General features: G+C 35.2%; 3 protein-coding genes, 3 non-coding genes and 5 pseudogenes across 7 annotated transcripts; 6 read left to right on the forward strand and 5 right to left on the reverse strand.

Annotated features, from left to right (window-relative positions):
- Positions 1 to 1,287: 1,287 nt before the first annotated feature.
- LOC146899535 (uncharacterized) lies at positions 1,288 to 2,365 on the reverse strand (annotated as a pseudogene).
- Positions 2,366 to 26,950: 24,585 nt separating this feature from the next.
- Positions 26,951 to 27,057, reverse strand: LOC146899536 (small nucleolar RNA R71). The gene has a single exon (XR_015024289.1). It is a non-coding gene; the product is annotated as a small nucleolar RNA R71 (small nucleolar RNA).
- A 14,009-nt stretch (positions 27,058 to 41,066) lies between these two features.
- On the forward strand, positions 41,067 to 43,843 carry LOC146899537 (F-box/FBD/LRR-repeat protein At4g26340-like; annotated as a pseudogene).
- Positions 43,844 to 60,418: 16,575 nt separating this feature from the next.
- On the forward strand, positions 60,419 to 63,195 carry LOC146899538 (F-box/FBD/LRR-repeat protein At4g26340-like; annotated as a pseudogene).
- Positions 63,196 to 78,832: 15,637 nt separating this feature from the next.
- On the forward strand, positions 78,833 to 96,402 carry LOC146899539 (uncharacterized). Its single transcript, XM_085736803.1, has 10 exons — positions 78,833 to 79,055; positions 82,362 to 82,681; positions 84,556 to 84,716; positions 90,771 to 91,247; positions 92,921 to 92,939; positions 93,088 to 93,629; positions 94,015 to 94,456; positions 94,554 to 94,703; positions 94,828 to 95,116; positions 96,146 to 96,402. Exons 1-9 carry the CDS (start codon positions 78,833 to 78,835, stop codon positions 95,113 to 95,115), a joined length of 2,622 nt encoding a protein of 873 aa, XP_085592929.1. The 3' UTR covers position 95,116; positions 96,146 to 96,402.
- On the reverse strand, positions 82,184 to 82,290 carry LOC146899540 (small nucleolar RNA R71). Its single transcript, XR_015024346.1, has one exon. It is a non-coding gene; the product is annotated as a small nucleolar RNA R71 (small nucleolar RNA).
- Positions 96,403 to 97,353: 951 nt separating the features above from the next.
- LOC146899541 (F-box/FBD/LRR-repeat protein At1g16930-like) lies at positions 97,354 to 99,753 on the forward strand. The gene is made up of 4 exons (XM_085738582.1): positions 97,354 to 97,837; positions 98,513 to 98,978; positions 99,065 to 99,214; positions 99,310 to 99,753. Exons 1-4 carry the CDS (start codon positions 97,380 to 97,382, stop codon positions 99,592 to 99,594), a joined length of 1,359 nt encoding a protein of 452 aa, XP_085594708.1. The 5' UTR covers positions 97,354 to 97,379; the 3' UTR covers positions 99,595 to 99,753.
- A 7,749-nt stretch (positions 99,754 to 107,502) lies between these two features.
- On the forward strand, positions 107,503 to 110,549 carry LOC146899542 (putative FBD-associated F-box protein At5g56430; annotated as a pseudogene). The gene is made up of 5 exons (XR_015023906.1): positions 107,503 to 107,610; positions 107,672 to 108,429; positions 108,744 to 108,893; positions 109,015 to 109,300; positions 110,242 to 110,549. The product of XR_015023906.1 is annotated as a putative FBD-associated F-box protein At5g56430 (transcript).
- A 4,336-nt stretch (positions 110,550 to 114,885) lies between these two features.
- On the forward strand, positions 114,886 to 118,658 carry LOC146899543 (putative FBD-associated F-box protein At5g50270). Its single transcript, XM_085738581.1, has 5 exons — positions 114,886 to 115,585; positions 115,937 to 116,369; positions 116,676 to 116,825; positions 116,944 to 117,229; positions 118,218 to 118,658. The coding sequence occupies exons 1-4, from the start codon at positions 115,119 to 115,121 to the stop codon at positions 117,226 to 117,228; spliced, it is 1,335 nt and encodes a 444-aa protein (XP_085594707.1). The 5' UTR covers positions 114,886 to 115,118; the 3' UTR covers position 117,229; positions 118,218 to 118,658.
- Positions 118,659 to 119,750: 1,092 nt separating this feature from the next.
- On the reverse strand, positions 119,751 to 121,475 carry LOC146899544 (F-box/FBD/LRR-repeat protein At4g26340-like; annotated as a pseudogene).
- A 16,148-nt stretch (positions 121,476 to 137,623) lies between these two features.
- Positions 137,624 to 137,707, reverse strand: TRNAL-CAA (transfer RNA leucine (anticodon CAA)). The gene has a single exon. It is a non-coding gene; the product is annotated as a tRNA-Leu (tRNA).
- Positions 137,708 to 138,993: the final 1,286 nt, after the last annotated feature.

The following is a 138,993-nucleotide window of genomic DNA, read 5'->3' on the forward strand; positions in this document are numbered from 1 at the left end:
TTATACACAATATATAAATAGAACGCATTGTTATCGTATTTTCGATTGCTTATATATACAAATATCAACGCGTATATAGTTATTTGGATTTTCGCATCGTTAAACAAGAATGATTTAACGGATGCAACGTCAAAATATTAGTATTTAATGCAGGAATATTTTACATGGATGGCTAAAATTTATTACGGAGACATGAGTCATTTGTTTTTTTTATGTTCTGCGTATAACTGGGGGTGTTGGAGTCTCGAGGCCTACCGCTGCATATACAATTAATTGTCCCTACCCAACGAATCGTCTCTATCAGATGCCCTTATATGCAGTTTCTTTCAAATTCCATGATTTCTATAGCGGATACCCTTATATATACAAAGTTAATATCGTGCATACACTTGATTCATCTTAACATCCAACACGAATTTGTAATTATTCAATTGTGTAACAAATAAGTATAACAAACAACGACAATGACACCAACTATCTATCGCATTTTTTAACTAAGCATATTATAAAAACACAACAGAAAAGGCTTGAAAAAGGACTACAAAATTGTCGTGTGCATGCACATAGACATAGGCACTCCAAAGAACAAAGAGAAAAAAAAGACGGATATATAGCAGATTGTATAAAAAATGAAGCAGAGTATATAGTTGATAATATGGTCACTGAAAGAGTACGGCTTACATTAGAAAAAATGAGAATGATCAGAAGGATACTGACATTATAAATAAAATTAAACTGAGTATGAGAATATTGAAGTTTACTCTACCAAATAATAGAAAAACCGAAGTCTCAGTAGATAAACACCTTAATGTATCAGGCAAATTTTGGAGTCGAAGAGAAGGCATTGCACCTATTGCAATTGGTCAATGATATTTCAATGTCATAGAAATTCCATTAACGTCAGCCTGTGTACATCTGAATGATATCACGTCACCTAAAGCAGACAGCACCTGAAGGTAATGAGATCAAAAATATTGTCAAAAAGGATCAAAAATATTACTCCATATAACATATTAGTCCCTATAACAAATTGATCACTCGACCTGTTCTTTGCACAACAATAAATGTCATTGGATTTTATACAATGAAATAAGAAGTGTGATCTTAATTGTTAGTTCCAGAATTGTAGTGTATCTACATGACCAATCCATTACTCTTTCTTTACGCAGCTATTAGAATGGTTGCAAGTAGAAACAACCAATTCATATCCAAATAAAAAATATATTACAACGAAGTTTAAAAGAGAAAAAAAAACTCATACCCACCTGCGTCATCAAGAACGACAGGTTAAACATTCCGAAAAACATCACGGTACACAACATTAGTGGTCTTAGTACACATGCAATTTTCTTCATCCAGTATAAGCATTTTCAATCCCTTTTTGGAAGTGACTCTTGACACAGCGACATACAACTGTCCATGAGTAAAAACCGGTTTGAAAAGATAGATTTCAACATGAGACAATGACTAACCCTGACTTTTATTTATTGTCATTGCAAAACACACAGCCAACAGAAACTGTCTCATAGTAAATTTGAAAGGCAGTTCAAGATCACCTGGAACTAAGTTCAGTATTGGAATAATTACTTTTTCACCAGCATTTTTTTGGTAATAACAGTTATACCGATAAAGTTCTTCCCAAGATTGTCCACAATCAACCTTGTCACATTGCACAATTCAGTTGCTTGGTCAATGTTCCTCATCAACATAACTCGACATCCAACTTTAAATCTCAACTTGTGGTTTGGAATACCGGAAAACTTGATATTGTTTAAGAATTTGGTGGTAAACCATTCGCTTTGTACCTCACTATTCTCGTCTGATTTGCAAACCGAATCAGAACTGGTATATTCCTTTTTGTCTCCTGGAACCAATGATAGAAGAAATTTGTTTACGTGATCAACTGCGTCCAGTGTGGGAGCAAGTATCCCTTGTGCTTGGAAAAAAAATCCGAGATCTTCATGTTTTGCGAAAAATTCGGATATACAAAATCAACCAGAGAACGCAACAAATCAGAGGAATCTTTTATCAACAACTCATCAGGAATGGGTACGTTAATTTATCCACTCTCGTTGGTGGATCCTATTCAATCTCCAATTGAAAGCATCCAATTGACAAACTTTCTTATCTCATCTTGCTTGACACGAACGGTTGAAGCACGTAAACGCATATTTGTTGTAAGTGTGAGAACCTTACAGTGACTCCACAACTTTGATGAGTTGATGGATGAAGCAAGTATGTCTTTTCTGCATCTTTTTCTTATCACTGGCAAAATTTGTCTGAAATCACCGTCCGAAACCACAGAAAGACCCCCAAATGGTTTGTCTGTATTATCGACACCATCATAAGACACTATATCGCGCATGGTTCGGTCAAACGCCTCAAAACAATAACGATGCATTATCAAGTGTCAAACGCCCCAAATAGACACCCGTGTCAAGCACGGGCTAGAATTTCGTCATATTTGAGGGAGAAAATGCTCTGATGTATCAAGTGTCGGTTAAAGTTCAATATTGGATAAAAAAGTGGAGGTTGAACAACAAATAAATTAATAAAACTCATATTTTAGTCTTCAATTTTTCGATGAAGATGTGGTATTGTTCTCACTTGTGTGGTTTCTCTTTCTGTAATGTGTCGAATCACATCAATGTTGACTCCCCTATAAAGCCCAGAGGTGGTATCATATCCCGGTTCAACATTGTGGACGGCAGATGGAGTGCTTCTTGGTGGTCTATCACAGACACGGAGAATCTCTTAATGGAGATATGTTGATCTGTCAACTATGAGTTAAAATTTGACATTGGATGCAAGAGTAGACGTTGAGAAACATATGAGGGAGATTATTCATATACCTAATTCTTTAGGACTTTTGGTGAAGAAGTGATGTCGATCTCACTTGTGTTGTTGCTCTTTGACTAATATGATGATACAACCCAATGTAGGTTCCAATGGAAGTCGTAACATTATAATGATTTGTTTTGTTAGTTTTTGGGTGTCATTTGTTTAATTTTTATCTTAAATTCTAGTTTTAGGATGTCATTCGCTTTCAAGCAATTTTTTATTCAACCTCTATTATTTTAAATTCCTTCACTTTTGGTCTTTAGTATAATTTGACAATGGAAAAATGTAGATGTGTTCTGCTACGTTGACAAAATACATGTTTATTAGACATTTTAAATTGATGCGACATTTTTAATGAATCCATTATTTTGGTAGCATAATTACCCAGTAATTTCTAATTCCTTAAATAAATTCATAAAATTACCAACAATTGAATCTCTTAATTATATTGTCATAGATAAAACACACTCTCTTTAGTTTTACTTCTTATCATTCCTCTCTTGTTCAAATTCCTTTTTCTTCTTTCTTTTTCTAATTTACTTTCTATCTCCACATTAAAGAAAGGAACAAAGACACCCCTCTATGAAATAGCCACCAACTCACATTTTTTTACCATGTTGTTCCTCTTATCTTATTTTGCTATCTCACCATATCATAGACACAAAGAATCTCACACTTAAGGGAGGGATGGTAATGTGTCATTTGTAAGTAAAACTTCTACATTGGATGCAAGATTATATATTGAGCAACAAATAAGTTAAATGACAAATATACCTAATGTCTTAAGGTTTTGGATGAAGATGTGGTGTCAATCTTACTTATGGGGTTTCTCTTAGTCAAATGTGATGATCCAAGTCATTACAGGCTCCCTTGGAGCTCCATACATTATGATAAATTGTTATCTTAGTTTTTGGATGTTCTTTGCTTAATTTTTTATATTAAATAAAAGTTTTTGGATGACGCTGACTTTCATGCAATTGCTTTTATTCAACCTATGTTCTTTCGAATACATCCACTTTTGAACTTTAATCTTGTTTATGGTAGCCTTGGTCCCAATCCCAAATAAAATAAAAGAAGGTTGTGTCAGCATCTACAACAAACATAAAAAAAATTAAAAAATTGAATCTCTATAGACAACTCCACTTAGTGAGGATAAGACTTGGTTGTTGTTGGTTGTTATTGCACCTTCACTTTTAGTCTTTCGTGGAATCTAACAATGAAAAATAGGTTGGATAATCGCATTATGCTAGGAGTAACAACAAAAGTGAAATTGACACCACATCTTCATCCAAATTGTTGATGCATTAGACATATGGGTCATTTAACTTATATGTTTCTCACCATCTACTCTTGCATCTAATGTGAAATTTTAACTCACATATGACTTATTGACATTTATCGGTTACATGTGAGACTGTACATATGTAATCTGGTAACATAGTCAAATGAGATTAATGAATGCATAACAGGGTAAAAAGATGGGTTGGTGATGAATTAATAGAGGGAGGTTTTTGTTCATTTCTTTCATGCGAAGAGAGAAAATAAATTAGAAAAAAAAAAGACAAAAAAAGAATTTGAACATGAGAGAATTGATAAGGAAAAAACGAGTGTTTGTGCTTTGTCTGTAAAAGTATATAACATAAACTGAATATATGGTAATTTACGGGATTGTCGAAGGAGTTAGAGATTTTTTAGTAAATATTTTACCAAAAAAATAAACTAAATAAATAAAGCGCCACATTATTTAAAAAATTCTAATAACCATTTATTTTGTCAAATTAGCAAAACTCATATAGAGTTTTCCATTGTCAAATCTCATCAAAGACCAAAAGTGGAAGAATTTTAAATGATAAAGGCTGAATAAAAGATTTAATATGAAAGTGAATGATATCCAATAACAAAAATTTAAAATAAAAAATTAAACAAATGACATTAAAAAACTAATAAAACAATTTACCATAATGTTGGGATAATGTTAGGACTTTTGTGTGAGCCTACACTGGGTTGAATCATCATATTAATTATTTTACCAAAAAATTAGACTTAATTAAAAAAAAAAGTCACATCATTTTAAAATTTCTAATAAGTATATATTTTTATCAACTCAGAATAATTCATATGCATTCTTCTAGGGGATTCAACACTGAGTTTGATCAAACATTATATTAAGAGAAACCACACAAGTGAGATTGATATCATATCTTCGTCTAAAACCTTTAGGTATCAGGTATTTGAGTCATCACACTTATACATTGTTCAAAGTCTACTCTTCCATTCAATATATATAGAACTTTTTAACCCACACTCGACAGATTAACATCTCTTAATCAAGTGCGCAACTATCCACATCCATAATTACAAGACATATTTAAATCAGGTCAAATTAAGGCACGATTAAAAAGTTTGGTTGGTGGTGGTTTCATGGAGTGAGTTTTAAGTTCTTTTCTTCCATAAAAAGAAAGAAATAAAATTAAAAGGAAAAAAAATATGGAATTGAAAAAGGAATTTAAACATGAGTAGACAGGAGAAAGACAATAAATATTATGTGTTTTGTTTTCTTAAAAAAAATAAAAATATTATGCGTTTAATTGTAGATGTATAGGGAATAACGTGAGTTGTCGGTTATTTTATGGGTTTGTTGAAGGAGTTGGAGATTTTTCGGTATGGAAAAAACTTAGGTGCTTTTCGTATGGTTCTTAACTAAAAATACACCTTTTTTTTTTTTTGATATAACAACTTTGATAAATTATGGATTTAAGGAAATCATGGTAAATTTAGTTAAGAACCATACGAAAAGCATCTAAGGAATTGTATCTAAGTTTTTTCCTTTGGGTAATTAGTTTACCAACAAATTAGATTAGTTAAATAATTTTAAATTGTCTAATAAGCATATATTTTTGTCTACTTAGTATAATGCATCAGCATTTTACCTTTTTCATTTGCCACCAAAGTCCAAAAGTGAATAAATTTGAAATAATAGACTTTGAATGAAAGATTTCATATGAAAGAGAATGACATCCAAAAATTAAAAAAAGAACGGTTCATAGCAATGTTTTGACTTTCAAAGAATACTACATTGAGTTTGATTATCTCATTAGATAAAGAGATTCCACACGAGTGAGTTTGACACCACACCTTAACCTAAATATTAACGAATTAGGTATATGACCCATACCACTCATATGTTTCTCAATATTTACTCTTGCATCCAATGTAGAACTTTAGTTGACACTTAAAACACTAACGTCTCTCACTCATGTTTGAGACTCTCTACATCTGTAACACCCGGAACCACACATGCTTCCTCCGTAAAATTGAATTAGGTTATTATACCATCGTTGGACCTTATAGAGGGAGCCAATATTATAGAGGGAGTGAGTTTTAAGTTCTTTTCTTCCATAAGAAGAAAGAAATAAAATTAAAAGGAAAAAAAATATGGAATTGAAAAAAGAATATAAACATGAGAAGATAGGAGAAAGACAATAAATATTATGTGTTTTGTTTTCTTAAAAAAATAAAAATATTATGCGTTTTCTTGTGGATGTATAGGGAATAACGTGAGTTGTCGGTTATTTTATGGGTTTGTTGAAGGAGTTGGAGATTTTTCGGTATGGACAAAACTTAGGTGCTTTTCGTATGGTTCTTAACTAAAAATACACCTTTTTTTTTTGGATATAACAACTTTGATAAATTATGGATTTAAGGAAATCATGGTAAATTTAGTTAAGAACCATACGAAAAGCATCTAAGGAATTGTATCTAAGTTTTTTCCTTTGGGTAATTAGTTTACCAACAAATTAGATTAGTTAAATAATTTTAAATTGTCTAATAAGCATATATTTTTGTCTACTTAGCATAATGCATCAGCATTTTACCTTTTTCATTTGACACCAAAGTCCAAAAGTGAATAAATTTGAAATAATAGACTTTGAATGAAAGATTTCATATGAAAGAGAATGACATCCAAAAATTAAAAAAAGAACGGTTCATAGTAATGTTTTGACTTTCAAAGAATACTACATTGAGTTTGATTATCTCATTAGATAAAGAGATTCCACACGAGTGAGTTTGACACCACACCTTAACCTAAATATTAACGAATTAGGTATATGACTCATACCACTCATATGTTTCTCAATATTTACTCTTGCATCCAATGTAGAACTTTAGTTGACACTTAAAACACTAACGTCTCTCACTCATGTTTAAGACTCTCTACATCTGTAACACCCGGAACCACACATGCTTCCTCCGTAAAATTGAATTAGGTTATTATACCATCGTTGGACCTTATAGAGGGAGCCAATATTATAGAGGGAGTGAGTTTTAAGTTCTTTTCTTCCATAAGAAGAAAGAAATAAAATTAAAAGGAAAAAAATATGGAATTGAAAAAAGAATTTAAACATGAGAAGATAGGAGAAAGACAATAAATATTATGTGTTTTGTTTTCTTAAAAAAAATAAAAATATTATGCGTTTTATTGTGGATGTATAGGGAATAACGTGAGTTGTCGGTTATTTTATGGGTTTGTTGAAGGAGTTGGAGATTTTTCGGTATGGACAAAACTTAGGTGCTTTTCGTATGGTTCTTAACTAAAAATACACCTTTTTTTTTTTGATATAATAACTTTGATAAATTATGGATTTAAGGAAATCTTGGTAAATTTAGTTAAGAACCATACGAAAAGTATCTAAGGAATTGTATCTAAGTTTTTTCCTATGGGTAATTAGTTTACCAACAAATTAGATTAGTTAAATAATTTTAAATTGTCTAATAAGCATATATTTTTGTCTACTTAGCATAATGCATCAGCATTTTACCTTTTTCATTTGCCACCAAAGTCCAAAAGTGAATAAATTTGAAATAATAGACTTTGAATGAAAGATTTCATAAGAAAGAGAATGACATCCAAAAATTAAAAAAAGAACGGTTCATAGTAATGTTTTGACTTTCAAAGAATACTACATTGAGTTTGATTATCTCATTAGATAAAGAGATTCCACACGAGTGAGTTTGACACCACTCCTTAACCTAAATATTAACGAATTAGGTATATGACCAATACCACTCATATGTTTCTCAATATTTACTCTTGCATCCAATGTAGAACTTTAGTTGACACTTAAAACACTAACGTCTCTCACTCATGTTTGAGACTCTCTACATCTGTAACACCCGGAACCACACATGCTTCCTCCGTAAAATTGAATTATGTTATTATACCATCGTTGGACCTTATAGAGGGAGCCAATATTATAGAGGGAGTGAGTTTTAAGTTCTTTTCTTCCATAAGAAGAAAGAAATAAAATTAAAAGGAAAAAAAATATGGAATTGAAAAAAGAATATAAACATGAGAAGATAGGAGAAAGACAATAAATATTATGTGTTTTGTTTTCTTAAAAAAATAAAAATATTATGCGTTTTCTTGTGGATGTATAGGGAATAACGTGAGTTGTCGGTTATTTTATGGGTTTGTTGAAGGAGTTGGAGATTTTTCGGTATGGACAAAACTTAGGTGCTTTTCGTATGGTTCTTAACTAAAAATACACCTTTTTTTTTGGATATAACAACTTTGATAAATTATGGATTTAAGGAAATCATGGTAAATTTAGTTAAGAACCATACGAAAAGCATCTAAGGAATTGTATCTAAGTTTTTTCCTTTGGGTAATTAGTTTACCAACAAATTAGATTAGTTAAATAATTTTAAATTGTCTAATAAGCATATATTTTTGTCTACTTAGCATAATGCATCAGCATTTTACCTTTTTCATTTGCCACCAAAGTCCAAAAGTGAATAAATTTGAAATAATAGACTTTGAATGAAAGATTTCATATGAAAAAGAATGACATCCAAAAATTAAAAAAAGAACGGTTCATAGTAATGTTTTGACTTTCAAAGAATACTACATTGAGTTTGATTATCTCATTAGATAAAGAGATTCCACACGAGTGAGTTTGACACCACACCTTAACCTAAATATTAACGAATTAGGTATATGACTCATACCACTCATATGTTTCTCAATATTTACTCTTGCATCCAATGTAGAACTTTAGTTGACACTTAAAACACTAACGTCTCTCACTCATGTTTGAGACTCTCTACATCTGTAACACCCGGAACCACACATGCTTCCTCCGTAAAATTGAATTATGTTATTATACCATCGTTGGACCTTATAGAGGGAGCCAATATTATAGAGGGAGTGAGTTTTAAGTTCTTTTCTTCCATAAGAAGAAAGAAATAAAATTAAAAGGAAAAAAAATATGGAATTGAAAAAAGAATTTAAACATGAGAAGATAGGAGAAAGACAATAAATATTATGTGTTTTGTTTTCTTAAAAAAAAATAAAAATATTATGCGTTTTATTGTGGATGTATAGGGAATAACGTGAGTTGTCGGTTATTTTATGGGTTTGTTGAAGGAGTTGGAGATTTTTCGGTATGGACAAAACTTAGGTGCTTTTCGTATGGTTCTTAACTAAAAATACACCTTTTTTTTTTTTGATATAACAACTTTGATAAATTATGGATTTAAGGAAATCTTGGTAAATTTAGTTAAGAACCATACGAAAAGCATCTAAGGAATTGTATCTAAGTTTTTTCCTTTGGGTAATTAGTTTACCAACAAATTAGATTAGTTAAATAATTTTAAATTGTCTAATAAGCATATATTTTTGTCTACTTAGCATAATGCATCAGCATTTTACCTTTTTCATTTGCCACCAAAGTCCAAAAGTGAATAAATTTGAAATAATAGACTTTGAATGAAAGATTTCATATGAAAGAGAATGACATCCAAAAATTAAAAAAAAGAACGGTTCATAGCAATGTTTTGACTTTCAAAGAATACTACATTGAGTTTGATTATCTCATTAGATAAAGAGATTCCACACGAGTGAGTTTGACACCACACCTTAACCTAAATATTAACGAATTAGGTATATGACTCATACCACTCATATGTTTCTCAATATTTACTCTTGCATCCAATGTAGAACTTTAGTTGACACTTAAAACACTAACGTCTCTCACTCATGTTTAAGACTCTCTACATCTGTAACACCCGGAACCACACATGCTTCCTCCGTAAAATTGAATTAGGTTATTATACCATCGTTGGACCTTATAGAGGGAGCCAATATTATAGAGGGAGTGAGTTTTAAGTTCTTTTCTTCCATAAGAAGAAAGAAATAAAATTAAAAGGAAAAAAATATGGAATTGAAAAAAGAATTTAAACATGAGAAGATAGGAGAAAGACAATAAATATTATGTGTTTTGTTTTCTTAAAAAAAAATAAAAATATTATGCGTTTTATTGTGGATGTATAGGGAATAACGTGAGTTGTCGGTTATTTTATGGGTTTGTTGAAGGAGTTGGAGATTTTTCGGTATGGACAAAACTTAGGTGCTTTTCGTATGGTTCTTAACTAAAAATACACCTTTTTTTTTTTGATATAATAACTTTGATAAATTATGGATTTAAGGAAATCTTGGTAAATTTAGTTAAGAACCATACGAAAAGCATCTAAGGAATTGTATCTAAGTTTTTTCCTTTGGGTAATTAGTTTACCAACAAATTAGATTAGTTAAATAATTTTAAATTGTCTAATAAGCATATATTTTTGTCTACTTAGCATAATGCATCAGCATTTTACCTTTTTCATTTGCCACCAAAGTCCAAAAGTGAATAAATTTGAAATAATAAACTTTGAATGAAAGATTTCATATGAAAGAGAATGACATCCAAAAGTTAAAAAAAAGAACGGTTCATAGCAATGTTTTGACTTTCAAAGAATACTACATTGAGTTTGATTATCTCATTAGATAAAGAGATTTCACACGAGTGAGTTGGACACCACACCTTAACCTAAATATTAACGAATTAGGTATATGACTCATACCAGTCATATGTTTCTCAATATTTACTCTTGCATCCAATGTAGAACTTTAGTTGACACTTAAAACACTAACGTCTCTCACTCATGTTTGAGACTCTCTACATCTGTAACACCCGGAACCACACATGCTTCCTCCGTAAAATTGAATTAGGTTATTATACCATCGTTGGACCTTATAGAGGGAGCCAATATTATAGAGGGAGTGAGTTTTAAGTTCTTTTCTTCCATAAGAAGAAAGAAATAAAATTAAAAGGAAAAAAAATATGGAATTGAAAAAAGAATATAAACATGAGAAGATAGGAGAAAGACAATAAATATTATGTGTTTTGTTTTCTTAAAAAAATAAAAATATTATGCGTTTTCTTGTGGATGTATAGGGAATAACGTGAGTTGTCGGTTATTTTATGGGTTTGTTGAAGGAGTTGGAGATTTTTCGGTATGGACAAAACTTAGGTGCTTTTCGTATGGTTCTTAACTAAAAATACACCTTTTTTTTTTGGATATAACAACTTTGATAAATTATGGATTTAAGGAAATCATGGTAAATTTAGTTAAGAACCATACGAAAAGCATCTAAGGAATTGTATCTAAGTTTTTTCCTTTGGGTAATTAGTTTACCAACAAATTAGATTAGTTAAATAATTTTAAATTGTCTAATAAGCATATATTTTTGTCTACTTAGCATAATGCATCAGCATTTTACCTTTTTCATTTGACACCAAAGTCCAAAAGTGAATAAATTTGAAATAATAGACTTTGAATGAAAGATTTCATATGAAAGAGAATGACATCCAAAAATTAAAAAAAGAACGGTTCATAGTAATGTTTTGACTTTCAAAGAATACTACATTGAGTTTGATTATCTCATTAGATAAAGAGATTCCACACGAGTGAGTTTGACACCACACCTTAACCTAAATATTAACGAATTAGGTATATGACTCATACCACTCATATGTTTCTCAATATTTACTCTTGCATCCAATGTAGAACTTTAGTTGACACTTAAAACACTAACGTCTCTCACTCATGTTTGAAACTCTCTACATCTGTAACACCCGGAACCACACATGCTTCCTCCGTAAAATTGAATTATGTTATTATACCATCGTTGGACCTTATAGAGGGAGCCAATATTATAAGGGGAGTGAGTTTTAAGTTCTTTTCTTCCATAAGTAGAAAGAAATAAAATTAAAAGGAAAAAAATATGGAATTGAAAAAAGAATTTAAACATGAGAAGATAGGAGAAAGACAATAAATATTATGTGTTTTGTTTTCTTAAAAAAAAATAAAAATATTATGCGTTTTATTTTGGATGTATAGGGAATAACATGAGTTGTCGGTTATTTTATGGGTTTGTTGAAGGAGTTGGAGATTTTTCGGTATGGACAAAACTTAGGTGCTTTTCGTATGGTTCTTAACTAAAAATACACCTTTTTTTTTTGATATAACAACTTTGATAAATTATGGATTTAAGGAAATCTTGGTAAATTTAGTTAAGAACCATACGAAAAGCATCTAAGGAATTGTATCTAAGTTTTTTCCTTTGGGTAATTAGTTTACCAACAAATTAGATTAGTTAAATAATTTTAAATTGTCTAATAAGCATATATTTTTGTCTACTTAGCATAATGCATCAGCAGCTTACCTTTGTCATTTGCCACCAAAGTCCAAAAGTGAATAAATTTGAAATAATAGACTTTGAATTAAAGATTTCATATGAAAGAGAATGACATCCAAAAATTAAAAAAAGAACGGTTCATAGTAATGTTTTGACTTTCAAAGAATACTACATTGAGTTTGATTATCTCATTAGATAAAGAGATTCCACACGAGTGAGTTTGACACCACACCTTAACCTAAATATTAACGAATTAGGTATATGACTCATACCACTCATATGTTTCTCAATATTTACTCTTGCATCCAATGTAGAACTTTAGTTGACACTTAAAACACTAACGTCTCTCACTCATGTTTGAGACTCTCTACATCTGTAACACCCGGAACCACACATGCTTCCTCCGTAAAATTGAATTAGGTTATTATACCATCGTTGGACCTTATAGAGGGAGCCAATATTATAGAGGGAGTGAGTTTTAAGTTCTTTTCTTCCATAAGAAGAAAGAAATAAAATTAAAAGGAAAAAAATATGGAATTGAAAAAAGAATTTAAACATGAGAAGATAGGAGAAAGACAATAAATATTATGTGTTTTGTTTTCTTAAAAAAAATTAAAATATTATGCGTTTTATTGTGGATGTATAGGGAATAACGTGAGTTGTCGGTTATTTTATGGGTTTGTTGAAGGAGTTGGAGATTTTTCGGTATGGACAAAACTTAGGTGCTTTTCGTATGGTTCTTAACTAAAAATACACCTTTTTTTTTTTGATATAACAACTTTGATAAATTATGGATTTAAGGAAATCTTGGTAAATTTAGTTAAGAACCATACGAAAAGCATCTAAGGAATTGTATCTAAGTTTTTTCCTTTGGGTAATTAGTTTACCAACAAATTAGATTAGTTAAATAATTTTAAATTGTCTAATAAGCATATATTTTTGTCTACTTAGCATAATGCATCAGCAGCTTACCTTTGTCATTTGCCACCAAAGTCCAAAAGTGAATAAATTTGAAATAATAGACTTTGAATTAAAGATTTCATATGAAAGAGAATGACATCCAAAAATTAAAAAAAGAACGGTTCATAGTAATGTTTTGACTTTCAAAGAATACTACATTGAGTTTGATTATCTCATTAGATAAAGAGATTCCACACGAGTGAGTTTGACACCACACCTTAACCTAAATATTAACGAATTAGGTATATGACTCATACCACTCATATGTTTCTCAATATTTACTCTTGCATCCAATGTAGAACTTTAGTTGACACTTAAAACACTAACGTCTCTCACTCATGTTTGAGACTCTCTACATCTGTAACACCCGGAACCACACATGCTTCCTCCGTAAAATTGAATTAGGTTATTATACCATCGTTGGACCTTATAGAGGGAGCCAATATTATAGAGGGAGTGAGTTTTAAGTTCTTTTCTTCCATAAGAAGAAAGAAATAAAATTAAAAGGAAAAAAATATGGAATTGAAAAAAGAATTTAAACATGAGAAGATAGGAGAAAGACAATAAATATTATGTGTTTTGTTTTCTTAAAAAAAATTAAAATACTATGCGTTTTATTGTGGATGTATAGGGAATAACGTGAGTTGTCGGTTATTTTATGGGTTTGTTGAAGGAGTTGGAGATTTTTCGGTATGGACAAAACTTAGGTGCTTTTCGTATGGTTCTTAACTAAAAATACACCTTTTTTTTTTTGATATAATAACTTTGATAAATTATGGATTTAAGGAAATCTTGGTAAATTTAGTTAAGAACCATACGAAAAGCATCTAAGGAATTGTATCTAAGTTTTTTCCTTTGGGTAATTAGTTTACCAACAAATTAGATTAGTTAAATAATTTTAAATTGTCTAATAAGCATATATTTTTGTCTACTTAGCATAATGCATCAGCATTTTACCTTTTTCATTTGCCACCAAAGTCCAAAAGTGAATAAATTTGAAATAATAGACTTTGAATGAAAGATTTCATATGAAAGAGAATGACATCCAAAAATTAAAAAAAAGAACGGTTCATAGCAATGTTTTGACTTTCAAAGAATACTACATTGAGTTTGATTAACTCATTAGATAAAGAGATTCCACACGAGTGAGTTTGACACCACACCTTAACCTAAATATTAACGAATTAGGTATATGACTCATACCAGTCATATGTTTCTCAATATTTACTCTTGCATCCAATGTAGAACTTTAGTTGACACTTAAAACACTAACGTCTCTCACTCATGTTTGAGACTCTCTACATCCGTAACACCCGGAACCACACATGCTTCCTCCGTAAAATTGAATTAGGTTATTATACCATCGTTGGACCTTATAGAGGGAGCCAATATTATAGAGGGAGTGAGTTTTAAGTTCTTTTCTTCCATAAGAAGAAAGAAATAAAATTAAAAGGAAAAAAATATGGAATTGAAAAAAGAATTTAAACATGAGAAGATAGGAGAAAGACAATAAATATTATGTGTTTTGTTTTCTTAAAAAAAATTAAAATATTATGCGTTTTATTGTGGATGTATAGGGAATAACGTGAGTTGTCGGTTATTTTATGGGTTTGTTGAAGGAGTTGGAGATTTTTCGGTATGGACAAAACTTAGGTGCTTTTCGTATGGTTCTTAACTAAAAATACACCTTTTTTTTTTTGATATAACAACTTTGATAAATTATGGATTTAAGGAAATCTTGGTAAATTTAGTTAAGAACCATACGAAAAGCATCTAAGGAATTGTATCTAAGTTTTTTCCTTTGGGTAATTAGTTTACCAACAAATTAGATTAGTTAAATAATTTTAAATTGTCTAATAAGCATATATTTTTGTCTACTTAGCATAATGCATCAGCATTTTACCTTTTTCATTTGCCACCAAAGTCCAAAAGTGAATAAATTTGAAATAATAGACTTTGAATGAAAGATTTCATATGAAAGAGAATGACATCCAAAAATTAAAAAAAAGAACGGTTCATAGCAATGTTTTGACTTTCAAAGAATACTACATTGAGTTTGATTAACTCATTAGATAAAGAGATTCCACACGAGTGAGTTTGACACCACACCTTAACCTAAATATTAACGAATTAGGTATATGACTCATACCAGTCATATGTTTCTCAATATTTACTCTTGCATCCAATGTAGAACTTTAGTTGACACTTAAAACACTAACGTCTCTCACTCATGTTTGAGACTCTCTACATCTGTAACACCCGGAACCACACATGCTTCCTCCGTAAAATTGAATTAGGTTATTATACCATCGTTGGACCTTATAGAGGGAGCCAATATTATAGAGGGAGTGAGTTTTAAGTTCTTTTCTTCCATAAGAAGAAAGAAATAAAATTAAAAGGAAAAAAAATATGGAATTGAAAAAAGAATTTAAACATGAGAAGATAGGAGAAAGACAATAAATATTATGTGTTTTGTTTTCTTAAAAAAATAAAAATATTATGCGTTTTATTGTGGATGTATAGGGAATAACGTGAGTTGTCGGTTATTTTATGGGTTTGTTGAAGGAGTTGGAGATTTTTCGGTATGGACAAAACTTAGGTGCTTTTCGTATGGTTCTTAACTAAAAATACACCTTGTTTTTTTGGATATAACAACTTTGATAAATTATGGATTTAAGGAAATCATGGTAAATTTAGTTAAGAGCCATACGAAAAGCATCTAAGGAATTGTATCTAAGTTTTTTCCTTTGGGTAATTAGTTTACCAACAAATTAGATTAGTTAAATAATTTTAAATTGTCTAATAAGCATATATTTTTGTCTACTTAGCATAATGCATCAGCATTTTACCTTTTTCATTTGCCACCAAAGTCCAAAAGTGAATAAATTTGAAATAATAGACTTTGAATGAAAGATTTCATATGAAAGAGAATGACATCCAAAAATTAAAAAAAGAACGGTTCATAACAATGTTTTGACTTTCAAAGAATACTACATTGAGTTTGATTATCTCATTAGACAAAGAGATTCCACACGAGTGAGTTTGACACCACACCTTAACCTAAATATTTACGAATTAGATATATGACTCATACCACTCATATGTTTCTCAATATTTACTCTTGCATCCAATAACTTTAGTTGACACTTAAAACACTAACGTCTCTCACTCATGTTTGAGACTCTCTACATCTGTAACACCCGAAACCACACATGCTTCCTCCGTAAAATTGAATTAGGTTATTATACCATCGTTGGACCTTATAGAGGGAGCCAACATTAGTGTGGATCAATCTATTGGACATAAAACAACTGTATAAATGAGAATAATACCACATGTTCATCCAATATTTTAATTACAAGGGAATTCTAGCCCGTGCTTGGCACGGGTATCCATACTAAACTATAATTAAGTTTCATCAAATAAGAATTGAAAACGTGCAATTTATCGTGCTGTCAAAGAAAATTGTGAGAGAAGTTTCTTTAGCATTTTTGGATTGCTTTCTATCAATGACAATGAGTGAGGCGATTAATTGGATTTCTTTGATAGCATTTTTGGTCAAAAGTAAATAATATTTTCATTCAAAATAGTATTTTTTTTAAAGAAATAAATGATGTAATCAATCATATCATTTTCATTAAAAAATAAAATAAAATATTGGTATATATAGGTTAATTGCATAAATAAAATATTATTGGAAGGTGAAAATAAAAAATATGACATAATAACATCAAATCGTTGCAATATGATTGGCTTAAAAAATTGACATTGACACATGTCAATGTAATATTGGAGGAATATTTACAAATGACCTGAATTAATTTTAATAATTTTTAAATTATTTATCACAATTCATTTCGGTTATGGAAATATCGGTTAAGGCTAATTATACGTGAATCACACATACCATTGAATTCTAACTTTTTTTCCTTAAAAAAAAACAATGAATTGTGCTAATTTGGATTCCAATTTTGTTTGTTTTTTTCCTATTATAAACTCCATCATATCTTGTGTGTACATGAGCAATAACATTAAATATCTTGTGTGTACATGAACAATAACATTAAATGAGCATTTCACTATAGATTGCCACGTGTACTTTAAAAAAAATAGCGTAAATATATATAATAGAGATAGAGATATAAAGATTATTTAGCACTAACAACAAATAAAGAAAATCAACGGCATAATTAAGAAAAGATATCACAGTAGATATTTATCATAATTGGTCACATCCATAGGTTAATATTAAATTCAAGGGTCAACATTTGGAGTGTTAGTCCTAAAATTAATATATCCTTTCTCAAATAGTAAATATTCAAACAGGAACATAAGTTATCTTCCATTATTTATTTTAGGGTCCGGCTAACTCGTGCCCCTGGGGCACTGGTTAAGCATACCATAAAAGGAAATTATTACCATAAAAGGAAACTGCTTTTGACTTGATTATAATTAATTACGCAATTTTAATGCATTAACTACTATATAATTTCCTTTTTCATATACTTAACTAGTGCCCCGGAGGAAACGGTTAACATTTCCCTTTATTTTAAACTGAGGAAATAAATTAAACATAAAGATAACCTAATGTTATCATGGATGGGGTGTGTAACACTTGCCGTTGCATATGCACAACCATGACTCCGGTTTGGAGATTGGGTCTTGCGATTGTGGAATTGACACAAGGGTAGGTATGCATGGAGTACAATTCTCACATCTGTCTTTGCAATCCGGAGGTGTTGACAAAAGCCTCCTTGACAAAACATTAGGGTTCTCTGATTTTCCTTGAGACATTGTCCGTTTAACAGTTTCCTCATCATGCTGTCAAAATTTATCATAAGTAACCAGATAGAATGTGCTAAAATTCCTTAAAAAAAATAATATGCTAAAATAAGAAAATAAACATGATATAAAAAGTAGATAATTATGCTAGTACAATGGAAAATTCAAATTAAATAACATGTTTAAATTATTATAAAATTTACTCTATTTTACTAAAAATGATTAAAGGAGTTTTTTTAAGAAGTGCATATTAGATGCATTCAGGAGACTAAATATGATATAAGGAGCATTTTTACGTGTATATTTGGTCCGGTCAATACAATCCAAATTCATATTCATTCGATGGACAAAAACAGATACCTGGAATTCTTCATAACTTGAAAGAGGAGGAAATCCAATCTCTACAGTGAAAAAGAAAAGAGAAGTGAAACACGTTATTAATAATATGAAAAAGATGTAACAAACAATATAATAATTTATCATAAGAAACTGTATGTGAAGAAGGAAAAGAAATTAGAGATTGAATACAACAACAGTAATTAGAAATTAGAAATTAAAGAAATTAGACATCTTTTTTTTGTGGGTGGTCGGCGTTCGAACCCCGGACCTTGCATATTTTATGCTTTGTCCATACCAACATTGTCCATATCAACTGAGCTACGCTCACAAGGACGAGAAATTAATGGTTACCAACAACAGTAATTACAAATGTAAAAAATAAAAAAAAAACCTTTATTTCTTTGTTTGCCCATAGTCTCCCGCAATTATCGCAACAATGAAAAAACATAAAAAGGAAACAACAATAATAAGTGTCAACAAATGCACTAATTGATTTCTTACTCCTCCATTCAGGCGATTTGAAAATTAACATAGACATATATAAGTATAACATACCCAATGCTAAATAATATACCTACCAGATCAAACCCTTTTCATCAACAAATACACATATAAGTATAACAAATATATTATAGAGCAATCAATTCAGTATTACATAAAATATATAGTATTGAAGCAACACGTACATATAGAGTGTAAAAAAATATAAAAAATCAAAATGGGACACTTACCTTCATTAGTATGTATGTTGCAGATAATCTGGGTTGAGGAAGTAATACTCCCAAAGAATATTGTACCAACTGAGATCATAAAAAAGAAGACACAACAATAAAAATGAATTTTTTTCAGCAACATATTGGTACTTATAATTCTCTCAATGAAACAAAGAAAAGTTTCTACTAAAAACAACAAGACTTGCCCATGAGTACTTGTTTTTGTGTAAATAGATATATAAGCACACAGTCTTGACTAAGAAGATAACGTGTGAAATAAAAATAGAAATGTTTCGAAAATTTTACTCCCAAGTTAATTGAACATTAATGTTGATTGATATTTGTTTCTAATTTCTAAAGTCAACCCGATTTGGTTTGCATGATTTTCGTGATTTGTTTTTTATTTTATTTTTTCATGACAAATATTATTAGGATGCTTTCACAGTGAAGTCAGAAGACTGACTTTTAAAAAAAATTATTTTGTTTAGCCAATAGTTTTTTTTTTTTTGAACATATCAAAATGATATATATATTAACAAAGACGTTGCAATTCCCCACACAAGATGTACTAAGGAAAAACAACTCTCAATAGTCTACAACAAGATGGTGCCAAGGAAGCTGAGACACCATGGAAGCAAAATATTTACAAGCTAACACCCATACAAAGAAGCAGGTGTTGCCACCAATCATGATAACATAAATGAAATGACGGCCATTTAGCTTTCAGCCACAAAAAAGAATGCAATTTGATTTTCTCTATGAGGATTGAGGAATGTGAACCCGTATATTTGAAGACACGGTCATTACGGTCCTTCCAAATCACCCAGACACAAGCAAACCAAATTACTTTGAAGACACACTGAGAGCTTCGAGGAGTACCTGCTAATAACGTGAATTGAGTATGATGCTCCCTCACCTGACAAGGAAGCACCGTCGGTATACTATTCATTTTGTGAGTGTTGTGAAGGTGTTTTATAGGAAGGAGATAACAGTGTTGGTGGCGTTGTTGGTTGTTTTAACGACCCAGGTTTTGATGATGTCCAGTTGTGTTGTTCTGGAATCCAGGCCTTTTCCATTTTCCTTTCCTTTTAATTTTTGATTTTTTCTGATTTTTTTATTTGTTTAAATTATAAAATAATTATGTGGCTTTTTATTTGTTTAATTTTTTATTTGTTGATTTTTCTGGATTTATTTGATAGAAGTGTATGAAGACTATGATGAAGAAAGGAGGGTAGAAGATGAAGAAAAGAAGAGGGAAGAAGATGAAGACAGGGGAAAAACTGTCATTTCACGTGTGAGTTGGCCAATTAATAGAGTCACGTCATCAAATTAATGACCTGGCAGTGATTAAGTGGGGAGAGGGACGAAATTTTAAATGATTAAACTTTGTAAGGGTAATTTTTCAGGATTAACGATTACAGGGACCAATTTTTAAATGACCCCTAATTGCAGGGACGAAACACATGGCTGGTTCTAATTGGGTGTGTTAAAAGGGTGTGTTCCTATTTCTCTTGATAAAATTATTACTTTAACCGGCTTTTGAATGCAAAATGACACATAAGATCATTTTTATTAATAATAATTTTTTTTGACAAATATAATAATAAAATTTATATCATCAATGTTAAATATTCCTTCAAAGAAAAAATCATCAACGTTAAATATTTATAATCCTACTTACTAAAGCTTATCCCCCAAAGCTATCATTACTGACTCTATATTTTGTTACTTATCTTTTCCCCCTAATTTTTCCCTCTACTTTTCTAAGTCATTGAATGTTGATCATTTAGGCGCCATTCATTGTGAGTCATTGATCATCTACGCTTAATGCTCTACTCTTTGCTATCACACGACACATCACACAATGCATTTTCAAAATTTCCCTATTAAACTTAATGTCTTTTCCAATGTAGAAGGTTATCCTAATCATCATGGAATAAATTATGTCGATGCATGTACAAGGTTATATTGCATTTACTAGCTTCCACCCTCAAGTCCCTGTTCCCAAGATGATATTCCTATTTCCCACGACGTCTCTTCCTTCTCTTTCATTTCCCCACATGTATCTCTTTAGTCTCCATCATTTCATATGCTTCTTCAAAATCAAAAAGCAAATTTTATCGCTGCCACCTCTTCAATCCATCTTTTCTTTAGTGTTTCATCTCCATCTCTTTCTCTAAATTTTGTTGCTCTCTCTCCCTCTTTCTCACTCTTCTTCCATCATCACCCCCTGATCTTCTCCGGTCTACTCATTTATACAACTCCCTACGGGAAACCTGCATCTCTACTTACTCCTTTGATTTGTACCTCACAGCTAGAAAGCTAATGCCATAGTCATACTCTTCTTGCTTCTCTCTCTTTCAACACCAGTCGCACGAAACTCGACGGCCGATCGGCAGCCAATCCATGGCTACGATTCACCACGGTTACTATTCTCTGCGACTTTCACTTGATGGCGAGGGCATTCGGGAGGCCGAATGTGATTCAGGAAGATTGAAAGTTGGCAAATAAAACATTGTACTTGTTGTGAATTCGATGAGATAACACACCAATAACAGACTTGATGTGTGGAGCAAGGGATAATCAAGCAACCAAAACAAAGTGTATGGAACAGTTATAATCACAAGCCAAAAGTAGAAAACAGCGAGAGAGAAAAGAAGAGAGAACACAAAAGAATTTGTTGACCCAGTTCGGTTCAAATTGACCTAGTCTGGGGGAGAGAGCAGCCCTCTGTTCCACTATATGATGAGTAACGTTACAAAAGAGATATCAATGGGTTACAAGAATAAGTCTCCCGCCTAATTCTACCCAAAGCCCCAATCTCTTCCCGTAACCAAGAGACTCAATCTTAATAGTGTTTCCCAAGCTGAATCAACCCTCAAACCCTAGTGTTTGTTCCAAAGAGACAAACTCTATACAAACCCTAGTTTTGTTGTTGCCTTTCTAAACCCTTGTTTCAGCCCCCTCTATCTCAAGGTTTACACTGATACAATGCTTATATTTATAGTAAAAGTAACTCCCATAAAATTGGAACAAATCTGGCCCATAAAAATACGTTTCTGAAAAATACTGCACGCAAAATCGGGCCCCGATTTTACCAAATTAGGCGCCGATTTTTCCAGAACAGGAAGCCTCCCAAAGGCAGCCAAAATCAGGCCTCGAACTCCACAAATCGGGCGCCGATTTTGGGTCTTCCAACAAACATGATTTTGCACTCCAAACTCCAATTTTGAGTCACTTCTACAACAATCTCCACCTTGACTCCAAATTAGTGATGATGCCAATTTAACATCAACCACCATGTTGCTCTTTTCCTTGCTTCCCACTACACCAAGTAGCTCCACAAGTTTACACCCTAACCTCTTCAGCCATCAGAATGTATTCCGTCTGCTCGAAGATGCTTGTACTCCAACTACGCTAGGAATTTCAGGTAGTTCTACAAGACTGTACCATAACCTCTTCAATACGAGACATCTCCCGCTTCCTTGAAGATCTACTTGTGCTCAGTCACCCTTGGCTTTTAGAGTAATCCACAAGTATACACCTCAACACCCTTCAGCCATCAGAATGTCTTCCGCCTTCTCGAAGGTCCTTGCAGTCCAACTACGCTAGGAATTTTAGGTAGTTCCACAAGCATTCACCATAACATCTTCAACACAGGACATCTCCCGCTTCCTTGAAGGTCTCCTTGCATCCAATCACCATTGGCCTTTTTTTAGGGTAATCCCGCAAGCTGTGTTATACATTCTTCAACCTCCGGAATGCCTTTCGTCTTCATAAAGAAATCCCTTGCTCACCATAGAGCATAGCACCCAAGGTCCTCCATAGCCGTACCATTACCGGTGTGTTCAACTCCACCTCACGCTGAGCGTACTCTACCTCAACTAGCAAATGCGTACATCCCACCATGTCTTCAACCTTGAAACTCCACCTAAACAGGTAGATCATGAGTATTGTTGCCTACGCCTCTCCAGACTAATCATGAGTATTCTTACCACCGCCTCTCCAGGCTGATGTTGAGTGTTTAACGTCTCTCCAGACGACCATCGCTCCACTAGGCATCACTCCCAAGGTGACCAACATCACCTTCTTCATCCTCCAAACAACACCACACCATCAGAGCACCCGCATCCCCAAGACGCACCTCAATGTTCTCCAAATCACCAATGATTTTGTTGAACTCCACAAGTAGCTCCATGATGGCCATTGACTTTAACATCTTGAATGAGTAAAGTTGTTGCTTTAGGACTTGCCGATGAGCCAAAGACTTTGTCATATACAAAGATTCCAACTTTGACCACATCGATGTCGCGGTTGTATCCTTTGATACTTCTCTCGAACCTTTATTCCCAAGGCACAAGATAGTGGCACTCCTGGCCTTGTCAACCATATCGGTCTTCTCCGCTCGTGACATGGTGACCAGTAACGAACCTTCACCCTTCAAAGCTTTCTCACACTTTTGATGTATTAACACCGCTTCCATCTTTACCTTTCATAACCCAAAATCGTTATCTCTGGTAAACTTCTCAATATCCCACTTCGAACCCATGGTACTAGATTATCCTTTGACCCTTGCCCCACGGTGGGCGCCAATTGTTGTGAATTCGATGAGAAAACACACCAATAACAAACTTGATGTGTGGAGCAAGGGATAATCAAGCAACCAAAAAAAACTGTATGGAACAGTTATAATCACAAGCCAAAAGTAGAAAACAGCGAGAGATAAAAGAAAAGAGAACACAAAAGAATTTGTTGACCCAGTTCGGTCCAAATTAACCTAATCTGAGGGAGAGAGCAGGCCTCCGTTCCACTATATGATGAGTAACGTTACAAAAGAGATATCAATGAGTTACAAGAATAAGTCTCCTGCCTAATTCTACCCAAAGCCCCAATCTCTTCCCGTAACCAAGAGACTCAATCTTAATAGTGTTTCCCAAGCTGAATCAACCCTCAAACCCTAGTGTTTGTTCCAAAGAGACAAACTCTATACAAACCCTAGTTTTGTTGTTGCATTTCTAAACCCTTGTTTCAGCCCCCTCTATCTCAAGGTTTACACTGATACAATGCTTATATTTATAGTAAATGTAACTCCCATAAAATTGGAACAAATCTGGCCCATAAAAATATGTTTCTGAAAAATACTGCACGCAAAATCGGGCCCCAATTTTGCCAAATCGGGCGCCGATTTTTGCAGAACAGGAAGCCTCCCAAAGGCAGCCAAAATCAGGCCCCGAACTCCACAAATCGGCGCCGATTTTGGGTCTTCCAGCAAACATGATTTTGCACTCCAAACTCCAATTTTGAGTCACTTCTACAGCAGTACTAAGCGGTGAGAGATTTCTACAATAAAACATCTCTTCTTCCAACTCTCTGCCTTTATCTTATTTATCCTTTTTAATACATTTTTTCTTTCAAACACACAAACTAACAATCACTTTTTTGTTTTTTCAGTATATGATGTATCCTTTCTGCTGATAACAAATGTGTGGGTGTTTTGAAGAAACTGAATGACTGTCTACTCAGATTTGAGATTAGCAGTTGTGATTCCCAATATTATTGTCGTCTATTATTAGTTTTATATGTTTTTATCCTTGTTGTGTTTTATTAATTTGAAAGTGTTTTAGTTTGAGGTGTCTTTCGAAATTAATCTTGAATTGAATCCTCACATATGGGCGAAGACACACAACAACAACTTCAACCACAAGGGGTTTCTTCCGACAACACAATCTCCGCCACCAGAATCCGAACTGAGCAATGTTCCATCACACACCAATTCCCCCGCCACAAAAATGCCCGTTTGAAAATCATTACTATGATTTGACATTAACTGGATGTTATTTTGCGATGTGTGTAGGCAGTTCTTGGAAGTAAGGGATCAAACATAATGCCTCATATATATATGTAGGAACACACCCTTTTCATTCTCTGTTTTGTTGTTTTAGGTTCTTATTTATTGCTTTGGTTTTGAATAGGTGATGAGTCATAGATAGTATTAATTATTGCCTTATTTAGTTTAGTTTTATTTTAGATTTGATTTTATTTTATTGCATTTTATTTTAGTTTAGAATATTTTACTTCAAATTGTGTTTTATTTTATTTTAGGAATAAATATATGGTGGAAGGTGTCTTGGAGCAAAAGAAAGAGGACTGGAGCAAATACAGCGCAAGAATACGAAGATACGGGACAAAAATATGTTCCCACCAAGTCAGAAGCTTGGCACGGCCAGTGCCAACATGTGGCACGGCCGTGCCACCCTCCAGAGCCACTTTTGCTGCTTTTTCTTCAAGGCCAAGTTACCCTGTTGCAGCTTTACTGTTTTACCCTTTTAGTTGCTTAGTTTCTAAGTCGATTGTAAAGCTATAAATAGAGTAGCTCTCCACCATGAACAATCATCCTTTACTTTGTTTATTTCAAGTATTATTTTAATAAAAGTCTTTATTTTCCTTTTACTTTCCTTGCAATTTATTTTACCGTATTTCTCTCTTCTTCCTCCATGTCTACGATGAACATGAGTGAGTAGACTTCTTAGTCTTAGGATTATTGGGGAGTCTAATGACTCAATCCTAAACAAAACATGTCTAAACCCTAATTTCTATGTAACCCTAATTTCTAATCTAGATTCACCGTCTTAACGTGGATTAACAATTATCAAACTGTGGAAGCGAAAGCGGAGGGTTTGATAATCGTTAATCCATCATCCCAAACATCAATTCATAAAGCGAGAACGGAGTCTTGATGTTGGAACAAGTGAATCTAGACAATAGTTGCAAAACAGTGAAATAGTCTTTGCAACTATTGAGACAAAGAGTAGTTTCAATCCTCTATGCATCTTCTAGTAATCATGTCAGTGAAATAGACTTGGTTGCTAGAAGTAAACTCTCACCGGACTTTCATCGGAAAGGTGAGGGGCTAAGGGAAACCGGTCTTTAGAAATTAGTGTGTAAACCATGAAATTAGAAGTTTAGGTTTTGTCTAGTGAAGGATTAGTTATTAAGATGAACCAATGATCCTAAGGCCCCTTTATTATTATTGTTTTTACCTTCAGCAATCAAACCCTTTATAATCAACTTTCTCTCCTCTAATCATTCATTAAAAGTTAATTAAATTGACCAACTCCCTAGCGGAACGATACTCTACTTACTACTATTACTTCGATAGGCCGTGCGCTTGCGGTTTGGCTTTATCAAGTTTTTGGCGCCGCTGCCGGGGAGTTAACTAATTTGATTAGCTTTTTCTTAGTGATTAGAATTCTCTCTTCTTCTTTCTCTTTTCTTTTTATTTTTATTTTTACCTTTTTATTTTTCTGTTATCGTTGACTTCTTGGGTTCTCAACCTTGTATGCGAAGAACTAGAAATCAAGCGGTATTCATACCCGAGATCGAAAGGTTCTTACATAGAAGGAGGAGAGCAGCACAAAATAACACCGCCATGGCCAATCGCACTCTCAAAGAGTATGCAACGCCGTCTACGGCTGAGCCACAAGCTGTTATTGTGTACCCAACGGTTGAGGATGACAACTTTGAAATCAAGCCTGCCCTACTTAACTTGGTGCAGCAAAACCAATTCTCGGGATCCCCCACAGAGGATCCCAATCTTCACATCTCTGTTTTCCTACGAATTAGTGGAACCATGAAGGAGAACCAAGAGGCCGTAAGACTTCATCTCTTTCCCTTTTCCTTAAGGGATAGAGCTAGCGCTTGGTTCCATTCCCTCGAAGTCGGTTCCATTACTTCATGGGATCAGATGAGGCAAGCATTCCTTGCCCGTTTCTTTCCACCATCTAAAACCGCTAAACTTAGAGACCAAATCACACGGTTCAATCAAAAAGATGGGGAATCTCTCTATGAGGCGTGGGAGCGTTTCAAAGAAATGCTAAGACTTTGTCCCCACCATGGCCTAGAGAAGTGGCTTATAGTCCACACTTTTTATAATGGCTTGTCTTATACCACTAAGATGTCTGTTGATGCAGCTGCAGGTGGAGCACTTATGAACAAAAACTACACGGAGGCGTATGCCCTAATTGAAGACATGGCTCAAAATCATTACAAATGGACCGACGAGAGAGCCATCTCTAGTTCTTCATCCTCCAAAAAGGAGGCAGGTATACACGAAGTCTCTAACTATGATCACCTTGCTTCTAAAATTGATACACTAACTGAAAAACTTGAAAAGTTCAATGTTAGTGCTATCAATTCTGCATCTACTCCTTCTTGTGAAATATGTGGTATAGCTGGTCATGCTGGTGTTGATTGCCAACTAGGTAGTGCTACTAATGGTGTTGAGCAAATGAATTATGCTCAATACAACCAAGGGATGCGACAAAATCAAAATTTTTATAAAAACCAAAATCTCTATGGACAAGTAGCACCACCCGGTTATGCAAACAACCAAAGATTCACTCAAAAATCCAATTTGGAAATTTTGTTGGAAAATTCTATTGCCAACCAAAACAAACAACTTCAAGAACTTAAAAACCAAACTGGATTTCTGAATGATTCTCTTTCCAAGCTCAATACCAAGGTTGACTCTATTGCTACTCACTCTAAAATGCTTGAAACTCAAATCGCTCAAATAGCCCAACAAGTGGCTACATCTTCCCAAACACCGGGAGTCTTTCCTGGTCAAACCGAAGCCAACCCCAAAGCCCAAGTTAATGTCATATCTTTTAGGGGTAGTAAGTTAGGCGAAACTTTTGCTAAGGTTAAAAACATTGGGAAAGAAAATGTCAAGCCCTTAGGTGATAAAGTTGTGATAAGAGAAGCTAAATCACTTGGAGAAAACAAAACTCCATCCCCCTTAAATCCTGATAAGCTTAAACTAGAGGGTAAATTTGAAAAATTTGTCAACATACTTAGGAAGATTTGCGTTAAACTTCCCTTTGCTGAAGCTTTGTCTAGGATGCCTCTATATGCAAAGTTTTTAAAGGAAATCTTTTCAAAGAAAAGGGCTATAGAGCATAATGAGACAATAGCCTTGGCTAAGGAAACTAGTGCAATCATCCAAGAAGCAACCCCTAAGCTTAGAGATCCAGGTAGCTTTGCCATACCATGTGAAATTGGGAATGAATCCATAAACAAAGCCTTATGTGACTTAGGAGCTAGTGTTAGTTTGCTGCCTTTGTCTCTTCTTAAAAGGATAGGGATAGGAGAGTTGAAACCTACCGAGATGGAATTAAAAATAGCTGATCGTTCTACCATGAAACTTGTAGGATTTGTCGAGGACATACCTGTTAAGATAGAGGGGATATACATCCCCACTGATTTTGTAGTCGTTGACATTGAAGAGGACGATGACGTCCCTATAATCCTAGGTAGACCGTTCCTCGCAACTGCAGGAGCCCTCATTGATGTTAAACTTGGTAGGATCGTCTTTCAAGTGAGTGATAAGATGGTAGGATTTGAGTTGGAAAACGTTATGAAAGGTCCCGCTCTTTACTCTTGTTGCATGCTTAACGATCATGTTGTGAAAGAACGTTTTATAGCGCCATCTACACAACATGATATCTTTGATCCATTCTAAGGACTCTTTCTAACCGTCAAGCTAATGACATTAAAAGAGCGCTTCGTGGGAGGCAACCCACGCATTTAATTGCTTTTGTTTTGTTTTTCTTTGTTTTAATTTGTTTTGTAGGTAATTGTCCAAGTATGATTCGAGAAAAATCAAGAAAATGAAAAATTTTGAAGTCCCTCTGACCAGAGTGTTGGCACGGCCCGTGCTGGATCTGGCACGGCCGTGCCAGTGTTTTTGAAGAAAAGAAGGTTGGGAGCCACAGAAAGTTGGCACGGCCCGTGCCAAGGTTGGCACGGCCGTGCCCGTGTTCTAGCCTTTTTAAACCTAATTTTTCTTCTTCTTCTCCATTCATTCTCAAACCACAAACCTCTCTCTACCTTCAAACTTCTCTCTAAACCTCCATAACCTTCAAACCTTCAAACCTCCATATCTCACTCAAATCTTCATCAATCTACTCCATTCTTTCACCAATCAATCACAAACTTCATCCAAAACAAAAATCACCAATCAAAAACAACTTTCATCCACCCAAACCCATAATTCACCAAAACCCTAATCCTTCAAAACCTAACCCAATCACAACAAAACCTCAACCAATCTCCATAACTAAACCCATAAACCTTACTTAAACATCCACCCCAACCCTAAACCAATCCTTTCCACCAAAAATCTTCCCAAACCCCAAACTTTCATACCAACCATAACCAAGGTCAAATGGCTTCAAGAAGAAGAAGTGGAAAGGAACCAGCAAGTTCTTCCGGTCCTCCCCCAAAGAAGCAAACACAAGTCAAGAATCATGGAATTCAGTTCAAAGACAACAAACAAAGGGACAGGTACAAAATTCTTACTTCTAAAACCTTACATCCCTCTAGATATCCTGATTCCTATGATTTGCAAGTGCTAGGGCTTAGAGATGATGTTTTTAGGTTGATAGGTAGGCTAGGTTGGACTGATATGCTAACACCTTTGAGGGGTTATGAGAATTTTACTTATGAATTTTTAAGCTCACTTGTTTTCACTAAAGATAAGTTGAATTTTGATAACCCTAACCATAGAGTTGTTTTCCGGTTAATGAACATTGATTATAATATGTCTCTTCAGCACTTTTGTGAAGCCTTAGGTTTTGTCAATGAGGGGTATATTCATGATCATTGGGATGATAGTCTGAAACCGGATAACTATGACCCAGCTGCCTTTTGGAACCGTATCACCGGCCTTGATAACTATGTCCCTAGAGCCAACAAAGCTAGCAACATTCACAACCCCGTACTTAGGTACCTTCAGAGGGTCATGGCTTGCACTATTTGGGGTAGAACCGAGCTAGGAAACACTAGAACCGATGAGTTGTTCATGTTATGGGCAATGCTCTATAACCACCCCGTCAACACTGGCTTTTATTTGATTGATTACCTAGACTTTGTAGCTACTAGACCAGCCGGTAGGGGAGACATAGTGGTGGGTGGCATCATTACATACATAGCTCGATGTTTTGGTGTGAGTGAGGATGAGGGGATCAAACCAATTGAGGGAAACAATAAGCTTAACCGGGAAACCCTCATTGCTATGAATTTCATTAAACATCGGCCACCACTCCATTACCAACTTAAGCTAAATGTGCCAATCATGTTTTTATTGCCTAACCCACCTCGGACTACTACCGAGGTGGAAGAAAATTGGTTGTATGTTGATGATGTGCAGGTTCTAGAACAACAAGATGATGAAGGAGAGGGTGCTAGCTTGCACCATGATGAAGGAGAAGGTGCTAACTTGCACCAAGAGGGGCACCATGGCCATGAAGCCGATGAGCTTAATGAAAATCAAAGTTGGACATGGATTCACAATGAAATCGAGAGGATGAGCACCGAGCAACAAAGGCAAGGTGTTGAGATCTCCGGCCTTCGCAATGAAGTTCAAAGGGGCAACCGTGTCAATGATGAAAATAATGAGATGCTCCGTCGGATGATGCAACACCTCCAACTTCAAGGTCCTCCTTACGGACCTCAATAAACAAATGTGAGCTTTCCTCTTCCTCTCTTCCCTTCTTCTTCTCCCTATCTCTCTCATTCTTCTACTCATCTCCTTCTTTCATCTTCTTCTACTCCTCCTTCTTCTTCTTCTTTTAATTTCTTTTTCTTTTGAATCATTGAGGACAATGCTTCCCCTAAGTGTGGGGGAGGCCTAATAAAGTGTCTAGAGTCGTAGTGTTCCCAAACTCCCTTGAACTTTATTCTTTTGTTTTGTTTTTATAGCAAGAGGCATGACTAAGTAGCTTGTTTTTAATGTAAATATGGCATAAAATTTTTGTTTTGTCTCTTCTCTAAAGGTCGCCTCTTGTACATGAAAATAGTTTCTTGTGTTTCTTGTGTTCTTGCTATACCCATATCATGTTTTATTGTGAAATTCTCCAATGAGAAAAGCACCCGGTTGCAATCCTTGAGTAAATGTATGAATAGGTATTTTAAGGAACACGTTCTATCTTTAGTGTTAACTTAGACCCTTTAAAGTCTTAAGAGTAAAAGTAGTATAAGTTTGTGTGGGAAAATTAATCAAATTGTTCTTAATTGTTATATTCTTATTAATTTGTTAATGTTAAATGGGGCGGGAGAATGGCACCAACATATGGGGGAAAGGACAATTACATCCTAACTTCCTAATTGTGGTGGTGACTCCTTAATTTGAACTTAAAGTGAAACAAATTCATCAATGCTAGGGGGAAAGGACAATTACATCCAAAAAGACTTCCTACGCGGAGATGAAACAAATAAATAATTTTGCAGCACTGCTTAGGGTGATTTTGAATCTAGGGGGAAAGGACAATTACATCCGAGAAGACTTCCTACGAGGATAGATAGCCCCTAAGCATCTGCAGCCCCTTTGTGCTTAATTGTTATATCTAATTTAATTTTAACTCAAATTCCCATCACTCTTATATGAAATGAAGAAAGGACTTTTCTCGGTTACTTTAGCACTAAGGATAGAACCTATTCCTCATAATATCTGTCTTATACACGAGCAAGAAAAGGGTTGGACTGCACACACACACTCACTTGAGACTTGATGTTGGGTAGAATAGGTTCATGAGAAGTGTTTGAAATTGAAATTAGTGTACTTGAGGCAAAACCTTTCTTTGAGACTTATGTTCTTAATATTGCCATAAATCAATCTTCGTTGCTGCTATGTTTGCTGCCTTTTGCTTGAGGACAAGCAAAGATTCAAGTGTGGGGGAGTTTGATGAGTCATAGATAGTATTAATTATTGCCTTATTTAGTTTAGTTTTATTTTAGATTTGATTTTATTTTATTGCATTTTATTTTAGTTTAGAATATTTTACTTCAAATTGTGTTTTATTTTATTTTAGGAATAAATATATGGTGGAAGGTGTCTTGGAGCAAAAGAAAGAGGACTGGAGCAAATACAGCGCAAGAATACGAAGATACGGGACAAAAATATGTTCCCACCAAGTCAGAAGCTTGGCACGGCCAGTGCCAACATGTGGCACGGCCGTGCCACCCTCCAGAGCCACTTTTGCTGCTTTTTCTTCAAGGCCAAGTTACCCTGTTGCAGCTTTACTCTTTTACCCTTTTAGTTGCTTAGTTTCTAAGTCGATTGTAAAGCTATAAATAGAGTAGCTCTCCACCATGAACAATCATCCTTTACTTTGTTTATTTCAAGTATTATTTTAATAAAAGTCTTTATTTTCCTTTTACTTTCCTTGCAATTTATTTTACCGTATTTCTCTCTTCTTCCTCCATGTCTACGATGAACATGAGTGAGTAGACATCTTAGTCTTAGGATTATTGGGGAGTCTAATGACTCAATCCTAAACAAAACATGTCTAAACCCTAATTTCTATGTAACCCTAATTTCTAATCTAGATTCACCGTCTTAACGTGGATTAACAATTATCAAACTGTGGAAGCGAAAGCGGAGGGTTTGATAATCGTTAATCCATCATCCCAAACATCAATTCATAAAGCGAGAACGGAGTCTTGATGTTGGAACAAGTGAATCTAGACAATAGTTGCAAAACAGTGAAATAGTCTTTGCAACTATTGAGACAAAGAGTAGTTTCAATCCTCTATGCATCTTCTAGTAATCATGTCAGTGAAATAGACTTGGTTGCTAGAAGTAAACTCTCACCGGACTTTCATCGGAAAGGTGAGGGGCTAAGGGAAACCGGTCTTTAGAAATTAGTGTGTAAACCATGAAATTAGAAGTTTAGGTTTTGTCTAGTGAAGGATTAGTTATTAAGATGAACCAATGATCCTAAGGCCCCTTTATTATTATTGTTTTTACCTTCAGCAATCAAACCCTTTATAATCAACTTTCTCTCCTCTAATCATTCATTAAAAGTTAATTAAATTGACCAACTCCCTAGCGGAACGATACTCTACTTACTACTATTACTTCGATAGGCCGTGCGCTTGCGGTTTGGCTTTATCAATAGGAAGAAGAAACAATGTGAAAGTAAAGTAGAGGAGACAAATTGAAAGAACATTAGGCAAAGCAACTAGGTTTACAATTGACAACATTATCAAATTGTCCCTAAAGTGACTTATTGATGCAGGTGAGCTAAATCTCTTATATACATTTTAATTGATCACTTACATGCCATGTTGATGTTCAATTATGGTTCACATATGCATCTTTGAACAATCATAATCTATTTCGTAGAAGTTGTTTCCATGGCGGGCATGGCGGACAATTGATGTCGACGACCATACTTCGTAACCTCGCTGACAAGCTTTACGAGAAGCGCAAAATGTTGCTCATGAGGTTTAGTTCTATCTCACTCTCTATTTCATCATGAGTTTTTTAATTTGTTTTTACTGTTATTGCAGTTTGTTTGTTTTCATTAATGTCGCATTTCGCCGAAATTGCAAGAGCGTGTGTGGCTTCAACTAGATTCTTATCTGATGCATTATGTTATTTAATTTCTTTCTATATTAGCCTTATTCTCTTCATATTATAAGTACTTTAGTTTTCAAAACTCAGGTTATACGAAGTAAAATAAAATTGTAACCAAATGCTTATGCTTATTAGATATAAATATGAAGAAATTGAATCGGAGTATAGTCTGTCTCGATGAACCTTTAAATATTTTGCTTATATCAGACCTGTTAAATATTGTAGCAAACTCATTACTTGAATCTAACAAGACAAGAGGATCATGCTTGATCTTTTAGCTCCATAAGAGATGTAGCTTGCAAAAAAAACTTAGTTCAAGTGGTAGTATAAGTTAATAATAAGAAAGAGATTGGGGTAATTTCTGTCACTGTTGTCAGTAAGTAGATGCTTTAATATTTTTCTTCTATTCTTTTGTTATTACTAAGATTGAAGTAGATGATATGTTTACAGTGGATGCCAAAGTACGAATGCGTTGTTGCACAATGAATATGGTAAAGAATATTAACAGATTTAATTCTATAAATACAGTTTCTGATAAAGAAAAGGTCAAATGCATCTAAAGGTCCTTTAATTTTTTCGTTTTTCCCAAAATGGTCCTTTAAGTTTCAAAAGTCCCAAACAAGTCCTTTTAGTTTTTGAATCGTTTATGGTCCTTTTAGTTGATGTTTTTGCAATGCTTTCTTTTGGATTATGGTTAATTGTTGTCTATTGTTAGTTGTTGTCTATTTTTAATGAAGATGATGAGTCATGTATGTCATGTATATCAACCTAAAAAGGTCCCCTAAACTTGGTGAAAATAGGTGATAGGATTCATTTGAGATAATCCATCATAAGTTACTTTGAGAAATTTTAGATCTTTTAGAACAGTACAAGTATCTTATTCATTTGATATTTGGCTGTAATTGATTCATTTGTTTCTAATGTATTTTGTCTGAATCATGCTTTCACAGATGTTGCACTATGGGAATGTATATGACATAACAGATACGACTTATAAGTAGCTCTTGAGGCTTAAGTGGTGTGCCTATCATGTCGAGTACCGTCCTGATGAGGTTTGTGTGATAAGAACTATTTCTTTTTGTGTTTCGTTTGACTCAAGCTGTGTTTTTTTGTTGAGTCTATAGTAGTCAGATTTTATGTCAAGTAAGTTATATGTGATGTTGTGCAAGGTTTGTAAAAGCAATAAGATTATCAATTGAAATGATAGGATTTCTGCTAGAGGATAATAGTTATAAAACAAAAGTGATTTTTGCTGTTTAAGTTGGCATTTTAAATCATATTCGAGCAATAATTTGATGTTAATTTGCTATGTACATGACTAATCCATGATTTAGTTTCATTCATTTTCTTCTTAGTTATTGATTTTTTTTTATAAGATGCTTCTTAGTTATTGAATTAGTTGTAAAGAATTTGACACTAATTATGTAGTAATTCTTTTTAGATTCTAAGTGGCTGGTATGTATTTGGGAGATGGGGACATTGTGGCAGTGATTCTCTCCATCTCTCTCTCTCTCTCTCTCTCTCTCTCTCTCTCTCTCTCTCTCTCTCTCTCTCTCTCTCTCTCTCTCTCTCTCTCTCTCTCTCTCTCTCTCTTCATTTTTTTTCCTGATCTTTTCAAGATTTGCTGCAAAACCCAAATTAACAACTCATCTAAAAAGGAGGTGGTGGATATATCAGCATTAGTATTCTGTTTCTGCTGCAGCTTTTGATTTTCTGCTAGCTGCCTATGTCCCTGTGCAGGTTTCGGTTCTAAATAGCTGCTGGGTTGTAGGTCTTTTTTGGGGTTTTCCGGTCTGTTGGTGACCTTTGTATAGTTGTTTTTCTATCTGCGGGTTGTCGTGCTTCTTGGACACTCTGGACGTGAATAAAATCTTGGACACTCTCGATGTAAACATGAAATTTAAGTTGCTCCAAAATATTATGTATTCTTCTTTTCGGGAAAATTGTTCAAATGTACAAAAATTGGCAATGTTGATTGAGGAATAAGACAAAGAGTACCTCATTTGTTCATTTGTTTGGATTGTTTATTCGTCCTATCCATTTGTTTTTAACTATTGTTTTTCTTCAATGGTAAGTTGAAATATTTTAGTTTTGTTGCCAATGTAACTTGAGTCAAAAATTACTTACTTTTTGGAAGCAAAAATCGTGAAAAAACCACACATTCCAAACTTTGTGATTCTTATCAAAGTTGACTTATTTGGAGGTGTTTGCTGTTGATATATATATATATATATATATATATATATATATATATATATATATATATATATATATATATGTTGGAGTAACTTTTAGTTCATTTATTTTCCTATAAGTATAAGTTTATTGTCTTACAAGTCAAATAAAACATGTAAAGTAGATAACATGTTAAATACTTAAAAAAAAGTAGTTAAATAGATGAAAAATAAATGATGTTAAATATATCACCAATAAGAGTAACTTCTAGGAAAAATAACATGTTAAATTAGAACAAAAAAAATGTTAAATAGATGTAAATACTCCACCGTTCCTAATTATAAGTTTCCGTTGAAAAAAAGTTATGATTCTAAGTTTTATTTTTTTTAAAGTTGTGATTCTAAGTTTTTTTTAGTTTTCCCCCTAAGTACACGCTTAACATTTTTAAATTTTAAATTAGTATTTTATTTCAAGAAAGTATTGGATTATTGATCTTTAATTGATAAAAAAAGTAGTGTTCTTCCATAAAGAAGTATCTTCATAACAAAGAAATTCATAAAAATTGGGTTATCAAAAAGCATGTGAAGAAAAAATTTGTAGAAAAATATGCATAGTAACTAATAGTAGTAGTATTGATCAGTTGACATTGATTCTCTAATAGGATCTAAAGGTGTTATAAGTTATAGTTAGCTGTGATTAGCCTTTCGAAAGGAATTGATAGCTCAATATGTTTTTTGTCTGGTGTGTACAATGTGGTCATGAGCCTTTTGTGAGCCAAACTTCGGCGTCCTATATCCTCATCCTCTCCTCAATGTCTGGCATAAGTTGTGCTTTCTAAATCTTGGTTGTGCTATGTAGACATTCTTTTTCAATAAGAACCATGTGGTGAATTTAATTGTATTAAGCTTGTCATACCCTAATTTTGGACCTAAAAATACTTACTCAAAATGTTTTCTCATCTCTGAGATGGGTCTTTGACTCTTGAGAGATTGCAATTTACTGTTGTTTTACTCTGACATTTTGCTCTGCCTTATCTGAAATTTACTGCTTTTTGATACTCTGCTTTATCTGAAATTTACTGCTTTTACTTGAAAATGTTTTCAACTGTAATTTTGTCTGTTTTCTTGCATTTCAAACCATCCAAAAGGTTTTCTTGCATTCCGAGTTATTTGAAATCGTCTTTGATTAACTCCAAATTTCTTCAATGTTATTTGCAAAAATCATGAAAAAGAGTATTTTAGTCATTTCCTGCATTCAAACTCATTTTAGTCCCTGTAAATTGTCTCTGAGTTTTTTCAATTTGTTTGTATAAATTCTTGCTTTAATTCCATGTTAAAAACCTTTTCAAAAATTGCACTTGAGTCATTTTGAGTCAATTTAGTCCCTAAGGGCATTTTGGTCATTTCACACAAAATTTTGGCAGAGAGGTTACTTTAAAGTACCTCATTTTTGTAATTGGTTCATTTTAGTCCTTTTGATTGATTTTAAAATTTTGTTTCACTTTACTTTCATTTCATTTTACCAATTTTAATTCATTTTAGTTTTATCTTTATTTTCCTTTTACATTTCAGTCCTCAAGTTTTTAAAATTTGTTTTTGGTCCTTTGCTACTTAATTACAATCCAGTCCTTTAAAACTTTTGTTATTTGCAAGTTGGTCCTTGTAGTTCACATTTTTTGCAGGAAGGTCCTTTTTAAGTCCAAGCTCAAGGCCGAAGCCAGGTGTCAAGTCCTGATTGGCTCACAGATCCAAGTGTCAGTCTATAAAAAGGGAACAGTTAATGCACAGTGCCAAGGAACGATCCATTACACGCCACATCACAACAAACACTTCCCAACTTTCTCTCTCTGATCTCAAGGATCAAAACTCAACAACTTTCCAGAATTCATCAAGAACATGATGAAGTTCATGAAGAACTTCATCCCCAAATCATAAACCCTAACTTTCCAGAACTCGATTCCACACCAATTCCTCACAAATTCGCATCAATTTCACCACAAACAAACTCAATCCAACAACTATTTCATCAAACCGGTTCAAATTTACAGAGATTCTCAGAGATTCTATGAAGAATCTTCATCATTGAATCGGTACCTTCGCAATTCCAGCGTAAATTCATCACAAATTGTGACGAATCCAACGCGATCACGAAGGATTTAATACGACAGAGAAGAAGAGGGATCGAATTCGAATTGAATCGGAGAAGAAGAGGAACGAGTTCACCGATTTATTTTCGGTTTGCAACAACGACGAAGCGTTCACTAGAAGATCAGAGAAGATTCAAGAAGTTTTCCTTCGTCTTCTCCTTCGAATCTCCGAATTAAATCACAGGTAAACACGTAAACCTTATCAGTTTCCTCTTTAAAACATCAACGAAGCTAGATCGGAGTAGATCGGTGGTTTCTGGAAAACATCTTCGAAAAAGATTCAAAACCTAAATTTTTTTGAAAACCGTAAGATTCAAACCCCGATCTACTCCGTTTTAGTCACAGTTTCACAAAAATAACCTCAAAACCACAAAGAGGAGAAAGAAACGAGAAGAATCGTGTAAAAAAACTTTGAAAAAGGGTTCAGAAAGATTCCGGTACGGTGGCGCCACTGGCGAACCGCCGTACGGGAGATTTCTCCGATCATCTTCTCCGATCTATCTCCGACGGTCTGGTTTTAGAGAGAAGTGAGATCTTCTCTCACTAGGTTTGGTGTAGAGAGAGAAAGAAGAAGGAGAAATGAACTGGACCGGTGCCTCTATGCTTATATAGACGCCTGAACCGGTCCGGTTCACTTCTGGTTCATCTTTCCTCCATCCTAAGCCGTCTGATCTAAGCTCTCACACGTGTACGATTCAGATCTGTCCTTCCTGTGTATCTGCTTTGCCTTACCATGCACCTGTTGCTTTATGACCCTTGGATCTAGGTTTAGATGGAATTGGATCAATCCAACGCCTCTGAGGCGTTTAGATAGTCCAAATCCATCAAAGACTTTGGGCCTGGGCTCTTTTTTACTGTATTTTCGATTTTTATTGTTTTTCTTGCTATATTACACACTGTTTGTGATTTTCATACTCCTGCCATGCCTAAAACCTTTTGAAAAATTCCAAAATAATTCATAAGTGTTTCTTGTTAATTTTGTGACCTTTTTGTGGTAATTTTGTACTGGAAAAATTGATAAAAAATGATGTGATATTTTCCTTGCTTATTTGTGAAATTTCATGTTAAAATCTTGTGAAAATTTGCATAATCTTGAGTCCAATTCTTGATATATGTTTGTGACTTGTGATGTGTGAATTTGTGATGAAATTACTACTGTTTTGATGTGTTTTTACTGTATGTGAATATGTTGTGGTTAGTTACTTGTTTTACAAGTCTTGTTTGTGAATGAATAATGTAGGATATGTCTAAACTCACTTTAAAATGCGTAGTATGTCGCATGCCTTTGATCCTCTTTGCAAAAAACTGAATTAATGATTTTGAGAATTTGTTGGGATATGAGGATTATAAGTCATGTGTAAACCTTGCATTTTGTGGTGTAATTTTAGGCATATTTTTGCATTTGTTTTACTTGCTTTTTGTGTTAATTTTCTCACTTTTGCTATATTGTTTTTACTTGCGTTATTTTCCATGATATATCTTGTTCTACTAACCATTTTATCTCATGTGTCATATAAGCATTCCGTACTTCATCTCACTCCTTCACTTTTATTTTCTTGCATTTATTTTGTTATGCGAGATTAACTTCTCGCAAGGATAGTAGTGTGTATCTAGGCCAATGATGTAAAAGGACAATGGACAATAACTATGTACACCGACACATGCACGGACACATGCACACACATCACGTGTATGGTATATGTATGCTTTAGATGTATGGCTAGGAAATTTGAAACTTAGGCAAAAACTTCATTTTCCAAAAAATGTGAACAATCTCACTTGAAAATTTTTCTCAAAAAATAGGAGTCAAAACTCCTCCCTTTTCCCTTTGTTTTCTTAAATAAAAGTCTTAATGAATTTTAACCATACTTAGACCATTTTCATAAATAACTAATCACACCCCACTATTTTCCAAATCTTATGCCCTTGAGGCCTCTTATCTCCATTCTTCATAATTCCATTTTTTTTTAAAATTAAAATCGAACAACGAAATCAACAAACTCTTTTTTGGAAGTGAACTACGATTGGTTTTGATCCCTTAAAAGGGTACGTAGGCAAGGAGCCAACACTCCTCCAAATCGAATAAAACAAAAATCCAAACACATTCTTCTCCCTCCAATTCTTAACCTAGCAAACCTTTAGGTATGAATAACATTTTCAATAAATAGCGTGTAAAAGTAAAGCATTAGGTGTAGAAAGTAAAGACGGTTCCTATAGAATACTATAGTCGTTATGGGTGTCTAACACCTTCCTATAGCGAAAACAACTCCCAAACCTCGATTCTCAAGGGTTTTTTCCTCATTTTGCCCTTCCCAAGGAAAAATGGAGATATCAAAGGTTAAAAAGGTCCAAGCCTAATCAATGTTTGACACCTGAAAAACCAAGATAAAACAAAGTTGTTGTCATTCTTTTCTAATTTGAAATCAATGTTATATTAGGTGCTTAACCAAATATTTTATTGTTCTACAATAAACCAAATTTGCTTTTAGGCTATGATGTAAGTTTGTGTCCATCACACACACAAATGAAATTCAAAGTTTGTTTTAATTTTAATTTTATCGTTTTGTATAGGATTGTTTGAAAAATATGAATACTCCATCAACCAAGTCAAGTGGAAAGAGAAGAGAAAAGGGAATATAAGTCACACCAATTGATGATGGTAGAACACAAAGATGTCTAAGATTGTGTTGTAAATGAGCATAGTGAATGAGTCTTGATACTCTCCATAATTCTTTTTTTTATGATGATTGTTCTAATGTATTGTCTTCCACCTCTATTTTCTATTCTCATTGCAAACGTAAATGGCATATGATAGTGTTTCATAAATCAAACAATTGAGTTCAAATGGTTAATAAGTTCCATAAATAATGAATTGTTCGATTCTAGGAGGACAATTCTTAATTAAACTTTACTTACTTTCCGATCGAACTACAAATTACCAGATTCCACTTTCTCTCTAAACCAGAGGGTTATTACAAAAAAAAATGATATAGTTTCATCATTTAAAAAAAATCTATTCTCCTTAAAAAAACTAAATATCAATTGTTCAAAATATACTACAGTTTTAAATTCTAAAAGACATATGCAACGCACGGGTCGGCGTTCTAGTTTATTATTAAATATATCTTTTAGTTTGAGAAACCCTAAACCACTCCATCAAATGTCAATCACAGTCCTCGTTAATTTGAGAAACTATTGCTGAATTGACGGACGATGGCGGAGATGAAACCAGCTAAAGCAGAAGAAGAAGAATTCGACGACGGAGGAGTCACTAACTTCGCCGTCGACAGGTTAAGTAGTTTACCGGACTCGCTAATATGTCATATAATGTCATTCCTCCCAACTAAAACTTCCGTCGCAACAATGAGCCTTGTCTCTCCTAGGTATCTTAATCTCTGGAAGGATCTTCAGGTCTTCTATTTCAACTTTCACCGATCAATTCCGTTCAGAAATGTTGCATCATTCGTAAACTCTGTTCTCATCCTCCGCAAATCCCGCGACATTCAAAATTTTCATCTCACTTTCAATTGTGATCGATTCAAGCAATTGAATTTTGAAGCCTTTCTATCTCAAGTCAATTCTGTTGAAACGTGGATCCTTGCTTCCATTGGAACTCAACTTCAACAACTCTTTCTCGATGTTCCTTTTCGAATTAACCTCCCGGCTTCCTTCTTTCTCAATGCTACTAATATCGTTTGCCTCAGGTACGTTAACCTATTTTAATGCTATCATCACACACACAGACATACAAGTTATTAGCACTAACGTTAACAAGTTAGTGTTTAAGTTTCTTTTTTTCGTTACAAATTCGAAAGCGTTTATATTAGCTGTTGTATTGGGTTTGATTTGAAACAAAATTGTTCCATTACTTATAATATTGTTGATGGAATATTTATTGTAAAATTAGGTTTGAATTCAAAAACAAGATACTGTGCGTAAATAACCATGTTTGATGTCATTCATAAGCACATTTTAACAAAGTTGGCCGAAAAAAATGAGTAATGGTATAAATATTCTATGATTTAAAAGACCAAATTGTAACCAAAAAAAAAAAGACTGCAGGAGACATTTGACCTATAATTTATTTTCTATCCACTTACTTTTTAACTTATCTGACTTTTGAAAACACTGCAGTCTTTACGGTGCCATAGTTATCGAGGTGAAACCTTCTTCTGTTCATTTTCCATCACTGAAGAAGCTGGAAATTGGCGCAGATATTGTGGATGTAAATGAAATAGTTTACTTTCTCTCTGGCTCCCCAAACCTGGAAACTTTGCAGGTTTACTTTTACTTTGTCCCTAAAGACTTTGTGACCAAAGTTTTCGTTCCAACTTTGTCCAGCTCCGAAACAGCCAATGACAATTTCACTTGGTCCTACTTTAATATAAACGAAGGATCTATCAATTTGGGTATTGTTGGCAACTTTCACAGTATGGCGGAAGCGTTTCTTGATGTATTTTACCCAAGGTTATCAAAATCGGGACTTTACTTCAAGTCGAAAGGGAGTAGCAAAATCGGGACTCGTAAAATCGCAATCAAAATCGAAGGATTTTACTCAAGGACTTTTGTAGAATCGATATAGGATAGCAAAGTCGAGACTCGTAAAATCGCAATCAAAATCGAGGATTCTACCAAAACAAAAATAATGTTAAATATATGTTATATATTGCATATAGTCATAAATGACTAAAGTTCAAAATCCACAAAATACATATACATAAATGTGGGGGGAAGTGAAAGAATGAAATTTTTTTGCCTTTTGGGTATTTATAGAACGGGTCATGGATTCAAATCGGGTCAATTTACGAACCGGGTCAAAAATTGACTCTTATAAAAAAAAATGAACAAAATCCTTCAAAATCCATCAAAATCCTGCGATTTTGAATGGATTTCACGATTTTGTGCGATTTTGTGCGACTTTGATAGGATTTTGCCTGTTTTTGGGACTTTGCTATGGATTTGAGTCGTTGAAGCTACACAAAGTCGCAAAAACCAGGATTTTGGGACTTAAGTCGCGTTTTTGATAACAATGATTTTACCCAGTTGAAAGTAAATTTGTCGACCCTATTCTCAACCTCATCCGAAATGACAATAGTGAGTTACATCTCAAAGGCCTCAAATATGAAGAAGGTGATATATATCTACTTTCACATCATTCGACATCAAAGGTGAGTTTTATTTTTATAGTTATATGTTTTGTATGTTTAGTTTGGTACTAATATTGCATCATCACTTGTTATCGTGTACGTGCAGTGGCCACCTCATGCCCCTGTTCTAAATTATCCTGAATTTCGTGATTTACATCATCTAAAGTTCGTTCTTCCATGTTTCAACTCAAATCTTCTGGTCCATGTGCTTGAGAAATGCCACATGCTTCAAGTTCTCATAATTAAGAGCAACAAGGTTTGTTGACCGTTTTCAAGTTTAATTCAAACAATCTTTGGTCTATTTATATATACATGCATGCATGTCTCTCTATATCTGTACACACAAATATGTTTTTGAGTCATGACATGATGTCCCTTTTTGCTGGTAGGAGGAACAACCACCATTGAGAACATGGCAGCCGGAGTCAACAACAGTTTCTGAATGTCTCAAATCCCACCTGACCTATATTCACATAGAAGGATTTCAAGGACATGAAGATGAGCTGACATTTGCTGAATATATTAGACGGAACGGACTTGTTTTGAAGACAATGCGTGTTTTTTTTTTATATTTCAATGGATAAAACGAACAAGTACCGTTCTATTGAAAGATTAGCAAATATATGGTCGGGCTCTGGGGAATGCCAAATGTCTTTTCATGATCAGTCTTACTGAATCAAAGTAGATTAAGGGTATGTGCCTTGTATTTTTACATGCATGTCAATGTCACCACATTTTCAACTATATCGTGGTGGAAATATGTAATTCCAAAACTACAGTGCATCCAGAGTTTTTTTATCCAGTTATTTTCTCATAATAATGCCTATTTGGGAGTGGCCCTCCATACTAAAAAAAAAAAAATTCTAGTCTTTCCCCTAAAACAATGGTTGTTATAGGATTTCAAGCTTTGCAATAGTTGAAATTTGCAAAGATTTAGAAGGTTGAAGAAGAGAGTGATGACTGAGATTGATAGAGAAGCTTCTAGATTTCATGCCACTTATTGTAACTTAGTGATTTTCTCTCTATGTGCACTTTTGTGGTCATTATTGCTGACATATATTTTGTTTATTTGGGGCATTGGTGCTCGCTTTGATGCATCCACAGTACCATTGTCAATAAATCTCTCTCTCTCTCTCTCTCTCTCTCTCTCTCTCTCTCTCTCTCAAAGTTGTGGATGCTATTAAGCTATTGTCCTTAGAATAATAGTAGCATTATATTGTTAATTTTTTATTTTTTTTATTTTCAATGTTCTTAGAAGAAATATAAGTAAATCAGTCTAAGGCTCCCTGAAGGAGGGCATATTTATGCATAGACATAGATATGAACAAGAGTGATCTTAATAATCTGATCAGCAGTTCAGTACTCAATGTTATCTACTCATAAGTATTAAGTAGCTTTACTTAACCCTTTGATTCATAGGCTGACACCACTTATCACTGGAATTGGATTCGGAAGGCTAAAATTCTAGAAAAGTGTTAGCAATAGGACACCTAACGGCAGAAGTTACAGAATATTAGTAGATTGTTTATTTAAAATTAGTTAGTAACTGTTACTTATGTGCAGTAATTGCTGTCTACTAAACTTCTATGTAACTGTTATAGGAGAGAGTTAGTATTATAAATAAGATGCAGAGGAAAAGAAAGGCATTCAGGGATTGGGATAAAGGATAGGTAGGGAGAGACCAAGCTCTCGAATTCTTGGAGGGGAGAGAACCAAGACTCTCGAATTTCTTGGGATTATATTGTACAATTACTACTAGTTTATATTTTGATATCAGCTCCTATCAACTGGTATCAGAGCAATTCTGATCCGGAGCAAGAAATTCTCAATAGAGGGATAATGGGCATGCCAACATTTGACGGCAGCAGTATTGGTGGTTGATTTGTATTGAGAAACATTTTGATGTTGTGGGAACACCGGAGGGTGAGAAATTGCTGGAGGCGGTGAAAGTATTGCGAAACCGTGCTCTCATATGGTGGAAGTGGTGGAGTCGATGCCATCTACATGCGAGTTGGCGAACGTTTCATGTTGCACTACTTCGGCATTTTAAGCCAGTGTATAGAGACATTCTACCTATATCTGATGAAGATGAGGAATCTGCATTGGAATGGGAGTCATTGACGTCTCACACATTCAGCCTTCATCCAGAAGAATCTGACCAAGGAAATTCTGCTCTCATTCAGACAACAGAAGAGGAAATCGAGGAAAAGGTAGAGAACTTAGAAGAAAGGGATGCAGAAAATTCCTCCGTGAATGTCATCAATGTGGAAAAGCAACAAGAGACCAAAGTAGAACTTCTGCCCTTAGGTGTCCTATTGCTAACAATACTCCCTAAGGGCAGAAGTTACAGAATATTAGTAGATTGTTTATTTAAAATTAGTTAGTAATTGTTACTTATGTGCAGTAATTGCTGTCTACTAAACTTCTATGTAACTGCTATAGGAGAGAGTTAGTATTATAAATAAGATGCAGAGGAAAAGAAAGGCATTCAGGGATTGGGATAAAGGATAGGTAGGGAAAGACGAAGCTCTCGAATTCTTGGAGGGGAGAGAACCAAGACTCTCGAATTTCTTGGGATTATATTGTACAATTACTATTAGTTTATATTTTGATATCAGTTCCTATCAAAAAGATACAGGCATTTTTGTTGGTTGATCTTGCTAAAGTTGTGATGCTATGCAAGAACCTTGTCTAACTCTATTTGTGAATCTTTACTTTTTCCCTTATAATTACCTTTTTAGTATAATCATTTGCAACCATCAAGACTATTTCACTTAGAAAAACTGAGAAAAATCTTAGATGTTGTCAAGGATTGAAATTAATGAAATGTGAATACACATTCATATACTATCAATTGGTGCTTTAGGAAATTTCTCTTGCAGGCTTAAGGTCAATATTCTGGAATTACGATCTTCCACCAAATTTTCAAGAATAAAGTGGCCAAGTTTTAATACATTGTAATTTGTACACTCCATTCATAATTCCCATCTTGACAAGTATATGGGCTTCTCAATGGTCGTTGGAAGTATTAAGTATCAGATTTTTCTTATTGCAACTCAGTGATATTGTGCTGTGTAATCTTGTTATCATTGCTACCAATTATCAAATCTTTGTTCATTCAGGGAATTTTTGGTCACTTTGATGTGTACCTACATTGCCTTTGTAAATGGAAAACTGTGTTATAATTTGGTTTTGATCAATGTATTCATGAAATCGACTGATCTTCTAGAAAGCCTTAAATAAAAGACAACATTATAAGGTTTTACAATTGTTGAAGAAACAAGCCAGCCTATCCTCCAAATAACTGAACTTTTTATGTTGATGAATCAATTAAAAATTTCCTTCTCCCTTAATTATTATTTTTCTTACATTTTTATGTACTTTTTTTTGACAGAACATTTTTATGTACTAATTATAATTATTATGTGATTTTAGTAGGTTCAACAATATTCTATTCTACATATTCTGATATTTTATTTTTACTTAAAAAGAGAAGTATTAATAAATGTAATTTGCATTTGTTAGAATTTTCAGAGAATATTTTCCCTCTTGAAATCTTGTTGAAATTTCTTGGTTTAGCAGGTTGATACAAGCAGGACAATTGATTTTTTCCCCTCCCTTCCCCCTCTCTCTTTTGTTCAATGTTTAGCATGATTCGAAGGTAGCCATGAACTGTTGTTTAGCTTTGATTTGGGTACTTAAAATATAATTGATATGTTTCAACTTTGAAAGTTTATGGAACAAGAAAACTTTATTTTTCCTGTAGAGAATGCCTACTTTTTTGTTCATTAAGTTGGTCTAGCATGCATGCCTAACCTCAATTTTGTAAGAAGCAATACTCTGTTGTGTTAGAGTACTTTTGGTGGGCAAAGCAAAACAGATAAGGTCTAATAATAATAATAATAATAATAATAATAATCTGTTTTATGTTGCTCCCATTCTTGACTTGCTTTGTCTCAAATTATTATACAATACAATAATGCTATGTGTTATGATTTGTAGAACTTGATTGATAATGTATATGGATTGAACCGATCTGACATACTTATTGTAAATATTTGTATCACATTATAGCAGGAGAGTTTAGGCATTTGCAGATTGTTTATTTATTAGTCTCGCTGGTAGTACATTTTATGGGCTTTGAATAACTTTTTCTGCTTATTGTTTGTTTTGCAGTGTGCACTTGGAATGCCTTGATTTCAGAACTGGCAGAATCATGATTGGTCGGATATGCTTGTGGCTTCATTATAAAGATGACAATGAGAGCAAAACATATAGATAAGTAGTTTGCATTTTAATGAGTTTATGACTCTGGAAATTTGTATGTTTTTGTGGTTGAAAAATATTAAGGTCAGCTATTTAGTTATAACCTTATTCATCATCTTTAAAAATACGGCCTTTGGAGTAACTTGCTTAGAGTTACTACAACTCAGTAATGTCGCGACATCAACTTGGAGTAAATTTGATAGGATAATTAAAATAAGGAACACTTATGTGGCCTCTTGTTTCACGAATATGGTCATGTATGAATTGCCTTTTAGCCCCTTTATTTGCTTTAATGGTCATCAAGGTAATATCAATTTATTTTGCTAATGTTTTTCTATCCAACAGTCGACCCATGTTAGTTCATATTTGTGATTCTTTGTTGAAAGCTCAAGATTCAACTTATTTGCTCCATGAAACCCCTGACAACAAAGGTGTCAATGTTGTTGAATCTTTAAACATCAAGGCATGTCAATTTATTTCATATGGGAGAAGTGGGAAAAGCATTTTCAGTGTTCTCTTGTATAATTATCATGAAGAGCTACGCATGGTTGTTCATTATTACAAGTATCATTTTGATGAGAATAACCACCTTTTGTGGTACCATCTTGTGCAGCTCCTCTATTTTGAATATGTCAGGCTTATTACACTTGCCAACCAATGCATATGTGTATTAGTTTTTGATGCTATTGATAAGCCACTTGACATTGATGAGTCCAACACTAATACTTCCTATTGGGTTATTTGTAATATTGCTTGGATTAAATGTGGCAGAAATAGTTGCAATGTCAGTTCCTTGTCCCCTAAACCTTCCATGAATTGTTTCTGTTCTACTGATTTCTTTGACAGTTGGAGATTTTTTCAAACATGGTTCTAGTAATTGGGTACTTTGTCTAGTTAATTGTGTTAGTTCTCTTTTTTGCCTTGAAGCTAAACCCCCTGATTGGAAGCTATGGTGTGGTAACCTTGTGCTAATTTTCTATGAGAAGTTTGTGAATTTAGGACCATGGTTTGATTTAACGGTTGTCATGAGTAGAAATGCTACTGTTGATTATGTGTTGACAGATATATTGCTATACTTTGATCTTGAGGACAAGATCAATTTTAGAGGGGTTGGTAATGATATGATTAGTGTATGCGATACTTTTCTCTCAGAAGCTTATTCAAGGCAACATGGATGGTCTAGTATTCTTGTTCTTTTGGGAATTATTAGTGTTTGGTGGCAAAACGAAAATGACAGTTTGTCCCCTACTTATCAAATTGAAGCTATAAAAAAGATTGTAGGGATTGGTACACCTTCTCATGTTCTATTGGAGCTACTTGAAGTTGACACTTTGAATTCTCAAAGTTCCCTCATTCATAGGTGTTGAAACTGTGAAATGGTACCAGGATGCATTGTTGCAAACAAAATCCTTATTTCAACTATGCATGCATCAGTCTTACATTCAAGGCACACACCAGCTTGTTTGTTCTCTGCTAACAAGGATAGTGAATTGGGTGATATTCACACAAACTACTCCATGTTAAAGCTAACAAGGATAGTGAATTGGGTGATATTCACACAAACTACTCCATGTTAAAAGCGATGCAACATGCAACCATCAGTGAGTTTCTGATTCCTTTTACCCAACAATGGGATCTGGGTCAACATTTGTGTGTCTTCAACATAAAGGTCCTCTAAGAGCACCTGAAAAATTGATCCAATCAACCTATTTTTACAACCTTGAGGACAAGGTTGATTTTGAAGGGGTAGGTAATGATAAGATAATTAAAATACAGAACACTTATGTGGTGACTCACCTAATTCTAGAAGCAAAATGACTCACCTTAATCTAGAAGGATCTAATGTAGGGAGTAATATTGAGTATGTTAGGGTGCACTTGTCTTATTGTGAGTGTGCATTTACCTATATAAGCATTGTATTGACCTTATATTGAATCAATGAAGAATTTGAGTATTTATTTAGTTTCTTAAATAGGAGTAGTTAGAGTAATTTAGTACTTGGTGATATTCATCACCTAGCAAAATTTTATATGCACCAAATAATACAAAAACATGAACGGTTAGCATACATGTTACTCAAAGCATTATGGGTTTAGGTCTATTACTGAAGTTTTATAAGGGAGGAGTTAAGAGAAAGGAGGAGTGGTAGCCCTAATAAAGTGATATTATTTATTTGGAAGCTGAAAGCAACCAAGAGGGTGAGATCTTGTGTGGTTAATGTGTCATAAGAGACTGTCAACAAATCATTTGAAAAACAAAATGGAGTTGGGTTCTGGTATGTGCTCTTATTGTGGTAGTATTGTTTGAAACAATATTACATGCGATGCATGATTGTCCTTTAGTTATGTCGTTGTGGTTGAATATTGTGCAGTGGAGTGCTAGACAAGTTTTTTTCTCTGGTAATTTACAACAATTGATTAAGTTTAATATAAGCAATGAGGTGGGGTGGAAGCGTACTATTGCATGGAAATATTTTTAGGTTATATGTCCGTGGACTAAAAAGCAACGCAATGATATTTTGTTTTTTTTTTATATTGCTTTTCTAACATGTGTTTTTTCTTAAAAAAACATGGAAAATACGATTTTGCCGGTTTATATCCAGCGATAGTTAACTATCGTTATTCCAGTGGTAGTATACTATTGTTGTCCTAATGGCAGTTGATCGTACTTGATCAAAATGTGACTGTCGGTGCTTTAAATGCGGTGGTTTGAGTGGTGGTAGAATGCGTCAAGAGTGCTTCTTGGAACGGGGGGGGGGGGGGGGGGGTGTACCTGCAGGTGCTCCGACGCTCAAGTTAGTAGAGATCAGAGAGTGAGGGTTTAGAGGAAGGGTAGATTCTACCTTGGGGACTGTTAAGAGTCCCCTATATATAGAGGTGGAGGGCTGCAGAGCCGTTGTAATGGCACACCTGGGTCCGGCGGTTACGAAATCGTGGGAAGTGTAACCGCAAGAGAAATAATTGCGGGAACGTACAAAGAGACGTTGTGGCTCGTTTGAACCGGTTCTGCTTGCTCCGTACACCTCCTTCGCGGAGAAGGGGTATGTCACAAGTAATGTTGCTAAACATGGTATTTGGACTTTGGATTATATTGGGCCTAAGTGAATGGGCCTTAGATCCTTTTGGCCGATCTAGAACAGTAGTTAACTACCGTTGTTATCAGTAACAACAGACAGTGCAGTCTACAGTACCAAACCAAACCATTTTCGGCCCGTAATTAAGAACGACAATTCCTGATGAACTAAAACCAGTACAACACGTACACCAAGTCATAAACAACGACATTACATAATTTATCATGATTCATTAACATTACACATACGACATTACGTTAACGTTACAAGAATTTTTCAAATTCAACAAAAGTGAAACATTATGCAACACATTACACAACAATACACGAATAAAATAATATAAAAACCACTAAATTACATCAAATCCCATTGACAATCTGGACACCTGCAGTTGGAGCGAACACAGAGATATAACACATTCTATTCAACCATCGACCTAAACATAAATTCTAAGTCACTATCGTAACGAATAACTCAGGGAGAATAAACCGTCTACTTCATCTTTATCCGCCCCACGATCGATCTACACATGGTCCCTGTACAAATACATGAGACGTAATATAATTTTCACCAAGATACACAAAGTATTTATTAAGTTGTGTCTTTTAAATCATCCATTGTGTTGGTCGGAGCTAAAAAAAAATTAATTGTCTTCTTGAAAGCGAATATCTGACATGAGCTTCAATTTGTGGATCTTGAGACATGTTGAACCTCACAGAAGTTTATGAAATAGCAAATATCATAATAACAAAGTAAAATGTCTGTGCTTTGTCCACCACATAAAAATCAAATATATATAATTTATAAAATGTTAGTTATATATTGGCCACAAAAAATGATGTTACATTATATACCACTGAAAATACGTAGGTGTAATATTGACCAAAAAATAGGATTAATATTGAAGCAAAAATCTTTTTGATGAATGTTTTAATGATAACAAACCTCGTGGAATAAATGATAAGTTTTATGAATGGTAATCTACTGATGTTTGCACTTGAGTTTTTGTTAAAAGAACAGGAATCACGTAAGTGGATAAGCTAGAAGCCACCCACATTGATAAGTGCATCATATCTACTAAACAATGAAAGAATGAGTATATCATCAGTTGAAACAACAAGATCATATCTCCATGAAGATTCATAGCTCAAGAATCATGGTGGAAGAACTTGAATCATGCTGGAAGAACTTACATCACAACCTGCACAAGAATGTGCTTGAAGTTATGTGACAAAACTCACATTGAGTTTTATGTTATATGATTTAAAGATCCACCATGGGTAAAGAAGATAAAAGGAAATATGCATACAAGTTAGGAAGATTCTTAGAACCTCCTCAAAGTATCACACTTCCAAAGCTTCTGAAGATAAGAAGTTCAGAGTTCAGAATGTTCCTATGAATAGAGATCAGAATATTCATGTGAATGGAGTTCATAATAATCATGAACATTAACCCTGAATATATCCAAAAATAATAAAGGATTACTTTATGGATAAACAAGAATATTTAAAGTCATCAGTTGCATGCAATGATGAACTAGATGCAAAAAAATATTCTTTTGGACTTCAAAGAAAGAATCATCTTGTTTGTCAAAACAAATGATCTCTCATTTATATGCTTCAAGTAGTTCTTGAAGGAAATAAATAAACAACCTTCATAAGGTTCAAAGTGTTGAAGAACGTCAGAATGTTCAGCACAAAGTACAACTGTCAAAAAAAAGGAGCCCAGAAGAAACATTCTGAAGTTCATATATATGAACCCAGAAGGAGTTCAGAATGTTGTTCAGAAGGTTGCTCAGAAGGTTCATTAGAGGAAACCCATAAATCAATGTCCACACCAAGAACATGCAAGAACAGATGTGACATGAACATATCTTATAATGATTTTTAACTTTGGATCAAGAAATCTTTAAAGACATCTATGGTGATTAATGGACTTTAATAGTTCTTGGTATTTGTGCGTTCTTGAGTGATTAATCAAGGCACAAACAAAGTTTAAATCATACCAAGATACAAGAAATCAAAGTACATTTGAATTCATGAACTAACTCTGAATTCAGAAAGTTAGTTCAAAATGTTGCTCAGAAAGCTGATCAGAATGTTCAAGCATAGTTCACAAGGTTGTCCTTATACAAGCCCAGAATCTCAAGAACATTAGGCAAAGCAACTAGGTTTACAATTGACAACATTATCAAATTGTCCCTAAAGTGACTTATTGATGCAGGTGAGCTAAATCTCTTATATACATTTTAATTGATCACTTACATGCCATGTTGATGTTCAATTATGGTTCACATATGCATCTTTGAACAATCATAATCTATTTCGTAGAAGTTGTTTCCATGGCGGGCATGGCGGACAATTGATGTCGACGACCATACTTCGTAACCTCGCTGACAAGCTTTACGAGAAGCGCAAAATGTTGCTCATGAGGTTTAGTTCTATCTCACTCTCTATTTCATCATGAGTTTTTTAATTTGTTTTTACTGTTATTGCAGTTTGTTTGTTTTCATTAATGTCGCATTTCGCCGAAATTGCAAGAGCGTGTGTGGCTTCAACTAGATTCTTATCTGATGCATTATGTTATTTAATTTCTTTCTATATTAGCCTTATTCTCTTCATATTATAAGTACTTTAGTTTTCAAAACTCAGGTTATACGAAGTAAAATAAAATTGTAACCAAATGCTTATGCTTATTAGATATAAATATGAAGAAATTGAATCGGAGTATAGTCTGTCTCGATGAACCTTTAAATATTTTGCTTATATCAGACCTGTTAAATATTGTAGCAAACTCATTACTTGAATCTAACAAGACAAGAGGATCATGCTTGATCTTTTAGCTCCATAAGAGATGTAGCTTGCAAAAAAAACTTAGTTCAAGTGGTAGTATAAGTTAATAATAAGAAAGAGATTGGGGTAATTTCTGTCACTGTTGTCAGTAAGTAGATGCTTTAATATTTTTCTTCTATTCTTTTGTTATTACTAAGATTGAAGTAGATGATATGTTTACAGTGGATGCCAAAGTACGAATGCGTTGTTGCACAATGAATATGGTAAAGAATATTAACAGATTTAATTCTATAAATACAGTTTCTGATAAAGAAAAGGTCAAATGCATCTAAAGGTCCTTTAATTTTTTCGTTTTTCCCAAAATGGTCCTTTAAGTTTCAAAAGTCCCAAACAAGTCCTTTTAGTTTTTGAATCGTTTATGGTCCTTTTAGTTGATGTTTTTGCAATGCTTTCTTTTGGATTATGGTTAATTGTTGTCTATTGTTAGTTGTTGTCTATTTTTAATGAAGATGATGAGTCATGTATGTCATGTATATCAACCTAAAAAGGTCCCCTAAACTTGGTGAAAATAGGTGATAGGATTCATTTGAGATAATCCATCATAAGTTACTTTGAGAAATTTTAGATCTTTTAGAACAGTACAAGTATCTTATTCATTTGATATTTGGCTGTAATTGATTCATTTGTTTCTAATGTATTTTGTCTGAATCATGCTTTCACAGATGTTGCACTATGGGAATGTATATGACATAACAGATACGACTTATAAGTAGCTCTTGAGGCTTAAGTGGTGTGCCTATCATGTCGAGTACCGTCCTGATGAGGTTTGTGTGATAAGAACTATTTCTTTTTGTGTTTCGTTTGACTCAAGCTGTGTTTTTTTGTTGAGTCTATAGTAGTCAGATTTTATGTCAAGTAAGTTATATGTGATGTTGTGCAAGGTTTGTAAAAGCAATAAGATTATCAATTGAAATGATAGGATTTCTGCTAGAGGATAATAGTTATAAAACAAAAGTGATTTTTGCTGTTTAAGTTGGCATTTTAAATCATATTCGAGCAATAATTTGATGTTAATTTGCTATGTACATGACTAATCCATGATTTAGTTTCATTCATTTTCTTCTTAGTTATTGATTTTTTTTTATAAGATGCTTCTTAGTTATTGAATTAGTTGTAAAGAATTTGACACTAATTATGTAGTAATTCTTTTTAGATTCTAAGTGGCTGGTATGTATTTGGGAGATGGGGACATTGTGGCAGTGATTCTCTCCATCTCTCTCTCTCTCTCTCTCTCTCTCTCTCTCTCTCTCTCTCTCTCTCTCTCTCTCTCTCTCTCTCTCTCTCTCTCTCTCTCTTCATTTTTTTTCCTGATCTTTTCAAGATTTGCTGCAAAACCCAAATTAACAACTCATCTAAAAAGGAGGTGGTGGATATATCAGCATTAGTATTCTGTTTCTGCTGCAGCTTTTGATTTTCTGCTAGCTGCCTATGTCCCTGTGCAGGTTTCGGTTCTAAATAGCTGCTGGGTTGTAGGTCTTTTTTGGGGTTTTCCGGTCTGTTGGTGACCTTTGTATAGTTGTTTTTCTATCTGCGGGTTGTCGTGCTTCTTGGACACTCTGGACGTGAATAAAATCTTGGACACTCTCGATGTAAACATGAAATTTAAGTTGCTCCAAAATATTATGTATTCTTCTTTTCGGGAAAATTGTTCAAATGTACAAAAATTGGCAATGTTGATTGAGGAATAAGACAAAGAGTACCTCATTTGTTCATTTGTTTGGATTGTTTATTCGTCCTATCCATTTGTTTTTAACTATTGTTTTTCTTCAATGGTAAGTTGAAATATTTTAGTTTTGTTGCCAATGTAACTTGAGTCAAAAATTACTTACTTTTTGGAAGCAAAAATCGTGAAAAAACCACACATTCCAAACTTTGTGATTCTTATCAAAGTTGACTTATTTGGAGGTGTTTGCTGTTGATATATATATATATATATATATATATATATATATATATATATATATATTATATGTTGGAGTAACTTTTAGTTCATTTATTTTCCTATAAGTATAAGTTTATTGTCTTACAAGTCAAATAAAACATGTAAAGTAGATAACATGTTAAATACTTAAAAAAAAGTAGTTAAATAGATGAAAAATAAATGATGTTAAATATATCACCAATAAGAGTAACTTCTAGGAAAAATAACATGTTAAATTAGAACAAAAAAAATGTTAAATAGATGTAAATACTCCACCGTTCCTAATTATAAGTTTCCGTTGAAAAAAAGTTATGATTCTAAGTTTTATTTTTTTTAAAGTTGTGATTCTAAGTTTTTTTTAGTTTTCCCCCTAAGTACACGCTTAACATTTTTAAATTTTAAATTAGTATTTTATTTCAAGAAAGTATTGGATTATTGATCTTTAATTGATAAAAAAAGTAGTGTTCTTCCATAAAGAAGTATCTTCATAACAAAGAAATTCATAAAAATTGGGTTATCAAAAAGCATGTGAAGAAAAAATTTGTAGAAAAATATGCATAGTAACTAATAGTAGTAGTATTGATCAGTTGACATTGATTCTCTAATAGGATCTAAAGGTGTTATAAGTTATAGTTAGCTGTGATTAGCCTTTCGAAAGGAATTGATAGCTCAATATGTTTTTTGTCTGGTGTGTACAATGTGGTCATGAGCCTTTTGTGAGCCAAACTTCGGCGTCCTATATCCTCATCCTCTCCTCAATGTCTGGCATAAGTTGTGCTTTCTAAATCTTGGTTGTGCTATGTAGACATTCTTTTTCAATAAGAACCATGTGGTGAATTTAATTGTATTAAGCTTGTCATACCCTAATTTTGGACCTAAAAATACTTACTCAAAATGTTTTCTCATCTCTGAGATGGGTCTTTGACTCTTGAGAGATTGCAATTTACTGTTGTTTTACTCTGACATTTTGCTCTGCCTTATCTGAAATTTACTGCTTTTTGATACTCTGCTTTATCTGAAATTTACTGCTTTTACTTGAAAATGTTTTCAACTGTAATTTTGTCTGTTTTCTTGCATTTCAAACCATCCAAAAGGTTTTCTTGCATTCCGAGTTATTTGAAATCGTCTTTGATTAACTCCAAATTTCTTCAATGTTATTTGCAAAAATCATGAAAAAGAGTATTTTAGTCATTTCCTGCATTCAAACTCATTTTAGTCCCTGTAAATTGTCTCTGAGTTTTTTCAATTTGTTTGTATAAATTCTTGCTTTAATTCCATGTTAAAAACCTTTTCAAAAATTGCACTTGAGTCATTTTGAGTCAATTTAGTCCCTAAGGGCATTTTGGTCATTTCACACAAAATTTTGGCAGAGAGGTTACTTTAAAGTACCTCATTTTTGTAATTGGTTCATTTTAGTCCTTTTGATTGATTTTAAAATTTTGTTTCACTTTACTTTCATTTCATTTTACCAATTTTAATTCATTTTAGTTTTATCTTTATTTTCCTTTTACATTTCAGTCCTCAAGTTTTTAAAATTTGTTTTTGGTCCTTTGCTACTTAATTACAATCCAGTCCTTTAAAACTTTTGTTATTTGCAAGTTGGTCCTTGTAGTTCACATTTTTTGCAGGAAGGTCCTTTTTAAGTCCAAGCTCAAGGCCGAAGCCAGGTGTCAAGTCCTGATTGGCTCACAGATCCAAGTGTCAGTCTATAAAAAGGGAACAGTTAATGCACAGTGCCAAGGAACGATCCATTACACGCCACATCACAACAAACACTTCCCAACTTTCTCTCTCTGATCTCAAGGATCAAAACTCAACAACTTTCCAGAATTCATCAAGAACATGATGAAGTTCATGAAGAACTTCATCCCCAAATCATAAACCCTAACTTTCCAGAACTCGATTCCACACCAATTCCTCACAAATTCGCATCAATTTCACCACAAACAAACTCAATCCAACAACTATTTCATCAAACCGGTTCAAATTTACAGAGATTCTCAGAGATTCTATGAAGAATCTTCATCATTGAATCGGTACCTTCGCAATTCCAGCGTAAATTCATCACAAATTGTGACGAATCCAACGCGATCACGAAGGATTTAATACGACAGAGAAGAAGAGGGATCGAATTCGAATTGAATCGGAGAAGAAGAGGAACGAGTTCACCGATTTATTTTCGGTTTGCAACAACGACGAAGCGTTCACTAGAAGATCAGAGAAGATTCAAGAAGTTTTCCTTCGTCTTCTCCTTCGAATCTCCGAATTAAATCACAGGTAAACACGTAAACCTTATCAGTTTCCTCTTTAAAACATCAACGAAGCTAGATCGGAGTAGATCGGTGGTTTCTGGAAAACATCTTCGAAAAAGATTCAAAACCTAAATTTTTTTGAAAACCGTAAGATTCAAACCCCGATCTACTCCGTTTTAGTCACAGTTTCACAAAAATAACCTCAAAACCACAAAGAGGAGAAAGAAACGAGAAGAATCGTGTAAAAAAACTTTGAAAAAGGGTTCAGAAAGATTCCGGTACGGTGGCGCCACTGGCGAACCGCCGTACGGGAGATTTCTCCGATCATCTTCTCCGATCTATCTCCGACGGTCTGGTTTTAGAGAGAAGTGAGATCTTCTCTCACTAGGTTTGGTGTAGAGAGAGAAAGAAGAAGGAGAAATGAACTGGACCGGTGCCTCTATGCTTATATAGACGCCTGAACCGGTCCGGTTCACTTCTGGTTCATCTTTCCTCCATCCTAAGCCGTCTGATCTAAGCTCTCACACGTGTACGATTCAGATCTGTCCTTCCTGTGTATCTGCTTTGCCTTACCATGCACCTGTTGCTTTATGACCCTTGGATCTAGGTTTAGATGGAATTGGATCAATCCAACGCCTCTGAGGCGTTTAGATAGTCCAAATCCATCAAAGACTTTGGGCCTGGGCTCTTTTTTACTGTATTTTCGATTTTTATTGTTTTTCTTGCTATATTACACACTGTTTGTGATTTTCATACTCCTGCCATGCCTAAAACCTTTTGAAAAATTCCAAAATAATTCATAAGTGTTTCTTGTTAATTTTGTGACCTTTTTGTGGTAATTTTGTACTGGAAAAATTGATAAAAAATGATGTGATATTTTCCTTGCTTATTTGTGAAATTTCATGTTAAAATCTTGTGAAAATTTGCATAATCTTGAGTCCAATTCTTGATATATGTTTGTGACTTGTGATGTGTGAATTTGTGATGAAATTACTACTGTTTTGATGTGTTTTTACTGTATGTGAATATGTTGTGGTTAGTTACTTGTTTTACAAGTCTTGTTTGTGAATGAATAATGTAGGATATGTCTAAACTCACTTTAAAATGCGTAGTATGTCGCATGCCTTTGATCCTCTTTGCAAAAAACTGAATTAATGATTTTGAGAATTTGTTGGGATATGAGGATTATAAGTCATGTGTAAACCTTGCATTTTGTGGTGTAATTTTAGGCATATTTTTGCATTTGTTTTACTTGCTTTTTGTGTTAATTTTCTCACTTTTGCTATATTGTTTTTACTTGCGTTATTTTCCATGATATATCTTGTTCTACTAACCATTTTATCTCATGTGTCATATAAGCATTCCGTACTTCATCTCACTCCTTCACTTTTATTTTCTTGCATTTATTTTGTTATGCGAGATTAACTTCTCGCAAGGATAGTAGTGTGTATCTAGGCCAATGATGTAAAAGGACAATGGACAATAACTATGTACACCGACACATGCACGGACACATGCACACACATCACGTGTATGGTATATGTATGCTTTAGATGTATGGCTAGGAAATTTGAAACTTAGGCAAAAACTTCATTTTCCAAAAAATGTGAACAATCTCACTTGAAAATTTTTCTCAAAAAATAGGAGTCAAAACTCCTCCCTTTTCCCTTTGTTTTCTTAAATAAAAGTCTTAATGAATTTTAACCATACTTAGACCATTTTCATAAATAACTAATCACACCCCACTATTTTCCAAATCTTATGCCCTTGAGGCCTCTTATCTCCATTCTTCATAATTCCATTTTTTTTTAAAATTAAAATCGAACAACGAAATCAACAAACTCTTTTTTGGAAGTGAACTACGATTGGTTTTGATCCCTTAAAAGGGTACGTAGGCAAGGAGCCAACACTCCTCCAAATCGAATAAAACAAAAATCCAAACACATTCTTCTCCCTCCAATTCTTAACCTAGCAAACCTTTAGGTATGAATAACATTTTCAATAAATAGCGTGTAAAAGTAAAGCATTAGGTGTAGAAAGTAAAGACGGTTCCTATAGAATACTATAGTCGTTATGGGTGTCTAACACCTTCCTATAGCGAAAACAACTCCCAAACCTCGATTCTCAAGGGTTTTTTCCTCATTTTGCCCTTCCCAAGGAAAAATGGAGATATCAAAGGTTAAAAAGGTCCAAGCCTAATCAATGTTTGACACCTGAAAAACCAAGATAAAACAAAGTTGTTGTCATTCTTTTCTAATTTGAAATCAATGTTATATTAGGTGCTTAACCAAATATTTTATTGTTCTACAATAAACCAAATTTGCTTTTAGGCTATGATGTAAGTTTGTGTCCATCACACACACAAATGAAATTCAAAGTTTGTTTTAATTTTAATTTTATCGTTTTGTATAGGATTGTTTGAAAAATATGAATACTCCATCAACCAAGTCAAGTGGAAAGAGAAGAGAAAAGGGAATATAAGTCACACCAATTGATGATGGTAGAACACAAAGATGTCTAAGATTGTGTTGTAAATGAGCATAGTGAATGAGTCTTGATACTCTCCATAATTCTTTTTTTTATGATGATTGTTCTAATGTATTGTCTTCCACCTCTATTTTCTATTCTCATTGCAAACGTAAATGGCATATGATAGTGTTTCATAAATCAAACAATTGAGTTCAAATGGTTAATAAGTTCCATAAATAATGAATTGTTCGATTCTAGGAGGACAATTCTTAATTAAACTTTACTTACTTTCCGATCGAACTACAAATTACCAGATTCCACTTTCTCTCTAAACCAGAGGGTTATTACAAAAAAAAATGATATAGTTTCATCATTTAAAAAAAATCTATTCTCCTTAAAAAAACTAAATATCAATTGTTCAAAATATACTACAGTTTTAAATTCTAAAAGACATATGCAACGCACGGGTCGGCGTTCTAGTTTATTATTAAATATATCTTTTAGTTTGAGAAACCCTAAACCACTCCATCAAATGTCAATCACAGTCCTCGTTAATTTGAGAAACTATTGCTGAATTGACGGACGATGGCGGAGATGAAACCAGCTAAAGCAGAAGAAGAAGAATTCGACGACGGAGGAGTCACTAACTTCGCCGTCGACAGGTTAAGTAGTTTACCGGACTCGCTAATATGTCATATAATGTCATTCCTCCCAACTAAAACTTCCGTCGCAACAATGAGCCTTGTCTCTCCTAGGTATCTTAATCTCTGGAAGGATCTTCAGGTCTTCTATTTCAACTTTCACCGATCAATTCCGTTCAGAAATGTTGCATCATTCGTAAACTCTGTTCTCATCCTCCGCAAATCCCGCGACATTCAAAATTTTCATCTCACTTTCAATTGTGATCGATTCAAGCAATTGAATTTTGAAGCCTTTCTATCTCAAGTCAATTCTGTTGAAACGTGGATCCTTGCTTCCATTGGAACTCAACTTCAACAACTCTTTCTCGATGTTCCTTTTCGAATTAACCTCCCGGCTTCCTTCTTTCTCAATGCTACTAATATCGTTTGCCTCAGGTACGTTAACCTATTTTAATGCTATCATCACACACACAGACATACAAGTTATTAGCACTAACGTTAACAAGTTAGTGTTTAAGTTTCTTTTTTTCGTTACAAATTCGAAAGCGTTTATATTAGCTGTTGTATTGGGTTTGATTTGAAACAAAATTGTTCCATTACTTATAATATTGTTGATGGAATATTTATTGTAAAATTAGGTTTGAATTCAAAAACAAGATACTGTGCGTAAATAACCATGTTTGATGTCATTCATAAGCACATTTTAACAAAGTTGGCCGAAAAAAATGAGTAATGGTATAAATATTCTATGATTTAAAAGACCAAATTGTAACCAAAAAAAAAAAGACTGCAGGAGACATTTGACCTATAATTTATTTTCTATCCACTTACTTTTTAACTTATCTGACTTTTGAAAACACTGCAGTCTTTACGGTGCCATAGTTATCGAGGTGAAACCTTCTTCTGTTCATTTTCCATCACTGAAGAAGCTGGAAATTGGCGCAGATATTGTGGATGTAAATGAAATAGTTTACTTTCTCTCTGGCTCCCCAAACCTGGAAACTTTGCAGGTTTACTTTTACTTTGTCCCTAAAGACTTTGTGACCAAAGTTTTCGTTCCAACTTTGTCCAGCTCCGAAACAGCCAATGACAATTTCACTTGGTCCTACTTTAATATAAACGAAGGATCTATCAATTTGGGTATTGTTGGCAACTTTCACAGTATGGCGGAAGCGTTTCTTGATGTATTTTACCCAAGGTTATCAAAATCGGGACTTTACTTCAAGTCGAAAGGGAGTAGCAAAATCGGGACTCGTAAAATCGCAATCAAAATCGAAGGATTTTACTCAAGGACTTTTGTAGAATCGATATAGGATAGCAAAGTCGAGACTCGTAAAATCGCAATCAAAATCGAGGATTCTACCAAAACAAAAATAATGTTAAATATATGTTATATATTGCATATAGTCATAAATGACTAAAGTTCAAAATCCACAAAATACATATACATAAATGTGGGGGGAAGTGAAAGAATGAAATTTTTTTGCCTTTTGGGTATTTATAGAACGGGTCATGGATTCAAATCGGGTCAATTTACGAACCGGGTCAAAAATTGACTCTTATAAAAAAAAATGAACAAAATCCTTCAAAATCCATCAAAATCCTGCGATTTTGAATGGATTTCACGATTTTGTGCGATTTTGTGCGACTTTGATAGGATTTTGCCTGTTTTTGGGACTTTGCTATGGATTTGAGTCGTTGAAGCTACACAAAGTCGCAAAAACCAGGATTTTGGGACTTAAGTCGCGTTTTTGATAACAATGATTTTACCCAGTTGAAAGTAAATTTGTCGACCCTATTCTCAACCTCATCCGAAATGACAATAGTGAGTTACATCTCAAAGGCCTCAAATATGAAGAAGGTGATATATATCTACTTTCACATCATTCGACATCAAAGGTGAGTTTTATTTTTATAGTTATATGTTTTGTATGTTTAGTTTGGTACTAATATTGCATCATCACTTGTTATCGTGTACGTGCAGTGGCCACCTCATGCCCCTGTTCTAAATTATCCTGAATTTCGTGATTTACATCATCTAAAGTTCGTTCTTCCATGTTTCAACTCAAATCTTCTGGTCCATGTGCTTGAGAAATGCCACATGCTTCAAGTTCTCATAATTAAGAGCAACAAGGTTTGTTGACCGTTTTCAAGTTTAATTCAAACAATCTTTGGTCTATTTATATATACATGCATGCATGTCTCTCTATATCTGTACACACAAATATGTTTTTGAGTCATGACATGATGTCCCTTTTTGCTGGTAGGAGGAACAACCACCATTGAGAACATGGCAGCCGGAGTCAACAACAGTTTCTGAATGTCTCAAATCCCACCTGACCTATATTCACATAGAAGGATTTCAAGGACATGAAGATGAGCTGACATTTGCTGAATATATTAGACGGAACGGACTTGTTTTGAAGACAATGCGTGTTTTTTTTTTATATTTCAATGGATAAAACGAACAAGTACCGTTCTATTGAAAGATTAGCAAATATATGGTCGGGCTCTGGGGAATGCCAAATGTCTTTTCATGATCAGTCTTACTGAATCAAAGTAGATTAAGGGTATGTGCCTTGTATTTTTACATGCATGTCAATGTCACCACATTTTCAACTATATCGTGGTGGAAATATGTAATTCCAAAACTACAGTGCATCCAGAGTTTTTTTATCCAGTTATTTTCTCATAATAATGCCTATTTGGGAGTGGCCCTCCATACTAAAAAAAAAAAAATTCTAGTCTTTCCCCTAAAACAATGGTTGTTATAGGATTTCAAGCTTTGCAATAGTTGAAATTTGCAAAGATTTAGAAGGTTGAAGAAGAGAGTGATGACTGAGATTGATAGAGAAGCTTCTAGATTTCATGCCACTTATTGTAACTTAGTGATTTTCTCTCTATGTGCACTTTTGTGGTCATTATTGCTGACATATATTTTGTTTATTTGGGGCATTGGTGCTCGCTTTGATGCATCCACAGTACCATTGTCAATAAATCTCTCTCTCTCTCTCTCTCTCTCTCTCTCTCTCTCTCTCTCTCAAAGTTGTGGATGCTATTAAGCTATTGTCCTTAGAATAATAGTAGCATTATATTGTTAATTTTTTATTTTTTTTATTTTCAATGTTCTTAGAAGAAATATAAGTAAATCAGTCTAAGGCTCCCTGAAGGAGGGCATATTTATGCATAGACATAGATATGAACAAGAGTGATCTTAATAATCTGATCAGCAGTTCAGTACTCAATGTTATCTACTCATAAGTATTAAGTAGCTTTACTTAACCCTTTGATTCATAGGCTGACACCACTTATCACTGGAATTGGATTCGGAAGGCTAAAATTCTAGAAAAGTGTTAGCAATAGGACACCTAACGGCAGAAGTTACAGAATATTAGTAGATTGTTTATTTAAAATTAGTTAGTAACTGTTACTTATGTGCAGTAATTGCTGTCTACTAAACTTCTATGTAACTGTTATAGGAGAGAGTTAGTATTATAAATAAGATGCAGAGGAAAAGAAAGGCATTCAGGGATTGGGATAAAGGATAGGTAGGGAGAGACCAAGCTCTCGAATTCTTGGAGGGGAGAGAACCAAGACTCTCGAATTTCTTGGGATTATATTGTACAATTACTACTAGTTTATATTTTGATATCAGCTCCTATCAACTGGTATCAGAGCAATTCTGATCCGGAGCAAGAAATTCTCAATAGAGGGATAATGGGCATGCCAACATTTGACGGCAGCAGTATTGGTGGTTGATTTGTATTGAGAAACATTTTGATGTTGTGGGAACACCGGAGGGTGAGAAATTGCTGGAGGCGGTGAAAGTATTGCGAAACCGTGCTCTCATATGGTGGAAGTGGTGGAGTCGATGCCATCTACATGCGAGTTGGCGAACGTTTCATGTTGCACTACTTCGGCATTTTAAGCCAGTGTATAGAGACATTCTACCTATATCTGATGAAGATGAGGAATCTGCATTGGAATGGGAGTCATTGACGTCTCACACATTCAGCCTTCATCCAGAAGAATCTGACCAAGGAAATTCTGCTCTCATTCAGACAACAGAAGAGGAAATCGAGGAAAAGGTAGAGAACTTAGAAGAAAGGGATGCAGAAAATTCCTCCGTGAATGTCATCAATGTGGAAAAGCAACAAGAGACCAAAGTAGAACTTCTGCCCTTAGGTGTCCTATTGCTAACAATACTCCCTAAGGGCAGAAGTTACAGAATATTAGTAGATTGTTTATTTAAAATTAGTTAGTAATTGTTACTTATGTGCAGTAATTGCTGTCTACTAAACTTCTATGTAACTGCTATAGGAGAGAGTTAGTATTATAAATAAGATGCAGAGGAAAAGAAAGGCATTCAGGGATTGGGATAAAGGATAGGTAGGGAAAGACGAAGCTCTCGAATTCTTGGAGGGGAGAGAACCAAGACTCTCGAATTTCTTGGGATTATATTGTACAATTACTATTAGTTTATATTTTGATATCAGTTCCTATCAAAAAGATACAGGCATTTTTGTTGGTTGATCTTGCTAAAGTTGTGATGCTATGCAAGAACCTTGTCTAACTCTATTTGTGAATCTTTACTTTTTCCCTTATAATTACCTTTTTAGTATAATCATTTGCAACCATCAAGACTATTTCACTTAGAAAAACTGAGAAAAATCTTAGATGTTGTCAAGGATTGAAATTAATGAAATGTGAATACACATTCATATACTATCAATTGGTGCTTTAGGAAATTTCTCTTGCAGGCTTAAGGTCAATATTCTGGAATTACGATCTTCCACCAAATTTTCAAGAATAAAGTGGCCAAGTTTTAATACATTGTAATTTGTACACTCCATTCATAATTCCCATCTTGACAAGTATATGGGCTTCTCAATGGTCGTTGGAAGTATTAAGTATCAGATTTTTCTTATTGCAACTCAGTGATATTGTGCTGTGTAATCTTGTTATCATTGCTACCAATTATCAAATCTTTGTTCATTCAGGGAATTTTTGGTCACTTTGATGTGTACCTACATTGCCTTTGTAAATGGAAAACTGTGTTATAATTTGGTTTTGATCAATGTATTCATGAAATCGACTGATCTTCTAGAAAGCCTTAAATAAAAGACAACATTATAAGGTTTTACAATTGTTGAAGAAACAAGCCAGCCTATCCTCCAAATAACTGAACTTTTTATGTTGATGAATCAATTAAAAATTTCCTTCTCCCTTAATTATTATTTTTCTTACATTTTTATGTACTTTTTTTTGACAGAACATTTTTATGTACTAATTATAATTATTATGTGATTTTAGTAGGTTCAACAATATTCTATTCTACATATTCTGATATTTTATTTTTACTTAAAAAGAGAAGTATTAATAAATGTAATTTGCATTTGTTAGAATTTTCAGAGAATATTTTCCCTCTTGAAATCTTGTTGAAATTTCTTGGTTTAGCAGGTTGATACAAGCAGGACAATTGATTTTTTCCCCTCCCTTCCCCCTCTCTCTTTTGTTCAATGTTTAGCATGATTCGAAGGTAGCCATGAACTGTTGTTTAGCTTTGATTTGGGTACTTAAAATATAATTGATATGTTTCAACTTTGAAAGTTTATGGAACAAGAAAACTTTATTTTTCCTGTAGAGAATGCCTACTTTTTTGTTCATTAAGTTGGTCTAGCATGCATGCCTAACCTCAATTTTGTAAGAAGCAATACTCTGTTGTGTTAGAGTACTTTTGGTGGGCAAAGCAAAACAGATAAGGTCTAATAATAATAATAATAATAATAATAATAATCTGTTTTATGTTGCTCCCATTCTTGACTTGCTTTGTCTCAAATTATTATACAATACAATAATGCTATGTGTTATGATTTGTAGAACTTGATTGATAATGTATATGGATTGAACCGATCTGACATACTTATTGTAAATATTTGTATCACATTATAGCAGGAGAGTTTAGGCATTTGCAGATTGTTTATTTATTAGTCTCGCTGGTAGTACATTTTATGGGCTTTGAATAACTTTTTCTGCTTATTGTTTGTTTTGCAGTGTGCACTTGGAATGCCTTGATTTCAGAACTGGCAGAATCATGATTGGTCGGATATGCTTGTGGCTTCATTATAAAGATGACAATGAGAGCAAAACATATAGATAAGTAGTTTGCATTTTAATGAGTTTATGACTCTGGAAATTTGTATGTTTTTGTGGTTGAAAAATATTAAGGTCAGCTATTTAGTTATAACCTTATTCATCATCTTTAAAAATACGGCCTTTGGAGTAACTTGCTTAGAGTTACTACAACTCAGTAATGTCGCGACATCAACTTGGAGTAAATTTGATAGGATAATTAAAATAAGGAACACTTATGTGGCCTCTTGTTTCACGAATATGGTCATGTATGAATTGCCTTTTAGCCCCTTTATTTGCTTTAATGGTCATCAAGGTAATATCAATTTATTTTGCTAATGTTTTTCTATCCAACAGTCGACCCATGTTAGTTCATATTTGTGATTCTTTGTTGAAAGCTCAAGATTCAACTTATTTGCTCCATGAAACCCCTGACAACAAAGGTGTCAATGTTGTTGAATCTTTAAACATCAAGGCATGTCAATTTATTTCATATGGGAGAAGTGGGAAAAGCATTTTCAGTGTTCTCTTGTATAATTATCATGAAGAGCTACGCATGGTTGTTCATTATTACAAGTATCATTTTGATGAGAATAACCACCTTTTGTGGTACCATCTTGTGCAGCTCCTCTATTTTGAATATGTCAGGCTTATTACACTTGCCAACCAATGCATATGTGTATTAGTTTTTGATGCTATTGATAAGCCACTTGACATTGATGAGTCCAACACTAATACTTCCTATTGGGTTATTTGTAATATTGCTTGGATTAAATGTGGCAGAAATAGTTGCAATGTCAGTTCCTTGTCCCCTAAACCTTCCATGAATTGTTTCTGTTCTACTGATTTCTTTGACAGTTGGAGATTTTTTCAAACATGGTTCTAGTAATTGGGTACTTTGTCTAGTTAATTGTGTTAGTTCTCTTTTTTGCCTTGAAGCTAAACCCCCTGATTGGAAGCTATGGTGTGGTAACCTTGTGCTAATTTTCTATGAGAAGTTTGTGAATTTAGGACCATGGTTTGATTTAACGGTTGTCATGAGTAGAAATGCTACTGTTGATTATGTGTTGACAGATATATTGCTATACTTTGATCTTGAGGACAAGATCAATTTTAGAGGGGTTGGTAATGATATGATTAGTGTATGCGATACTTTTCTCTCAGAAGCTTATTCAAGGCAACATGGATGGTCTAGTATTCTTGTTCTTTTGGGAATTATTAGTGTTTGGTGGCAAAACGAAAATGACAGTTTGTCCCCTACTTATCAAATTGAAGCTATAAAAAAGATTGTAGGGATTGGTACACCTTCTCATGTTCTATTGGAGCTACTTGAAGTTGACACTTTGAATTCTCAAAGTTCCCTCATTCATAGGTGTTGAAACTGTGAAATGGTACCAGGATGCATTGTTGCAAACAAAATCCTTATTTCAACTATGCATGCATCAGTCTTACATTCAAGGCACACACCAGCTTGTTTGTTCTCTGCTAACAAGGATAGTGAATTGGGTGATATTCACACAAACTACTCCATGTTAAAGCTAACAAGGATAGTGAATTGGGTGATATTCACACAAACTACTCCATGTTAAAAGCGATGCAACATGCAACCATCAGTGAGTTTCTGATTCCTTTTACCCAACAATGGGATCTGGGTCAACATTTGTGTGTCTTCAACATAAAGGTCCTCTAAGAGCACCTGAAAAATTGATCCAATCAACCTATTTTTACAACCTTGAGGACAAGGTTGATTTTGAAGGGGTAGGTAATGATAAGATAATTAAAATACAGAACACTTATGTGGTGACTCACCTAATTCTAGAAGCAAAATGACTCACCTTAATCTAGAAGGATCTAATGTAGGGAGTAATATTGAGTATGTTAGGGTGCACTTGTCTTATTGTGAGTGTGCATTTACCTATATAAGCATTGTATTGACCTTATATTGAATCAATGAAGAATTTGAGTATTTATTTAGTTTCTTAAATAGGAGTAGTTAGAGTAATTTAGTACTTGGTGATATTCATCACCTAGCAAAATTTTATATGCACCAAATAATACAAAAACATGAACGGTTAGCATACATGTTACTCAAAGCATTATGGGTTTAGGTCTATTACTGAAGTTTTATAAGGGAGGAGTTAAGAGAAAGGAGGAGTGGTAGCCCTAATAAAGTGATATTATTTATTTGGAAGCTGAAAGCAACCAAGAGGGTGAGATCTTGTGTGGTTAATGTGTCATAAGAGACTGTCAACAAATCATTTGAAAAACAAAATGGAGTTGGGTTCTGGTATGTGCTCTTATTGTGGTAGTATTGTTTGAAACAATATTACATGCGATGCATGATTGTCCTTTAGTTATGTCGTTGTGGTTGAATATTGTGCAGTGGAGTGCTAGACAAGTTTTTTTCTCTGGTAATTTACAACAATTGATTAAGTTTAATATAAGCAATGAGGTGGGGTGGAAGCGTACTATTGCATGGAAATATTTTTAGGTTATATGTCCGTGGACTAAAAAGCAACGCAATGATATTTTGTTTTTTTTTTATATTGCTTTTCTAACATGTGTTTTTTCTTAAAAAAACATGGAAAATACGATTTTGCCGGTTTATATCCAGCGATAGTTAACTATCGTTATTCCAGTGGTAGTATACTATTGTTGTCCTAATGGCAGTTGATCGTACTTGATCAAAATGTGACTGTCGGTGCTTTAAATGCGGTGGTTTGAGTGGTGGTAGAATGCGTCAAGAGTGCTTCTTGGAACGGGGGGGGGGGGGGGGGGGGTGTACCTGCAGGTGCTCCGACGCTCAAGTTAGTAGAGATCAGAGAGTGAGGGTTTAGAGGAAGGGTAGATTCTACCTTGGGGACTGTTAAGAGTCCCCTATATATAGAGGTGGAGGGCTGCAGAGCCGTTGTAATGGCACACCTGGGTCCGGCGGTTACGAAATCGTGGGAAGTGTAACCGCAAGAGAAATAATTGCGGGAACGTACAAAGAGACGTTGTGGCTCGTTTGAACCGGTTCTGCTTGCTCCGTACACCTCCTTCGCGGAGAAGGGGTATGTCACAAGTAATGTTGCTAAACATGGTATTTGGACTTTGGATTATATTGGGCCTAAGTGAATGGGCCTTAGATCCTTTTGGCCGATCTAGAACAGTAGTTAACTACCGTTGTTATCAGTAACAACAGACAGTGCAGTCTACAGTACCAAACCAAACCATTTTCGGCCCGTAATTAAGAACGACAATTCCTGATGAACTAAAACCAGTACAACACGTACACCAAGTCATAAACAACGACATTACATAATTTATCATGATTCATTAACATTACACATACGACATTACGTTAACGTTACAAGAATTTTTCAAATTCAACAAAAGTGAAACATTATGCAACACATTACACAACAATACACGAATAAAATAATATAAAAACCACTAAATTACATCAAATCCCATTGACAATCTGGACACCTGCAGTTGGAGCGAACACAGAGATATAACACATTCTATTCAACCATCGACCTAAACATAAATTCTAAGTCACTATCGTAACGAATAACTCAGGGAGAATAAACCGTCTACTTCATCTTTATCCGCCCCACGATCGATCTACACATGGTCCCTGTACAAATACATGAGACGTAATATAATTTTCACCAAGATACACAAAGTATTTATTAAGTTGTGTCTTTTAAATCATCCATTGTGTTGGTCGGAGCTAAAAAAAAATTAATTGTCTTCTTGAAAGCGAATATCTGACATGAGCTTCAATTTGTGGATCTTGAGACATGTTGAACCTCACAGAAGTTTATGAAATAGCAAATATCATAATAACAAAGTAAAATGTCTGTGCTTTGTCCACCACATAAAAATCAAATATATATAATTTATAAAATGTTAGTTATATATTGGCCACAAAAAATGATGTTACATTATATACCACTGAAAATACGTAGGTGTAATATTGACCAAAAAATAGGATTAATATTGAAGCAAAAATCTTTTTGATGAATGTTTTAATGATAACAAACCTCGTGGAATAAATGATAAGTTTTATGAATGGTAATCTACTGATGTTTGCACTTGAGTTTTTGTTAAAAGAACAGGAATCACGTAAGTGGATAAGCTAGAAGCCACCCACATTGATAAGTGCATCATATCTACTAAACAATGAAAGAATGAGTATATCATCAGTTGAAACAACAAGATCATATCTCCATGAAGATTCATAGCTCAAGAATCATGGTGGAAGAACTTGAATCATGCTGGAAGAACTTACATCACAACCTGCACAAGAATGTGCTTGAAGTTATGTGACAAAACTCACATTGAGTTTTATGTTATATGATTTAAAGATCCACCATGGGTAAAGAAGATAAAAGGAAATATGCATACAAGTTAGGAAGATTCTTAGAACCTCCTCAAAGTATCACACTTCCAAAGCTTCTGAAGATAAGAAGTTCAGAGTTCAGAATGTTCCTATGAATAGAGATCAGAATATTCATGTGAATGGAGTTCATAATAATCATGAACATTAACCCTGAATATATCCAAAAATAATAAAGGATTACTTTATGGATAAACAAGAATATTTAAAGTCATCAGTTGCATGCAATGATGAACTAGATGCAAAAAAATATTCTTTTGGACTTCAAAGAAAGAATCATCTTGTTTGTCAAAACAAATGATCTCTCATTTATATGCTTCAAGTAGTTCTTGAAGGAAATAAATAAACAACCTTCATAAGGTTCAAAGTGTTGAAGAACGTCAGAATGTTCAGCACAAAGTACAACTGTCAAAAAAAAGGAGCCCAGAAGAAACATTCTGAAGTTCATATATATGAACCCAGAAGGAGTTCAGAATGTTGTTCAGAAGGTTGCTCAGAAGGTTCATTAGAGGAAACCCATAAATCAATGTCCACACCAAGAACATGCAAGAACAGATGTGACATGAACATATCTTATAATGATTTTTAACTTTGGATCAAGAAATCTTTAAAGACATCTATGGTGATTAATGGACTTTAATAGTTCTTGGTATTTGTGCGTTCTTGAGTGATTAATCAAGGCACAAACAAAGTTTAAATCATACCAAGATACAAGAAATCAAAGTACATTTGAATTCATGAACTAACTCTGAATTCAGAAAGTTAGTTCAAAATGTTGCTCAGAAAGCTGATCAGAATGTTCAAGCATAGTTCACAAGGTTGTCCTTATACAAGCCCAGAATCTCAAGAACATTATCAAGAACATGCAAGGTACATGTGACATGAATAAATGTCCAGTAAAGTACATTGGCATGGATCAATCAAGCAATAAAGGCATTTACAAGGTTAATGTCAAAAATGATATTCAATGTTCATTTAAGACTATGAACATTGAAGTGTTAGGATTATTCCAAAAGGGAATATCATCCTAGATATTTTAATCACTGCTCTTCAGTGTTGTTTCACTATTAGGATTTGATTACATCAAATGGTAGTCTTACAAATCATCCTAAGTGAAACAGATGGAACATTCTGATGGTCATAATGTTCAGCTCTGCACTCTGCACATGCTTTAATTGTGAACAGTACAGTAGGTAAAAAGCAAAAGCAAAAGCAAAAAGCAAGATCAAATCAGATTCAATAAGAGTTAGAGACATAAGGGAGCAGGTATTGTACAGTATCCTACATATCTCTTAAAGCATGGGCCTGAAGATTGTAGATCCACTTTATCTCTCCTGAACACAATCTAAGGCAGTTCTGGAAACAACTTTATCCAGCAACTTTCTGATGTATGTGGAAAAGCCACTACACTTGGATATTGCCCAAAAATTCATATGAAAAGCTTATGACACTTTGAGAAATTCATGTGTTCATTCATACATGATGAACCCAGATGAATACCGTGATGAACTCAGATGAAGATCATCAAGAACACAACAACATTTTGAAGTTCATCCTTGATCAGAATGTTCATCCAGAATTTTAAGTAAAAGCTTGTGGGACCCAGAACACATGGTATAACACCATTGGACACCCTACAACGGCTATATGAGCCCAAAAACTCTATAAATAGAGATTAAAGGCTCAGCATTACTTGCACCATTGCAAAAGCATACAAGGAAACATTTGAAATGTGTTTGAAGTTTTTGCATCTGAATTGATCATCACTGAGATTCTTTATATCTCTTTGTAGTGTAAATCAATTCATTATTATCTTGTTAAAGATAAGTTCTCCTTCCATTCTTCTCTGAATTGATCATCACTGAGATTCTTTATATCTCTTTGTAGTGTAAATCAATTCTTTCTGGTATCTCTTTAAAGATAACTTTTTCCTCCATTCTTCTTCTGTTTGTTTCTCAAACATTCAAACTCCAAACATCTTGTAAAGTCTCATCTAGCTTTAAGGGTACTAAAGTGTTAGTTTGAGCAAAAGGTGTAAAAGTCTAAGTGGGTAACTTAGCAAGAAGAAAAGAAAGTCTCATCAAGCTTTAGGGGTACTAAAGTGTTAGTTTGAGCAAAAGGTGCAAAAGTCTAAGTGGGTAACTTAGCAAGAAGGTGCAAGCCTGCTGATGTTTAGAGAATACAGTTGATGTAATTGTTCAGGTGAACAAGATTGTAAAGTGCAGAATTTGAGAGGTTATTTCAAACATCATAGTGGAAACTCTCACAAGATTGTAAGGAGTGGACTAACCCACATTGGGTGAACCACTATAAATTTCTGTGTGTTCTTTCTCTTCCTTTTACTCTTTTAAATTCAATATACACTATACACACACAACACAGTTACTTGATTAAATCAGTTTTTGCATAATCTGCACAAGAACGTCAGAACGTTCTGAAGCAATTTCACTAACTTAACTTTTCCAAGTAAACCACTTGAGAATTAATTTTAAGTTGCAGGTTAATTTTTAAAGGATCACAATTCAAACCCCCCTTATTTGTGACTATTTTATTTACTTCAATTAATACCCACAAAAAAGTGTCATATTCCATCTAACGAAATTTAATCATCTTCATCTTCTACAATAACTTCGAATTCTTCATTTGCTTTTTCAGGAGTGTCACACAAAATTGGATTGACTCGGTTTGACTCTTTTTTTGGTGGTGACGGTTTGTCTCCTTTTACAATTTTCATGAGGTCTCGGAACCAAGTGTGTTGATCCAAAAATTCTAATTCCCATGACGATGTCTCTTCACTCTTGTGTAGCTTCCATTCCATAGATGATGGAGGTAGTGGACAATCACCTTTCAAAAAGAGAAGAACAAAATGATTTGGGATTAAGTTAAAGCATATGATGTGGGTTTTTGGGTTAATCGGTGACCTACCTCATATTGAGAAAAAAGTCTCCGAAATTCCAATTTCATGATTTGTCAACTCCACCACAACCCTTGCAACAATGTGACCCATATCCGGGAATGTCAACCACTTGTCGAGAAGTGCAATATCATTATTATTTTCGGGTGGGTGCAATTCATTCAAACTATAGTTATAACGATCCTCACTCTCATATATCCGCATATAGTTGTTCCTATGATCTTTCACCTCTCGAATAAGTGTTATGCGAACCATAACACGACTTTCTTCTATCTCTCCCATATATCAAATTCTGATGCAACCACAGTTGCGTTGCATGTCAGAAAACTAAAAAATTTGGCAGAAAAATCAACAAATGTAAACGGGTTAAAAGATGCATTACATGTTTCTTGATATCAAATGTGTGTAGAAATCTTATAGCACTCATTCTTCAATGATTTGAAACAAAAATTTGGGGGGTAAATTATTATAGAGGTTTTTTTATTGGTAGGTGATGGAACGTGATGGATGAATAGGAGGTAGGGAGTAGGGATGTACTGGTTTTAGAAATATCACAACAGTAATTAACTAACATTGGGGCAAAATCATATTTTCATGCGTTTTTAAGAAAAAACACATGTGAGAAAAGCAATTTTTTTTACTCAGTAATCAAGTACAACATGTGCTAAAACTTGTTGTTGAGTATAGCAATTTAGTGACGGTGAATGGAGTGGTGGCAAAGGTTGAGAGAGTAGTGCTAGTCAGGTGGAAACCACCACCTGCGAGGTGGGTCAATACATGTGATCATTTAGTTGATGTATTAATTAAATCATAAAATATCTAAATGTTCCACATGATATGTATATTGATCTATAAATATCGCTTCATATGAGTTCTAGCAATGTGAGAGACTGGTTTCCTCGTCAACTTCTTCCGAAAACTAGTAATACACAAATATTGATAATTTGAAGAATCTTCTGGTTCTTCGATACATGTTCAATTTTTTTTTAACTATTTTCACATAATAATATATTCGGAATAACTCGACCATTCTTGTCAACAATAAATGTAACATGATTTGTAAATTTCTCGTTTACAATAATATATGTTTCATTTGTTCTAATTCATTTGAAACTGTTGGAAAATACATCAACAAGTAGTTTCCCTATGTTATTGTTCCCTATGATATTCTAGTCAAGTCTAGAGAATTCTATTATGTCATTTATTCAATGTAACAATTTTCTAGGCTAGTCTAAGAGAACATTAATTGTATTCTCTCTATAAAAACCAACCTTTGGCTGAAGAATAAAACATTAAAAAAGTATTTACCCATTATCTTTCAATATAACGTGTGAGGCCTACTCGTAGCAACGTTGTCGGCGCGTGTGTACGACACGCTGCCTTCCCGACTGCCATTTCTCGCCGTATTTCATCAGTTTCTTCGTCGGCGCTTTCCTGTTCTATTTGAGCAGTCAAAATCCAGATCGGAGACACTTGGTTTTTTAGTTTTCTTTGGAGATGGCAGAGGTTATTAATGATAAAATGTTAAACACTCCTTGGTGTGATTACCGTAAACGCGAATGGCATACGCGTGAAAATTGTTGGAAGCTCAAAGGAAAACCTCATAACTGGAAGAAGAAAGGTGATTGTGCATTTCAGGCCAGTAATTCTGATCAAGGGCAGCAATCCTCTTCAACTCAGCTTCGACTCACTACGGAACAACTAGACAATTTGTACAAACTCCTCAAGTCTCCAACTCTTTCTTGCTCTATAGCAACAAAAGGTAATTCTGCTCTCCTTAGTGTCAGTCCCGGTCATGTTTGGATAGTAGATTCAAGTGCCTCTGATCACATGACAGGTGAGTCCACTTTGTTTTCTTCATATAGTCTATGTGCAGATAATCAAAAAAATGGCTCTTTTTCAGCCATTGCAGGTAAACGGTCAGTTGTGTTGTCTCCAGCGTTAACTCTTGAAAATGTTCTTCATGTTCCAAAATTATCATGTAATTTAATGTCTGTCAGTAAATTAATCGAAGATACAAATTGTCAAACAATTTTTTTTCGATCTCACTGTGTCTTTCAGGATTTGAACTCAGGGAAGATTATTGGCAGTGCTAAGAAAAGTGGAGGACTCTACTACCTTGACATTGGATCTGCATCACAACTACCGTCAAAACCAATAAGTTCTTGCTTTGACTCTTTTCTTGTTTTGAATAATAATGATGACGACGTTATGTTGTGGCATTTACGATTAGGTCATCCTAGTTTTCATTACTTAAAACACTTGTTTCCTAAGTTATTTCATAATAAGAACTTTTCTTTGTTTAAATGTGAAGCATGTGAATTTGCAAAGCATCATCGTTCCCAATTTCCAATACAACCTTATAAACCATCAAAACCTCTTTCTATTATTCATAGTGATGTTTGGGGCCCTAACCGTACAAGTACACTTTCTATCAAAAAATGGTTTATCACATTTATAGATGACCATTCTAGAGTATGTTGGGTGTACTTGTTAAAGGGGAAATCCGATGTTTGTCAGGCTGTAAAGGATTTTATTACAATGGTGCAAAACCAATTTCAAACAAATATTAAAGTCTTTAGAAGTGATAATGGCAAAGAATATTTTAACACTATTTTGGATGATTTTTTTCTTAAAAATGGGATTGTACATCAAAGTTCATGTCCCAATACTCCTCAACAAAATGGAGTTGCTGAAAGAAAAAATAGGCATTTATTGGAGGTTGATAGAGCCTTACTTTTCTCAAGTAAAGTACCAAACTACTTGGGGGGCCAAGCTGTTTTAACAGCTGCATATTTAATTAATAGAATGACTTCCAAAGTTCTCAGCTTTCAAACCCCAATTAATACTTACAAAGAATGTTTTCCTAATACTCGTGTTTCAACTGACTTGACATTAAAAATCTTTGGTTACACAGCCTTTGTTCATGAACATAAAAATGTTGGAAAACTTGAACCACGTGCAATAAAATGTGTTTTTGTTGGATATTCTCCGACCCAAAAGGGATATAAATGTTTTGATCCAAAAAACAAGAAAATGTTTGTCACTATGGACGTTACATTTTTTGAAAATAAACCTTTTTTTGATGACACTCATCTTCAAGGGGGGATATAAAGGAAGACTCATTTCAAACTGAGGACATGAGTTTTTCAAATGATTTGTCTTTGCCTATATCACAAAGTTCTATGACTTATACTTCTGCACCAATAGAAAATGGACATGATTCTTTACCTGATCCTACTCTTGTTATAAGGAACTTGGTGAATCTAAACCTACATTTTCTCATGTAGAAAACAATGAGAATCTTGAAGCACTTGATAATGATGATCTAATTGAAATGCCACAAAATAATGAGTCACTTAAAGAGAACAAATTTGAACTAGGAAACGGGATTTGGAAAGGGGAAGTTTTTGTGAAAAAGCACCACAAAGAAAGGGATGAGTCCACATCTCAACATTGTCATGAATCTGAACCGAGGAATGATCAACCTCCTAAGAAAAGGAAAGGTAAGTCTATCTCTGTTTCTGAGAGTCATATTTTGTATCCTGATATAGATGATCATGTTGCCATTAGAAAACCGGTTAGATCTTACACTAAACACCCTATGTCCAATTTTATATCATATTCAAAATTATCTTCATCCTTGGTTACCTTCACCTAAAAGTTGTCTAGTGTAGAAATTCCAAAAAATGTACAGGTTGCTCTAGAAATTCCAAAGTGGAGGGAAGCTGTACTTGAGGAGATGAAAGCTCTTGAAAAGAACAAAACCTGGAGTGTCACGACATTACCAGATGGCAAGAAGATGGTTGGATGCAAATGGGTGTTTACTGTCAGATGGGTCAATTGAAAGGTACAAGGCTCGCTTGGTGGCTAAGGGCTTTACTCAAACCTATGGTATAGACTACTCTGAGACATTTTCTCCTGTTTCAAAATTGAACACTGTTAGAATTCTCTTGTCTCTTGCTGCTAATCTGGATTGGCCTTTACATCAGTTGGATGTTAAGAATGCCTTTCTCAATGGCAATCTAGAAGAAGAGGTATATATGGACATTCCTCCTGGTTTTGAAAACAAATTTGGATCAAATGTATGCAAACTAAATAAGTCTTTGTATGGATTAAAGCAGTCACCAAGAGCTTGGTTTGAAAAATTCACTCAATCCATGGAGAAACAAGGGTACATTCAACGACAAGCTGACCACATCTTGTTCACAAAGTTCTCCCGCGATGGAAAAATCGATGTCCTGATTGTTTATGTTGATGATATTGTCCTTACTGGAGATGATACAGTAGAAATGGAAAGAGTAAAAGAGAAATTAGCAGTAGACTTTGAAATCAAGAACTTGGGATCCATGAGATATCTTCTTGGTATGGAGGTTGCTCGATCAAAGAAGGGTATTGTGGTTTCACAGCAGAAATACATTTTAGACTTATTAAAAGAAACAAGAATGAGTGGATGTCGTCCAGCAGATACCCCTATGGATCCTAATGTCAAACTTTGGGGAGAAGGTAGTGCTCTAGTTGATACTGGAAGATACCAGAGATTGGTTGGGAAATTGATTTATTTGTCAAACTCCAGACCTGATATTGCTTTCTCGGTAAGTGTAGTAAGTCAGTTTATGCATTCTCCTTTCGAGGAACATCTTGAGGCAGTCTATAGGATACTGAGATACTTGAAGGGAAATCCCGAAAAAGGCTTACTTTTTAAGAAGACCAGTGAAAGAAACGTGTCTATCTTCACCGATGTTGATTAGGCAGGTTTGGTCACAGACAAAAGATCAACCTTTGGATATTGTACCTATGTTTGGGGTAATCTTGTGACATGGAGAAGCAAGAAACAAGGAGTTGTAGCAAGAAATAGTGCAGAAGCCGAGTTTAGAGCTATGGCTCAAGGTATTTGTGAAGGATTATGGATCCATAGAGTCCTAGAAGAACTTAAGATGAAAATTGAGCTTCCATTAAAGTTATACTCTGAAAGTAAAGCTGCTATTAGCATAGCTCATAACCCAGTTCAACATGACAGAACCAAGCATATTGAGATTGATCGACATTTCATAAAGGAGAAGTTAGATGCTAGAATCATATGCCTACCTTTTGTCACTTCGAGTCAGCAAACTGCAGATATCTTAACCAAAAGCTTGGCAAGACCCTCCTTTGAGCATTTGATAGATAAGTTGGGCATGATAAATATTTATGCACTAACTTTAGGGGGGGGGGGGTGTTGGAAAATACATCAATAAGTAGTTTCCCTATGTTATTGTTCACTATGATATTCTAGTCAAGTCTAGAGAATTCTATTATGTCATTTATTCAATGTAACAATTTTCTAAGCTAGTCTAAGAGAACATTCATTGTATTCTCTCTATAAAAACCAGCCTTTGGCTGAAGAATAAAACATTAAAAAAGTATTCACCCATTATCTTTCAATAGAAACAATAATAAAAAAAATTCTTGTCCTAATGAAACTAAGTATTTTTGGTCTATATAAATATATCAACTTTTCATTTTAGTCTCTCTAAAATTTGAAGGTGAGAAAAACACAAGAAGGGGGGTTGAATTGTGTTAGCTTTTTCTTCGTTTTCAGAAGCATTTTCTGCTTCTGAAGTGATGTTCAGGACTAACTTGCAGCGGATAAAAACAAAGAGAGAGAAAGAAGAAAGACACAAAGCAATTATACAGGTTCCTTCTACAAACCGGAAGTAGTCATGTCCCCATTGCACTTCCAAGGAGAGTTCACTAAAATGTAATATCTGATTCCAACTGCTCAAGCACAACTGCAAGAGACTTCCTATGCTCCTGAACACAATCAAGAGACTTCTATTGCTCAAGCACAACTGCAAGAGATTTCTAATCAAATAGAATTACAAAGAAAATTGTTTGAGGTTGAACACTTGATATACAATCAATGGTGTTCACAATACAAATCAGATACAGACTCTTAAGACTCTAGAATTTCTAAGATATGAACTTTGAAACAGAAATTCTAAGTGAACTTTTGAATGCAGAACAATTTCAGCAGAGTTTTGGCACTTGTAAATTGTTGTTGAGTCCTTTTCCAATCTCTAAGTCTTCACTCCTTTATATAGAGGTGTGATATGTAACACCCCGTTTTCCCAACATATATATAGTACAACATATATCAGAGTTCATCACAAACAGGATGTCACATTTCTTTAAAACAAAATATCATCAATATAAGTAGAGTTTAAATTTACTCTTTATTTAAAACAATTCCTGTCAATAAATCCAAACATATTGCAGTGGAAAAATTCTTAAAAGTTTAAACAATATTTGGCATTAAAGGCCTCAACATAAACAACTTATTAAACAACCCATTTCAATGGTTCATCAAATAATTCATAAAGACACGTAACAAAAAGGAAGTAATGCAAAGATCCTCATCCCGTTACGTATCGGACATTCCTAAGACGACAAGTGAGGGAGTCAACTCACATCAGCAGCTAATCCTGGTTATCTGCACGTTACCCACTGATGAGTCATAAATTAGTCTATTTTAATGCATTATTTAGTTTAGTTTTATTTAGATTTGATTTTATTTTATTGCAAATTTATTTCCTTTTTAAATCTTTTACTTCAAATTGCTTTTTATTTTATTTTAGGAACGAATATATGGTGGAAGGTGTTTTGGAGCAAAAGAAAGAGGGCTGGAGCAAATACAGTGCGAAAATACGAAGATACGAGACAAAAATATGTCTCTACCAAGTCAGAAGCTTGGCACGGCCCGTGCCAACATGTGGCACGGCCGTGCCACCCTCCAGGATGCTCTTTTACTGCTTTTCTTCAAGCCCAAGTTACCCTGTTGCAGCTTTACTGATTTGCCCTTATAGTTGCTTAGATTTTAAGTCAATTGTAAAGCTATAAATAGAGTAGAATTCCATCACAAACATTCACCTCTTCTTAGAATATTTTAGTGAATTATTTCAATAAAGTTCTTTTATTTCTTTCTCGCAATTTATTTTATTGTTTTCTCTCTTCTTCCCCCATGTCTACGATGAACGTTAGTGAGTAGACTTCTCTTGTCTTGGGATTGTTGGATAAGTCTAATGACATAATCCTAATCGAACCAAGCTTTAACCCTAATTTCATGTAGCCGTAATTTCTAATTTAGATTCACCGTTTTAACATGGATTAACCATTATCAAACTGTAGAAGCGAAAGTGGAGGGTTTGATAATTGTTAATCCATCATCCCAAATATCAATTCATAAAGCGAAAGCGGAGCTTTGATATTGGAACAAGCGAATCTAGACAATAATTGCAAAGGCAGCGAAATAGTCTTTGCAATTATTGAGACATGTGTAGTTTCAATCCTTATAAGCTTCTTCTAGTAATCAAGTCAGCAAAATAGGCTTGGTTACTAGGGGTAAACTCTCACCGGACTTTTACCGGAAAGGTGAGGGGCTAAAGGGAAACCGGTCTTTAGAAATTAAGGTGTAAAACATGAGACTAGAAGTTAAGGTTTTGGCTAGTGAAGGATTTGTCATTAGGATGAACCAATAATCCCAAGGCACTTTTACTTTATTATTGTTATTTTCTTATAATTAAAAATCCAAACTTTATTCTCAAAACCTTCATCTAATCGTTATCTAAAGTTAATTGAATTCATAACTCCCTGTCGGAACGATACTCTCTTTTACTACTATTACTTCGATAGACCGTGCACTTGCGGTTTGGCCTATCAAGTTTTTGGCGCCGTTGCCGGGGAGTTATTGCAATTTGATTAATTTTTTTTAACGATTAGACTGGAAAAAAAAATCTTTTGCTTTATTTTATTTTATATTTTTTTTATTTTATTTCTTTCTTTTTCTATTTCTTCTTTTGCCTTTAACTTCTTGGGAAGATAATAGCGATATTGCTAAGGAACGCTCTCTCAAAGAGCATGCAATCCCATCTTCAAATGAGTTATACGATGCTATTGTGTACCCAACGGTTGACGACAATTTTGAAATAGAACTTGCACTTGTTCACTTAGTGCAGCAAAATTAATTTTTCGGATCACCCACTGAGGATCCGAATTTTCATATTTCAACCTTTTTAAGACTCAGTGGAACCGTAAATGCAAACCAAGAGGTCGTAAGGCTGCACTACTTTCCTTTCTCCTTAGGGGGAAGAGCTAGTACTTGGTTTCATTTATTGAAACTTGGTTCTATCACTTCATGGCAACAAATGAGGCAAGTTTTTCTTGCCCGATTCTTTCCCTATTTTAAAACCGTCCAATTAAGGAATCAAATCACACAATTCACTCAAAAAGATGGAGAATCTCTTTACGATGCGTGGGAGCGTTTCAAAGAAATGCTTAGACTTTGTCCCCATCATGGTTTAGAGAATTGGCTTATTATTCACACTTTTTATAATGGTCTTTTGTATACCACAAAAGTTTATGTTGATACAGCTGCAGGTGGAGCTTTGATGAATAAAACATACACAGGAGCATATGCTTTGATTGAGGACATGGCACAAAACCAATATCAATGGACAAGCGAGAGAGCCATCACTGCTTCTTCTCCCTCTAAACAAGAGGCAGGTATGTATGAAATTTCTCCCCTTGATCATCTATCTGCTAAGGTGGACATACTTTTTCAAAAATTTGATAAATTAAATGTAAGTATTGTCGCACCTACTCTTGTTTCACCACCTTGTGAATTTTGTGGTGTATTTGGCCATATTGGCATTGATTGCCAACTAGATAGTGTTGTTAGCGGTCCTGAGCAAGTATTCTATAATCAAGGGTGTAGAAACAACCAAATTTTTTTCAAACCCCTCAAAATCTTTTTGGACAACAAACAACACCACCCAGTTATGCAAACAACCAAAGAGTCCCTCAAAAATCCAGCTTGGAACTTTTTTTAGAAAATTTTCTTATAAATCAATCCAAGCAGCTCCAAGAGCTTCAAAATCAAACTAAATTTATGAGTGACTCTTTTGCCAAACTTACATCTAAAGTAGACTCCATAATTACTCACAGTGAGATGCTTGAGACTCAGACATCTCAAATGGCTACTTCCTCTCAAACCTCTGAAGTCCTTCTAGGCCAAACCGAAATCAACCCCAAAGACCATATAAGTGCTATTACTTTTAGGGATGGTAAACAATTAGAGGACCCCGTTGTGAAAGTTAAGAACAATGAAGGATAGATAGGGAGTGATAGGAGAGAATGACAAGCCATTTGTTTCACCATCTCATGAGCCTGAAATTCCATCAACACAAGGTCTTATTAAATCCAAGTTAGATGACCAGTTTAGGAATTCTATTGAAATACTTCCAAACAAATTGCCACCTAAACTTAAGAATCTAGAAATTTTTTCCATACCTTGTGTCATAGGATCTAAAACCTTTAAGGAAGCCATGTGTGATTTGGGAGAGAATGTCAGTTTGATGCCGTTGTCCCTTTCTGAAAGATTGGGTATAGGATAGATAAACCACTTTCTAACCGTCAAGCTAATGACTCTAAACGAGCGCTTCGTGGGAGGCAACCCACGCATTTAATTGCTTTTGTTTTGTTTGTTTTTCTATGTTTTAAATTGTTTTGTAGGTAATTGTCCAAGTGTGATTCGAAAAAACTGAAAAAAATTTGAAGCCCCCTGACCAGAAGGTTGGCACGGCCCGTGCTAAGGCCGGCAAGGCCCGTGCTAAGGCTGGCACGGCCGTGCCAGGTGTTTTAAGCAAAATTGAAGGCTGAAGTCAGAATGTTGGCACGGCCCGTGCCAAGGCTGGCACGGCTGTGCCACATCTCTAGGTAAGTATAACCTCAAAATTTTTCTTCGTCTTCCCTCATTCTCACACACAAACATCTCTCTACCTTCAAACTTCTCTCTAAAACCTCCATAACCAACAACCTTCAAACCTTCACATCTCAATCAATTCTTCACCAAATCAACCAATTCTTTCACCAAATCAATTCTAAACTTCATTCTACACAAACCCCTTCCATCAAAAACAACTTTCATCCACCCAAACCCATAATTCACCAAACCCTTACCTCCCTAAACCTAACCCTAAAAACCACAAATTATAAACCAATCTCCACACCTTAACTCATAAACCTTACTCGAACATAAACCCCAAACTTAAACCAACCTTTTCCACTAAAAATCTTTCTAGACCCTAACCTTCATCAATACATAAAGTCCAACCAAGGTCAAGGACAATGGCTTCAAGAAGAAGTGGGAAATTTTCCATTTGGGGTAGAACCGAGTTAGGGAACACTATAACCGATGAACTTTTCATGCTTTGGACTATGCTCTATAACCACCCCGTAAACACTTGTTTATATTTGCTTGATTATCTTGCCGATGTAGGTAATAGGCTTGCCGGTAAGGGAGAGATAGTGGTGGGGGGGGATCATCACATACATAGCTAGGCAATTTGGAGTGGGTGAAGATGGGGGGATAAAACCAATTGAGGGAAACAATAGGCTTAACATAGACACCCTCATTGCTATGAACTTCATAAAACATCAACCGCCCATTCAATATTCACTCAAGCTCAATGTGCCTATTTTGATACTACTTCCTAACCCATCTCGGACTAACACCGTGGTGGAAGAAAATTTGTTGTATGTTGATGATGTCCATGTACATGAGGAGCAAAATCTAGATGAGGGAGACGGTGCTGACTTGCACCATGATGTGGGCGAAGGTGCTAACTTGCACCAAGAGGAAGAGCACCATGACCATGAAGCCGGAGAGCTTAATGAAAATCAAAGATGGGCATGGATGCACAATGAGATCGAGAGGATGAGCACCGAGCAACAAAGGCAAGGTGTTGAAATCTCCGGGCTTCGCAATGAAGTTCAAAGGGGCAACCGCATCAATGAAGAAAATAATGAGATGCTCCGTCGGATGACACAACACTTTCATCTCCAAGGTCCTCCTTACGGACCTCAATAAACAATTGTGAGCTTTCCTCTTCCTCTCTTCCCTTCTTCTCCTTCTTCTCTTCCTACTTCTTCTTCTTCTACTTCATCTTCTTCTTCTTCTCTTTTAAAATTTTTCTTTTCTTTTGAATCATTGAGGACAATGCTTCCCCTGAGTGTTGGGGGGGGGGGGGGCTAATAAAGTGTCTAGAGTCGTAGTGTTTCCAAAACTCCCTTGAACTTTATTCTTTTGTTTTGTTTTTATAGTGAAAGGCATGGTTAAGTAGCTTGTTTTTAATGTAAAATATGGCATAAATTTTTTGTTTTGTCTCTTCTAAAAAAGGTTGTTTCTTGTACATAAAAATGGTTTCTTGTATTTCTTGTGTTCTTGCTATACCCACATCTTGTTTTGTTGTGAAAATTCTCCAATGAGAAAAGCACCCGGTTGCAATCTTTGAGTAAATGTATGAGTATGTATTTTAAGGAGTATGTTCTATCTTTAGTGTTAACTTTGACCCTTAAAAGTCTTTAGAGTAAAAGTAGTATAAGTTTGTGTGGGAAATTAATCAATTGTGCTTCATTGTTATATTCTCTTAAAATTGTAAAAGTAAAATGGGGCGGGAGAATGGCACCAATATGTGGGGGAAAGGACAATCCCTAACTTCCTAATTGTGGTGGTGACTCCCTAATTTGAGCTTAAGTTCCAAATCTATTCATCAATGCTAGGGGGAAAGGACAATTACATCCAAAAAGACTTCCTACGCGGAGATGAAATAAAAATTTTTGCAGCACTACTTAGGGTGATTTTGAATCTAGGGGGAAAGGACAATTACATCCAAAAAGACTTCCTATGAGGATAGATAGCCCCTAAGCACCTGTAACCCCTTTGTGCTTAAATTGTTAATTTAATTTAATTTTAACTAAATTCCCATCACTCTTATATGAAATGAAGAAAGGACTTTTCTCGGTTACTTTAGTATTAAGGATAGAACATGTTCCTTATAATATCTGTCTTATACGAGAGCAAGAAAAAGGTTGGACTGCATACACACACTCACTTAAGACTTGATGTTGGGTTGAATAGGTTCACAAGGAATGTTTGAAATTGTGATTAGTGTACTTGAAACAAAACCTTCAAGGAGACATGTTGTTTTCAATTGCATTGCCATGATTAATCCTTGTATTGCTGCTATATCCATTGCCTTTTGCTTGAGGACAAGAAAAGATTCAAGTGTGGGGGAGTTTGATGAGTCATAAATTAGTCTATTTTAATGCATTATTTAGTTTAGTTTTATTTAGATTTGATTTTATTTTATTGCAAATTTATTTCCTTTTTAAATCTTTTACTTCAAATTGCTTTTTATTTTATTTTAGGAACGAATATATGGTGGAAGGTGTCTTGGAGCAAAAGAAAGAGGACTGGAGCAAATACAGTGCAAAAATACGAAGATACGAGACAAAAATATGTCTCTACCAAGTCAGAAGCTTGGCACGGCCCGTGCCAACATGTGGCACGGCCGTGCCACCCTCCAGGATGCTCTTTTGCTGCTTTTCTTCAAGCCCAAGTTACCCTGTTGCAGCTTTACTGATTTGCCCTTATAGTTGCTTAGATTTTAAGTCAATTGTAAAGCTATAAATAGAGTAGCATTCCATCATAAACATTCACCTCTTCTTAGAATATTTTAGTGAATTATTTCAATAAAGTTCTTTTATTTCTTTCTCGCAATTTATTTTATTGTTTTCTCTCTTCTTCCCCCATGTCTACGATGAACGTTAGTGAGTAGACTTCTCTTGTCTTGGGGTTGTTGGATAAGTCTAATGACATAATCCTAATCGAACCAAGATTTAACCCTAATTTCATGTAGCCGTAATTTCTAATTTAGATTCACAGTCTTTGCAATTATTGAGACATGTGTATTTTCAATCCTTATAAGCTTCTTCTAGTCATCAAGTCAGCAAAATAGGCTAGTTTACTAGGGGTAAACTCTCACCGGACTTTTACCGGAAAGGTGAGGGGCTAAAGGGAAACCGGTCTTTAGAAATTAAGGTGTAAAACATGAGACTAGAAGTTAAGGTTTTGGCTAGTGAAGGATTTGTCATTAGGATGAACCAATAATCCCAAGGCACTTTTACTTTATTATTGTTATTTTCTTATAATTAAAAATCCAAACTTTATTCTCAAAACCTTCATCTAATCGTTATCTAAAGTTAATTGAATTCATAACTCCCTGTCGGAACGATACTCTCTTTTACTACTATTACTTCGATAGACCGTGCACTTGCGGTTTGGCCTATCACCCACGTAGAGGCAACATTCAAACAGAAGGGGTGAGATTCACATTCAATAATAATAAGCATATAATTCATCAACAGAATATAACAACATAGATAACAACAAATTTAACATCATAAATAACAATTATACAACGTTAATGCTTCACATAATTACTTATTATCATCTCATTAATAATAACAACTTGACAACACAACAACGACATCGACAACTCAACATCAACTTAACAACTTGACTTCAACGACAATGCAATGACAACTTCATCAACTTGACAACTTAATTATGCATGTGGTACCAATCAGGGCATCAAGCCCCCAACTTAATAGAGCATAGGCTCTCAACGTGGTATGAATGATTAAGCATTCATCAGGGCATCAAGCTCACAACTTTATTTATTAAACAGGGCATCGAGCCCCCAACTTAAAATATGAATGACTAAGCATTCAACAGGGCATCAAGCCCCCAACTTTAAAATATGAATGACTAAGCATTCAACAGGGCATTAAGCCCCCAACTTTATTTATGAATGACAATGCATTCAACAGGGCATCAAACCCCCAACTTTATTTATGAATGACAATGCATTCAACAGGGCATCAAGCCCTCAACTTTATATGAGTATGCAAAGACTCAGTAACAACATCCAACAACTTTAACGACATCGACAACAACTTACAACTTGAACGACATCGACAACAACTTACAACTTTAACGACATCGACAACAACTTGCAACTTTAACGACATTGACAACAACTTACAACTTCGCATCATAACATCATAATTCATCAATTATGAACAACATCATGTAACATCGTATTCATCAACATATACCTTCATATAATACTTCATCAATCATGAACAACACATAACATCATATTCAACAACATATACATTCACATAATAATTCATCAATCATGAACAACATCATATAACCTCATATTCATCAATCATAAACAACATCATATAATATTGTATTAAACAACAACAATTCATCATACATCTTCGTAAAAACATATTAATTTATCCACAAAAGATATTCACGTCAAACCAAGTTAGATTCATCACAACATAAGTTAAATACTCTTAAACACCTTAATTGAACCCATAGTACACAAGCTTTGAAGTTTGGAGACAATCCATAAGTTTTGGTTTAACTTAGAAATAGTTATGCTGAATTTTTATAAAGTTTTACTAAGACCCACTTGGAGTATTTTCATCATAACTCAAAATTTAGAAATCATTTTCGAGCCAAACCAAGACCATTGGAAAGCTAACACAATTATATAAAACTTTCATGTTTACACCAAAGGCCAATTCAAAACAGAAACGTGTGAAAAAAAACGCAAAAACATGAAACAGGGTATGTTGTCACTTTGCAATTTAACTAAGACCTCCTTGAAGTATTTCCATCATAACTCAAAAACCAAAAATCATTTTCACGTCAAACCAAAGGCACTGGAAAGCTAACATAATTATCTAAAACTTTCATGTTTACCCATAAAGCTAATTCAAAACAGAAACGTGTGAAAAATACGTAAAAACATGAAACAGGGTATGATGTCAGAGGTAGCTCTCGGGAAAACTCTATTTTTCACCCAAAAACCCAAATTTCATCTACCCAAATCCCAAATTTGATAGGAAACTTAACCTATGATTATTCTACAACCTGAACATCAATTATACACAAATTCAATGGATTTTCTACGCTATTAACAACCAATTACGACTCATAAACCCTAAATTCTCAAAACTCACAAATTCACAACAAAACATGTTAAACCCAATTTCAGAATTATATTACTTAGAATTACATAAGGTTAATCCCACCCTTACCTTAGATTGATTGATTGCAAGGATTCTACAGACTTCTCTTCTCTGACTCTTCTCTTCTCTAGGTTTCTCCTCTTTCTCTAGGTTTCTCCTCTTTCTCCAAAACAGTTTTGCACGTAATATAATTTTCTAACTCTAGCTCTCCTTTTTATATAAACCTTAACCTATTTATTTTCTCTTAATTCCAATTCTGCCCCAAAGCCTCATTATTCTAAATAATTATATTTCTCCACTAAATATATTCTTCCACTAAATATATTTCTCCACTAAATAATAAAATAGGGGCTACTAATAAATATTAACACATAATAAAAATATCACTTATCAAATATATTAATTAAATTATAAAAAGACTCTAAACTCAATCAAATAAATAAATAATAAAATAGGGCGTTACATGATAGAGACGTTGTGAATTGCCAGCACATCAAAAAGAGTCGTTTGAAGTTTTGATCAATCACCAATGATCGTTTGAAGTTCAAATCCATTCCCATTTTGAAGGAACATCGTTGCAGGCAGAGCTGTTTTTCTTGTCTTGTAGCAGAGACAAAAACAGAGTAGTGGAGGTAGTGGTTGTATACTTCGTACAATTGTACTATGTCAACGCTCTTTGAAGAATAAGCATCCAATGCCTTCAAATCCTTTCAAAATGACCGTTGCTTTACACTTCCAGTCTTCTGCAATGCTTAGACGAGTTTAAATCCATTGAACAGCCCTTGAAGCTTTAAGTATTGCATCTCCTGATGAACTTAAGCTTATGATGAACTTGCTTCTGATGACGTCATCACTTCAGGAGCACTTCTCTTCAGATGCTTTAAGCTTCCTTTTTGTTGATTTCTTAGCTCTCTTTTGTTCATTCAGAACCTATTTAAGATGTCAAATTTTGTCTATGGTCTTGTACACTTGAACAAATATTAGCTTATCCAATTGACAATTTTTAATATCTTGTTATCATCAAAACTCTCAAAAGTTTATTGTTAAACACATTTTGTTCCAACAAAATTTTCCTTGGACTATAAATATTTATATTTTTTGTCAAGTAGCTTAGTAACTAGATTCACACACATTATGCATGGAGAAGTGAAGAATCCAAGGTTCGAACCGCGACCCTTGACATAATATCTCTAGTAGCTATCACTTGAGCTACACTTACGGAACGAATTTAAGTATTTTTTTTTTTTTTGAAGTATTTTAAATATATTGAATTAATATATTTAATATATTACTTTGACTTTTCATTTTAGTCCCGAATATATTAAATATTTTGTAAAAAAATATTAAATATTAATTGATTTTTTTGAAAATATTAAATATTAATTGATGTAAATTTTATTATGAAATAAAAATATTTTTATGTCATTTACATTTATCAGCTAATTGAAGAGATAATTTTATCAATCATTTCAATTAACTTATCAGTTATGAATCATTTGTCATCAACTATAGTATAAACTATCAATCTCATAAATGATTAATCATTAGTTATTGGTATAACCTACTCCTTCCGGTCCTTATTATAATAAACAAAACCAAAAAATATCAAAACTAATACAATTGTTAATTATTAAAACTTTTTGAATATTTTTACAAATATATCCTCATAAAAGAAAAAGGGAACTAAAGTAATTTCTGTAAAAAAAAAAAAATAGAGAACTAAAGTAATTATTACACGTTTATTTTTTCAAGAAAAAGGGAAGGCAAAAGGCAAGAATGGAAGCTTAGCTTTCAATTTTCAATGAGATGGATGGACAATTTAGTAATTTGAGACTCCCTAAGCCTAGTAGGCATAGATAAAGACACTCACTCTAATTATATCACCAGGAGGAGGAGGAAGAAGAAGAAGAGGACAAAACGACGGAAAGTAGAAGAACATAACGAGGAGGAGGAGGAAGAAGAAGAAGAGGATGACATTGACAAGATAAGCACTCTGCCGGATCCACTGCTGTTGCATATACTCTCCTTCCTACCAACAAGAACCTCCGTGGCCATCATGAGTCTCGTCTCTCGAAAATGGCGCCACCTTTGGGAGCAACTTCAGGTTTTTAACCTCGATGATTCGGACCCGATCTTCGACACCCCCCATCGCTGTGATTACAAAAAGTTCAAAAAGTTTGCCTATTACGTTGACAGTGTGCTCGCTCTCCGCAGATCCCGCAACATTCGAAAGTTCCGTCTCAGTTGTGGATACGCGGATGAGAACAAGTTTAAAGTGTGGATCCGTGCTGCCATTGGACCCCACCTTCAACAACTCTATCTCAAGGTTCCAGACTCTGATTGTTTAGTAACACTCCCTTCTTTGTATTGGATTAGGATTCTAAGGGATTTTAAAAAAAAATTTAATTATGAAAAAGTCTTGTGGTATTCAATCAAGACTCTTTGCAATTTAAAAAAAGAAGTTTTGTGGTATTCAATCAAGATTCTTTGTCAGTTTAAAAAAGTCTTGAGGTATTCAATCAAGATTTTTCATCACTTAAAATAAGTCTTATGGTATTCAAAATCATTCAAATTTCAAAGAATTGTTTAATAAATTATATTTTGATGGATTTTGTGGAATTTTCTAGTGAAATTTTAACAAAAAAAAAGTCTTTCATGAAGACATAAGATTTCTTGTGATTGTTTTTCTTTAAAAATTTTTACTATCTCTTTCTTATCCCTCCTTCCTTCTCTCTTCTCCCTTCCCTCTCTCCTCTCATTTCTCCATTCTCTCTCCCTCTCTCTCTCTCTCTCTCCTCTCTCTTTTCTTCCCTCCCTCTCTCTCTCTCTCTCTCTCTCTCTCTCTCTATATATATATATATATATATATATATATATATCTTCTCCCTCTCTCTATCTCTCATAAAAATAAAATAAAAAATAAGAGTATGTATTCAAAATATTATGATAGAGAGTGTGTTGTAATCATTTCTTTTCAATGAGTCCTTAAAATTCATAAAATCTTTTGAAATCTTATAAATCCATAAAATCCTTTAAAATTCTTTATAATCTTATGATGTAAATCTATTGAAAATCCTGATTGTGTTTTAAAATCATGAAAGTCATTAAAATCCTACAAAATCTTTTAAAATCTTTGAGACTTTTTTAAGCAAAATTGTCCTTCAAAATCCTAATATAATACACGTCTCGAATATATTAAATTAATAAATTTAAGTATCTTAAATATTTTGTAAAAAAATATTAAATATTAATTGATTTTTTTTGAAAATATTAAATATTAATTGATGTAAATTTTATCATGAAATAAAAATATTTTTATGTCATTTACATTTATAAGCTAATTGAAGAGATAATTTTATCAATCATTTCAATTAACTTATCAGTTATGAATCATTAGTCATCAACTATAGTATAAACTATCAATCTCATAAATGATTAATCATTAGCTGTTGGTATAACCAAGACCAAAAAATATCAAAACTAATACAATTGTTAATTATTGAAACTTTTTGAATATTTTTACAAATATATCCTCATAAAAAATTATGAAACATTAAATACACTCACTAGTATTAAACCTACTGCTTCCGGTCCTTATTATAATAAACAAGACCAAAAAATATCAAAACTAATACAATTATTAATTATTGAAACTTTTTGAATATTTTTACAAATATATTCTTATAAAAAATTATGAAACATTAAATACACTCACTAGTATTAAAAAGAAAAACATTAAATGAGAATTATAAAACTCTTTTATGCAATAACTACACTTTAAAATTGTGATATTTTTATATAAATAAGACTAAATTCTTTTTTAAAAATTTTCTTATAATAAAAACATGAGGGAGTATCAACCTAACAATATCCGTTATTTTTAGCAAACAAAACCTTATTACCGCAACAAATCTCTTACATAGGTTCATAATATTTTATGCATATATTCAAAATATTAAAGAGAACTAAAGTAATTTCTGTAAAAAAAAATAAAAAATAGAGAACTAAAGTAATTATTGCACGTTTATTTTTTCAAGAAAAAGGGAAGGAAGAAAGGCAAGAATGGAAGCTTAGCTTTCAATTTTCAATGAGATGGATGGACAATTTAGTAATTTGAGATTCCCTAAGCCAATGAGATGGATGGACAATTTAGTAATTTGAGATTCCCTAAGCCTAGTAGGCATAGATAAAGACACTCCCCTAGTTATATCACCAGTCTTTCATTGTTGGATACACGGAAATGACTATGGCCGAATCGAGCACGAAACGACGGAGAGTAGAAGAACATAATGAGGAGGAAGAAGAAGAAGAAGAGGATGACATCGACAGGATAAGCACTCTGCCGGATCCACTGCTGTTGTATATACTCTCCCTCCTACCAACAAGAACCTCCGTGGCCATCACGAGTCTCGTCTCTCGAAAATGGCGCAACCTTTGGGAGCAACTCCAGGTCTTTAACCTCGATGACTCGGACCCGGTCTTCGACACCCCCCATCGCTGTGATTACAAAAAGTTCAAGAAATTTGCCTATTACGTTGACAGTGTGCTCGCTCTCCGCAGATCCCGCAACATTCGAAAGCTCCGTCTCAGCTGTGGATACGCGGATGAGAACAAGTTTAAAGTGTGGATCCGCGCTGCCGCTGGACCCCACCTTCAACAACTCTATCTCAAGGTTCCAGACGCTGATTGTTTAGTAACACTCCCTTCTTCCCTTTTTATCAACTGCAACAACCTCGTTTCCCTCGCGTAAGTTACTACAATGGCTCCCTTTGTAAAATTATAACTTACAAGCTATAAACTATAAGCTTGTAAGAAAGTAACGGTAACCCAATAGATCTTTTGTAGTCAGATGAGCTTAAAAGACATAAGTTATAAGCTATAAAATTATGTCATACCAAACAAACCCTAAAACATATGTTATTTACTCTTTTTTTTTTTTTCGATTTTGTTTTCCCTAGCTTCATTTCATTGAGAACCCTATAAAAAAGTAGAATTAGCCTGACTTATGCCTCAAATTTGTTTTAATCGTATGAAATTGCTAGAGTTTTACAGATTATGTCTAAATTTCTAACAAGTAAACAAATATACATTGTTATCTATAACCTGTGTCCGTCTTTTGAAAACACTGCAGTCTTCTCGGTGCAATCGAAATGAAGGTTGAACATTCTTTGGTTCATTTTCCATCATTGAAGCAGCTCAAACTCGACATATGTGAACTGGATTCGAAAGTTGCCTTTCTCTCTGGCTGCCCCGTGCTGGAAACTTTGGATACTATCCTTGGATACAGAGACATACCTTTGACCAAGCTTGCTGTTCCACCTTTCTCCAGCTCCAAGAGGTTGAAATCCATCAATGACAATTTCACTTGGACTTACTTTGAGTTTGTTGGTGGTATGTATTCCGATGTCACAATGGGCATTGTTGGCATCTTTCATAGTATGGTGGAAGCATTTCTTGATGTCTTTTTCTCGACTGAGAGTGAATTTGTCGACCCTATTCTCAACAGCATCCGAGATTACATTCGAGATGACACGGGTGAAGTTCGATTACTTTTGCGTCATTCAACATCAAAGGTGATGTTTTATTTTTATGGTTTATATGTTTTTATATCTGTAAATTGTAATTCGTACTAATATTGCACCATCACTTGTTGTTTTCGTGTACAACCAGTGGCCACTTCATACCCCTGTTCTAAATTATCCAGAGTTTCGCAAATTATATCGTCTAAAGTTCATTCTTCCCTGCTTTAACTCAAATCTTCTGCTCAACGTGCTTGCGAAATGCCATATGCTTCAAGTTCTCATAATCCAAAGCAGCAAGGTTTGTTGACTTCTCAAGTTTATTTAATCAATCTTTGGTCTGTCTATATATATGCACGCATATGTATCTATCCGCACACAAATATATTATTGAGTCATGGAATGGTGTCCCTTATTGCTGGCAGGAGGAACAACCACCATTGAGAACATGGCAGCCGGAGTCAACAAGAGTTTCTGAATGTCTCAAGTCCCACCTGACCTATATTCACATAGAAGGATATCAAGGACTTGAAGATGAGCTAACATTTGCTGAATATATTTTGCGGAACGGACTTGTTTTGGAGACAATGCTTGTTTTTGTTGATATTTCGATGGACATAACGAACAAGTACCGTTCTATCAAAAGATTAACAAATGTATCAAAGGGCTCTGTCAAATGCCAACTTAAATTTGACCCAGCTGTATCTTCTTAAGGTGAAAACTCTCGGTCTCTTTTTATCCGTCCTGGTTAATTGAAATTAATTAAGATAATTGATTGTGTTTGGTATTCTTATATGCTTGTTAGTTTCATCATATTTATTATTTTCAACTATACTGTCATCATTTGCACTAAACTAAAATATTCTAATCTTTCCCCTATCTATAACAATGTTTTGGGATTTCAATCTTTGCAAGAGTTGAAACTTGCTGGATTTATAAGTTTGAAGAAAGTGACGACCTTTACATGTTTACTGAAATTGATGGAGAAGCTTCTAAATTTCATGGCCACTTATTGTAGCTTAGTGATTTTCTTCTGTGTACTCTTTATGTTGGCATAGGAATACTTTGTTAGTTAAACATCTGTTCAATTCATGGTATAGCCTGAGAAGTATTTTATTCTTTGTTGATGTTGAAACGACTACCAATTATCATAATTTATAGTATAAGATAAAGGTTTATAGCCATACCTGAGACTCTGAGAGCTTCTATGAACTCATTTGTAAACTTAAAATTCTTTATATAAGCTCCCTTGAGCCTGAATTTCCATTTTGTATAAGAAACTCCTTAGAGAATTGCACACTTGTTATATCTGCTGAGCAAAGACGAGGAATAGGCCACTAAAGGAGATGTTGATCAACCCAGGAAATTTCCAATTTTCTTCTCTGTACCAACCCAACAGTTATGCCTTGAATTCTCATGTTCAAAAGTTGAATTATTAACATTAAATAAAATGCAACATCAATTCCGTATGCAAGCACAGCAACAGTGCATTGTAGAGATAAAACACCCTTTGTGTACCTTCCATATTTAGTTGTAGTTTCAATTGTTTGCATATATTGAAATTGTTATATATAATGTAAAACCTGATTATGTCTATAGATTGAAATTATTGACTTGCTATTGGTAAGTTATTGTATGACTGACATTATAGCAACACATTTTAGCTATTTGCAGATTCTTACAGCATTCTTAGCAGTATACATTATAAGCTTTGAATAACATTTTCTGCTATATGTTTGGCAGTGTGCATTTGGAATGCCATGATTTCTAAAGCTGTTGGAATCATGTTTTGTCACGTATGCTTGGGGCTTCATTAGAAAGATGACATTTGGAGCTGAGTAGAACATTTCATTTTAGTTAGTATGTTTTTTTTGTTTGTCTGATGTCAGACTTGTAACTAATATGGCTAGCTGACTTAACCATATGCTGATGAAAATTGTTATTGGTTTCTTGTTGTGTAGAGAAAAGTCATTGAAAACCTCCTATTTATCACCTTTAAATATGGCTTTTATAGTAATTTGCTTAGAGATTCTGCAACTCAGGAAAGTCAGAGTTTAATATCAGCTCCGTTAATTGAGATAAAATATATTGAATTGAACAATGCAGAGTTTGGTTTCCCACTGCTATTGTCATTCTTGATTTTGCTTCAATATAAACTAATGGAAAAATTGAAGAAAATGTTTTTCTTGACAAAAAAAAAAGAGAAAAAGACAATGTTTTTCAAACATAATCTTTCATTTTTATTGATCTTAGTATTATTATCAATTTTGAGTTTTTGTAAAAAAAAAAACACTTTAATGAGTTTATTATTATTTTTTTAAGAGTTTATTTTGATATATAATATAAATGTAATTTGTCTGTACATCTTTTTTAGAGGTTGTCTACTTTTTTTTAGGGAAGGTTGTCTTTACATATACTACATCCATATTACATATACTACATCCATATTTAATACATATCCTATTTTATAATTTGTTTGGAACTATCATCGAAAAAGTGGCATTATATAGGTTGATTACATTAATTAATACGATGCAGTCAATGAATTTTAAATCAATATCTTTACACGCACACACGTTTTTTTATTTTGTTTTAAAATCCATTTTAAAACAAGAAGTGATCAATAGGGAAGAATAATGAAGAAGAAACATGAAGTGATCGATAGGGAAGAATAATGAAGAAGTAATTGGAATGAAGGGGATGTGGGTGTTCGGGTTTCTGGAATGGAAGATAATCGATGGATTAAAGGACATTCAGAAGAAAGAAATTTGATGTGAAATTTTTATTGTTATAAATCTTATAATGTAAATTAATTAAGGTTGAACACTTAAATATAATTAAATAAATAAAAATTAAAAATATTAAAAATTATCTTAGAATTAAAATTGACATTTAATGTTGTCTATCAGTATTAAAATTCCAATGTAAAGAAAGAATCCCTTACGTTTGAAGAGGAAAGAAAAGAAAAGAAACGACAATGACGGCGAAACGAAGACTGAAAGAAGAAAAAAACGAAGATGATGACATTGACGACAGAATCAGCACTCTTCCAAACGCCTTACTATGTCACATTCTGTCTTTCCTCCCTACCGACACCTGCGTTCGTACAAGTCTCATCTCTCGCAGGTGGCGTTACCTCTGGAGGTCTCTCCAAGTCTTCGATTTCCGCGATAACTCTCAACACAACGCCGAACTATTCATGTCATTCACCGTTTTCGTCAACGCCGTCCTCGCTATCCGTAGCTCACGTCACATCAGGAAGTTCAGTCTCATCTGCTATGACTCCGAACCTGAAACGTTCTACACACACTCAGTCGACTCGTGGATCCGTACAGCCGTTGGGCCCCACCTCGAGGAATTTCATCTCGAGCTCGAGGGAGATGACTTCACCCTTCCTATCACTCTCTTCTCCTGCTCTAACCTACTCTCTCTCAGGTAACCATTCACTTTGTTTTAGGGTTAAATGCAGTTTCTACTAATTCTAAAATTGAATGCTCTTAAACCGTAATATTCCAAATATTGACATGACTTGTAATGATATGAGCTAAGCTGTTCCAATTTACTTGCTCCGTCCCAAATTACATGTATAAATGAAAATAGGCTTAAATAGGTCTTTCGTCCCTACAAATATAGACCATTTGAATTTTCGTCCTAAGTTACTAATCCTTCCAATTTGCCACTGCAAATATTAATCATTTGAAAAATGGTCCTAATTACATCTGATTATTAACTTCAGGACGAAAATTCAAATGATTTAAGCCAACCACCTCGCCCAATCATCACTTGCCACATGGGCACCACGTTGCTAATGACAGCCCACCTCAACAAAAAAACCTAATTAGGACCAAAAGTCAAATGATTAATATTTGCAGTGGCAGATCGGAAGGATTAGTAACTTCAGGGACGAAAATTCAAATGGCCTTTATTTGCAGGAACGAAAGACCTATTTAAGCCATGAAAATATGAGTCACTTTACAAAAATATCTTTTGAGAAAAATAAATTAACATTAATGTTTCATTGTTATTGTAAAATGACATATAATTTGGAATGAAGGGAGTAATCTAAACGTGATTTTGATACTAACATTCATGTAATGTAATGTACCTCAGTCTCGATGGTTGCATCGAGTTCGAATTGCAAGACACTTCCGGGATCTGTTTACCATCGCTGAAGGTGATGAAACTAGGATACAACTATAGCTTGGATATGAATTCCCTGGATATCCTTCTTTCTGGCTGCCCCATTCTTGAAACTTTGGAACTTCTTTCCTTTGGTCTCGGTTACGATGAATTGGTCAATCTTCGGGTTCCATCTTCCTTGAAGAGCTTGAAAATCACTGTTGAGGTTGGGTATGGGATTTGCCTTGAAATAGACGCACCTGCTCTCAAGTACCTTAGCCTCGCCGCTGTCACATTTCTCGATGCTGCTGCTATCGGCGGGAACTTGCACAACGTGGAAGAAGCAGATCTTGACCTATTTTCCCATCCTGATAGTGAATCTGTTGAACCTTTACTCAAACTCCTACGTGCTCTCTCTGGACTTAAACATCTAGAGCTACATAGCTCAACAACACAGGTGACTGAAGTTTTCATTATTTATATGTTTCTGTTATATATGTACTCGATACCAATATTAACTTGTTGTTGGCTGTGTGCAAGCAGTGGCTATTTTCGTCCCCCATTCTAGATATTCCAGAATTTCACCATTTAGTTTATCTAAAGGTCTCTTTTCCTTCTTTCAACTTGAGTTTTCTGTTCGATGTGCTTCAAAAGTGTCATGTGCTACAAACTCTCATAACATACGATGACCAGGTATACGATGACCAGGTGTGTCTAGTTGAACTAAAACTTTGGTGTGTGCCTGCATTTTTTATTTGGATCTTATGTAAGTTGTTCTTTGTTGCCAGGAAGATCCAACATCAGTCACCGATGATTCATCACCTTCCTATGGATGGGCGGCAAAGCTTAAGAGTGTTCCTTACTGTCTCATATCCCATTTGACCTTTATTCACTTTCAAGGATATGAAGGACATTCGCACGAGCTGGAATTTATTGCCTATGTTTTGCAAAATGGACTTGTTTTGAAAACAATGCATATTCGTGGTCGTCGGGTGAACCAACTGGGGGCGTTGAGGAAAAAAATTTCTGATCTACCAAGGGGATCTGCCATTTGCCAAGTTAAATTTAACTAAGCTTCATCACCTTATGGTGTGAACTTTTACCATTTTCATTCTATGTGGCTTACTGAATAAAAAAAAAATAATGGTTTGTCTACACTATTAGCTGTCCTTCAATTATATATGCTTGTCACCACATTTTCAACTATATTGTTTGTGGTGAAATTCCATTAATTTATACCCTCCAACTCTAAAGCATCAAATTTATTTGATCTAATTATTTTCTCATGACTTAACCTGGGGACCTATGTTAGAAAGAAGTCTAGAAATACAATTAGGCTTGGGGTAAGATGTTCTAAAATTTTAGGAGGCAGTTTATTTAATTATTAATGTTTCATTTCAAAATCATTTGAGTGACAGCTACTATATCTTTTGTTGAAGGTTTGGGTACTAAAAAATGTAATTTATGTGTTTTACTATGCCCAACTTTTTTACTTAAATGGGGCTATTGTGCTTTTGAACTAAATCCGTTGAGGAATGTTTTTTGAACAACTAAAAAACGACAACGGAATTGACACATTACAAAAGTACACCAGTTATAACTATTGATTTGACTCGATTAGAGAGAAAAAAACTAATAAAAAATGAAATCGTATCTAAGTCGTATATAAATACGTTAGTTGTCCAAACAACATTTCTCAATCTGTTATATGTTGCTGTGAGTGCTGCCATTCTCAACTTTCTTGTTTAGTTTAGTTTATTAGATAACTTAACAGACTTAAATCTGGCGCTGGAAGTTACTGGGTGTTTTTGGTAGCAAATGTGGCAAGCTGGATTAGTGAAAATTGTTCTTTGGTTATTTTTTGGTGTAGTAGAATAAGAGGAAATCATTGAAATGCTGTCTTTTTTATCACCTTGGTAATGTTACAAAGCAGTATCAATTTCAATATTTGAGAAAGAGCAGGACCAGCCTAATAATTTTTAAAAATAAGTGGGACCTAAAGCAAAATTGAATACATGAGGCCTTTTTTATTAGAATATGAGGCATTTTTGCTTGTAAAATCTAATGAAAAATAATTTTTTATTGGAGAACCTAAAGCGAGGGCTTTGCCGGCCTTACCCTTAGGCCGGCTCTGAGAAAGAGTAAGGATCATGTAGCTAAACAAGATTAAATGCTGATTTAGACTTTCAATAACGCATGAAATAGCAGATGTAAGGTGACTAAGTCAACAATTGGGATGTATATATGTGCCTTATAGTTCATGCCTTGTACATATTTTCTTGATAACATGCAACAGGTGTGCAAATTGTAAATTATAGGAATGGTTACCTTATTGGATGTCATGTTTGTTTGTATATATGTTATCATGCTCATTTAATGGTGTGCAAGCCTTATTAGTGTTTTATATGCTCATCTAAATCCTCTTTCTAAAATTTATGCACTAAAAATTTTGATAAGAGAAGCAACAATATATATGATCCCTTTCAAATTGACTGAACACTTCATTCTTTCTACTTTTGCAGCATATTGAGCACTTAAAGAACTGGTGTCTTATTTGGTAAAAGGATTTAGAGGCAGCTAGTATGGGAATTACTGAGAGTGTAGTAAAATTTCAAATGACTATTTACTATTGTATTGACAGATGTGGTGTAGTAAGCTTATATTTTGAAATTACTAATTTGATACCAAGATCTTGTACAAACATGAATTGTAACAATGTTAATGTTCCTTTGGATTTACTCAATTTGTTTCAAAGTGCATAGACACTCTGGTCATTCCTCATGTCCACTTCAGATCTTATTTCTTATGACTTGTTGCTAAACAAAGATAATGATTTAAACGATTAACAAACCATTTCTACAAAAGAAGACTCAAAGGCTTATTGTCAACTACACTAATGATATCTTTGAGGATTATATTACCAGCAAAATCATATGACTTCTGCAACAAGACTACTTTTAGGATTATTTTAATGCTTGTAATATTATTATGGGAATGTAAGATTGAGAATGAAAAACACTAACGTTTGTTTTTTCTTAAAAAAAAATAAATTATATTTTAAAATTCTGAGAAATATTATTTATACTTGATTTCATTACTTGATTATTATCTTAAAGAGTGGGACATTTCAATAGGGTAAAGATCTACGAATCATAACTTCTGACAACTTCACATTCATTTTTTGTTCTTCAAACCAAATAATGTTTAAAGAATTCCTAAAAAATATAAATACTTTCGAGCAGAAATATTATATTGAATATTTTTAAGAATATCGTTCCACTTATTTCAAACTTTGAAACAAACATCGGTGTTAGGGAGTTAAAGAATGATTTGGAAGCAACTATGAATACAAAGTTTAATTGCAGTACAAATCAAAATATCAAAGATTTAAGAGCAAATTGCACTCACCTCCCCTAAGGTTTTATTAAAAGACACTCACATCCCCTCTAGTTTGGAAAAAACATTCACCTCCCTTAATTATTTTATGAGTGAGGCACTTTCCCCCTTTGGACACTAACATCTGTTAGTTTTAACTGTGCACACCAAAATCTTTCCCTTCGTATTCCTCATTCAAAGAACTGTACCAGCAAACAGAAATAGTTCTTCAAAAATTGTTCGTTCTCATTTATTATGCAGAAATACACTGCTGATTTTATTTGCTATCGTGACTGAAAAATTGGCCAATTGATAGAAACTCATGGCATAATTTTGTTTGTTACCCTGAATAAAAAATTGGCTAATTGAAAGGAATGTCCACATTTGGTTTGTTATCGTGACTCTCATGGCATAACAAAGCAAAAGAATGATACCCAAATGGTTGGTTGTTGGTTTTGTGATAAAGCAAAATGCAAGAGATACATAATTGGTGGAAAGGTAATGAAAGATTAGAGTAAAGTTGATTTCGGTGGTATTGTTTCATATTCTCAGGCGCTTTTGGAGAAAAAACAAATTAGGGCATAAATTTTGATGTCAGGAACAAGTAGTGAAATGTTGAAAATGTTAGTCATGGTTAACAGTGTTAATTAAGGGGAGGTGGATGTTTTTTTCAAACTAGAGGGGGTGTGAATGTATTTTAATAAAACCTCAGGGGAGGTGAGTGCAATTTGCTCAAGATTTAACGGCATAAATAGAGCACCATTCCCAATATTGAGTTGATTTGGAATCAAGCAATATCCATATTTAAACTAGCGAAAGCAACCGTTAATGGATGAATCATCGACTCAAATATATACTATATAAACCTTGTAAATAATCAAGTGTGCCGATAAAAAAAAATATTGTGTATGTATATTGGAAAATTATACATTTAATTTTAAACTATAATCATTACTTGTTTCACAAGTTATTTGAGGAAAAGCCATGAAAAAGTAAGAAAATGCCTTATTATGCTTTTTATATCTTACTTAACCCTCCCTCAAAAAAAAAATCTTACTTAACCCATTTGTGCAGAAAATAAGTGATCAAGACTTGAACAAATGAAAGAAACACAAAAAGGAGCAAAAACAAGCAAGCTGTCGCCATGGCCACAACCTGTCGCCATAGCGGGAAATGACAAGAAAAAAAACCAATTTGCTACTGCCTAAATGTCGCCATGGCCACATCCTGTCGCCATGGCCACATCCTGTCGCCATGACGACAAATGTCCTGCCCGGCAGGAAAAGGCGGTTTAAGGCAAGTGATGACGTGGCAGAAACCCACTGGCAAAGAAAGTTGATGTCGTCTTGCGACAAATGTCCTGCCGGGCCAGAATGTCAAATTGTGCAGAAAGTATAAAAGCCCATTTCCTTCATTTCAGAGATGATTCTATTACATTTATAGAGGGAGAATAAGCCGAAATTCTTCTATTTTCATAGAGCAAGGGTGTTTGAGTGTGGATTCATCAAGATTCTTGGAGAAATTAAGTTCTTGGCATGGATCTTCATCTTTCTTTCCACTTTTGTAATGTTCTCATGACAATGATGAACTAAATCTCCTTAGTTGGGATTAGAGGTACTTGATTAAGTTGATAATGTAATCTTTTGATCTTTCAATATATGATTCTAGCAATTTACATGATATTGAAGTTATTCTTGCAATTCATTTCCTATCTTTGATTTAATTGTTATTGAAAAGTACTTTTGAATCTATGTTTAGAATATTCATCTATCAAAACAATGGTTCTAGACATGGAATCAATGTTTTGATAATCACACAAAGTATCGGGACTTAAAGCTTTCGGATCGTTTAATAGATGGAGAAATCGTCAATTAAACGATACGATCGACTATTGGATTGTATAATAGTTTGGGAAATCAACGATTGAACAATACAATTGATTTCACAAGAATATTTGGACACGAATAGTCTTGTTGAGCGATACGTGATAATATCGGAAAAACGCTAGAATCCATATATGTGATTATTAGGTTATGTTTGACGCTTAACCAAGGAACTCTAATTCCAACATTTTTACGCCTTATTACTCTCCATTTTTATCTTCGCAATTTAGTTTCCATCGTTTTAAACAAACAACAAATCAAACTATAGCTTAGAATGATATCGATTGTTGAATGGCTTAGAATATCGCACCAGTCCCTGTGGAGACGATAACAAAAATACTTACTTTTGATACTACATCATCCGCACAATGGGGGTAATCGTCCTTTCAGGTTTGAGGCTGCCTGGTTAACTCACATAAACTTTCATACTTTTTTAAATAACAAGTGGACTAGAGGTAGAGATTTTCTACACCTTCTGCATGATTTGACTCCTAACCTGAAAGAATGGAACCAAGAGGTTTTTGGCAACATTTTCAGAAGGAAAAGGGAGTTATTATCTAGATTGAATGGTATCCAAAATAGTCCTAGATATGGTTACATCAATTTCCTTGATTCTTTGGAGAAAGATTTACAAGACCAACTTGCAACTACTTTGTATCAAGAGGAGTGCTTGTGGTTTCAGAAGTCGCACAGTCAATGGATAGCTTATGGAGATCGTAATACGAAGTACTACCATTCTCAAACCTTTGTCAGAAGAAGGAAAAACAAATTTTTGACTCTTCGAGACAGTGAAGGGGGTTGGGTTGATGACCCCGATCATCTAAAAAACATTGTGCGTGATTACTATGTTAATTGGGTTAACCCTTCTCTTATATCTTCTATTAATAATACTCACATTATGATGATCCCTAAGATTGATAAACCTGAATTTGTCTCTCAATTTAAACCTATTGCTTTATGTAATGTTATTTATAAGATAATTTCAAAGGTTATTGTCAACAGAATCAAGCCGTTGCTTGATGGTATTATTTCTCCGTATCAGTCCAGTTTTATTCCAGGTAGAAGTATCCACCATAATATTATTGTGGCTCAAGAGATGGTACATTCCATGGCTAGAATGAAAGGCAACAAGATGTTCATGTCCATCAAAATTGACCTAGAAAAAGCTTATGATCGCATCAATTGGAATTTTGTGGAGAATTGCTTAGAGGAATGTAAATTCCCTCCTAATCTCATTCAAATTATCTGTGATTGCATATCTTCGCCTAGTTACAAAATTTTGTGGAATGGGGACAAAACTGACACTTTCACTCCCACTAGAGGAATTCGTCAAGTAGACCCTCTCTCCCCTTACCTTTTTGTTATTTGCATGGAGTGATTGTCTCATATCATTTCAGACCGGGTGGAAGCTCAGTATTGGAAACCAATGCGGGCAGGTAGGTATGGCCCTCAAATTTCTCACCTTCTTTTTGCTGACGATCTTCTTCTTTTTGTAGAGGCTTCTATTGAGAAGACACATTGTGTGATGCATTATTTGGATATGTTTTGTCAAGCTTCTGGGCAACGTATTAATGGCCAAAAGACTAAAATTTTCTTCTCAAAAAATGTGGACAACCAGTTCCGTCAGGATATTTTGCAACACACAAGTTTCACTCAAGCTAATAGTTTAGGCAGGTATCTTGGAGCTAACATAGCTCCAGGAAGAACTTCCAGGGGAAATTTCAGCCACATCATCAACAAAATTCAGAATAGACTTAGTGGATGGAAGCAACAATGTTTGAGTCTTGCAGACAGAATTACTCTTTCAAAGTTTGTCCTTAGTTCTATTCCTTATTATCATATGGAGTATGCTAAGCTACCTAATGCTATTTGCAGTGAGATGGAAAAAATCCAAAGAGGTTTTGTTTGGGGGGATACAGAACATATCCGCAAAGCTCATTTGATTAGTTGGGATACCTGTTGTTTACCCAAGAAGGATGGGGGTCTTGGATTTAAAAGGCCTCATTTGATGAATGAGGCTTTCCTCATTAAAATCATATGGAACCTTATTAACAAGCCTAATGACCTTTGATGCAGGGTGTTATATAGTAAGTATAGGAGAAATAATGATTTGAAGATAACTATAAACTCTCAACCTTATGATTCTCCTTTATGGAAAGCTCTTACTAAGGTGTGGGATGATTTTCAAAGAAACATCATCTGGCAAATAAGAGATGGTAATAATGTCAATTTCTGGTTGGATAAGTGAGGTCCAAACAACAATTCCCTCATTTCTCTAGCGACAAATTCGTATGTGGATACCACTCTTCTTGTCAGGGATGTGATGAGTTCTTCTGGTAATTGGGATCAAAATTTCCTTTTTGATAACTTGCCTAACAACATAGCTGAAAAGGTGTTAGCTCTCCCTGCTCCTTCTAGTGGTGATGGTCTTGATATTATTGGTTGGGGAGGCACGAGTACGCGACAATTCTCGGTCCAAAGTGCTTACGACATGAAAGACGGAAATCATGCTAATACCGAAAGGGATTGGAAAAGTTTGTGGAATTGGAAGGGTCCGCAACGTATTCAAACCTTCATTTGGTTGGTTGCTCACGATCGCATTTTAACTAATTATCGTCAAAGTAGATGGGGTGTTGGCATATCCCCAATTTGTCCTTGTTGTGGGAGTGAGGATGAAACTACTCTTCATGTACTCAGAGACTGCACTTATGCAACTCAGGTATGGATCAGACTTGTACCTTCAGATTGTATAACTGACTTTTTTTTTTCCTTTGATTGCAGGAATTAGGTTTTTACAAACCTCAACAAGCGTCAAAACAGAGATCTCAACTCTAAGTGGAAGACAACTTTCATGACTACTTGCTGGTATATTTTGAAATGGCGGAACAAGTCAGTCTTCGAGGAAAATTTCCAGAGGCCGGAGAATCCCACAAGTATCATCCAAAAGTTTACAAGTGATATTGAAGATTGTACACTTAATCATTTTCAAATGGATCTTCGACACACTGAAACAATTTATATTGGCTGGAAATATCCTCAAGAGGGATGGATCAAACTCAATTGTGATGGAGCTTGCAAAGAGAATGGAGATCGCTCGGGTTGTTGAGGCTTACTTCGGGATGCTAATGGTAGATGGATCAAAGGTTTTGTCCGCAAGATTGGCGCTTGTGATGCTCTTCATGCAGAGATGTGGGGTATGTACCTTGGTCTAGAGTTGGCTTGGAGGGACGGTATTTCTCAGCTTTGCGTTGAAAGTGATTCAAAGTTGCTTTTGACATGATAACAAATAATTGCAAGATGAATGAGACAACCCCTGTGCTCATTCGGCGTATTCAAAATATTTTGAATCGTAATGGGCGGATTTAGGTTCATCACACTTTGAGAGAAGACAACAGAAGTGTTGATTGACTTGCCAACTTCATCCTTACCATGGATTCATGGAATTTTACTATTTTGGAGACCCCTTCTAGTGAGCTCAATAGTCTCCTCTTTGATGACATCTTTAGAGTTTATATGCCTAGAAATGCTCGTTTAATTGTTTAATTTTTCTTTTGGGCTTCGGCCCTCGTGTACTAAAAAAAAAGATAGGATTGTGCCAACCATAAAATTCAACTTTAAGATTAATCGGACGGTACGACACAAAAAAGCTTATAATATGAAAAGAAACACTCGATCAAAACCTAAACGTAATCGTAAATATCCAATCTCTGCGCAGAAGAGACCAACCAGATAAGAGCGGTGCGATAGATCCGGTATTTGTCCGACGAACGGCAGTGGAGATTGTCTCCAGAACGGCGGTTTGATTGGCTTGGTCACATTATCTTCCGGCTGGTATTTATACTGCATTTGTTTTTCTTAACCCCAAATGGATAGTTCAAATTTGTTGAATTAGGAGGAACACAAATTTGGAATCAACGATGGCAGAGTCAAGCGTGGAACCACGGAAAGAAGAAGAAGAAGAAGAGGAGGAGGAGGAGGATGATTTCACAGACAGGATTAGTAGTTTACCGGATTGTATACTTTGCCATATAATGTCCTTCCTCCCGAGTCCGACCATTACCTCTGTGAGGACTATGAGTCTTGTGTCTCGTAGGTGGCGCCACCTCTGGCAGCAGCTACAAGTCTTCCTCTTTATAGACGAGAACGACGACGTAGATTTCAACGACTTTCCATTGTTCGTCAACACTGTGCCCACCCTCCGCAGATTCCCCAACATTCGAAAATTTTGTCTCGTTCTCTGTTTTACTTTTCCGGATTGGGAAAACATGTTTAAGTCATGGGAAGAACCTCCTACTATGCAGGTACGACAATGTGAATCCAATAGTTTCCTTTCTCTCTGCCTGCCCCGTGCTGGAAACTCTGGAAATGCCCTTTTACAATATAGACATATCTTTGACCAAAGTTCCCGTCCCACCTTCCTCCAGCTCCAACAGATTGAAATCCACAAATCACAATTTTAATTGGACTTATTTTGAGTTAGATATAGATCCCCGTGTCACATTGGGCATCATTGGAAACTTTAATAGTATGGTGGAAGTATTTCTCGATGTCATTTCCTCCGATGAAGACGAATTTGTCGACCCTATTCTCAAAGACATCCGAGATTACAAATATGAAATTTCTCTACTTTCGCGTCATTTGACATCAAAGGTGAAGTTTTTTTTTTTGTTTGAATGGAAAATGTTAGTAATTAGTTCTTATGGTTTAGATGTTTTTTGAGATACGTAGTTGGTACTAATATTGCACCATCACCTGTTGTTATCGTGTACAAGCAGTGCCCACTTCCTACCCCTGTTATAACTTATCCTGAATTTAGAAATTTACTTCATCTAAATTTATTTCCTTGTTTTTATGTTTTATTTTGAATGGCTAATGCTAGTAATTAGTTGTTATGCTTTATATGTTTTTTGATATACGTAGTTGGTACTAATATTGCACCATCGCTTGTTATCATGTACAAGCAGTGGCCACTTTCTGCCCCTGTTCTAAGTTATCCAGAGTTTCACAAATTAGATCATCTAAAGTTCATTCTTCCATGTTTCAACTCAAATCTTCTGGTCCACGTGCTTGAGAAATGCCACAAGCTTCGAGTTCTCATCATTCAGAGCAGCAAGGTTTGTTGACTTCTCAATTTTAATTTAATCAATGTCTAGTTTGTCTATATATGCATGCATGAATCTATCTGTGCGAAAATATATTTTTGAGTCATGGCATGTCGTCTCTTGTTGCTGGTAGGAGGAACCACCACCACTGAGAACCTGGCAGCCGGAGTCAACAGTTTCTGAATGTCTCAAATCCCACCTCACCTATGTTCACATAGAAGGATATCAAGGACTTGAAGATGAGTTAACATTTGTTGAATATATTTTGCGGAACGGGCTTGTTTTGGAGACAATGCTTATTTTCTTTGATATTTCAATGGACAAAACAAACAAGGACTGCTCTTTCAAAAGATTATCTGAGATACCAATGGGTTCTGCCACATGCCAACTTAAATTTAACTCTGTTATATCTCCTTAAGGTGAAAACTCTCACTCTCTTGACAATTGAATGTGCTTTGTATTCTTACATGCATGTTAGTTTCACCATATTTTCAGTTACTTTAGTGGAACTACATAATTTTCTATACCCCCAATGTATCCTAATTTTCTTTGATCCATCTTGGTCTTTTTCTTTTACTTGATGAAATGTTGTTTTGCCTTTACAAAAAAAACTTTTCCGTTGTTTAGTTAGTTAGTTAGATTAGATAATGGATAGTGAGTGAGGTGGCTAGTGTCTTATAAGATTATAGAAATGATAGAGCCTTGTACTCATTTCATCATCTGTTCAATATGATTCTGTGTGAGAATTTCTCTCAAACTTCACGCTATCAAGCTTCGTTTTTACTTTCCTCTCCTGATTTTGCGATTTCCAGCAAAATTAGACGTACCTTGTGTTTTTACAAGCATGTCACTAGTGGTCAGTGGTCACATTTTCAACTATATTGTGGCTGAAATGCTTAACTCCAAACCCCCGAAGTATCCAAATTTTATTTGTTTTAGTTAGTTTCTCATTATAATTCCTAATTGGGATTAAATGTATACTGGAATTTAAAGTTTTTGGTTGATTAAAGTTTCATTGTCATCTATGTTATGTATCTGTTTGATTTTGTGTTAAACAAGCAATCAATTTTGATGTTTACCAATTCATGGGAAATTTGAGTACAAAGTTTACACAAACTGTGTTTGATTTGAAAGTTGTTTGTGTTACACTGATAGCTATAGGTTAAGGCCTCAATTTTGTCCTTTAATAAGGGAAAGTGCACTTTGATGCATCTACATCACCTTTGTCAATGAAGCAATCTGTTTTAATATGGTTAATTAATTTTGTCCTATAATTAGTTAATTAATTTAGATGTTAAGCAATTATTTGGCTGTAAACTTTCTGGGATTTGAATAACATTTTCTGAGATATGTTTGGCAGTGCGCATTTGGAGTGTCGTGATTTATTAAGCTGGCAGCATCATCTTTGGTCACATGCTTGGGGCTTCAGTAAAAAGAGAAATTGGGAGCAAACGAACAAATGTGTATTTTGCAATTCAGTTAGTTTGTTTTTTTGGTTGGCTCATATCAAGATTCAAGACATGGTACACAAAATGCCATCATTGTTATTTCATATCTTTTGTGTTTGGAAAAAGTTGTGGATGCTACTAAAATATTATCCTTGTGATTTTGAAGTGCAAACTGGGAACATGTTACACATTTTTAATCACAAGAATTTGATTTCCTTTAGAGAGCCTTGTTCTCTGTTGCAGTCATTCTAGTTCTGGACATGAATCATAATGTTGGATTTAATATTAATTATGCGCGAAATTGTTATTGTTTAGGTTCTTGGATGGTTTTTTTTTTGAAGAAACAGTTCTCATTTGAAAATCAAACTGTTCAGCAATGCAATAACCAGTCAATATTGTATGTCATTGATCATGAGGCTATGATGCAAAAACTTTCATAAATCTAGTTTTATCAGGAACTCTATACATTTTACTTTTTATTTTTTTACTAATAGGAGCTCTAGCCTTCAAATGTAGCTTAAGTGGTTAAGTTGAAATGGTTCAAAGACTTGGAGAAAAGAATTCAATATGAATAGGTATCCGTATCACCGTATGCCGCATGGTTGGAGAGTGTATTAGGAGATAGACTAGAATAACTAATGCATATCCTTTTTTTCTCCAATAAACTATTTTTTCAACCTTGAGTCTCTGCAGCCACTTCTCCAATAAGGCCAAATTGAAATTCAAATATTTATTCGTGAGTAAACTTTAACTTAATATATACTATTAACCACAGATCACAAATGGCATTTTACAATGCAAATCATCTTCTGTTACATAGGTGAAGGTGTCTAGGTTCATGTATTGAGCAATGGTTTTCAATCATGCACTAACTAGACGATCTTGTTTATCATATTAGGCTGTGGTTTCTTATACGAAGTTATGAATTGACTATAAACTCAAAGCAGTTTTAGAAGGAACAATTTTGTTTCTAATGTTCTACCTTTTGAAAATGGAAAGCTCTACATTGGGCAAAAGAAAATGCTTTTGTATTTGAGTCCCAAATTTAGCATCCGTCAGAAAATCTCTTATTTATAAATGTTAACCCGTCAAGCTATCCTTAATGGCTTCTTCTCGAGAACAATTTCACCACTAAGCCATTGACAATTTTCTTGATTTAATTTTGCTTCCATTAATTGATATCCAATATCAATCGCCCTTTTAAACAAATCATTATTGTGTATGTATATTGGAAAAAAATATTGTGTCCCCGTGAGCATAGCTCAGTTGCCAGGGACATGCATTGTTATATGCAGGGGCCGGGGTTCGAACCTCGGACACCCCACTTATTCACCTTGAAAAAGGTGAATTCTAGCCACTAGGCTACCTGACCAAAAAAATAAAAATTATTGTGTATGTATATTGGAAAATTATACATTGAAAAATTATACATTTAAACTATTTCTTGTGTCTTCTTCACATATTTATATTGAAGTACTTTTCTTCCCAAACTATTTCTTGTGTCTTCTTCACATATTTATATTGAAGTATTTTTCTTCCCGTAAAATCTACTAAGGTTTTTTTAATATTGCAAAAACCAAAATGAATAAATGGATTATTAAGTGTGACATAATCATGAGACATCATTAAACAATAGGACATTTTTCTTAAAACATCTGTAATTAAACTTTAGTGTGAAGTGAGATAGCATTGAAACATCGAGATTATTTTGTGAGTACACTGATGATCACATCTTACGAATCATGGATAAGGAGTTATCAAGTCTTCACATAGACACCAATACTTCCTAAAAACACATGGAAAATACGTTTTTGCCCTAGCAGTAATTAACTACATCTGACACCAGCTGCAGTTAAATACAAACTGATTTTGCTACACTTAAGTGCAGTTGTTGGCATAGAGTCAATTGTGATTTTACGCGTTTCGGTAGAAAAATCAAAATAAATCGAGGCTTATTCGGAATGCTACGAAACTTTACAGATCATCTATGTGTATTTTTATAGGTGTCTGCAAAAAAATCAGCTCAAAATTCGATTTTTAGGTCGATGTTTTGGTTTCTTGAGTTTTTGGCGCATTAAAAATTCATATTTAATCCGTCCGTTGTCGTAAAATTCTAAATTTTTTGTGGGAAATGTTTTTTTATGTCCTTTGAATGTGTGCAGAAAAATATGAAAAAAATTAAACCTCTGTAACTTTTTTGGATGCGCAGTTGGGAAAATATTTGCGATTTTTACGCGTTTCGGTAAAAAATTAAAATAAATTGAGGCTTAGTTGAAATACTACGAAAATTTGCAAATCCTCTATCTGTAGTTTCATAGAGATGTCTGTAAAAAAAAAACTCAAAATTAGATTTCTAGGTTAATGTTTTGGTGTCTTCAATTTTAGCACGTTAAAAATTAATATTTAATCCGTCCCATGTCGAAAAATTCAAATTTTTTATGGGAGATTGTTTTTTGTCCTAAACATGTGTGCAAAATATTTTGAAAAAATTCAACCTCTATGTGATTTTTCCGGACTCGCTCTTGGAAATAAGTTGCAATTTTGCACAGTTTGGTCGAAAAATCAAAATAAATCAAGACTTAGTTGGAATGCTACGAAACTTTATAGACACCTCTATGAAAATACATATAGAGGATTCGCAAAGTTTCATAGCATTTCAAATAAGCCTCGATTTATTTTGATTTTTCGACTGAAACGTGTAAAATCACAATTGATGCTCTGTAAGGAACCAAACTTCAGTGCAGCTGAGCCAGCTGTAGTTAACCGCGGTTGGGAGCCAACGATAGTTAATTGCAGTCGGAAAGACGTAACAGTAGTTAACTGCAGCTGAGGGCAAAAACGTATTTTCCATGTGTTTTTAGGAAGTATTTGTGGTCAAAAAAGCAATTTTCATATTTATATTGGATTGGCCCGCCATGATTTTTTTCTTCATACGAAGAACAGTAGTTACTTTGTGCTGCTTGAGAATTTGATGCAAAGCATTGAACTCTGGCGGCACGTTATCATCCTGTTGCTTGTCTTCTGTCTGAAGCTTCTCTCTTTTTACTTCTACCGAATGAATCTGCTGTTCTTTTCCACAAAAGAAGAAGTCACCTTTACCTTCTTGAGTAAAGTGATCACTTGCTCCAGATTTTGCTCCTCCATCTCCTCTTTAGCTGTCATTGATTGTGTGTTTTTGGTTGATTCCATGGTTACGGCCTATTTCACGCAATAATTGCAAGTTCAAGAAAATTTCCTAACAAGAATAAGTTTGCGATTGATTTTAAATTTAAATTAGGCTTAGGTTTAATTCTTATGTGGTTAGTTGACTCTATGTAGGCTCGACCTAAATTAACTATTATAGTCAATACCTAATGTTGTTACTAATAAAACCTAAGATTCTATGACTCTTATTATTAAATGCTAATAATAATCCTAAATACAAAATTAAACAAACTGACTCTTAAAATTAACCTAATTAAAACTAGGCTCGATCTAATGTAGATATTATAACAATTGTTATTTTTACTACAACTTCCTAAATGCTATGCGAAATATTAAATCAGAAATGATAAATATGACTTAAACCTAGACTAAAAAATTAAAATAGAAATAAACGAGCTTTGTGGGAAACATGTTTGCAGGAATTAAACATGCATGTCATTTCATGCTGCAAGGTCAAATCACAATAACACAACCCTGTGTGCTTGCATGCAAATGCTTTTGCTAAGTCAGATCACAATAATAGATTAATAGGGGCCCGTGACCTTACATGCTTCGGTTTTGCACGCATCAAATGGGTGGAAACAATTTTAAACACATTAAACTTACAACTACTCTACTCCACCCGTCTCTAAATAATAGTCATTTAAGGTTTATGTACGATTATTAAAAAAATGATTAATTGTGTTGATTTTGATGATAAAATTAGTATTATTTACCAAAACATTCTTATTAATTGTAGTTAGTGGAGTAGTTAAGTTGAATGAAATTCAATAAATAAGGGTATAATAATGAAAAAAATAAATGTTGCATTAGTATTTTAAGGTGACAATTATTTTGAGAAAAAGAAAAAATAGTAAAAAGACAATTATTGTGAGACGAATGAAGTATTAATTCCACCTTTTTTTTTCTTTCATTATAAATAGTTTTTGACTTTATTAATATTTCAAACTAGTCTTTGATTAAAATTTCTCAATTAAATTTTGTGTTTATGTTTTTATCACATCATAATGGGCTAAATTGAGAATTTTTTTACAAAGAGATTTTCAAATATTAAAAAAGTCAAGGATTAATTTGGGAATGACCTACAAAGACAAGAATCAATTTGGTGTTTATTCAATGAGCAATGATAGATATACATCTTTAATGTATACACCAATTTGTACCACTCTGAAATTTTTTATATCAATTAACTAAATATATGGTATGTTTGACCACGTTTCTTTAGTTGTATGACCACTAATTTTCCAGAATTTATTTGGTTAACTAAATAGAAAAATAGCGGTAACGCGTATTATAGCTGCGTGACCATATTTGTAGCTTATAAATATTTTAGTCGCGTATCAAGGGTGTCTATCCATCTTTATAAAGATATCCATGCGCAAATAGACCAACGAAACGGTGCGATAGATCCGGTATTTGTCCGACGAACGGCAGTGGAGATTGTCTCCAGAACGGCGGTTTGATTGGCTTGGTCACATTATCTTCCGGCCGGTATTTATACTGCATTTGTTTTTCTTAACTCCAAATGGATTACTACATAGTTCAAATTTGTTGAATTAGGAGGAACACAAATTTGGAATCAACGATGACAGAGTCAAGCGTTGAACCACGAAAAGAAGAGGTGGAGGAGGAGGAGGAGGAGGATTTCACAGACAGGATTAGTAGTTTACCGGACTGTATACTTTGCCATATATTGTCCTTCCTTCCGAGTCCGACCATTACCTCTGTGAGGACTATGAGTCTTGTGTCTCGTAGGTGGCGCCACCTCTGGCAGCAGCTACAAGTCTTCCACTTTATCGATGAGGACGAAGACGTAGAGTTCAATGACTTTCCATTATTCGTCAACACTGTGCTCACCCTCCGCAGATTCCCCAACATTCGAAAATTTTGTCTCGATGTCTGTTTTCATTTTCCGGATTGGGAAAACATGTTTAAGTTATGGATCCGTACTGCTACTGGGCCCCACCTTGAAGAACTCTATCTCTCCACTCATGACTTTGTTGAACTCTCTTCTACCCTCTTCATCAACTGCAACAACCTCGTTTCCCTCAGGTAATCTAATTTGTTTTCGCTAATAGCTAGTTTCATTCAAAAACCTTTAAATAAGTAGAATTGGTTTGCACGGAGACTTCTGATTGAATGCATGTCCCGGTGTCCGACACCAACACTTGTGATTACATTGAATTATTTAGTTTTCCAAATTTTTATCCATGTATTAGTGTTGTGTCTAGCGTGTGTGTGCTTCATAGGTCTGACTTCTGTTTCAAAATTGTTTTAATCCTATGAAATTGCCAAAATACTCATGTCTTAATGCTGGAAATCAATTTTGGTATAAATTTTACATATTATCTTCAAATAGACAATGTTATATACAATCTCTCTTGTCTCTTGAAAACACTGCAGTCTTACGTGTGTAGAAATCAAAATTAAAGTTCAACATTGTTCATTTCATTTTCCATCACTGAAGAAGCTGTATCTACTCGACTTCGATGCTGTGGATCCAATAGTTTCCTTTCTCTCCGTCTGCCCCGTGCTGGAAACACTGGATTGTGATTACTTTTGCTATAAAGACATATCTTTGACCAACGTTCCTGTTCCACCTTCCTCCAGCTCCAAGAGATTGAAATCTACCAATCACAATTTCACTTGGACTTATTTTAAGTTAGATATAGATCCCCGTGTCACATTGGGCATCATTGGAAACTTTAATAATATGGTGGAAGCATTTCTCGATGTCCTTTCCCCAGGTGAAGGCGAATTTTTCGACCCTATTCTCAAAGACATCCGAGATGACCAATATGATATTTCTCTACTTTCGCGTCATTTGACATCAAAGGTGAAGTTTTTATTTTTGAATGGAAAATGTTAGTAATTAGTTCTTATGGTTTATATGTTTTTTGATGTACGTAGTTGGTACTAATATTGCACCATCGCCTGTTGTTATCGTGTACAAGCAGTGCCCACTTCCTGCCCATTATAACTTATCCAGAATTTGGAAATTTACTTCATCTAAATTTATTTCATTGTTTTTATTTTTGACTGGCTAATGCTAGTAATTGGTTGTTATGCATTATATGTTTTTGATATACGTAGTTGGTACTAATATTGCACCGCACCATCGCTTGTTATCATGTACAATCAGTGGCCACTTTCTGCCCCTGTTCTAAGGTATCCAGAGTTTCGCAAATTAGATCGTCTAAAGTTCATTCTTCCATGTTTCAACTCAAATCTTCTGGTCCATGTGCTTGAGAAATGCCACAAGCTTCGAGTTCTCATCATTCAGAGCAGCAAGGTATGTTGACTTCTCAAGTTTAATTTAATATATGTCTGGTTTGTCTATATATGCATGCAATCTATCTGTGCAAAAATATATTTTTGAGTCATGGCATGGTGTCTCTTGTTGCTGGTAGGAGGAACCACCACCATTGAAAACATGGCAGCCAGAGTCAACAGTTTCTGAATGTCTCAAATCCCACCTGACATATATTCACGTACAAGGATATCAAGGACTTGAAGATGAGTTAACATTTGTTGAATATATTTTGCGGAACGGGCTTGTTTTGGAGACAGTGCTTATTTTCTTTGATATTTCAATGGACAAAACAAACAAGGACTGCTCGTTCAAAAGATTATCTGAGATAACAATTGGTTCTTCCACGTGTCAACTTAAATTTAACCATGTTATATCTCCTTAAGGTGAAAACTCTCACTCTCTTGACAGTTGAAGGTGTTAATTTAGACTGGCTTTAGTCTTGAGTTCTTGACAATTGAATGTGCTTAGTATTCTTACATGCATGTTAGTTTCACCATATTTTCAATTACTGTAGTGGAACTACATAATTTTCTATATCCCCAATGTATCCTAATTTTCTTTGATCCATCTTGGTCTTTTTCTTTTACTTAATGAAATGTTGTTTTGCCTTTACAAAAAAATCTTTTCCGTTGTTTAGTTAGTTAGTTAGAGTAGATAATGGATAGTGAGTGAGGTGATTAGTGTCTTATAAGATTATAGAAATGATAGAGCCTTGTACTCATTTCATCATCTGTTCAATATGATTTCGTGTGAGAATTTCTCTCAAACTTCAAGCCATCAAGCTTTGTTTTTACTTTCCTCTCCTGATTATGTGATTTCCAACAAAATTAGACGTACCTCGTGTTTTTACAAGCATGTCACTAGTGGTCAGTGGTCACATTTTCAACTATATTGTGGCTGAAATGCTTAACTCGAAACCCCCGAAGTATCCAAATTTTATTTGATTTAGTTAGTTTCTCATTATAATTCCTAATTGGGATTAAATGTATACTGGTATTTAAAGCTTTTGGTTGATTAAAGTTTCATTGTCACCTATGTTATGTATTTGTTTGATTTTGTGTTAAAAACAAGCAATCAATTTTGATGTTTACCAATTCATGGGAAATTTGAGTACAAAGTTTACACAAACTGTGTTTGATTTGAAAGTTGTTTGTGTTTGACTGACATAGCTATAGGTTAAGGCCTCAATTTTGTCCTTCAATAAGGGAAAGTGCACTTTGATGTATCTACATCACCTTTGTCAATGAAGCACCCTCTGTTATAATATGGTTAATTAATTTTGTCTTATAATTAGTTAATTAATTCAGATGTTAAGCAATTATTTGGTTGTAAACTTTACGGAATTTGAATAACACTTTCCATGTTTGGCAGTCCGCATTTGGAGTGTCGTGATTTCTTAAGCTGGCAGCATCATCTTTGGTCATATGATTTGGGGCTTCAGTAAAAAGAGAAACCGGGAGCAAACGAACAAATATGTATTTTGCAATTCAGTTAGTATGTTTTTTTTTGGTTGGCTAATATCAAGATTGCAATATGCTGTAGTTGTCCTAGTGAATAGTGATGCTCTTAAAATTGTTATTGGATTTTGTTAGAAGTCAAAATCTGTTGCTTAGATGGCTTTTGGATTTTGTTAGAAGTCAAAATCTGTTGCTTAGACTTGCTTAGATACCACAATTAACTGTTGCCTGTATTTCATATCTTTTGGGTTTGGAAAAGTTGTGGATGCTAGTAAGTTATTATCCTTGTGATTCTGAAGTGCAAACTGGGAACATGTTACGCATTTTTAATCAGAAGAATTTGATTTCCTTCGGAGAGCCTTGTTCATGGTAGTCGTTCTAGTTTTGGACATGGATTTATATTAATTTAGAGTATGCGTGAAATTGTTATAATGCTATATAAAAAAAAATAAGTTTGTTTGAAAAGTTGTAACAAAATTGTTGTAATGCTTTGCACACTCCAACATCTTTGCATATAGCATTACTATAATAATTCGAATCAGTCAAGTTATCTAATAACCAAGACAAAGCAAGTTGAGAATGGATGCAACTATCGCCTTCTGTTGCCCAAACTACTGCTTCTCACAAAATTGAGTTTTGGAATGCATGCTAAGCCAACTTAAAATTATACAAACACAGACATGATCTTAGTCGGAAATAAGAAAACGAAGCCAACAACAGCAGAGGCCACTCCAAAATAAGACAACGAACAGAAAAAGTAATCAAACTTATTATCCGCATAGGTGTGTATGACTATAAACATGAGGGGTCTTCGAATTAAGAATTTTAAGTTTTCAAATGAGTTTATAGGAGTCCTCACAGGTATGACTATAAATTTTACCGTATACTATTAATATAAATATAAATGGTATGCATTTGGAATTCACTAAATAGTAATTCGGTAATCGACAAAAAAAAAAAATCTTAGACTATACAATGAATTGAAAATGTTGCTATGCAAACATAAAAAATACACAAATATATTAAGATTTTTTAGCAATAATAACTAGAGCAAAAAGAAGAAAGTCAGTAAGTTGGCATAAGTGGCACAAAATCTAGAAGTTTTTCCAACAATATCAGTAAGCATGTAAAGATCATCACTTTCTCAACCTTATAAATTTAGCAAATTTCAACTATTGCAAAGATCAAAATACTAAATCAAACATTGTTACACATGAAACACTAGAATAACAATTTAATGTAGTACAAAGTAAGGATCTCATTTAAGCATATTTATGAGAAAACAAATAGATCAAATATAATTTGGTTACATTGGGGATATGGAATTACGTAGTTCTGCCACACTAGTTGAAAATGCGGTAATAGTGACAGCAAGTTATTACAAAATTCAGCCTTAATTAACTTCAATTAACTAGGACGGATAAAAAAGAGACGGAGAGTTTTTACCTTAAGAAGAAACATCTGGGTCAAATTTAAGTTGGCATCTGACAGAGCCCTTCGATACATTTGTTAATCTTTTGATAGAATGGTACTTGTTTGTTATGTCCATTGAAATATCAACAAAAACAAGCATTGTCTCCAAAACAAGTCCGTTCCGCAAAATATATTTAGCAAATGTCAGCTCATCTTCAAGTCCTTGATATCCTTCTATGTGAATATAGGTCAGGTGGGACTTGAGACATTCAGAAACTCTTGTTGACTCCGGCTGCCATGTTCTCAATGGTGGTTGTTCCTCCTATGAGCAACAAGGGACACCAAGCCGTGACTCAAAAATATATTTGTGTACAAATGGAGACATACATGCATGTATATATAGACCGACCAAAGAATGTTTGAATTAAATTTGAAAATCCAACAAACCTTGTTGCTCTGAATTATGAGAACTTGAAGCATGTGGCATTGCTCAAGACAATGGACCAGAAGATTTGAGTTGAAACATGGAAGGATGAACTTCAAATGATGTAAATCGCGAAATTCAGGATAATTTAGAACAGGTGCATGAGTTGGCCACTGCACATACACGATAACAACAAGTGATGACGACGCAATATTAGAACCAAACTACACATTTAAAAACATGTAAACCATAAAAGTAAAACTTCACCTTTGACATCGAATGATGCAACTGTAGATAAACATCCTCATAGTTAATTATGAGGCTTGTATGAAATTCACTTCTGGTATCTTGGATGAGGTTGAGAATAGGGTCTACAAATTGACTTTCAGCCGGGAAAAAAACATCAAAAAATGCTTCCACCATATTACGAAAGTTACCAACGATGCCCAATTTAAAACGTCCTTCATTTATATTAAAGTAACTCCAGGTGAAATTGTCATCAGTGGATATCAAGCTGTTCGAGCTGGAGGAAGGTGTCACTAGAACTTTGGTCAAAGACATGTCATCATCGGAAGAAAGGTAAACGTAAACCTGCAAAGTCTCCAGCCTGGGGCAGCCAGCGAGAAAGAAAACTAATTCGTTCTGATCCACAATATCATTGCCGAGAGACAACATCTTCAGTGATGGAAAATAAACGGAATTTGCACTGTTAATATTGCAGTGCATCGTTTCGATTGAACCGTGAAGACTGCAGTATTAGAAAAAATATGATTCAAAAGTGAAAGTGTGTTTGGACATTAAAACATGAGTATCCTGCAATTAAGATGGGATTAAAAATTAATTTAAAAACAGAAGTTACCTGAGGGAAACGAGGTTGGTGCAATTGATAAAGAGTGAACGAGGGATATCTATACAACCATCAACATTGAGATAAAGTTGTTGAAGGTGGGGTCCAATGGCAGCAAGGATCCACGCTTCAGCATTCTTGGATTGTAACTTTTCAAGAACACAACCCCTTTGAAGGCGATCAAAGGCGAAAGTGAGATGGAAGTTTTGAATGTCGCGGGATTTGCGGAGGACTAGAACAGAGTTTACTAATGATGAAACTGTTTGGAACGTTGTGTGGTGAAAGTCGAAATACAAGACCTGAAGATCCTTCCAGAGATGAAGATACCTGTGAGAGACAAGGCTCATCGTAGTAACGGAAGTTTTTGTGGGGAGGAAGGACATGATATGGCATAACAACGAGTCCGGTAGACTGCTCAACCTGTCGACGACAGGGTCGTATTCTTCTTGTGCTTTCAGTCGTTTCATCATCCTTGACTCCTCCGCCATCGACGTCGATTCAGCAAGCGTGGTAACTAGAACTGACGAGGGTGTGATTTTTTTTTTGGTAGTGAGGAGTGTGTGTGATTGAGTGAGTGTTTTAGGGTTTATAGAGGGTATTTATATACACAGTGTGCACATACTAATACCGTTACAAAAAAAATCAGGAGCTAATTATGTTATGAAAGTTAATGTGTACCAAAAATAAAATCATAAACCTTCCCCAATTTTTTCTCTATTAAAAACAAATTAAAACAAACCCACTTTATAAAATACGCGAACTTGATCTTTTTTAAAATAACAAACAAACTGAATCTTAATCTCAATCAAAACAAATTTTTCTATAATTCAACTTCTAAATATCTGAAAAGTTAAAAACTATTTACAATTTACTTTTTGTGTCTTTTGTAACGAAAGATCCTTGTTTAGCCGAGAGAAAATAACTTTCAAAAGATTAATGTGATTTTTTTTGTGTCTTTTGTAACGAAAGATCCTTGTTTAGCTGAGATAAAATAACTTTCAAAAGATTAATGTGATTTTGTAACAAAAAATTCCTTTTATATTGATGCATCTAAACAAACAATTTTTTTTAAAATATTTTATTACGATAACCAAACACAAAATAAATTATGATTTTTTATAAAAAAAATAATAAAACAAATCACTAAATTATTGAATTTTAAATTATTTTTATTTTAATTCGCAACAAGCCCTTCAAAAGTTGTAACTATTATTTTTATTTTTATTTTAAATTATTGTAAGTTGTAACTATTAGGATTGTTGTTGGTGCTTAGTAGTAGTGGACTATGGTATAATGGGCCTCTCAAAATAAGCCCAAATATTATGATACACGTTAACAAAAGTAACAAAACTCATGTGTAAAGAAATCAATACAAAACATTGATATATTTTTAAAAATAATTTGTATATTTTGGTTTTTCATTAGTTTTTAGATGAGTCATTTAGTTTAATACGATTAAATGTAGATATTATTTTTAAGTATTAATCATGTGGGTTAATTTGATTCGTCAAAAAAAAAATGTGGGTTAATTTGAAGAATGAGTTTGTAAAATTATAAGTATTTATATGTGACTTGAATTTTTTTTTTTTTAAATTTTTAAGAGATCGAGACATAGGGTTTAATAGTATATATATTCTTTTTATAATGACCGAGTTATATGACTGAGTCAATCGATTCAATCCGATTCTGTCATGCGGTTCGACCGTTGACCCAGTGGTTCAACCAAAGAACCAGTGACCCAGTAGCCTTACCGAGTCGACGACCGGTCCAAGTTTTAAAACTATGATACCAATGCACCTCCCCCATTGTTTTCAATACAAGTCCTCTTTGACTAAGAGACGTGCCATTTTTCTGCGCCAAGAATCATAGTGACCAGCATCACTTCTACTACGTTCTCGACATTCCTCAGTACATGTCTTGAACTTGTTACGATGAGTTTTATTCCAACTTTGCCACCATTGTTTCACTACCTCGTTCAATTGGGTCCAGCTCGCCATTCATTTTTTAATTTGAATTCGTGAAGAGCCGTTTTAGGTCGTGTGCTAGAAACACGATAAAGAAGAATTGGATAGTGATCCGAGACGGGAGCAACCAAATTTTCTAACTATACATTTGGGAACATTTGATACCAAGCTTCATTTGCAAATTGCTTTTATCTAGCCGTTCTTCAATGGCTCCATTAGTGCCCAAACCGTTGAACCATGTGAATTGATAGCCTTCCAGATTAATATCAAACAACCCAATCTCATGGGCAAACCTTTCGAAAACCGTTCATTAGCCATTGAGGTCTCTCCCCCCATATCAAAATAGGAATTTTAAATTTGGAACTGCACTCAGGCTCCCCAAAATTCGACAATTCCGACGACAATGAGACTCATCTTTTCGACCAGTTTTTGTTGACACCGCCATCACTATTTACGCTCGTCATTCCCTTAATAACACATGACCAACAACACACACATCAACAACATGAGAAAGAAATAAAACTATCCAAACAGAATACACTACAATTCAGATGGAATAGACTAAACAATTCAAACACCAAACTCTCACAAGGATAAAAAAGTATGAAAACCTGAATTTGAAGAAACACCATTAAAATCTTAGGAGAAGAAAACCCTAATTCCCTAAGATAGTGAACCCAAGAAAAACCCATGGTTATCTTGTTTAATTTCTAGAATCCAAATAAGAATTCGTGGTCACCTTACTTAATTTCCAGATCCCAATAATAAAATTGACCCAATAACCATAACATGACAAGCAAGTTGGTCAAAGAGGCTACTATAACACCAATTTTATGCCAACGATCTTCATATGAAAATAGATATACTCACTTGAAAGGACGACGATGGAAGATTCGTCAGTGATGACAGATGGAGAATAAGGATTTAAATTCCCATGAAAATAGATATACTGCAATAGATGTGTATATAATATGTTCATGTGAGGTTAGCTCAATTGGTAAAGACATTACATTATATATACTAGCAGAAAGACGGGCACGAGCTCTTTCTACTGCGCTAACGCATGTGATTATTTTATTATGTTTGTTTGTATAATTTTGATTAAATTTTTTAAATTTTTAAATATTAATGGAAATTATTGATATATTGATTTATAAAGAAAATATTGTCAAGTTATATAACAATTATTTATGAACTCAACATATTTTAGTTTGTCTGCATATAAAATAAAGAAAAAATAATGATCCTTTTATTGTTTATTCTAATAGTAATTAGTAACATCATAACATAAATGTATAAATGACATTTTATGTAAAAGAAACATTGTTATGATTGCGATAAAAGAATATTTTTAAAAACTATATTTTTCGTAAAGTCTTCATCTTCTTCTTCTATTTTCCCTTCATTAATGAGAACTTTTGTTGAATTTTGAGAAACTCCTCTCGATAAAGCTACATATAATTGACCATGACTGAAAACATGTCGTGGAAGATAGATTACGACATTGAAAATGGTCTGCCCTTTAACATTAATTTTTGCTCACATTTGTTACTAATATTTTTTTAGAGGATTTAAAGTCCAATCTTTAACATAATATTTTGCTCATGTTTGTTACTAATATTTTTTTCCAGAGGATTTAAAGTTCAATCTTTAACATTAGTTTTTGCTCACGTTTGTTACTAATATTTTTTTTAGAGTATTTAAAGTTCAATCTTTAACATTATTTTTTTCTCACGTTTGTTACTAATTTTTTTTTAGAGGATTTAAGTCCAATCTTTAACATTATTTTTTGCTCACATTTGTTACTAATCTTTTTTTTAGAGAATTTATAGTCCAATCTTCAACAATATTTTTTGCTCACGTCTATTACTAATCTTTTTTTAAAGGATTTAAAGTCCAATCTTTAACAATATTTTTTGCTCACGTTTGTTACTAATTTTTTTTAGAGGATTTAAATTCCAATATTTAACATTATTTTTTGCTCACGTTTGTTACTAATCTTTTTTTAGAGGATTTAAAGTCCAATCTTTTCCATTATTTTTTACTCACGTTTGTTACAATTGATCAAAGACTAAGGATGAGTAATTTATATCAATAAAATAATATGGAATACTGTTTTTTGTGGAAGGGATATGAAAATACTTGACAATCTTTGACGGTTGTATTGAGGGGAACAACATAGATGTACAACATAAAAGCGGCTGATAAAAAAGTAACATGAGTTGTTGTTTTGTGCTAGTTTTTTTGCGAGTTTGATCTTTGGTTAACAGAGGTAAAAGAGGGTTAACGGTGATGATTAGTGACATGGATTACTAATCCACGTATTATTTTATAATTGGCTATTTGTATTTAAAATTAAGGGTATTTTTGGAAAGAAAAGTCCAACCCAAAGGTGTGCTTATAGATAAAAAAAAAAAAAGCACACTATCATAGTTTGTATAAGCAATTATAAACCAGCAAAGTCAAATAATTCTTAAAATTAATCGTAAATAATTTGAATCATAATCATTTATAAACCAGCAAAGTCAAATAATCCATAAAATTAATCAACTTTGATTTGTTGTAACATAAAGAAAAAAAAACTTACAGGTTAATTCTGAATTCTCATGCAGAGGGCGGAGAGAGGTTGAGAAAAACTAAACAATGCGGGAACGAACTATGAACTGTGAGAATCCTACTTATTAATATTTTTAATATAGTGCTAATAAATCTTTTTCTAAAAGATTTTGAATCATAACATTTTGCTCACGTTTATTACTAATATTTTTATCAGAGGATTTAAAGTCCAATTTTTAACATTATTTTTTTCTCATGTTTGTTACTAATATTTTTTTTTTTTTGCTCACGTTTGTTACTAATCTTTTATTAGAGGATTTAAAGTCTAATATTTAACATTATTTTTTGCTCATTTTTGTTACTGATATTTTTTTAGAGGACTTAAAGTCCAATCTTTAACAATATTTTTTGTTCACGTTTGTTACTAATATTTTCTTAGAGGATTTATAGTCCAATCCTCATCGGCTATTATTTTTGTTTAAAAAAAAATTAAAAAAAACTCATAGACTCGTGAGAAATAAAGCAGGAAAAAACATAAACTTTGGATTATATTTTTTCATAAGTGATTATTGTTCAACTTTGATTTTCTCAAATTCTGAATCATTCATTCTTCTAACAAAAAAAAGTAAAAACAAAGCTTGAATTGTAATGTTGGCGGAAAGTAAATTGCTCGAAGGATAAAACAGATAGATATTCAATTCATGAAGTGGACCTTAAAGATATTCCATTCAATGGTGCTTTCAGAAGTATTAATCAAGTTCGTGAACCTTGGAACTTTCTAATTTTTTAGAGGTGATGAGATGTGATCAGAGGGTATTATGATGAATTCTGGATCAATTTGAATTCATGAGAAGAGACATAAAGAATGCAAATATAATTTTTAAACTTTTTGTGAGTTTGATCTGTTGTTAACGGTGGTAAAAGAAAGTTAACGGTGACGATTAGTGACATTGATTATTAATCCACGTGTTATTTTATAATTGGTTATTTGTATTTAAAATTAAGGGTATTTTTGGAAATAAAATTCCAACCCAAAAGTGTGCTGAAAGGGGTAGTTTTCTATATATATATATATATATATATATATATATATATATATATATATATATATATATATATATATATATATATATATATATATATATATATATATATATATATATATATAAAACTCCAAACCCCCCACTTATTCATCTGTTCCGGACCGGCCAAAAGGATTCTTGGCCCGTTAACTTAGGCCCAATATCTTTCAAAGCCCAAACTCCACTTATTCGGCTAAGGTTCAACACACCCTCTCTCCACGAGGGGGTGCACGAAGCAAACGAGACCGGTTCAAACGAACCCCCTACGTCTCTTTGCACATTCTGCACGTTCCCGCAATAAACTCTCTGGCGGTTACACTTCCCACGATTTCGTAACCGCCAGAGCCAGGTGTGCCTCTTCAACGGCTCTGCAGCCCGCCACCTCTATAAATAGGGGAATCAATGCAGTCCCCAAGAGAGAAATCTTTCTTCCTCTCAAACCCTCACTCTCTGATCTCTATGGACTTGAGCGTCGGAGTGCCTGCAGGTACACACCCCCCATCCGCTCCAAGAAGCATTCTGACGTATTCCACCACCGTCACAACCACCGCATTCAAAGCACCGGCAGTCACCTTCTGATCAGGTACGATCAGTGGCGCCGTCTATGGGAAATATATAAGCTCCCCTGTTTTTATAATCCTAAAAACCAAAGCTTTCCATAAAAATACCATGGCTGCCAACGGTGCCAAATCCCAGTTACGAAGTGAGGTGTCCATTCATCAACAGGATGACATGACATCTTCACCTTCACCTGTGGATACACCCAGGGAGGAACCAACTCAAGTACTTCCTCTCCAACAAAGGCCTCTGCAAGATCCCAACCGTCCTACAGAGACACCAGAAGATGCAACATCAACCGGCGTACTCATCAGTAACCTGATCCGCACGGTTCAACGACAAACATCGTTAATCGAGGAACAGAAACGCCGGCTAATGGATCTGGAACAAGCACGTCCAACCGTCCAAACCCGGCGATCTCTCTCCCCAATACGTAACAGAAGAGGAGAGAGCCCCAGTCGGTCACGTTCCAGATCCCCCCGACATTCGGTGAGCATCGGATCTCCATCATACACCAGGAGGTCAACAAGGAGGTCCCCCCGACGGTCTCCACCAAGGAGATCCCCTCTGAGGCGATCTCCACCCAAGAGATCCCCTCCAAGACGGACCCCATCGAGAAGATCCCCGCTACGCCGGTCCCCTCCCAGGAGATCTCTGCCCAGGCGCAACGGACGTTCTCGGTCGCCTTCCAGTTCAGAGGACACTCGTGATACCCGAACAGATCGTAACGCCTACGGACATTCACACGGCGTATTCGGGAAGCTCCTATTCCATGTGGACTGGAAAAGCCGCCATAAATGGACTCCTACGACGGGACTACCGATCCAGATGAGCACATCGAGAACATCGAAGCAGTTCTCACCTACCGGTCGGTGCGAGGCGCCGTCAAATGTAAGCTCTTTGTCACCACCCTGAGGCGAGGAGCAGTCACGTGGTTCAAGAACTTGAGGAGAAACTCCATCGACTCCTGGAGCGATCTCTGCAACGAGTTCACCACCCATTTCACTGCGTCAAGGACGCAACCAAAAAGGTGGCTTCCCTCGAAGCCATCGTCCAAGGAAGAAGCGAGCCTCTCCGAGACTACATCGAGAGGTTCAACAAAGAAGCCATCCAGGTCCGAGGCGTAAATGAGATAATGAAGCTATACCTCATTGCCAAAGGCCTGCACGATGGGACGGACGTTAAGAAAGTTGTCCTCTTGGATCGCCCAAGGACTCTCAACGAGTTCCTAGCGATCGCCAAGATCTACATTGCCTACGAAGAGGCTCTATACGCGGACAACCTCAACAAAGTCAGGAAGGAGGAGCCTGCTGCTGAACCCTCCAAAAAGCCCTTCCAAGAGAAAAAGAAGGAAGGCAAAACTGCTCGCGAAAGCAAGAGGCCCAACGGTCACTTCACCGAGTACACTCCTTTGGCTATGTCAAGGGAGAAAATCCTCGCCGAGATCGCTGTAGCCGATCTAGCAGAAGTCGACATCAAGCCGCCAAAGGCTCCATCTCAGGAGAGGAAAGGGGTCGACAAGACAAAATATTGTCGGTTCCACAAATGCCATGGACTTACCACTGACGATTGCATCCATCGGAAGGATGCCATCGAACTCCTCATCCAGAGGGGCCGGCTCAAACAGTACATCAAAAGTCCAGAAACAGAGCGGAAAGCTGTCGAGCTCATCGGTGACGGTTCCGAGCATGGAAGGACCATCTCCATGTCCGTGGAACATCTCGGTGATTTCCCTGATAACGTGGAAATCACCTCCTATTCGTGCGCCTGGGGGCAGTTCCCCACCGCCAACATCATCACCGGTGGAACACTGAACATCTCCATGGGGAGCATGAAGAGGAAATTTCAGGAGCTCATGGACGTTAATACCATGACCCCCTCCAACCGAGGAGGAAGGCCCCCTTTGGCTTTCTACGACTCTGAATTTGCCTGGTGGAGCTTCAAGTTCCGCCATTCTTTTGCTTGTGCGAGGATCGATGGCCAATGTCGATGTCCGACGAGTCCTGATAGACACAGGGGCTTCATGCGACATCATGTACACCAGACTGTTCAAAACTCTCCAACTAACAGAGAAAAACCTTTCTCCTTACGTTGGGGACGAACTCTACGGCTTCAACGGCTCATTCACTCAACCATGGGGGTACGTGGAGCTACTGGTCTCTTTCGGCGAAGCAGAGGCCAAGAAAACAATAAAGGTCCCATTCTTGGTGATCGACTGCCCTTCTCTCTATAACTGCATTATAGGGAGAACCGGACTGGCCCAGCTGGGGGCCGCATGTTCAACCGCTCATTTGAAGTTGAAATACCATGCAAAGGACGACATCATCGCCTCACTCAGCAGAGACATCGAAGCTGCTAGAAGATGTTTTCTCCAAGCCAACAAAACCCAGAACTCGGTTTCCCAATGCTCCAAGCCTGCTAAAGACAAAGGGAAAGCTGCTGCGAGTACTCTGGACGTCAATTTGGTCGAACTTGACCCCAGGTTCACCAAGGATGACCTGAAGGAACAAAAACGGGAGAAGAAAGATCCGCTCAACGCGAAGCTTCTTCGACCTATTCCTGATGGTGAATTCGAGCTGGTCCCTTTCGAAAACGACCCCTCGAAGAACTTCAAGATTGGCAAGGACCTCCCCGAACTTGTCAAGAACCAGCTGATCGCCAGCCTCAGAGAGAACGCTGACCTATTCGCATGGAGCGCAGCCGACATACCCGGAATCGACCCTAGCGTCGCCTGTCACCAGCTGACAGTAGATCCCGGAGTTAGCGCTGTAGCCCAGCGACGTAGAAAGCAGTCTCCTGAAAAATCAGAGGCTGCAGAAAAAGCTGTAAAAGACCTCCTAGAGGCAAAGTTTATTTCTGAGGCCAAATACACTACCTGGCTCTCCAATGTTGTACTTGTCAAGAAATCTAATGGAAAATGGCGTATGTGTGTTGACTATACCAATCTTAATAAGGCCTGCCCTAAAGACGCATATCCTCTTCTTAACATCGATAAACTCGTTGATAATTCCTCTGGCTATAAACTTTTATCCTTCATGGACGCCTATTCTGGGTACAATCAGATACCCATGGCTGAAGAAGATAAAATGAAAACAGCGTTCATGACCGAGTCAGGGAACTATTACTACAACGTAATGCTCTTCGGTCTACGAAAAGCGGGGGCTACTTATCAACGTATGATGAACAGAGTCTATGACAAGACACTGTTGGGCGACATTCTAGAGGTTTACATGGACGACATGATCGTAAAATCCCAACGAGAGGTGGATCATGCCGCCCATCTCAAAAGAGTGTTCGAACAAACTCGGAAATACAACATGCGACTCAACCCAGAAAAATGCACCTTTGGAGTCCAAGCGGGTAAGTTCCTTGGTTTCTATCTAAAAGAAAGAGGAATTGAGGCGAACCCAGATAAATGTCGCGCATTTACTGAGCTTCCAACACCCCACTCCAAGAAGTGCATCCAAACGCTCAACGGAATACTGACCGCTCTCTCTAGGTTCGTGGCCAAATCCGCTCAACACACACTTCCTTTCTTCAAGCTCTTGAGGAAAGAAACAAAGTTCGAATGGACGGACGAGTGCGAGACCGCCTTGAAGCATCTCAAAAAAACGCTCTTTGCGCCACCAGTGCTATCGCGACCCGATCAAGGTGAAATACTGTACCTGTACCTTTCCGTTTCCTCTGACGCGGCGAGTGCCGTCCTCATCAGAGAAACGACGGAGGGGCAAAAACCGGTATATTTCACCAGCAAAGCATTGTTGGGGCCTGAAACAAGGTACCAGAGGATTGAGAAGGTAGCCCTCGCACTCCTTACCGCAGCCAGAAGACTAAGGCAGTACTTCCTTGCACATACGGTGATGGTCCAGACGGACCAACCCATCAGGCAAATCTTAGGTCGCCCAGACGTAGCCGGTCGATGATGAAATGGTCGCTCGAACTATCCGAGTTCGACATACATTACGAATCCAGAAAGGCACTGAACGCGCAAGTGTTCGCCGACTTTCTCGCCGAAATGACTTTCCCAGCTGAGGAAAACCCGAGGAATGGACCGTCTTCGTAGACGGGTCATCCAACTCCAAGGGAAGCGGAGCCGGAATAATCATCGAAGATAACAAAGGTATTGTCGTCGAAATCTCCCTCGCTTTGTCTTTTCTTGTTACCAATAACACTGCAGAATACGAGGCCTTCTTAGCTGGCTTACGAACTGCCAAAGACATGGGGCTCGAAAGGTGAAAATCTTTACCGACGCGCAACTCGTGGCTTCCCAAGTCACGGGAGAGTTCCAGGTAAAAGAGGACCACCTCCAAAAGTACGTCCAGTTAGTACTAGAGAAGATGAAAGAATTCGAAAACGTCGAAGTAATCCACGTTCCCCGTGAGCAAAATACTCGAGCGGACATTCTTTCAAAACTCGCAAGTACACGAACTGCGAACGGAAACAAAACAGTCATTCAAGAGGTTCTCAGCGAGCCAAGCATCCAGGATAAAGGAACTCTCCATCTAGAAGTCAACGCAATCATCGGAATGGAAGATTGAAGAGGACCCATATCTCGATACATAGAGAGTGGTGAACTCCCGACCGACCCACAAGAAAAAACAAGGTTGAAACGAAGAGCCTGCCCATTCACGTTAGTGGAAGGTACCTTGTACAAAAGAGGTTTCAACATCCCGCTAATCAAGTGCCTAGGACCTAATGAGACCCAAGAAGTCCTCGCCGACATCCACGACGGCATCTGCGGACAACACTTTGGTGCAAAGGCTCTCGCGAAAAAGGTCCTATGAGCATGGTACTATTGGCCTACTATGTTGAAAGACGCCCAAGATTACCTGAACCTCTGCGATAAATGCCAGCGACACGGGGACATGCACCTAGCACCCCCGGCTGAGCTAACATCCTTGGTCTCACCTTGGCCTTTCGCATGGTGGGGCATCGACCTTTGGGACCATTCCCCAAAGCAAAAGGACAACTCAAATATCTGGTAGTCGCAATCGACTATTCAACCAAATGTATCGAAGCTGAACCATTGGCCAAGATCACAGCTAAAAACATACTCCGCTTCTTCAAAAGAAATATCTTGGCGAGATTCGAAGTACCAGCGCTAGTGATATCCGACAATGGTACACAGTTCACGGACCAAAGGTTCCAGGACTACCTAAGGAATATCGACATCAAACAAAGCTTCACCTCCGTCGAACACCCTCAAGCCAACGGTCTCGTTGAGGCTGCAAACAGGGTCATTCTGCGAGGAATACAAAGAAGGCTAGACACGGCCAAAACTCAATGGGTTGAGGAGTTACATGCAGTCCTTTGGGCCTACAGAACTACACCCCACTCAACAACTGGCGAGTCACCTTTTCGACTCACGTATGGGACAGAGGCAGTCTTACCCATTAAGCTAACTGAACTCACATGGCGTACTGACACCAACACTGACTTCCCAGCCAACACGGCAAATCTACGTGAAGAGCTCGAATTCGTCGACGAAGTCAGGATCGGGGCGACCGTGCGAGAAGCAGCGCTAAAACAAAAAATAGCCGCTCGTCACAGCAAAAAGGTCATAAAGAGGGAATTCGAGGTGGGCGATCTCGTCTTCCGGCGAAACCAGAAGGACTCCGAAGAAGGGAAGCTCGCCGTCAACTGGGACGGTCCCTTCAGGATCCGGATGAAGACCGGGACGGGAGCTTACGGGCTCGAAGACCTCCATCAAAACGCAATTCCAAGAACTTGGAATGCAGAAAAACTCAAAAAGTACTACACTTAGATGACAAACATCGCCAACTCACTCTAATGTGCGTACTTAGTTCATGCAATGAACTCATCGCTCTCCGTAGAGCAAGTAAACGGAAGAGGAAAGTCGCGCCACTCCGAATCTAAAAAGAAAAAGGATAAGAGGGATTTACAAGACAAACTCTCTTACTCCTCAGTATGTACGCTTACCGCTGCGACATCACTGCTCGGCATGTTAGGTAGAACCCCAGCTCGCGATGGGTGTTTCACGCCTCAGTGCGGTGAACTTAGCACAGTTCTCTTGTTCATCCACTGTACAAGTCCATAACTTTGGACACACATTCAGATAAACAATCTCTTGGATGTGCAACACTTCTGACTAATACTCCGTGTAAACGGTTAGAAAACTCCTGCTTAAGCCCTTCCTTGCAAAACTACGCAAAGGTCGAACTTTCCAAGCAAAGTAAACTTACTACCTAGGAGGCAAAAGGCAAAACTTTGATTTCACCAAGTCAAAGTAGTACCAACGCTAGGCGGACACGCTAAACTCTCCAGTCATTAAATCACTTCGTCGAAATAATGACTGCGGGGGGTAGTCTATCCCACCACATTCAACTTCAGAGCTTCTCAATTCAAAAGCAGACAAGTTTACAAGTTGAACAATTAAGAGCATACGAATTATCGCAGTCTGTCAAACACATAAGATGGATAAATAAATTCGCTCTCAAACAGATACTTCACACAGTATAAAAAAGCCTCACACAGCGAGCATTCGAAATCAAAACATTATGCCAAGTAAATCATGCATTTCAGGAGCAAATGTTTGAAAATCAAGAAACATACAGCCCACAAAGGGCCGTATAATGTCAGAGGCACAAAGGCCGAACAAGCAAAACCAAAAAGTAGATTACAGGGCAATACAAAGCCCGAGCCTTTCAAACATGCCCATCATTGTCTTGATCAACAATTTCTCCATTCCTTACATACTTCAAGAAATTAAGCCCGTCCACACAGAACTGCACGCCAGGATTCACTACCTTGAGTTGCTCAATAGCATTGTCAAAGCCATGATGAGCAGCACCTACAAGGTTTCTCTCCAGTTCCTCAAGCCTGTACACCAAGGCAGGACGTGCCAACACCGCTGTATCCTCCGTCTCGTCTTCACCAGGCTGGGTCGCATCACGAAGGGCATCTTCCAGAGCCCTTTTCTCTGCAGCGAACTTGGCACGGACCTCGGTCAACTCACGACGGCAGCGAGACCCCACTTCAGCTTTCTCCTCCAAGAAGGCTATTAGCTTGCCATTCTCTGAGGCGCTCGTTTTCAGTGCGGTCACCTCCGCCTCGAGTTCAGTTATTCTCTTGGTCGTTGCCTCTCGCTCGCGGGCAAGGGCATCCGCTCGAACGGCTTCCTCCATGGATGAGTTGTTGAGAAAGACGGCGACCTCCAAGGCCCACATAGCACCGACGACCCCCTCGGTCACTACACGAGCTCGACCTGCGGTCCCTAAATCCCAGATTGCCTTCAACTCGAAATCACCAAGGTACAACGAAGCTTGAGGACCAAAGCGATCGGATTGAGACCACACCCTCGGAAGTTGAAACAGACCCTCATCGGCAGGAGGGACACCCCGTGAAGGAGCGACATCCTGAGCTTGAACCCGCTTACCCTTGTCAAGAATGGAGGTCCTTTTTCTTTTCAGAGGAATTTCCTCCTCCTCCACTTGATCATCTGCTAAACGTGCGGGGAACCATGCTTCCGCCGTCCGATCTTGCTGCTCATTCCTTTTCCTGCTGCTACTACCTTGCCCAGCAACTTTATGGTTAGCCTTGTTCACCAGGGAGCGAATGTGAGACATTTCTCCTGCAGGTGAAAAACAAAGATAAATCAGTAATCAGCAAACTCAAGCGAGCAGATAAAAATAACAGTACCAACATACCAAGGAGACCCAGTGGATTCTTAGAGAACACCAAAGAGCGGGTGTCGATCAGTCGTGGCTTGGTAACGGGATTCCCTTGCAAATCCACTACCGGGTTGCCACCATCGTCGACCACCACCGATCGAGAAAAAGAGTTCACAAGCTCCACGAGTTTGGCGAAGCTATCTTTGTTCCGCTCAGTCAACTTGTCATAGCTAAACCTATACATGTTGGGCTCATTCTTTAGATGGTCGTGACTCCAGTTAAAGCGGATCCAAGGGACACGCACAGGCGCGACACCGCCCTCCCCGCGGGGTCGCTCAACAACTTTCAGGACACTCTGAAGCGCTGCTTCCGTCTGAGGCCTCACCAGGAAGAACCTCTCATGAAACTTAGCAACACCATTACCGAAAGTCTCAAAGAGAGATGTACGCTGGTGGAACGACACCCAGTTACAGCCACCATCTTTATCCAAGTTTCGTCGGACGGTGAAAATAGCGAAGAAGAGGTCTTTTGAGACAACAAGCCGGAGGAAACGGCACACCAATTCAAAGGCCAACATATAGGTGAAGCAATCGGGCCTCAACTGGGAAGGACACACTCTCATCCACTCTAAAACGCTGATCTGGAAAGAGGAAAAGGGAAGCCTAAAACCCACTTCCTTAAAGGTTGCCTCATACATGGGAAATTGATCTCTCGGGAAACGCGAGCATACTCGGTCCGCAGCTTTGGGGAGAAGGATCTCCCAATCCTCTTTCCTCCCTATTGGACAGCGCGGAACTACCCCAGCACCATCTACCGCAAACTGGGACGCCGCTCCTAAGATTTCCCCGCCTATCCAGGAATCAATGGACATTGCTTCTTTGTCCCCTCCTAAGTTTCTCACCTCGATCAAACCTGGAAGGAGGAAAACATGGAGAAGGTCACTATCGTCCCCTCCAAAACTACGAGGGTCAATCACTAAGAAAAATTATAGAAGGTCTGGGAACACTCCAAACAGCGAAAAAGCCTTCGCTACAGCTAACCCTAACCCTAGAATCTAAGCCTGTCGCCAATGTTTTTCTAGACACTAATAGAGAACAGACAGCATATTCACTCTAATCATTAGACGCACGGTGGAAACCACCTAAACCATCGGCGGAAACCACCGAGTCAAACTACTTCTACCCTATAAGCATGCACTCCTACAGTTTCTAAAAAAGACAGAAACTAAAAATGCGGAAGTAAAGAAATAAGTCATCAGAACTTTACCTGTGAAGGGGAAGAGATTGAAGTTGCGATTGGAAAGCAAAAACTCGGAAGAACTTTGCTTTTAGAAACTCTGGAAAATCTCTAAGTCTTTGAGAAATTTGAAATGCAGTGACGTTCCAAACAACAATGGGACTATTTATACTCGTTTCACAAACCACCCAAAAGTCACGAAGTCTATCCGGTGCATCCCTTCACTCGCGACTCTTCCTCTAAAAAAATGGCTTCTACGGCCCAGATTCAATCAAACCTGTTCATCCAAGGGCCCTGATCCGTCACTATGGTCCTCCAAACGTCAGGATACAATCAACGGTGATGATGACACCTCGGTAATACAAACCGAGAACACGCTGGAAACTATAGGTAATCAAGTGATACTAATAGCTTTCCCACGTGTCACTCAGAAACCAAAGGTCATGTCCCCTCAACTTCTCCCTCGAGACGTTGGCATTAATTACGGAATGACATCCGACCAAACATCCTGACGAGGGAATCTTCCCATCCGATCTCATACAGCCGGACATGCATATGCCGAACTCCGCCACACATCCAGGCGAACTTACTTCGTTAGAGGAAGAACAAACGTTTCGAGATAGGCGAGCCTATTCGGCCCAAATTCTCAGCATTCTCAGTCCGCCTCGCACACGATTATCCGAGCCAAGGCATGCATAAGTCCTGTGAACGGGGTCCATCTTATCCTCGAGCAAGGGGACACATATCAACAAACCTTCCATCGAGGTCGGCTTCAGGCGAACGAAACACCCGCACTTAAGTCATCACTCTTCATCAAGAGCAACGACTTGGGGGGCTACTGTTCCGGACCGGCCAAAAGGATTCTTGGCCCGTTAACTTAGGCCCAATATCTATCAAAGCTCAAACTCCATGTTTGGCAGTATTGCCCGCAACACACCCTCTCTCCATGAGGGGGGGTGCACGAAGCAAACGAGACCGGTTCAAACGAACCCCCAACGTCTCTTTGCACATTATGCACGTTCCCGCAATAAACTCTATGGCGGTTACACTTCCCACAATTTCGTAACCGCCAGAGCCAGGTGTGCCTCTTCAACGGCTCTGCAGCCCTCCACTTCTATAAATAGGGGACTCAATGCAGTCCCCAAGAGAGAACTCTTTCTTCCTCTCAAACCCTCACTCTCTGATCTCTACTGACTTGAGCGCCGGAGTGCCTGCAGGTACACACCCCCCCATCCGCTCCAAGAAGCATTCTGACGTATTCCACCACCGTCACAACCACCGCATTCAAAGCACCGGCAGTCACCTTCTGATCAGGTACGATCATCATCTTAGGAGGTGAATTTTTCATAAGTACCAAGTAATTATAAATGTAGAAAATTTAAGCAGGTTTAAGAAACCGATTAAGGATCCTTTCCATTTTCTTAAAATAAATGGAGAATGTTATTTGAAGAGAAATAGATACAAAAAAATAGATAGTAGGTCCTACCACTATGTGGGTCCCATCACTATTAATTAAATTAGTTTTCCAAATAAAAACAAAATAAAATAAAATGTCAGTAAAATATTAGTTTTCCAAATAAAAACAAAATAAAATAAAATGTTAGTAAAATGTCAGAAGTGGGATTTGAACCCACGCCCTCTCTCGAAGACCAGAACTTGAGTCTGGCGCCTTAGACCACTCGGCCATCCTGACTAGATGCTCTTTGGTTTCAACTTATAAGTTATATACTCGTTTCTACTTTTTTGAGAGGTTATTTCTTGTGTTTTTAACTTATGCAAATAAATGAGTCTTTATGTATTAAGCTTCTTAATTAAGATAGTTTATGAAAAGGTAATTTATGATGATACAATTTTCGTTAGTGAAAACTTATGTATTAACATAAAAGTTTATTATATAAATTACTTTTCATAAGTTCAAAAATAAGTCAATCCAAACAAGACCTAATTAATTGTGCAAACGTCAAAAGTGACGCTCATTAGTAAACCATCATGATAGCATACCAAGATGGTGCGATTTTCGTTGATAGAATTTTTTTTAGCAAATCTTGTAATTTCAATTGTGTTTTTTTTTTTTTCAAAAAATCATTCCGTGTTTTTATACCCATAAAAAAATCCATGTTTTTATTATTTGTCTTTTATGTCATTTTACAGATTATCTTCGGTCAAAGCAAACTTGTAATTCATTTTCACTCTGCTCTTGCTCCTTATGCCTTCTTTTTATATATTTAAGTGTTTACAATTTTTAAATTTAAATACTTTTTTAGGTTAATTAAATAAATAGTCCTTATAAATCTTTAGAATATTGTTTTTAGTTCCTATAAAAAAATCACATTTTTTAGCCACCGTAAACTTTTCAATCAGAAATTTTAGTCCCTGTAAACTTTTCCGTCAACATTTTTTTGTCCCTAAAAATGGTAAAGGAAATTGCTACAAGGACTAAGAAGTGCAATTATTTTTAGGATTAAAACAAAATTCTGGATATTTATGAAGTGGAAGAAATAGTCACAAAAGAGAGGGGTTTTAATTGTGACCCTTTTAAATTTAATCCTGAAACTTTAAACAATTACTCAAGAAAGTTCTTGGTAGTGGTTAGTTAACAATAAAATATTTTAACCAGAATGTTCTAAAGAATGATTGTGCTATTGTTTTAAAATAAAACTTAATTGATTTTTAACAAGATTATTTCCAGGGACCAGAATATTCTGAAAAGTGAATATATAATGATTTACAAAATAATGTTAATCATTGATTATGGACTAAAAGACCCTTGAAAAATATTGAATAGTTTAACAACTAAATACAACTAGAATGTTCAAGAGAACAATCTGGAGAATGATTAAAAAATGTTTGTGATAGTGTATGTGTGTAATATAGAAGCACGAATAGTGAGAGAGAGAGAGAGAGAGAGAGAGAGAGAGAGAGAGATAGAGAGAGAGAGAGAGAGAGAGAGCACAAAAGATTTATCGTGATTCACCAAAA

The sequence above is a fragment of the Medicago sativa genome, chromosome 8 (assembly GCF_051527215.1).
Source record: "Medicago sativa cultivar Bolivia chromosome 8, Bolivia_mono, whole genome shotgun sequence".
NCBI classification, from domain to species: Eukaryota; Viridiplantae; Streptophyta; class Magnoliopsida; order Fabales; family Fabaceae; genus Medicago; species Medicago sativa.

Bases quoted from the DNA above. Each gene is read 5' to 3' on its own strand.
- LOC146899539 (XM_085736803.1), top strand. From the start codon at position 78,833: ATGGCTCAAGGTATTTGTGAAGGATTATGGATCCATAGAGTCCTAGAA. The intron at 82,682-84,555 runs GTATTCTATAAT...GTACATGAGGAG, and splicing joins TTGTTAGCGGTCCTGAGCAA to CAAAATCTAGATGAGGGAGA. The intron at 94,457-94,553 runs GTGATGTTTTAT...GTGTACAACCAG, and splicing joins TGCGTCATTCAACATCAAAG to TGGCCACTTCATACCCCTGT.
- LOC146899541 (XM_085738582.1), top strand. From the start codon at position 97,380: ATGACGGCGAAACGAAGACTGAAAGAAGAAAAAAACGAAGATGATGAC. The intron at 97,838-98,512 runs GTAACCATTCAC...AATGTACCTCAG, and splicing joins TCTAACCTACTCTCTCTCAG to TCTCGATGGTTGCATCGAGT. The intron at 99,215-99,309 runs GTATACGATGAC...CTTTGTTGCCAG, and splicing joins TCATAACATACGATGACCAG to GAAGATCCAACATCAGTCAC.
- LOC146899543 (XM_085738581.1), top strand. From the start codon at position 115,119: ATGACAGAGTCAAGCGTTGAACCACGAAAAGAAGAGGTGGAGGAGGAG. The intron at 115,586-115,936 runs GTAATCTAATTT...AAAACACTGCAG, and splicing joins AACAACCTCGTTTCCCTCAG to TCTTACGTGTGTAGAAATCA. The intron at 116,370-116,675 runs GTGAAGTTTTTA...ATGTACAATCAG, and splicing joins CGCGTCATTTGACATCAAAG to TGGCCACTTTCTGCCCCTGT.